General features: G+C 40.9%; 5 protein-coding genes across 5 annotated transcripts in view; 2 read left to right on the top strand and 3 right to left on the bottom strand.

Moving 5' to 3' along the window:
* The window catches only part of rab38b (RAB38b, member of RAS oncogene family), a 5408-nt gene extending 814 nt beyond the window's left edge, over positions 1-4594 (bottom strand). Inside the window, exons 1-3 of the mRNA XM_073478850.1 lie at positions 4363-4594; positions 2616-2893; positions 1-3 (exon numbers count right to left, since the gene is read on the bottom strand). The exon at positions 1-3 is cut by the window's left edge and continues 814 nt beyond it. Coding sequence (XP_073334951.1) covers positions 1-3; positions 2616-2893; positions 4363-4591 — 510 coding nt within the window. The 5' untranslated portion in view covers positions 4592-4594. The remainder of the gene's footprint in view (positions 4-2615; positions 2894-4362) is intronic.
* A 5616-nt stretch (positions 4595-10210) lies between these two features.
* grm5a (glutamate receptor, metabotropic 5a) lies at positions 10211-30749 on the bottom strand. The gene is made up of 18 exons (XM_073479647.1): positions 30722-30749; positions 29916-30193; positions 29688-29821; positions 28063-28324; positions 27605-27719; positions 25252-25501; positions 17633-17868; positions 17407-17528; positions 17187-17311; positions 16924-17092; positions 15981-16107; positions 15307-15424; positions 14072-14258; positions 13059-13217; positions 12846-12971; positions 12570-12752; positions 12282-12451; positions 10211-11096 (listed from the first exon to the last, which is right to left on the bottom strand). The coding sequence occupies exons 1-18, from the start codon at positions 30747-30749 to the stop codon at positions 10211-10213; spliced, it is 3675 nt and encodes a 1224-aa protein (XP_073335748.1).
* A 4121-nt stretch (positions 30750-34870) lies between these two features.
* Positions 34871-39710, top strand: LOC141006622 (tyrosinase-like). The gene is made up of 5 exons (XM_073478845.1): positions 34871-35695; positions 36701-36917; positions 38917-39064; positions 39149-39330; positions 39445-39710. The coding sequence occupies exons 1-5, from the start codon at positions 34871-34873 to the stop codon at positions 39708-39710; spliced, it is 1638 nt and encodes a 545-aa protein (XP_073334946.1).
* A 1186-nt stretch (positions 39711-40896) lies between these two features.
* On the bottom strand, positions 40897-49916 carry chordc1b (cysteine and histidine-rich domain (CHORD) containing 1b). Its single transcript, XM_073478849.1, has 11 exons — positions 49710-49916; positions 45059-45108; positions 44925-44981; positions 44602-44762; positions 43918-44018; positions 43592-43650; positions 42619-42689; positions 42276-42381; positions 42029-42148; positions 41851-41913; positions 40897-41705 (listed from the first exon to the last, which is right to left on the bottom strand). The coding sequence occupies exons 1-11, from the start codon at positions 49771-49773 to the stop codon at positions 41535-41537; spliced, it is 1023 nt and encodes a 340-aa protein (XP_073334950.1). The 5' UTR covers positions 49774-49916; the 3' UTR covers positions 40897-41534.
* Positions 49917-51496: 1580 nt separating this feature from the next.
* On the top strand, positions 51497-133146 carry fat3b (FAT atypical cadherin 3b). The gene is made up of 52 exons (XM_073478836.1): positions 51497-54463; positions 54567-54701; positions 55895-56096; positions 62784-62902; positions 65492-65690; positions 72611-72672; positions 75283-75597; positions 77782-77992; positions 79863-79934; positions 82148-82284; positions 82876-83151; positions 84542-84752; positions 84923-85137; positions 85334-85492; positions 86681-86802; positions 86964-87146; positions 87253-87367; positions 87462-87743; positions 87856-88206; positions 88848-89021; positions 89116-89646; positions 91413-91777; positions 96925-97078; positions 97714-97821; positions 98990-99173; positions 99522-99742; positions 101238-101690; positions 101817-101951; positions 102359-102752; positions 103611-103807; positions 106435-106588; positions 106693-106926; positions 107112-107290; positions 108736-108949; positions 109026-109240; positions 110006-110143; positions 110345-110488; positions 110574-110771; positions 111897-112174; positions 112273-112838; positions 113516-113647; positions 113803-113960; positions 114053-114584; positions 114908-115061; positions 116434-116590; positions 117606-118022; positions 119884-120139; positions 125636-125725; positions 128494-128553; positions 128840-128878; positions 130887-130952; positions 132239-133146. Exons 1-52 carry the CDS (start codon positions 51497-51499, stop codon positions 132994-132996), a joined length of 14388 nt encoding a protein of 4795 aa, XP_073334937.1. The 3' UTR covers positions 132997-133146.
* The last annotated feature ends 11033 nt before the right edge of the window (positions 133147-144179 follow it).

Below are 144179 nucleotides of genomic sequence, written 5' to 3'. Positions count from 1 at the left end.
GTCCTAAAGGAGAGAGGGAAACTGTGGTTAATTATGCCGCTATAATTTGTTTTTACTTAACCTTTTTTTTCAATGTACAGTTTCATTATCTATTTAATTATTATTTTGTGATACATCTTGTCTGACATTTAGATCGTTTACATTATTTTCATCATCATTATTATCATTATTATTATTATTATTGTTATTATCGTAAAAAAATATTTTAATGGATTCTGTTTGGAATAGTTAGCTAAGCTTCCAAAGCACACGATGTTCCAGCTTAATTAACCTTGACATCAGCACACATCCTGTGGTTGACCGCCATCACAGTTTCTCAAAGTGTGGCCCAGTGGTGGCCCCGAGACACATTTTGTGCGACCCTCCAACATCACATGAAATGCACGCATTACATCTTAATCATCCAAGGTCGATTTCAATACTTTCAGTTTCTGCAGTCTACATTTGATACACCTGAAAAGGTTAGGAATGACAAATTATAGAATTCCACTGGTTGCATGGCAACTAGTGGGACCTCATCAGTATCTTGGGACAGATAAAATGATCCACCTTATTTGCAAACTGGTGAATTTGGTGCTCAAGGAATTTAACATTAAAAACATCATTATGAGACGAATCACAAATCCTACAACTTGCTCTTTCCCGTGCAGTCCTCATCATACGCTCCCTCAATTGGCACTCAGTCATCAAACCTCGGAGAATCTCTGACCTACAGCATCTACAAAATGAGGGTAACGAGCATGCTATCACCTTCATGTGAACCACACCATGTGTACACTTTAATGTGTCTGAAACTACTTCATTTGAATGCTGTAAACATTTTTTCTTACTGCTACCACAGCAGGATGTGTATGTCTGTTTGCATAGCCCACCTCAGACACCTCTGGCTGAACCTGCGCCTTCTAACCTTTGACCTTTCAGAATGTTGAGCCTTGATGCCACAAGAGTGGCAGCGCACTTAACGCTGCCGCGACACAGGAGTGTCAACAGAGGATGTGTGAATGAAGACAACTGTTGTAGAATTTATAGCTGTGTATAAGTACTGCGCTTTTAGATTATGTAATTTATTATTATTTGGCAACAAACACAAACAAACACATTCTGTACATCAAAACACATAACTGCCGCAAGAAAAATGGAATCTTGAATGTTAATATTTCGATCTGATTCAATGACATATTATATATGTCAAAATATATATGTGACAAAGTCAGATAGTTTCTATTTAACTCTGAATCTACTCAAGGAAAGAAACTCATTAAAAACTTTTCTCTGATTGGAAGGACTCCCTGAAAGATGGAGCTTTTGAACACCAGTCAAGAAAAAAAGCAGTGAACAACCCTCTAATACTTTTCACTTTTCACTTCAATAACATGTTCTGACCCTGCTTTGTAAATTTAACTCACAGAGCCACTTTCCACGAGGATATGAAATTCCAGTTGGCTCTGTGGGGATGTTTTTCGCTGACTGAACTGACCTGAGTGGGAGATGATCTCCACTAAGCGTGTTAGCCACTCACTGCCAAGGCCCATTCATTCTAATACAGATACTAAAAGCAATATTTCAACATTTTGGGAAATGGGCTTATTCACATTCTTGCAGAGGGTTACAGGAGAAGATGGATATTACTTTCATGTCCGCGTAAAAGAATAAAAACAGGGGGGAACAGCTAGCCTAGCTCTGTCTGAAGGGATACATTTCCAGCTACCAGCCCCTCTAAAGCTCACTGGTTTGGTACAGATTAAACAAACAAGATATAAGTAAGAATTAGAGGTGTTGCTAGACAGAGTTTGTTACCTTTAGACAGAGTGAGCCTAGCTATTTCCCCCTATTTCCAGTCATTATGCTAAGCTAAACTAATAGTTGTCTTTGCTCGAGGTACATATTTATCTGACACACATTTGAGAGTGTGATCGATTGCCAGATTAAATTGTGACAACGTACATTTCTGCAAATCACGGATATGTTAAAAGTTTAAATTTCTTTATGTTGCAACTTTCACTAGGTTCAATTTGATCTTGTGACAATGCTGTGATTAGGTTTAGGCACCAAAACCACTCGGGTGGGATTGGGAAAAGATCATGTTTTGGCCTAAAATACCTGTTTTGGTCGCCACAGACAAGACTGGGGATGCCTCGAGGTCTTGTTAAACAAACAACACAAAATGTCCTGACTTCCCGTCAAAAATACAATTTTTTTGTTTCTTCAAACACAGCTGGAAATTGTCCTGAGATCTCCTTAAAGAAATGTCCTGTGGTTTCACACTAACAAATGCTGAAAAACAATCCTGAAGTTTGATCATTGACTTCTCGCCTGTAACTCCATCACCATCCCCTCCAACTCCCGATATGAAAGTCTACCTACATTATACACAGACATACATAAACATGTGATGTGAACGTGATATGACACATTTTGTGGAAATGTTAATATGTTATGTGGCCTATGACATGTACAAATGTGTACTTATCCATGGTTTGTAGAAACGTTGGAGGAGTATTGCTCAAAATGGCAAACTATCCATTAACTACGCCTGACAGGAAGGGCAAAACTTCCATTTCACAAATTGCAAATGGCTGGCAAACCAGAACACTTTAACCATGATCCGCTCTCACCTTAGCGGAGGTCTCGAACCACCCGACAAAGCCGTGGTCCTTGCAGAACTGGTCCATTTTGATGCCGTTGCTGGTCAGCTCCCTGCCCTGGTCACACTTGTTGGCCAGCAGCACGGTGGCGATGCTCTGTCCGTCAGCCAGCATTAGTTTGGAGTCCAGATCCTCTTTCCACTTGACGACAGCCTCAAAGGTCGTGTGCCGGGTCACATCGAACACTATGAAGGCTCCCATGGCTTCCCGGTAGTACACTCGTGTCATGTTTCCAAAACGTTCCTGACCTGTGATGAACACACACACACACACACACACACACACACACACACACACGGAGCTTCATTCATTAGTTGTTGTTCGCAGCCGCCAGTTTGACGAGAGATTCTCATTGTTTTCCTGCATTTTTGCCGGAAAACAACTAATACAGCTGGCATTAGGATTGCAGTTAGCAGTGCCTGCATTCCTATGAAACAGCACATTCCTGTGGACTTACTGTCACGTTGCACTTAACCAGAAGGTCAATGCGGCTGCTGTTCCCGCTGATAATGGGCCCACTTACACAAATTAAATCTGTATTTTGCCCCGACCTGCAACGAAAATAAACTTTGACCTAGACTGTAACCCTGTTCTTACAATATATCTGTGAGAACATAGCCATGTGAAATGTCTGTGTGCAGGTATGCACGTATGTATTCATCAATACGTGTGTATTGTGCAGGGAATGGACTTGAGGGGCTTGCGGAGCAGATTACTACAGCTGTCAACATGACATCCCCCGGGGGTGTGTGTTCTGCTGTCTAATGTGTGCACTTGCTGGTCCAAGCCCGAGCCTGTAGGCGTGTGCATCCTGCTTGTTTTACATACACTGCCCTCTCAGCAGAAAAGTTTACATGGCTGATAAATATTAATGCCTGGAGATCCACTAGAAATACTCTGGCAAGGACAAAGTGCTGCCACTTGCCTCATGAGTAAGAGGAAATGGAAAAACTGACAGGACAAGGATTGAGAACTTCCTCCTTTTGGGCCAGAGAACGTAGGAATGAATTTCATCACCCTCACCCGCAGAGTTGTGACCGACAGACGCACACATGTCACCTGACACCCTGTCATTCAATAAAATGACGGTGCAATCTTTACAGCATGTTGGGGCAGTGAACCACTCCATTAATCATACTCCTTTCAGGCAGGCAGACAAGACCAAAGCAGACTTATAATCTCATTTGATGGATTCAAATGAACATCTCAAAGCATGTGCCTGCAGCGGTAATGCTGTTTTGTTTTTATTTAGGCGACAAAGACACTCCTGTGACTGGCCTTTAAATCTCCCTCACATGGGCGTACTCACATGATGCAGCACCATACCTTGGAAGAGTGACTGAGTGATGAGTGTGCTGGTCCTCCCTTAGTGTTTGTATGTGTGTGTTTTAGAGAGAATACGGTTCCTGTCAGATACCAGCTCTCCACAGTGACAGTGCATCTTTTAGCTGTGAATGTTTCATCATTTTACAAGAGTCATGCCTGTTGTCAGCGTCAAGATAAGTCTTATCTGCAGAAATCATCAACTTTTCAGGAACTATGACAAACATATGCTGAAGGACATTTGGACTTTTTTTTTTCAATGAAAGGGCTCCTTAAGTCTAAACACACAAATATCCTACATTTAAGCTGCAGATGTGCAGCCATTAATGAGCTGTATGTGACCCTGCAGATGATTTACTTGAGAATAGACATTCAAACTTCTTCTCTGTCCCACCTGCTATGTCCCACAGCTGAAGCCGGACAGTCTCAGAGTCCCAGTTCAGCACCTTCAGGGCGAAGTCCACTCCGATGGTGGCCCGGTAGTTTGTGGAGTAGGTCTGATGCACGTACCGCCTGATGATGGAGGTCTTCCCGACGCCCAGGTCTCCGATCACCAGCACCTTGTACAGGTGCTCCTTCCGGAGGCTCTGCATGCCGTTGGAGTGTGAGGGGTGATTGGTCATTTATTCCACCTGTCGGATCTCAGGCGCAGCAGCAGCAGCAGCAGGAGTAGGGGCAGCAGCAGCAGAGTTTGAAGCTCCTTCGTCCCCAATGTCTCTCTCTCTTCGTGTTGGGTTTAAGAGCACGCCCTCCCTGCGGGGCAGTGCGTGATCTGCTCAGGGGCTGTGCTTGGGAACTTGTGACCTCGCCTCGTCAGAGACGCGCAGCGCAGTGCGCACGGTTTACTGACTGCACAGTAGTTCCTGTTAGAGGACTTGGCGAGTCTTTAGAGTTACACACTGCTGCATAAGTTACTGTTGTTGTGTTTTTAACCCTTTGAGTGTTGCACAAGAGTCGCCTCCTTGCTTCAGTCTTAAAGTAAGTATGCAGTGGCATGCAGGAGAGGCTGGTACTGGCCTTGGATTCCCTTTTAAATGCTAAATTCTCTACACAGGTTGCCTCCAACATCTGGCCAAAGAGAGAATGCTCCTAAAATGTGTGTTTACATGCAGCCTTACAATGCAGTTATTATACAATTATTAGAGCCCAACTCATTTTTTTGGCCACTATGGGCTTATATTAGGGAGAAAAAAGCTGATATCAGTGGCTGATATACACACATTTTTTGCACTGATCCCTCAAATGTGGTTATCAAATACTTGTGACAAGATATGTAATGGAGGAAGTATATTTTACAGTTTAACATGAAACTTTATTGTGTAAAATGACATCAGTGCACTGATAAACCTCACAGGGAATTTAAGAATTATAAATTATAGCATCTGTTTCTACATTTTAATCTCTAAAAAAAAGTTTTCACATCAGCGCATACTGGACAACAACTACACGATCAGGCCCTAACAAAAAAGACCCTGTAATGTCATTCATGTCCAGGTAAGAGAGAGTGCCTCCATTTTAGTCTCATGTTGAAAGACAAGATATTGACACATGTTATACGTTTACACCACTGCTGGACCAGGCATGTCAAAAAGGGCGAACATGCAATTGCTAAGACTGTTCATTAAGTCTTTTCCACTGTCTCATCATTTAAAGTGTCCTATGCAGAGTGGTGTGTCTTTCTCTGAATACAAATGTTTGCACATTTACAGTCCATCAAAAGAATGCATTAAAAACTAGTTTTTTTGTTATGTTATTACAAAGATAAACACAAGCCCTAAGACTAATTACCAGCACAATTTTAACAAAAAAAAGTTGTTTTGACGTTGAATACTGCAGGAAAACAAGATTTGAATGTGTTCAGCTTTAAATCAGATTATGAGCCACAGAATATTAACATAATATAAACAACTCAGAGTGATACCTTTCTCTGCTTTGGGCCATAATTGGATTATTGGATATGCTATCATATTAAATTAAGCCAATTTAACACACAGAGAGAAGACACGTCTGCATGAGTCACGAGGCCTGCTCAATGGAGCATGTTTGCTGGGACATCAGGATGACCTTTCCGAGTTAAATCAGGAGCACAGACTGATGTCAATCAGCAAAGCTCTTGTTTCAGCAGACTCCAGACCTGGTGTTATCTGCCAACTGGTTCACAGAGTACTGAGTATGAGTGCATTCACACAGACAGACGGATGCAACCAGGCTGACAGTCTCTTCACTCAATCTGTAACTTGGTTTACATACTCAGCTGTACTGAACACAAGGGCTATTATGTCATATGAGGCATCGCCCACAGAGCTCTACAGGACATCCCACAGTGACTACACTGACATCCTGCTGCTTCTCGTCTCTTAATAGCTTCATATGTGAATGGGGGTTTTAGTTTTCCCCCTCTTGCCTCTGACAGTGTCCACACACACACCTTGGCAAACAGCAGTAGACGCAATAATGTTGAAATGGTTGGCTTCTGTTGCCTTTAGTTACATACACATCAATGCCAAGTCAGAGGCTGTTCATGTACATATTTTCCTGCAAACTCGACCCCAGTGCACTCAAGCCATATGAGTTTTTAATCGTGTGAATCTGAAGTGGTTCGTGGGAGTGAGAGGAATCATCATACAGTATACCTCCAGTGCCAGGACAGTAACCTCTCCCAGCATACTGTATGTCAGTGTACAGACTATGATCTGTCTATAATGGTTCGTGTTTATCGAAGGTGTTGATTCAGTTTTATGGTCGCTTTAAAGCGGTAGATTGTGGTGCCGTTGAATTATATTGCATTGTACTGAGAGGTACAATCAGTTTTCAAGGATAAACAAAGAGTTGGTCCACTGAGGCCTTGCTTTCTCCCTGGACTCATCAAAGCTATTACGCTCTAACTATGAATAAACTTTGCCCACCATCTAGCGAATATTAATTTCACCGAACAGCGTGGTCTACAATATACGACATAGGAAATTATATCACATGTTATTTAATAAAGAGTGGCCTAGAAACCCTATTTCCCGTTAGGTTTATTAATTATCGCACTGTGATTTGACACAATTATCTTCTTATTTAGAAAAGGTTCCTAGGTAACATCGACTCAGGAAGTGTAAAAATAACGCTTCACTCGGTCGAGTTCTCAGCAACGAAAGGAAACGTGACTCCTTCGAACATGACACGTTTAGTTTAGAAATGCAGATTTTCAAGTGTCCTTTGTAAATGAAAAATAACACCTGTTCTATACTGTGATTATTGTTGTTGCTGGAGGAAAAAGTGAAGATGTAGGTAATGATGTCATTTTCTTCCTGTTATAATTTAGATTTTTCATTTGGGAAGATAAAGTCTTTGTTCACATCTGGCATCAATATGCACCCTGAGTGATCTGATCAGCGGACAGCTACGTCAGCTACTGTTTGAACGCACTGTTTCAACTGATTTCACTGTTTACACTAAATGAATTAAAGAATATAACATAATGACGGTAAGCATGTCAAATTCTACAAATACAATCAACAGTAACGAATACAGGCTACTTCTTTGTCATCTGTGGTGAAAGTCACCAGACTCCCTTCAAAAAACGCTCAATTTTGAGACTTTTACATTAAGAGAAACTGTATACACTTTGTGAAACGCTGTCCACGACAATTCTTAACTATTCGGGCCTACTTGTCAATTCGGCAAACCTTATACATGAAAATATTTCTTTCTTTCTGTAAAAAACATATCAGTTTGTTCCGGTTTGTTAGGTGTTTATTTGTATATAGAGCGGGGGAGTGGGATCTGATCGCAAGAAGTCACAACATTTAATGCCAGGTGTGAATTGACAAGCTTGAAGCTGTCCACTTGTGATCGGATCACTCAGGAGGGATTGTAAAACTAACTGGGAACAGCCTCTTTGTCCTCTAAACAATGAATTACAAACAACTGGGATCACATTTTGGATGGAAACCTTTAATGCAGCACAAGTCTAAATAGTAAATTCTGTCTATCAGAGAGGCAGATGAAGAGATAAGACCAAGACAAATGTCTTCTGCAGAGAACGTCAGTGAATCATTGGCATAAAGAGTAGTATGCACCTGCAAAAATTTCAGTTGGCACAAACCTGCATGCAAATATGGCAACTGTCTATGAAGATTTTTACATTAAAAACCAGTATAAAATACGGCACGTTTCAAAAAACATTAACACATTCCTGCCTGTGTAAACATACAGAAAAACGCAAGCTAGCCCCCACATGGACATCATCAGTTACAGCTGCGAGCTTGTGAGTCCTTTTTTTCGTTAATCTACATCCTTAGAGAAGCCAAAATTCAGATACAAAAGAAAAGAATAAAAAAAAGAATATTCATTGAATATATTCAAGCATAAGAAACAACAAAGTCATCAAATATTATAAAAAATAATATCCTCCTTATAATGCCTGAAAGATTAGAATCTAAATGGGCTCACAGTAGGATTCTCAGTGTGAGCCCATTTATAGAAACAAGACGTCATTAACTGCAGTGAGACATTGGCACATATGTAGGCAAAAAGCCAGGCTGGAAACAAACTGTTTCGCAATACATGTCTGCAAAAATCTGGCACACATTCAGTTTGCTTCCTCCTCCTTAAACTAATGTTAAAAACACACATCAATATCACTAATAGTATCATTACTTTGCTACTGCATCTATTAATCATAATGTACAATATTAAAATGTACTTCCTTACAAATATAACTTAAAGAGTGCAAACAAATCTTGACATCATGCAGATTGGAAACAGGTGACGGCGCTCGTTCGGCAGGTAGGAGTTGACGTCAGAAAGGATTTTGGTTCAGACACATCCTGAGGTGGAGGATCATTTTGGTCCACTTATCCTACATTCAATTAAGTCACATCAAGAGAAAAGATTTAAAGAAGACATCCAAGTAGTCCATAAGCTCTTTGTGGGTTAGACACCTGATGATATTGTGCCCGTTGAGACAATGTCTTACATTCCCTTGAGACATAAAGAGCTCCCTGTCCTCTCAGGATGGTTTCATTCTCAGTAAATGTTCTCTTTCCGAGAAAAGAGAAGGTCATTGAGAACAACCTGCTTCACACAATGCAGCATCTGTACACTTTCTTCTTTTGGATACAGAATGCTATGTTGAGTCACTGACAACAAATCAGAGGGCAGAAAAAATGTGTCAAGTTTCAGGCAGAGCTATTGTCTTCTGCCTTCATGCTCGTACAATCTGCAGCCACCTGGGTCTCCAAATATGAATCATTAGGGCAGTTTGTCAGTAAAAAACAATACTGTACATATACAGAAAGTCAACAGCAATAGTATCAGCAATAAAAAACAATTAACGTTTTTTGTGTTTATGATAATAGATGATGTAGAATAATAATAAAAAAAAAACTTAAAGGGACAGTTCACCCCAAAATCAAATATACATAGTTTCCTCTCACCTGCTTTTTATCCATCTGGATTGTTTTGGCGTGAGTTGCCGAGTTATGGAGATATCAGCCTCCTCTCAAATATAATGGAACTAGATGGCACTCATCATGACCCAGTTACTCAACATAATTCACAGAGTAGGAACTATTTTCTTTTCCAGTATCCAGACTCTACCACTCACACCAAAACTGTCCAGTTGGATAAACTGCACTACAAGAAAAAATATGAATCCTTGATTTTTGGGTGAACTGTCTCTTTAAATGCAACTATCTTCAGTGTTCTAATATCTTACCTAATCAACTACCAATTTGACTTTAAATATATGAGCCATTTTTTTTTTGCAAGATCCAAAGAAAGACTGAACATAAATATTTGGTTAATTTCCCCCACTTATGATTGGTCACCATGTTATAATGAAATAGAAATGGAACTGGCGATTTTACATTTCTTTAAACCCAACGTATCAGTATTTCTTTGGAATTTGAAACGTTTAAAACTGAGTGAGAAACCCGTGTCCATTCCTGTGTCGTTTAAAAGTCTGTAAAATGCCCGTATGTGTGTTTCAGTTTTTCTCAAACTCACTTGCAGACAAAAGATGAAGCAATGATTCTGCAGTCTTGCCACTGGTATTTCTCTCTCAGTCCACTCAATGGAGGCATGCGTGGGTGTATTCAATCCAATGTGAAAATGAAAAAAGTATTTCAAAAACTGCTTAAACATTCAGGATATCCACATGTAGAAAGGCATCAAAGAGTTTGGTCCAGCCTGAAGTCCTTTGTAGTTTAAAATACTCCAAACAGAGGATAAACAAGGTGAAAAGAGCAGGTTTAGAGAGAGGAGGAGCTCTGACTGTAGTGTCTCAGCAGCAGTTGGTCGTACTCAGCCTCGGAGGCCAGGGAGCTGCCATCAGAGCTCAGAGATGAGTCTCTAAACGGGGATGGAGGCGTCAGAGCCACCAGCTCCTCCATATCCTTGGCTCGCCTGCCGCTCACGCAAGTCCCCGCCAGGTGCTCGTAAATCTTACCTGCTGGTCGCTGGTTCTCGCAGAAGTTGGAGACGGCTGCCACCTCCGCGTATGTGGTGACCGTGGAGGGGGCCTGTCTGCTCCTGGGCGGCTGGTACGGTGGCGGGCAGGGGGCGGCTTCTGCGGGCGCAGGGGTGGTGGAGTTGGGGCTGACGGTGACTCCCCCCGGCAGCATCATGGTGTTCAGCTCACTGATGTTGGCGGTGAAACGGTTAACCACGCAGCTGATTTGGTCCATGATGGTGGTGCCCTGAGGTTGGCCAATCATCCCTATGCCGATGTCGCCCACTCCTATGACGCTAATGTCCCCGCCGTCCACCATGTTGTTGTCCCCGCCTTTTCTTCTGACCCCGGCAGAGTGCTCAGGTACGTAGGTGGGTAAAGCTTGTGCTTCCTCTCCGTCCTCTCCTCCCTGGAAGCTCATGGCCTTCGCTGCATGCTGGCTGACTGTGGGCAGGGGCGACTGAGAGGGGGAGCAGGCGAAGGGCTGAGACGCCTGTGGTTCTTCAAACTGCTCTGTGACGCTGGCGTCCGCAGGCGAATCTCCGTCTTTAGAGAAGGGCTTGATGATGGCCGTCTGGTTCACCTCCACTGCTTCCTTTTTCTTGACGTGGAACGACATCCTCTTCCACAGGTTTGGTCTGTAGCTGCGCTCATTCTGAGTCCATGTCACCGATTTCCCATTGGAACTAGAAAACATATAAAAGACAGAGACATCGGTTGAGAACAGATAATCACATCTACTGTGTGATTATTACCATCATTTGAGTAAATCATGAATATTCATGTTCTACGTCTTCTAGTCAGAATTTCTACCATCCCCCATTCTATCTTTTGTGCTCTGTGTAATCTCACATCTCCCCTCCATTTTCTTTTCTCTTCCCTAGAAAGAGAAATCCTTAAAGGCAGAGAGTCTCCTCTGGGAGTATTTAACCCAAATGAGGTTGCCTTTTCGCAGCTCAGGGACCAGTTTTTCCCCCTGGTGTATCCAACCTGTTGTGCTGGATTGAAGCTCTGATTTATTAGAGACAGATTGAGAAGGCATCGTGAAATGTCTCAGCAGAGTCATCATCTCTATACGCTGAATATTAAAACCAAGGGCAAGCCAGACACTCCAAACAAGAAAAAGTATCAAGTTGGCTTTTTTAATGATTGCCCTTTTTATGATTTTTATGATTAGATTTCCTAACAATAAGCCAAGCAGGTTGATTCTTTACTATTAGACCTGGTCATGGCTGCCCTGTCTCTACCTGCCTGCAGCTTTCTTTATCCTAACAGAGTCCTTCCATAAGGTAAAATGTGGAGTGATTGCAATGCAAACCATAATTGTGCTGATTGGTGTTTTTATGACAAAAATCTGCACAAAAGGAGGCCAAATTGTTGTTGGATTGATATGCCAAAGTATAGCATAACCCTAACCCCTCTGACCAAGGCTCACTGGTTTTCCCTCGCACTAAGAACAAAAGGTGATTTCACCATTGAAGTGGCGGCTGTGACACCGTGGAACACTCTCGCTCCAGACTTATGCTCTGCTGTCTCTGTTGACACCTTTAAAAAGCAGCTGAAGACTTCTTTATTTAAAGTGCCTGATTATTCCGCCTGATGCTGTGAAGTGTTTGTAATTTTGTAGGATTTTAAGTTCTGTTGCTGCTGGTTTAATTGTTTTTGCTGTTTTTATCGTCTTCCTTTTTGGCGTTTTTGACTCTTCATGAATCACTTTGTGTCTTTGCTCTGTGAAAGCACCTACTTAATTAGAACCACTTTAATGAAATGTTCTCTTAAGAGGTCCCGTTATTCAACTGGGCACAGGTGTTTTAAATACTGAGGTGTTAATTTATTCATAGTTTAATACCCACTGAATTCGCCTCACATACCTGATGTTGTCCTGCGCTGACCCGCGTCGTCGAAATAAGTTGGCCATGCTGCTGGAGGGTTTTCCAGACTTGGCAGCTTTCTTAGCATCGCCCACGTGCATGCGCACCACCGTAGATGTTGTGAAAGCACTCCGGACATTTTTCTCAGGCTTGGCCAGCATGATGTACACCTTGCCATGGAAATGAACACCAAAAATACTTGTTAGCATAAAAAGATGCAAAAACTGACACCAAAAAAAGAAGTCAGGAAATTCTTTGAATTTGAGAGTATGTGTTTCCATTTCTTACCTTTGGGACAAACATGCAGCAGAGAGCCACTGTGGCACTGAGGCTGACACTAAAGCACATGGTTATGATCTTGTAGTTGGAGCCAAAGTAAATAGGAACAAAGGCCAGCCAGATGATACAGGTGGTGTACATGGTAAAGGCAATATACTTGGCCTCGTTAAAATTAGCTGGAACATTACGAGTCTGTAGGAGAAAAGGAAGAAAGTTGAAGTAGAAAAGTTACAGAAAAAGTCTGAGTGCAGAGAAAGAAAAGTATAAGAACAATGTAAGAAGTACCTTGAAGGCGTAAAAGGTGCAGCTAAGGATAAGAAGGCCATTGTAGCCCAGAGGCGCCACCACCCCCAGAGTGGTCAAGTTGCAGATCAGGTGTACCTCGCGGATACTGGGGTAGTCATAGATCACCTAAGAGGAGATAAAGGTCGCTGTGGCCATATAGATATGTAAATGAACATCCCCCATATTGTAAGACACACATACACGCACACATACCTGTGGTGGCTCTATGATAAGCAACGCCACAATAATCCCCAGCTGCAGCAGTATGAGTAGGAAGGCGATGACCAATTGTGCGCAGGCGGACATAAAGCGCGGTTTCTTGGTGCAGATCTTCTTCTTGCTGCCTGCCAGGATCCGTGCTATACGGTTGGTCTGGATCAAAAATAGATCAAATGGTAATGTTGGCTTCACTTAAATCAGCGGTGCATAATACCGCTCACTTGCACTGATTCATGACAATAATCCGCTTTTCAGTTCCCAGATCTTAAACATCAAACTCACAGCCCACACACAGATCCTCAACTTCTACCAAAACTCCCTTACAATTGGCCATCATCCAGTTTGTGCAGGTAGCTCCTGGCCGGATCCTTGGATGCACTTCTTTCTATGCTAAAAACCTCAAAAACACTGACAGTAGACATGTTTTCTGAGCAAATGTGGTTGAGGATGAGAAATGTACTGTAAAAATTAAGAACACCCTTGTGTCAGTGTTGATGATCCCACACTCTAATAAAACATCTGTTTTAAGTGATCTAATCTCATATGCATCATATCTACCAGGCTGACTCATAATAACAGCTGTATCTATTAGGGTGTCAATATCATCATCAGCCCTCTCCTCTGCCGAAGGCTCCAACACATACAATATACGCCTGCATACTGTGTGTTCCTCCTTACAATGTGCGTGATCTTCAACAGCTTCTTTCAGTCTATATTTGTACATTTGTTTTGTTGACTTCTGAACCTTTTATTCAAAGCATCTTGCTCCGAAACATCCTGTTTCACATGGAAGTGTGTCAAATCAGACCTTTAATCACTGACAGATGACTTTTTGCTTTGTGGAATAGTTATACCTCTGTGGCATTGTACAGTTTAATAGAAAAATCAGATAACAAAATGAGCCATGGGGCTTTGACTCAGTTTCAGAGGAAATGAAACGTAACACTGACTGGAGCTGTGTGTGCTTGTTCCTCTATCTGCTGGAAACAAAACAGAAAAGAGAGTACCTTGGTGACCAGAGCAGAGTAGCTCATGGCAGGGGACAGGCCAATTCCCAGCCGCTGGAGGTAGCAGTAGACTATGTGGGGCTTGGCAATAAGGCTGAAGGTGCACAGGTAGCCCAGACATATCCCGGCCAGGATGATGTAGCAGAGCTCACGGCTGGATGACTTGACCACAGGGGTGTCCCAAAATCTACAGAGAGGTCACATTATGTCAGATGGCTGAAGCAGTAAAGGGCACATTGATATAGAAAACACATAAATCAGAAGCTCACTGATTTCTTTTTGGGTTACTGTATAGTCATGAAATTTTATACTAGCATGATTATACTGTATATATTTTTATATTTAAATATATTTATATTTTGTATCTACCGTAAATTATCTGGGAAAGTAATCCTCTGTAATTTTTATGTATGTCTTTGTTTTTATTGCTTATTGTGTGTGCTTCATGTCATCATTTTTGGTTGCATTTAAATTATGTTAGCTTAGTTTTTATAACTTATTTTTTGTTATAGTCTGGTTTTCTGTATGTAAAAACTGACCACCTGTAGAATTCAAAACAAATCAACTAAATTCTTACATATCGCACCTTTAAGGAAGAGGAGGTACGTTGTGTAAGCCTGTTCTCTACCTCTCCTGACACATCCTTTTTTTTTTTATTAACTGGATTTTATTGTAGTTTAATGTGTGTAAAAAAAATATAAAATCAGACATAGATTTATGCCATTAACAACACGACAAATATTAGTAACTTTCAAGTTTTAAAAAAGCGAGCATGCATTTTAGTTATAAAAGTAAAAACACGGTGGGTCAAAACAAACCCTTGTCTTGGGTGGTCTTTATCCATAGGTACTGGTTAAAGGAGCACTATGTAGTTCTGGAGAAGAAATTCAAACTCAAAATTTTAATATTAACAATATCAATGAGGTAATAATACAAACTCAGAAATATGATTTCTTTCCTCAACTGAATAAACGAGCTGTTCTCAGAGGAAAATAAGGTCCCCAGAACACTGTTTGAGGGTAGAAAGATGGCAGGGTCCGCCACAAGTAAAACAATATGAAATTGTGTTGTCCTTTAAAGTCTTTAAAGAAAATGAAGAAAGCTTGTTTATTTTGTTTGTTTAGGCATAAAAAAAATCAGTCAATGAAGATCTTTCTCTTCTGATTAAAATTGTTTTGACCCACTGATTTTAACCATTTACGTAAACAACTTGTAAAGCTTTATGTAATTATTACTTGATGAAGACAGAGGTAACGAAGAGTGTCGCCATAAGGCCCAGGCAGGCGAAGACCACTGCAGCAATGGGCTCTGGATCCCCCCAACGCACATACTGCACCGGGATCGGCTCACAACCTGAGTGGATACAGAGAGACTGAGGGGATGACTAGACAGAAAAGTCCATGGAAAATTTGGATTTGTCTGCAAGAGTTATAGTGAAAGGATGTGTAATTGTGTGTTTGCATGGAACACTGTCATAACTTGACGTGGATGTGAAACTTCAGAGGGGATCAGAGGCCGATAAAACAGAGTAATAACAGGATAAACACACTAATGCTCTCCTACGGAGGATACAGTCTTTTTTGTTCGACTACAGAGAACAGAAATATTGTACGAGACAATAAGTGTTTACAAAAGGGCCTGAAAATGGTTTCAAGCTGGGGTTTTTTTTACAGACTTTGGAGTACATAAATCTGCCCTCAGCCAAATCCTGTATTCTGGCAACGATCTAAAGTCTCTAGATGTGTGTACAGTACATGAGTATTTGTGTGCAGTAGAGAGTGTGACTGTTTGTGGTGTGTTAGTTACGTGAGATGTAAGGGGATTTGGGGTGCGTGACCCAGATTGAACGCTCCTCTGGCCTGTGTGCAAATCTTGTAAAGTTACAGACACATAAATAAAGTGCGCTTACCAGTGAGGTCATCTGTGGGCCAGGAGCCAAGGACGCAGGCTCGACAAGTGTACTCATCAAACACAAACTCATTCTCCTTGCAGGGAGTGCAGGTCCAACAGCAGCTCACCTCTCCTTTACGGATCACCTTGAGACGCACACAGACACACACGCACACACACACTTGTAGGAATGGGTGGAAAGGTCTCAAAGCTCCAGTGGCACTTTTCTGTAGCTAATCTCACACTCTGACAGCCCTGCAGGGCAGGGAAATGAGAATTTCTTCACCGGGGGATCAAAAGAAGAAAAAAGAGGATGGATTGATAGAATAACTTTGAGAAGGTTCAATAAAGATAATATAAAAAGAGTGGCAGCATCATGGAGGGCAGTGTTCATACTGTCACTTGTAGAAAGTTCTGGGTTGAAATCTAAACTTTTGTCATTTTTTTTGCATGTTCGTATGGGGCTGCCCTGGGTGATTACAGTCTACTCTCACAGTCTGATGACACACAGGTCAGCAGATCTGTAAACTATATGTTGGATGGATGTAACGCAGATCGCCTCAAAGCCTCGTGTGCGAGATCAGGGTTCTGAATTCCCCACAAGCTGCCACATTACAGCGAGTCAGCGCAGAGTGTGTAGGAAGAGTTTAACGTTAGAGACTATTGGGATGATGAAGAGGAGGCAGGCTGCAGTGTTCGCCATGATTTGGATGGGCAGCGGGGAGCTACAAAAGCCCAGATGGGACATGATTAAAACTTGAACAAAGAGCCTCGCTGAGTCCCTGGTTGGGCACTTGACGATCTGATTGGAGCGATTTTTTTAGACTGCAAACCTGAGGCACTGAGTTGAGGCTGGTGTGTGGGTCTTGCTTGACAGTCTAGAGTAAAACTATGACATACTGTATTCTCTGGTCTACAGTGAGGCATGAGTGTATGAAAATGTGTCTTTCTGTGGTGCGTACTTTGATCTGTGCCTTCTGGCAGGGCTCAGAGCAGACGGACTGGATGACCTCACTGTTGTTACTCCAGATTTCCTCATCGTTCATCTTCAGGCCACCCTGGTCCCAGCTCCCCACGTGGATGTAAGCGTACTCATCCTCGCCTATGTGCTTGAAGTTCATGATCTCATACCTGAGGTGAAATAGCATATGCATACATTTAGAAGTTCTTTCCACTTCTCTTCGCTTTCCCTCCTTCTTTCCTTTGTTCCTGCATTATCCATTACCTGCCAGGTGAGTCTCCATTCTGGTCAAAGAGGATGGCCTCCCCAGACACGCCTGTAAAGTTGGTTTTCATCAGGAATTCCAGCAGCTGGCGCCCATCAATGGGTCGCATGGCTTCACACAAACCCTGGCACCAAGGGAAGAAGCAAACACTGTCAATACTGTAATTGTTTATAAAGTTGCTTCTGTTTGATTGTGAAAGCAAACTGTTAAATATTGTACCTTATATCCTGGACACAGAGATTCCTGCATGGCGTGCAGGCCGTAAGCCATGGAGTAGATGGCATTTATGACAAAACCCATCTTAGTGTCTTGGGCATAATGGAGGCGCAGAGATTCTCTCCCTGTGGGGAACAGAGACCTGCTCATAAGGAGAAACCCAATCCGTGTATAACCATGATAAGTGTCTGAGGAGGTGTGTGGAAGAGGGTTTCTGTGTCGTACTAACAGGTGCAGGTGCGGTTGTACGTGCTGCTCTCCTGCGGGTGTCCCCTCAACCTGCACTGGAAGCGATGCTGCCAGAACTCGGGGAACCAGGGGTTCCTCAGGTTGGCGTCAGGCTTCAAGTTCAGGTAATAATCGTCAAACCAGGTCACATATGCCGACTTTAGCTTTATAGTGATCCCACCAGCCGCCTCCCTCTGGTAGCCATCAGTCACATCGTACCTGTCGGCCCAGCCGTCACTGAACAGGAGGAGGAGAAGGGGAGACACAGATAAAGGTATGTCAGGTTGTTAGAGTAAGGATCAGTCCCAATGAGACCCAATGATTTTTTTTATTTTACGTGATTTTTTTCTTTGTTGTTTCATTGCTTTATTCTTCTTTTTTTAAATAGATTTTTTGTTAAGCATCATTGCAACATTACAATAAACAATTGCTTAAAAAATATTTTATAAAGCATTTCATTGTTTGTTTAGAGCTAAATAACTATTAACTAAAGTTTACTCACCTATAGATTTACTATTTAGTAATGATGTTATTATTAAGTGTTTGAGTCTTGATTTTTCTTTATTGATTTATTGTGTCTTTTTTGTATTGATTTTTTTTGTTTTCTTTAAGGCTATTGTTTAAATCAGCACAGCTCTAGCTTTCTAATCCTTACACAGAAACCATGCAGTATATACTGTATATAGTACACTTTTTACAGTTGAAGCATCTGAACTGCTGCTCTATGTTGCAAACCATAACAGGATATTATGGAGTAAAACTGCCAAAATTGGAAATAAATAAATAAATAGCCTAAAAAAAATTAACGAATATGCACTTAAATGCACCAAAAATAATGTTGAAAATAAATGTAGAAGAAATACATTGAATATGACTTAAATGTATATTGTTTTACTTTAATTTGACTCTGTATTTATTTATCTTAGTACTATTTATTTACTTTTTCATTGTATTGATTAATTTATTCATTTTGAAATGTATTAATCCCTAGTCCTCCACAGGATATGACTGTTGCCTAAGCAATACTTGTGGAAAACTCCTTTTGTCTGTTATCTGTAAAGAACAACAGACAGTAGGATTAAAAGGCACAGTTTTTATTGACCTTTACAAGGGAGACATCACTTTAACATTGTTAACACCAGAGAACTTTGAAGCATTCAGAACTCTGTTCAGAACCAGCAGGTGAGCTAATGGGGAACAGCATGCTTTGTAACACATTTGCAGATTTCTTTAACTGTTAACACAGGCTGGAAATCTAGCATGCATGGCAGAGGTGGTGGGTAGAGACATGATTAGGATTATGGTTTGACGGGGAAGAATAGTTAACCAAAACAATGATTGCACACATTCTACATTTAGCCATGGAGCAGGTTCACAATTACAGCCGATGAAACTGGTTTCACCAACAGGAGGATAACAAGGTGGCTGACAACCTCAAATAGTCCAGCTCTGCAGTCCAAGAAGCAAATGTTACCGTAACACCTAATATAAGCTCGGATTAAAAAAACATTTGAGACGAACTATTTCAGAAATCAAGGTTTTAACTACAGGATTGAGGTTAGAACAGATTACTCTGTACAGTTTATAATGGTTATATAAAGTCAAATAAGACCCACCATGATTGCAGTTTTAATAAACTGCTGTAAAAAAAACTGCAGTTGGTTATGACTACATTTCGTACCACCGTTTCACAGATTGAAGGAGACAGGCGGTGCCTCGCAAAATGAACCTAATGACTGCTCTGCAGAGACTTACAGTAAAATAAAATATTTATCATGATGACTCAGATGCACCAACACAAGACTCACGGGGTGATGAAAATAGAAAGTATTTGCTCACAAATCTAAGTTGGAGAATTGTGAAGTGATTTTTTTCAAAATGGCGTTCATGAGCAAAGATAAACCGCCAGGGATCAAAGGTGGACTGTGCTGGGAGGACTTGGCTAGCTGGGATAGAGAGGCTTGTTATCATTGCCTTGTCATTCTGAGTTGTATGCTTTGTTTGTATGTGCTGCTTCCATGGTCACGTAATTTCGTTTATAAAGTTTGAGTCTGTCTGATGATTAATTAGATCTCTGTAGGCTCATTATCTGTGAAGTCCATTGAGACGCGCTGGTAATGAAGAGCGTATTGATTTACTTTAACAACTTTAGGAGCAAATATCTCAGTGCAGATACAAGCCCTGCAGTGTAGAAACATACTGCTGTTATGAACCAATCTGTTATCTTATTACCAATTCTGATTTTCAGAGCATATATCGATTTGTAACTTGGAAATGTAACACAAATTATTAATCATTTGCTCAGTTTTTTTAGTGAACACTCTCTGACTATAAGTACAAAAAGATATGTGATGCTCCATAATCTTTAAACACCAGACAAACACCAGCAGACTGCGGCGTCTGCAGACACATCAGATCTGCCATTTGTTCAGAAACCTTGTGGGCTAAGACTCGATAAACTATTTCATCAGTGAGCTCTTTGAAAAGGTTTTTACTCCGTCTATTATTATCATCTTTCCCTCTGGACACTTGTCTACAAACCACAAAGACAGACAGGGTTGATTACACCTCCACACATGTGCATATATGTAAACAAGTACACCTCACTGACACAAAAAAAGCACTCTTGTCTTTCTAACCGACAAAAAAAGCAAGAGAAGTCATTTTTGAAAACTTCGCTAACCGAGCCGGAGTTACACAACAGTTGTGTGGGTGGATTTTTTTTTATGATGCCTGGTTCTCTGGGTGAGGTAGGAGATCATTTCATAACACATCCTTAGAGAAGCGAGCACAGAAATTGTGCACTGGCATAAAAAAGACAGGAATGGATATGAAAAGCATGCAGGGCTTTGACTCTGGATAGTTTGAATCACTCTTGAACGAGAGCTCTGAAACCCACACAACGACCTGGGAGGGCAATATGCTGCATGGAGCGTGTTGCTGCACCACCTACAAGCCTGAAGAAACACACAAGTGTGCGCTTCACACACACAGACACACAGACACACACACACACATATTTTGCTTTCTTTTTTTCATGAAACACAACACTGCTGAACTTATGGAACCAGGTCTTCTCTGAGTGGACACTTGTGAACTCTAGTGGTATAAACTTGAGGCTGGAAAGGAGTCCATTTCTAAAATTAATTCAAACAAGACGTGGAAAAAAAGTGAAACAGCTGTCAGAACGGACCGGAGGAGAAACACTCCTCCTCCTTTCTACCCAAGCAACCTTGGTTGCTGTGTTTTTTGCCAATGCAGTTCGTCAAATACTGACGTTGTTTTGTCATGCCCGTCGACATCTCTGGTCTATGAGACTGCCAGAAAGCCTTTCTAACGCATGGTTCTGAAATAACCGCAGTTTTGTTACGTTTATGCACCAAAATTACTTGGTTAGGAAAAGATCATGGTTTGAGAAAATTGACGTATGTTAGGTTAGTATAAGTCTCTCTGTAGATCATATCACTCCGGTTCTTCAGCAGCTTCTGTGGTTCTCTGTTAGATATCGTATTGATTATAAAATTCTGCGCCTCACCTTTAAGGCCGTCCATGACCTAGCTCCTCTGTATCTTTCTGAACTCCTACATATATACACACCTTCCTCTCAGATCCTATTCTGCTATTCAACTCACTACACCATCTGCACGCTTGACTAACATGGGTCTCGGGTCTTGTAAGGTGTCCTTGAATGATTTGAAAGGCGCCTCTAAATAAAATGTACTATTATTATTCATAAAGTTAACACCTAATGTTACGTTACGTACGTGACGCAAGTTAAGTATGTATGTAAGTTACCATAAGTCAATGTTTACTTTTGGTATCACATGCAAGGGATGCTAACAGCCATCTCCTGGGTGAAAGTCTTGAAAGTTCATTTGACCCATCCTTCACCCCCGGCCTCCTTTTCCCTTTGCAGACTTTGTTGTTCTTTATACTACATCACCAGCTCCGAGTTGCTCTAGAGGGGCCTATAGTTGAGTTGATAGCATTGCGAGTCTCACACAGGCAGTAATTAGTGCCTTGTGCGTCTGTATGAGACGCAGAGACAAAATGTCAGCATTCGACAACCTGGGAATGTGAACAGTCTGTTCTGGCTTAGTCAGTTGCACCAACAAGCACGAATAGCAGTATTGTGGGTGGGAAGCCAGTGGGGGATCTTCAGAAACTCCAAGTTGTTGGTTGAAGCACCTTGTGTGAAGGGAATGCCATGCCACCCCTAAGGACAACAAGGAGGGGCGGCAGTGACGAGGACTGAGGAGGAGTGGGCCGATGTAATTATGAAGGACAAAGGACTAAAAGTTAGACTAAACTAACCCAATAAAACATCAGTGGAAACTATTTAGAATAAAATCAGCTGATTAATAAATAGGATGAATAAGAGTGAAGTGTAACACAATGCTACTCCACTTCTTCTCTTAACCTTCCCTGCTATGTAGATCTACTGCCTCGAACTGTTAGAAAACCTCCTACAAGTAAGTTTGTAATACTGAAAGCATTGTAGCCAAAGCCCACACCAACATTTAATAAACGGATAAAACCCTAATTAAAATATTTTCTCTGATTAAAATCTTTTCTACTTGGACATGAAAGACTTGATTTATTATGTGTGCAAACAACTTTTAAATTACCCGTGCTCATGTTTATTTCAGTGCGAGAAGACTTTTGTTGCAATAAGCAAGGAATGAGTGGCACCGAGTGATGAAGAGTGACAGGAAGGATTTTGAAGGTTTTAGTTAAGCACAGTGTCGATTAGATCTGCATATTGTTCACCATTAACTGATAACCATAATTTAGTGTGTTAGCATGCTTACATTAGCTTATAAGCACTAAACCGAAAGTACAGCTAAGGGTTGATGGGAATGTCATTAGCGTGGCACATATTTTGACATAAACCAGCAGCAATTGAGTACAGAGGAGATCTAAGCTGTTATCCACAGTATGTTATTTCCTGATTAAAAGCTTAAGTGGAAGCCACAGAAACATCATAATCTGATAAAAAGGTGAAAAAGTGAACAAACTACATGACTGCAAGTCTCTGATGGAAAGTTGAGTGAATGCAAACTTTATTACAATTCATCTTGAATGACTGAGCGAGCCAAATGTAATGCCAATCAGTCTAATAGTTTGGAAAACATTTCACTCAGAACCAGTGAGTACTGGATTAAAAGCGAGGGCTCGCTGATGTTAGTAGGATTCATCCTTTGGGAAATATGAATGTCTCTACATTATTTCAAGGCAATCCACCAAATGTGGAGGCTTATGGAGACGCACCTGTCTTGTGTGAACAGATTGAAAATCTGCATTTGTGAATATCTTCTTAACATGTACAACATTTGAGCAGCATTTGAGAAGCCAGTTTGAAGATGGGATTTGTGGATCTCAGTTCTGTGCTTGAGGATTACACACACAGAGTTTGACAAACTTCTTGCCCGTCTGAACAAAAATCCACTTGTATCACTCAACCTTTTTTCGGAGAGCATGTGATTGCCTGCTGATGATGTCATTTCAGCATTTTTATTTTTTTTGTATTTGTATTCGTGGAAGGTGTTTTATATTTACAGATTACACATTTATACACAGATTGTCCATCTGTTCATACAAACAATATTCAGACAAATCCATCACCATAAAGGCTTATGGTGGCTTGGATACAAACAGTTCAAAATCGGCTTAAGCAGTGCTGGCAACAAAACAAATAAAAGACAACAAAACAAAACAGCTCCTCTCGGCCTCTCTCTTTCTATAAATGGAACCCAGGCACGCGCTGTGCATGTACACAACCCTGGCGATAAATCCTCCAGGCCGACATGAAAAGGATAAGGTCAGGTAAGGTAACTAACGAGAATAACAAGAAAAAAGGTGATGAAGCCAACAAAGTGAGGTCAAAAACATGACGTTGAAGGAGGACGGAATATCTTAACATATTCAATATAATCTTTAAAGGTGAGCATACTACAGCGCACAACTGCCTGGGGGCTCTGTGGTAACATGGATTATAGAGCGTGGTGTTTTGCAATATGTAGTTCAAGGTTATTTTATGTTTCCAGCTGTCAGATTTGAGCGACAGCCTACATATGTGGCTCCTAATGAGGAAAGGCATTTATAGAACACCAGGGACGAGAGCGAGCCAGAGAGCTAAACCTTAAAATAAAACATGTTATTCTTGGAGAGAGTGAAGCCTCCTGCTAAATCAACCCCCTCTTTCCCACTTATTTCTTTAAAAAAAAAAACAATGTATTGTGTACTTTGTCTCTTACACAACATGCCCAATCTCTAGTTAAGTCTAGTTTTTAAAATGTGTGATCTTCCGCAATGTTTTATTTTCAAGGATGGATTCAGATGCTGCATATTTAATCACAATGGAAACCAACATTGCTTTATCTTTTCATTTGTCTGTTAAGTTGGCTACCACCTATACCTCCTTATTTCACAGGCTGTTGTTTACTGTTGCAACAGTGACAATGACAACATTGTACTATTTAATATTGTTTTATGATTAATTTACTGTATTTCTCTATAGGAATCTTCTGAGTGTGGGAGGAGTGTGGCTTGCATTGTGCTGGCATCTGTACACAACATGACATTCATATAAATATTTGTTTTATAGAGAACATAGGCTGTTTTCCAAGTTAAGAGCAAGCAAGCAAGACAGCTGAAAGGGACACGCCTCTAATTACTGATCGTACTGTGCCATAACAGCGCCAAAAGATGCGCTATTCAGCAGAACTGAAAGCAATACAGGTGGGGAAGTAATGATATACAGTAAGAAAAGACAGCGTGTGCAACAGTGGGCAGTGTACACGCCTATGCAGCTGATCTGCTGTTAACAAGGCATATAATTTATGTAGTTAGAGTAGCCCTCATGTCAGTACTGCAACATCAAGACAGACTAAAACAATATATTTTTATACAAAGACAGGACTTTATATTTGCCAAATTTCCGAGAAGGGACAGATAATTAAGTCTGTCATAGACAGCGTTTGACAAAATGTTTATAAAGTCTCCATCAACTCGACGAAACTGTGACTTTTTTAAGAGAATCCAGGGCCGATTTCCCCCCACCTCAAATCACTGAAAGACAGAAATCTGATCTCAATGAGGATGACAAGAATGCATCAAAAATACCAGGTGTAAATGCAAAGGCAGGATTAGTTCACTTTTTTATCCGAATAACATATTCGGATAGAGATCCCATTTAAATACCAGGTATAAAAACATCCTGCTGCTCCAATAAATCATCTGCATGAAGGATCCTTGTTTGGATTAGCAAATAAAAACAGAGCAGAATTCTTAATAATAGCAACAAGTGAATCAGTACAGACCAAATGTACCGAGTACATCCAATTTTAAGAAATCTACACCTTGAGTCATGAATAATATACAAAGAAGTCCATTAGAAATACCTTAGCTTTCCTAGACCACCATGAAGTTGATGGATGCGATGTGGATGACAACAAGGATGATGATGAGAGGACAAACATGGCGCCAGTGACAACAAACACATCGTGTCTGATGATTCCGGACTGCTAAAGAGAGTCTGGATTGGAAATGAATGCACAATACAAGTATATGAGTAAGCAATGCATCATAAATTCGTCACACCGTCAATCCAGCACTCACCTTCCAACTAGCAGAAACTCTCCCACCAGACGTTGCCGCCTCATGGCCATCAGTATGCCTCGGACCGTCATGCCCTCGCAGAAGCAGGCCACCACCCTGGCCTTGGGCAGGTGGCCTCGTAGCTTCTGCAACAGCTTATCAAAGTTATGCTCGCCTGCGTTGCTGTAGATCTTGTCAGAGTGGGCGATGCAGATTCCCTCCTTTGCTGCCATGTCTTTGAATGCCTCCATACCACTCTCGCCATAGTTACCTACGGAGGGGGAAATGGGTTGTTATCTCATTAAAGTTAACAAACCAAACTGATTAGACTTTTCTTCACCTCACAAAGCAGTTTAAATGTGTAGACAATCAAATACACTGCTGTAATGGCAGGTTGTGGGCAATTACATACACTGGTTCAATGCTGGCACAACACTTGAGGATCGGGTGATTTGATCCCCGTTAAGGGAGCTGTCGGGGGGTAGACTTGCCTGTTTTTGCAGGAAATGAGGTCACCTACTTTCTGTACTCTCTCACTCTTGGCATGACACTGTTTGAGGCATCCTTTTCACTACTACGTGAGAGTTTTCCTCCCATATGTGGTATGCCTCCTCGACTGGTAACATAGTATTTCAGTTTTGAAACGCTCTGTTTATGTTTGCATTTTAATTATAGTATTGTTTAATATTTCCGTCCTCTCTCTCTAACCCTCTTTGCCTTTTGTGCAGCCAACATTGTAAAAAAGAATTAGCCTGTTGCCTGCAGGTGTAGGCAAACTGTAATTGAAAGTAGACTGAGCATAACAGTGTTTCATAAGCAAGATCATAACCTCTGGAGCTACTGTTAGTCTTTGAAAGTGTATGTCTTTTACTGGGTCATTCACCTCGTCATTAGATTTATGTAAATGCCATGCAGAGTAACATGCGAGGTGCGCCTGCACCTGACAGATAAGGTGTTATAATTGCGGTGTTGGACTACCAAGGCAATATATTTGTATATATATATTGTATATATTGTATATATTGTGTAAATTCATAGAGATTAGAAACCCCAAAAGGGATCCAGGCAGAGAATCAGAAAAGCATATTAAATGTGGGGCAAATTTGCACAGATTGTTTGCTTTGTTTGGTTGTCTTAGCAAACCTGTACAGGGCTCTCTAGGTAGACTTGAACAGGTTCTGCGCTGACTTAATTATCTAAAAAAATTAATAAATAAGTCAAGTATGTGCATCTTTTAATACATAGAATAACAAATGTGCAGTCATCTTCATCCCACTGCCTGCTGGACTTTAAAAACACTAACGATTCTGCAATAAGAGCTCCCCATGACACGAGGTTTCATCCTGGAAAAGAACATTTAGCGTGCAAATGACATCCTCCTCTGCAACAGTTCGGTATTTTCATGGAAGGAACTGGAACCATCCAGTCAGGATTTAGCACTTATTCTTATCAAGAGGGATTTATTCCATAAACATATGGCCTCGAGCCACAAAGAGGTAAAAAAAAAGCAACAAAATGGATGGAACGGTATTGAATTTTCAGGCCGATGATAAGAATGATGCCAATACCATGTTTTGCTTTTTTTTGAATAAGTGGGATTAGTAATATATAATATGAGTTGGAGATCAGCCTTATCGCTGTTCTAGATTCAGTTGTGGTGACGTATAAAGAAAATTCAAATAAGGCATTTTTGCACAGCATCATGTGTTTCGTTTTGGGAAAAATATGTTCATTGCTTCCTAAAGTTATGGGTGATTTGACATAAGTATCTTAAAACTAAACAAAAAGTAAGTAATAAAATGGAAATCTGATCATGAGCGACTGCTGTAAGAATCTGATCTGGGGATAAACATCACTGAGATCAGTGGACAGAGTGTCCATGACACCCGGAATGTTCAAAGCCCATGACAGATGTTTCCTGGGAAGCTCTGCCAGCTTTGCCACCAGATTACAGAGAATATAATCAGAGCTAATTTCAATTACATTTCATATTTGTGTCATACATTTAATGTAGAGTATAGTTACAACTAAGATCAGAAGTTTGACAGGGAAGTGAATTTATGGCGGTTTTGAACTGCGCAGGTTTTCTTTGGCGTGTTTGCTGCAGCAGGGTGATACAGTACACGATTCAGCAGAGCTTTTTCCATGTCGATGGCAGGTCAGAATGTCAGAAAGTAAAACTCTGAAAGTAAGAACTGAAAGTAAGAACTGAGTCAGGCTCTGCCCACAATAATGCAGATGCAGATGTGTTTCTCATTTTCTGTCAGAAAATAAAGAGACTTTCACAAGCTTCACAGAGATACAATTTACAGTTGCACCAGTGTTTTTACACGACAACAGATGACACAGATGCAGAAGAGAATGACAGACTCACCCTCTGTGTGTATTGCGGACACGTAGCTCCAGCCGTATCTCTTGACAATGTCCACCATGGCTCTGGCCTGTTGCATATCTGATGGCACCACTCTCATGAAATATTTATACAGGCTCTGTGGGAAGAAATTTACATGTTCACATGATTGGCAGTCTACTTTGGATGTCTCTCTGTGACAGACGGTCTACCAGTCACACATGCATCCATAATTACCCCTATTATAAACCCTGTTACATTTAAAATCACTGCACATTGACTTCCAGAGGAATTTCAGAATAAGGGATGCTACAGATGTTTAAGTGTCCATTAGATAGCTAATCCATCAAAGTACACATCTGTTTGTATTGCTGCATAATCATCAGAGGATAATAAAGTTACAAGTTACTTTAAAAAGCCTACACTGCAACTTAAGTAAAAAGCAGTCATGAGCAGTCATTTTGATGTTATTTTTCTCTTACCTTGTCGCTGAGATCCATGCTCGTGGCTGAGTAAGCTATCTGTGGGATGTTGAAGAGCTGGAGGAGGTTTTGCACCTGGATGGCCACCGAGCTGGATCCCGGTCCGATCAGCCCCACGATGGGCTTCTTCCCCTGCATCAGTAAGCTCCCTGCCTCGGCAGTACACCTGCCCTGGCTCTCCTCCTCCTCGTTGGACACCAGTGTGTCCCGAATGAACTCAATACTCTGCTCCAGCGCCACCGCAGAGTGCCAGCATGAGTCCCTGGTGGAGAAAGATTGGTTGGGTTCATATTTGTTCAGGCAGGCAACATGGGAATAAGAGGAGGATAAATTGGAGTGGCCAACTGGATGCTTTTTAAGTACAGAGCCTGCGCCTCGTGCTTTTTAAAGAACCACTTGAGTAACACAATTTTTGGAGCAGCGAGAAGCCTGCAATCCAAAGTTCAGCCAAAGCTAATGTGAGAATTCAGCTGTCTGAGTCAGTCAAAGCAAGCTGGTATCTTTTTAGCACAAATTTGCCTTTCTATGCTCTTCTCGTTTCCTTGCTTAGCTGCAGGGGATAGATTATTACTCACGTTTGTTGCTAAATGGCACAACAGCAGCAACATGCAGCCTCGTCTTAGCTTCAGCTGGAGATTGAAATGACTTCTGTGGAAAACTGAATCTGTGGATTTTGTCCCTCTTTTATTACAGTGTGGGTGCGCTTGGAATAGATCACTTCACAGCCCTTATGGAGAGGAGGAATGATTGCGGCCATCAACTCTTTCAACTCACATATGGCACTCGAATACTGTAGAAGCTTCCGCTTAAAAAAGATCTGAACCTGTCCTTTGATTTTTAGGGTAATGTCGCCAACCATCCTCTGTCAGTAGGTCAGACAGCCCTGTTGTTGTGTCCTGTAGTTCGTAATAGGTTTACTGCAGGTTATTGTACCCAGACGGCTGCCTCTGTCTAGTGTAATTCACTGCATACGCTCTTCCATTTCTTCTCTAATGGCCTAATTCCTCCAGCCTCAGTTCTCCTGTTACCTACAGTCTCTCTACAAGTTTGTTTGCTCCTTCAACAGTTACTCTTTATAATACAGTACATGAGAATACTTGTCCATATAGAATGTTAGAACCAGATTAATAAATAATAAATTATTACTGTTGAATTTGAAAAACAAAATCCAGATGCAATGATGTCTGCATTAACAGCTGTTTTTTCTACTTTTCAACTCGGTCCTCCTTTAATGCTTCCAAATTGAATACAAGTGCATTGTATTATAACAGACCATGCCCCAGTGTATTGTTTTTAACATCACATTGTGTTAAAAACAGAATCCAGGCAAAATTTTCCTACATTTGTGATGATAACTAGGATGATGCCCAACAAATCGGCTAAATTGAGGCAGTTTTTCTGTCTGTTTGTGAGTCTTCTAGCTGGTTGGAGCCCTGCCTGTCTGAAGTCCTTGCATACTGTTTTAAAGGTATTGTCACACCCTGAGTGTTGTCTTTCTAGTCTCGGATGAGCCGCAGTTGGTTCTTTCGCATCAAGACTCTTCATTGTGTCAACAATCGCAAGCCAACAGTAAAGCTCGCTAACAATTTACTGCTGTATAAGAAGTGTTGTGATTGGTTTCTGACCTGATCTCGCAGCCCAGGCTGATATTCGGGAGGATATTGGGGTCTGCGTTGATTCGGTCCAGGGTGTGCATCATGGCCTCCACCCTCTGGATCCCATACTGCTCTCGCACCGCCCCACACTTTCGCTCATGGACCTGAGCAGAGTGTAACACACCTGGATTATTAACATTTACCTCAAATGTAGAAAATGACCACACACACACGCATAAACACACAGCCAGCATGTACCTTGTCTGCAGGTGGTTGATGATGCACAGAGAACAGAGCCCCTATAATGATGTCACCGGGGAGGTGTGCTAAAACCCTCCGCTCATTGTTCTGGGCGTTGACCCCGACCCCTTTCAGGCCCGGCCAGCTCAGATCGGCTCCCAGGAGCACACACACAGCCAGCAGCCTCACATACAATGTGTTCCTCCTCACACCTCCTGCCATCCTCTGTCCTCTCTTAGAGCTGGGGTTCAGATGGATGTGTTGAGTTTGGCATGGTGCTTTTGGGTCCAGGGGTCCTGAAGACAAGGACAGGGACAGGAAGTCAACGAAGGCTTTCCAGCATGAGACAAGTCAACATTTGTTTTTAAGGTGGACTGATGTTAGAAAAGCAACTTTGGTTATTCATTTTAAAAAAAAACACTGCTTATTTAAAACTTCTTCTTTTCACTTGGCTTCCTAAAATATCTAGTTGCTGTCCTTGGTGCTGAAAAGACGTTGGCAGCGTCGTTCAGTTTAGCTCAAACTGACACATTCAGCTTTTTGTTCAGGATGAGACACCAACAACTTCCATAAAACTCAATTATCTCAAGGCTCCGTTCATCCTTGCGCGCACCGCATTCTCAAACAACTTCATCCTACCTCTTCTCCGCCAGCAGCCCTGCAGATGCCATTCCTTCAGAGACCGTCCCCATCACACAGGAGCAACAAGAAGGGGAAAAAGCGCTGCCGGTTTTTCTGCTCAAGCTGGAGTCTGGCGCCTGGCTACAGCACACTGCAAATAGCAGCAGATAATATAGCCCGTTATTGGAACATGTTTGACTTACTGACGCACACGGCGGCCCCCCCCTCCATCCCTCCATCCCTCCTCCTCCTTCTTCTTCACCACCTCCTCCTCCTCCTCCTACTCCAAAAAGCAGTGGAAGGCATGGAGCATCAACAGTGACTAAACTGGTACTGTGGATACTGTGGAAAGCTGCGGGAGGCGAGCCAAGGAAGAAGTAAACAAATGTATAAGGAAAGTAGTAAAGGATACGAACGCGTAAAGTGGTGTTTGGTGTGGAGAGCGATGGCGCCAGTTCCTCTTCTGTGGCAACGATCAGTCAATCAGTCATTAATCAGACATCATTTAATTGGAAAGTTTGAGCTCACGGCACATTTAGTTCCAACTTCAAATGTGATAAAGGTAAAAGTAATGACTGTACAATCTGCTGGGCTCCATGCCTCCTGGCTTTTCATTAGAAGTTATTGCACTCTCTGTATTCAAAGAGACATGGTTATGGTTCTTTCAAGCTGGATGGAAAATGATAGTGCCCAGGACATTAAAGCAAAATGATCCTTTAACTCTTTCCCTCTCTTCGCTGAAGGTCAGAGTGAATCCAAACATTTTTCTCCCCTGCTTTCATGTGTTTCTTTCATGAGAACCATTTTTTAAAAATCAAAGTCATTTAAAGGTGCAATATGTAAGAGCTGGATCAGCTGTCGAATCCACACTCCACACAACCAGGGGGCAGAGTGGCTGCTAGCTCAGTTAGCCGTGCAGCTAGCAGTTCGGAGCACCAGGCGAGGGAGCTTTCGACCAGGACGGGCCGGGGATAGCTGGTTAGCATGCTAACTTCAGTAGATATCGCTGCACAAAGACGTCATGAAGTCAAAACTGTCATTTCATCACATTCTGTTGATTAAATTTTAGTTAATTTTCAAATGCTTTCTACTAAAATTTAAACATATTGCACCTTTAAACGTAAAACAAACAAAACAGAACCTCTGTTCTCAAGTGAAAACATCAATCTGAGGTAAATCATCAGGTTAGACACACATTTTTCACATTTTCACTAGTGTAAATGTAACTATTAGGTCAAACATGATTATGTGATTGGGTTGCTTCATATGCAGGGGTAAACTATAGATGGAATAACTGAATCTGAACATAAGAAAGCACAAAATCATCATCAGTGAGTCAATTAACTAACTATTGAGGTTATTACATTTAAGGGCAACTCCACCAATTTTACACATTAATGTGCGTTTACAGGTGTTTGAGAGTACAACTGCATATGTGAAGAAAGCTTCAGAGGCTCCAGAGGAAGCTGCATGTGATCTCATGAATTGCCTCCAGTGATGTTACTCAGCAACAAAGTTGCATTGTGGGTAATGGGTAAGGTGCCAGATATCTTTGGTTCTTCTGTATTGATTTTGAGCATTTGTTTTTAAACTGTCCTACAGTGTTATAGACGCCTATATTTCCCACAATGCAACTTGCAGCCACTGAGTGACATCACTGGAAGCAGTTTCTTAAATAACATACAGCTTCCTCTGGAGCCACAAAAGGCTTTATACTACGTTTTTCACATATGTGATACATATCTAAGACCTGTAAACACAGTTCGATGTGTACATTTGGTGCAGTGACCCTTTAAGAACAGGTTAGGAAAAGCAATAGGCACATCAGTGATTCAGTTCAGTCTATCAGGTGAAACATCCTGCTTTAACTTACATCATAGCTAAACCATATAGCACAAGAGCAAACATGTCGATCTGTGCTATCACGGTATAGTTAGTTTATCTAAGACAGATCAGGGAACATATGATACTTGGAAGTCACAGTAGTTCAGAAGGTGAATCCAGTGGTATCTGGTGTAAGACGAACAGAAGATCAGGGCTTTTAGCAGGCTCCAAACATCATTCATCAAGTCACAGGTAGCACAGCGAGGATGTTTTATGTGAGTGTTTTGCAGGGTAAGATGTGTGACGCATATCCACTAAACAAAAAAACAAAGATCTTTTCAGAGGTTGTTCAGAAAGTCTCATCCAATGGAGGTCAACCAGAACTGGTCTACGTGGGGTTTCATTACAGGAGCCAAGTGTATTAATTCCAGCCTGCAAAATTGTGGTTAGTTAGTTGCCTGGGGAGACAGAGAGAAGAAGAGAAGGAGGAGGTGAACTGTCATTTATTCAGACAGAATGATGTTGGAAGTAGTTGCATGGCGCCCTCTGGTGGAGACTCATCTGCTGTCATCGACTTAGAGTATTTGACAAATGATAACACACATTTCTCAATAGATTCACTTTTTAAAAACTCTTAACACTAAAAAAAAACCCTCACATTTTCTTGCCCTGTGAATATCACATGCAAACACATTCATAGTCCTCAGAGCCTTTGTCTTTCTGACTAAAGGTCAGGGTGCTCAGAGGTTTGTCTCAGGTGTTGAGAACCATGTGAGCCAGCAGCACTGAGAAAGCACAAAAGACATTTAAGTTTTCTTCTGAGAAAGCTCTGTACAAATGCATATGCACATACTCTTGCCTTGGGGAAATACTGACTTTTATTGTGCTCTGCTCTTCAGTTTGCACTCAGTAAATCCTTTGTTTGAGTTTACACTATAGGTCATGACAGAGACATACTGTGTTGTGTGGTCATATGACCACAAACAGTCATTTGATTAAAGGTATCACTAAAAATCAAAATGTGAGAGTTGAGATAGTTTTGTGAAATGTGCAATTGACATATCCTTTTGCATAAATATATATACTTTATTTAAAGCAATAATACATTTTGACAGGAGCTTATTTTTCCTTAGTTCATACCTGACTACATTATGTGTGAAGGTTAAAGGAAGAAGAATTTTTGTTGAAAACATAAAAAAATTAAGTAAAGTTATCAACAGAATTAGAGGAAATAACAGTTTTGACATTATGATTTCTGTGTATTGTGTTGCAGAGATATCTACTGAAGTTAGCATGCTAACCAGCTAGCCCCGGCCCGTCAACATTAAACACTTCCCAGGTTCTTCCGTGCTCCCAGTCTGGCTGCGTGGCTAATCGAACTTACTAGCTAACAGCAGCTATCGTTAGTTAGCTGTTACGCTTTGGCAGTTTATATTTAGATTAGTAGTGATTTTTCCTCAACATTCACATGCCACAAGATAAGGGGAGGCAGAAACAAATATATAATTATACTGATCATACACATAAACACACCAACATGTGACTTTTTAAATGCACGCCATACATACATACATACATACTCTCTCCATCCTCTTTATTTCTCTCTCTGTCTGTGGTTCTAGTATTTGCATGGTGATTTGCATCCAATAATGCCAAGAATAACAGTTGACTTTATTTGTGGTATCATGTGTGTGTGTGTGTGGTAAAGGATCATGAGTTATGCGCCTGTTCTACGAAAGCACACCACTTTCCCAGCAGAAAATCACTGTGAAATCATTGTAACAACATCATATGGGTTCATGGGGTCCTCAGTTCTCGTCATAGATGCGTGTATATGATTTGAAAGAAGTACTGTGTACTTTTGGAAAAGAAATTCACGGTCAGAAAGTTTGAATTAGTTGAATTAGGTAGTAATACAAAGTTAGAGACAGTTATTTGAGAGCCTATATTTCCATAATGGAATAAACAAGCTGAAAAATAAGAAAAATAAACAAAGTAACTGAAATAAATAAGTAAAAGTAAAGTGAAATTGTTGTCGTTGACAGTTTGTGTATTCAGTTTATTCACTCATTATATTTAACCAGTGAAGATTTTTCCCTTTTCTCTTTCTAATCTCTTAAAATTTCTTCCCATAAACTACATAGCGCACCTGTAAGGGACACTTTCACTCCCCAGTGAGCAGCACAGACACTGGAAATCCCACTGCACCAATGCTTCATAGAATTTTGAGCGTTCATTTTTTTCTAGAAGGAGTTTGGCTGCAATCTTGGGAAGTGTGCATTTGCTCTAAAGGCCCCCCCCCTCATGATGTGACCCTGAGGTTAAGCAGCATGTGACTGGCTCAACAAAGACGAGGAGGAGGAGGGTGAGGAGGAGGAGGAGGAGAAGGAGGGGGTGCCAGCCTAGAGGAAAAACCCCTGAAGAATTTTAGTCTGTGAATGAAAGCATCACATGGGCTTTCCAACTTTGTGGACTCGTCTCATATCTCGGTGCTTGGAGTCTCTGAACTGCAGTAAAACCTTGCTGTAATGTGGCCCCTGATAGTCTTCATTAGTTTCATGTTATGTTTGGATCCCAGCTTTCAACAGTTCCCCCGTCTGTGCGCCACCCGGGAGGCCTTACGCACCAAGGAGTGCTGCCCGCCTTGGGAAGGGGACGGCTCGGCCTGCGGAGCCAGCTCGGGTCGGGGCTTCTGCCAGGATGTGGAGGTGCCGGACCAGCCCGACGGGCCGCAGTACCCCTTCTCCGGCCTGGACGACAGGGAGAAGTGGCCCTTGGTGTTCTACAACCGGACATGCCAGTGCGCAGGGAACTTCATGGGCTTCAACTGCGCGGACTGTAAGTTTGGCTACTTTGGAGTGAACTGTAACGAGAGGAGAGAGTCTCTGAGGAGGAACGTATTCCACCTGTCCAGGGCCGAGAGGATCAGACTCGTGTCCTACCTCAACTTGGCCAAGCAGACAGTCAGCAGGGACTACGTCGTGGCTACAGGCACCTACCAGGAGATGGAGAACGGCTCCAACCCGATGTTCGCCGATGTGTCTACGTACGATGTGTTTGTGTGGATGCATTACTACGTGTCCAGGAACGCGCTGTTAGGCGGCCCCGGGAACGTGTGGACCGATGTGGACTTTGCGCACTGGGCGCCGGCGTTCCTCCCCTGGCACCGCGTCTACCTGCTGCACTGGGAGCACGAGATCAGGAAGCTGACCGGAGACATGAGCTTCACCATCCCATACTGGGACTGGAGGGATGCCCAGGGCTGTGACGTGTGCACGGACGAGCTGATGGGGGACCGGAGCCCCCAGGATCCCAGTCTCCTCAGTCCAGGCTCGGTCTTCTCTTCCTGGAGGGTAAATCCACTCAAGTCCTCCAGATTCTTGCAGAGATGTTGCCAAAAGTGTACTGCTCCTACTCTCCCTTGAACTTTCAAAAGTATTAACGTAGTATTGATTGTTTTCTCCAGTAACTTACTGATTTTTGGTTTTGTCCAAAGTGACGCCTTCACAATGATTGTTTTGTCACATCAGCAGTCCAAATCTCATAATTATTATAAAAAAAAGTGATTAAAGTAGCAAATCCTCATATATGAGAAGCCGGAAGCGTGAAATGTTTTTACATGAACAATGACTTCATCATTGTCAAAATAGCTGCCAGTTAACAAAACCAAAACAAACCAAACATAATATTGTATTAACTTGACATATTTTGTGTGTAATTTGTAAAGTAACTAGTATCTAAAGCTGTCAGATAAATGTACAATACTGAGATGATGTTGCGCAGAAGTAGAAAGTGGCATGAAAAAACATAACTCAAATAAAGTACAAGTACCTCAGATTTGTACCTAATACAGTGCTTGAGTGAAACTCCATTGTCAGGCTCCACCACCACTTGTTGCTTATGATATTTACACATGTATGCATATTTAAGTTCACCCAAAAATGAAAATTCAGTCATCACTCACCCTCATGCTGATGGAAAGACGGAAGCCCCAGAAATGTTTTGCAGACAAGAAAACCCCCCAGGACTTTCTATCAGCATGAGGGTGAGTAGATAATGACAGATTTCTCATTTTTGGTTGGACTTGTCCTTTAAAAGATCATGCAAATGTGTAAAAATATGTTAAATTGATATCACTTGAGTAGAATTATCTGTTGATCAGGATCATAAAAATGCTTACATAGTTCATTTCTTCCCGCTTGGTTGAGATTCACATTGACAGTCATTAACACAGCACAGTAAACCTGACTGTGGTCGTTATCAAACTCGCTGAAGCCGATAAATGTCTGGTTCCTGGATTTATGCCGATGCTTTCATGCGCTGTATTGCAATATGTTCCTGTGTGTCTCCATCAACAGGTGCTGTGCTCCAGAGCAGAGGACTACAGCAGCAGAGGTGTGTTGTGTGATGCCCAGCAAGAAGGCCCACTAACCCGTAACCCTGGAAACCACAATCGTAACGTGGTTGAGCGATTACCAACTTCAGCAGAGGTGGAGTTCACTCTCAGTCTGACAGACTATGACACCGGCGCCATGGACCGCAGTGCCAACATGAGCTTCAGGAACACTCTGGAAGGTCAGATAAGCTTGACCGCAAACACACACACTGGACTGCTCCATCTTAAATTACATACAGCTCTGCACTGCTACTCTTCACTCTCACTGCGTTAAAATGTGTTACTCTGCCCGTATGTCTTGGCTATGTGTGGGCTAACTATGTTGTGAAAGACTTCTCACTTTAGTTTGCGGCCTCAAGCAACGTACATTTAGTTTATTTGCAGTGTGCGGCTATAACAGATAAAGAGATACTCAGCAGATTCAGGAAGACTCATAGTCTGACAACTCAAGTTGGTTTTAATAATGCATCATAAAAGATCCCTATAATGCATTAGTAACACCAACATGGGTATATATGAACCCATATGCTGCCATTGTTTGGTACTATACTTTGTCAGTGTAACTTGTGGACGATTACTGATTCTTGAGTTATTTATTAGTGATCTGCAGATGAGTAACTAGTCATACGTAACAACTTACACATAAAACCTTTTGAATTATGCAGTGAAAATGAAATTCAGTGAAGCTGTGAATCAAAAGAACTATGTTGTGCATCACTGTCTCCTGAGGCTCAGGTGACATCTGCTGAGATCTCAGTATGCGTTAAGATAAGATAAAATAAGATGAGCTTTTATCAATCCCACAGCTGGGAAACTCGCAGCTGCAACACAGCGGCAATATAAAGAAGCATCATTTCAAGGAAAGTAAAAAAAAAAGAGAGCAAAACAAGCAAACAGTGTAGCGTTTACTTTAGGCTTGGTTGGGTTTGGATTACAAATTCTGCACAATTCCAGCTATTGAGGGAAGGCTAGATGACACACTGCCAGACATCTATTTTCTATAAATAGTGGGTTGAATATCAGCACATAACCGTTCAAATAAAGTGCTCCTGCTTACACAGCTTTATAGGCTTGCAGCTTGCGATGGTTTCCTGGGATACATCAGATCTGAACACAGTCATTATCATCATCATCTTGTTGTTTCTGTTTACAATTCCCCTGACGCAGATTCAAAAAAATGCACTCCAGAATTATTTCCTGGGTGTACAAGGATACATACCTACATGTATACCCTCGTACAGGTTCCTTGGATGTATACTGTATGTGTTACAGTGTTGTTTAATGTACCCTGAAGTCATACTTGAGTAAAAGTAAATATATTGTGTTAAAATGGCATTGGTAGAAGTGAAAGTCACACATATGAATACTACTTGAGTAAAAGTTTCTATCTCGAGTATCAAAAGGGGATGTAAAAGTAAAGTATACATACATCTAAATGTATACTATTATAATTTAGTGATGGGCATTTCATTCAAGCAAAAATGCTATTTGATAGTCACGGGGAACGATTCGAGGATTATTCATTTATCTGAAAATCTGCTGTTTGTGTGCACTGTAGCATATAGTGGCACACGCTTATATTGACCTTGCTTGGAAAAGACCATGCTACACAAGTTTTACCGGAGCCTGGTTTTAAGAACGCAATTCTACCAAGGCCTATAATAGTGCGACATCCAGTGGTACCGCGTTATTTCCAGGCGTTGTTAAAAACAATGGGAAATATATTTTTTCAAACTATGAACTACTAGATGAACTATTTTAATTTTAAAATTTAACAAATATTCTAACATCCGGAAATAGCGGCGCATCCCTACTGTGATTAAACACCTGACCGATTATCTGATCCAATATCAGTGGATAGTACTGCGCTTGTACTTTGCACTTTGTACTTGCAATCTGCAAAAAAACTGTGACTAGTAACAACATTCATCATACAAAATCTGGAAATATTGTACTTGAGTAAATGACCTTGTTACTTTGGTATATCTCACGCTTCCTATGAAAGAAAGCTCGTCCGCTGTAGGAGAGCCTCATGGAGACTGCCACTGCCATACATGTCCTTTTTAAAGATACAATGCTTGTCTGTTTGACAGGTTGATTTTGGGTGACAGTATCTCATTTTACAACAAAAAGAATTTGTTTTCCTCACCACTGAATTAAATACTTCTCTTCTTGCAGGATTCGGGGATCCACAGACTGGGTTAGGAAGCAGCTCTCGTATGGGAATGCATGCTGCTCTCCATGTGTACATGAACGGTTCCATGTCCTCTGTGCAGGGCTCAGCAAATGACCCCATATTCCTTCTCCACCACGCGTTTGTTGACAGGTGAAACATTTTCCACTTTTTATCATTTCAGAGCACTCTTGCACTTAACAGCTTTACCTTATTTGTTTTCTTTCTCTATAAAAGCATTTATGAGGAGTGGCTCAGGAGGCATAGACCATCTGCGGCACAGTATCCAGAGACTAATGCTCCTATAGGGCACAACAGTGAATACCACATGGTGCCCTTCCTGCCTCTCATCAGAAATAGAGAATACTTCATCTCCAGCAAGGACCTTGGATATGAATATTCATATCTGCTAGATGCTAGTAAGTTATATTTTGGTGGAGCTTTTATTTTCTGCATTGATTTGCATTTGCAGACATAAATTGCTGCTTTGAATTAAGAGAAAAAAAAAAACAACTTCTTGTATCTTTTTCCAGACCAGAGGCTGGCGGAATCCATACGTCCTTACCTGGAGGAACTACAGGATGTGTGGCCCTGGTTGTTGCTTGCAGGGCTCTGTGGGGGGATTATAGCACTGACCATAGCCGCTGCTGCCGTAACTGCAAAACGGCGATACCGAGGGTCACCTTGGCTGCAGGTGGGGAGGTGGAAAAACTTATTTGCTCTCCCGGAAAGACAGCCACTTATCTGGAGCAGCGATACAGAGGAAACCAAGCACCGTAACTACCAGACAACGATATGAAGACACAGCCAGACTTATGAATTTTAATATCAAAGCACTGTGAATGAGATATTACATTGACTAACTGTAAAGAGCCTATAATCTTTGTTAATGGCGATGTATTTCAGCTGAATTAAAAGAGTAAAAAAAGTGCATGTAGGAAATGGTGAAATTGGTTTCAACTTAGCTTGTCAAATTGTACCCAGACATGGTGTGTGCAACACTTGTGGTTTCTGTCATGGATCTGTTCCACAATGACTTGTCACGTTTATTCTCAGGGGTTCACATGGTGTCAGCTGACTACCTTTAAAAGCTGCTTCTGCCGTGTTGCAGCACGTTGCATCACTCATGTGCCCCGGCTTTTATTATGAACAAATGATACCAAACGTGCATCTAGCTGCCATCCAGAGCAAGAAACACAAAGTCTTCAAATCCACACAAGCCTTGGGGGACCTTTTTTCCCTCAAATTTATGTGGGCGTTGACTGAACCACATTTTGATTAACGTTGATTCATGTTTGTAGTGCGAGACGTGCGTTTGGGAAGGGAAAAAGGTGATAATGTCTGCACAGATGTCAAGGTCTGAGACGTCTCCACAGCGCCAAGACGTAGTTCAATGCTCTTACCTTTCAGTTGTGTAACAGTTTAAAAAAAACTTTGACATTTGTAAAAGTCACTGCAATTCCCTTAAGTTGCATGTGGTTCAAAATCCTCACTTGAAAGGTTACACCTACTTAAATCGTAGAGGAGCTTCATTTCTCCAGGTCTGAACTGTCAGAGAAGTGTGGCGTTGGTATCAGTCTGTCAAACCTTGCTCTGCATAAGAAATATTCAGACACACACACACTCCACTCCAGTCCAACAAAAATGTTTATTTTTGGTAAGATATACTGGTTCCCTAATAATTTCGCCCTCATTCAGCCAAATTGAACTCATACATTCGAAGCCTTGAGACATGCTGTCTAGTATAGCATTTTTATAATACAGTACTTTCTCCATTGGCATTCTCAGATATTACAGTACATTGTCATTATTAAAAACTGCGCATTGTTGTGTTGAGATAAATACAGCATTGAATATTTGGAAGCTTGTACTAAATATACATTAGGTATAATCATGAGGAAAAAAACAAATATGGAGCAAATTTATAATTTTAACAAGGATTTTAAAAAGGTGTGATAAACAAGTTTAAAAGTCCCAAGGAACTATTTTATTTCTTATCACACAGTTTATTCAGAATAAACTCCACAGACACAAGTGCGGACATTTTAGAGATCCAAATTTCCTACTTTAACTACATAGAGCAGCTTCATTACCACAGGCATGGGAATACATCTGTGAAGACAGCATTTTGACTGGTGGACAAAATGCAATCATTTATACAATTCATGAAAAGGATGGAATGAGTCTTTTCCAGAGATGGTCCTAACTGTCCGGTACGACGAGGAGTACACATGAAAGGCTTCATGGGTCTACATCTGACTCGTATCTTATTGTTTGGTTCCATTATCCAGGGGATTTCAGTGCAATTAACAAGTGTGTCATCGTTCGACTTGACTGAAAGTCAACGAAAAGTAAGTGTCCCCCTCCTACTCAGTCTGTATTTGTGTGAAAAATTATTGTAAAAATACTGAGAGATTCTTTAGCATTCCAACCTACATAATGACCAATAAAAATGGAACAAAACTTCAGAAAAACAGGCAAAAATCAAGAACGAAAGGGGAAACCCCTGTAGAGGCCGAAGTCCCACGACAGCAAAAGAGAAGACTCTTAAAAGAGGTAAGGAATGGACCGTGTCGCTTGGATTCAGCTAGAATAAACATAATGTTTTTATTTTAATTCCTCATCATTCGTCATCCTCGCTATCTGATTCCTCTTCTTTTTTCTCGTTCTCCTTGGGTGGGGGGACGGGAGGAGGGAGGTCCAGACGAGCCCATGACATGACCTCAGACTTCTTCATGGCTATCTCGATCTTGGCGGCCATCATGTTTATTATACTTTTACTCACATCTATCACCTAGAAGGAAAAGAAGGACACAGAGAAAGATGGAATTAATAAACAGGTGGTAAAAAAAAGACTGCAAGACTGTTTGCTTTGAAAATAGGGTCTTTTGATAATCATAAAATAAACATATTACGGTTCATGAAGAAGCTGTACTTACTCCCCACAGGCTAATTTTCTGCTCAAATTCCTTCTCTCCCTCAAATATAACATGGATGTTGAGCTGAAGGGGTAAAAATAAATACACATTAGTTTGAGTAGAACACAATGAAAAACTATGCAGTGTAGATATGGACATACAGTAAATAATTTGACAGGCTGCATATAGCCTCCCTCACCGTGGTGCTGTTTGCATCCACGTAGCTTAGCTCTGGGACGGAGTTCTTGGCGTAGATAGAGATGATGACCTGCGTCCCGGTCTGGTGCCAGTCAAACCGACACGGAACCACTTTCTTACCCTGCAAGAGGGATTTCAGATAAACATTTGATACACACATTCAGCTATTGAGTCTCCACTTTGACCACTAGATGGAGTCAAAGCTGAGGACTTGCACACATAAAATGATGACTTGCTGTCACACCTACCGCGTCTTTTTTCCTCCATAGATGTGCTCCCTTGGTGCAGCCCTCTTGAGAGAGGAAGGTGTTAAAGTCGGAGGTTTTCCTCTTACAGCAGCTCCAGTATTTCATCCTGGAGATGCAGGAAAGACATACACCCGCTGGATTTCTAGCAGTCGATAACTTGTCACTCAAGAGGACCAGAAAACAAGACTAACAGGAAGAGTAACAGGAAAGTACTAGTGTTGCTCTTCACGCTTCTTTTACAGTTTCCAGAGAATTTCTACTGTTTCATGTCAATAAAGTGGAATGAAGAGATGGAGAGTAAAGGGTTTTTATGATCAGGTAAATCATTATCAGTTATACTAACCCTTCATGGAAGATAGGAAATCCAGAGTGGTATGAGCACACATCCGAATCGCTTGCAGGTCCGTCAAAACTCTGTCAGTAGCAACAAAAGTGTGGTTCAAAGACTGAAGCAGTTTGTTCTTGTTTGATTAAATTGTACAGTATGACACTCCTCGTTCTTCTTGTTCTCCTAAAATAATGAAACTCTGTTTATAATAATAATAGTCAGGTTATTGAACTGACAAGTCTTAAATGATTTCTCCAGTACTTTCAATTCTTTGCAGATGAATGGAGTCATGTAGAAGGATCTCTTAAAATCTATTTCCTATTATTTTCTAATATTATTGTAATGATAGAGGTGAAATTTTCTGGGGATGAGTAATGACTGAAATGTTCTTTTGAAGTGCCAATTTATACCCTACCAAGACCTCGACTGATTAATCAACTAAAAGCAGGCAGCCCTTGAGAGAATATCTCATGGCTTTCAATCAAATCAGTTAATGTACAATTATGTAAATCATTAAAGCCCCACTTCCAAGCTTCTACAAACCCAAGTCAATACACATGATTCTCACAATTTATTTTCTAATCTTGGGGTTTCTGCTCTGACAGGCCAGATTATCTTGAGCACATTTTTTGTTTTTTTGCTTTGCATTCGTCTCAGAGTGAAAGTTGAGGAGGAGGAGGAAAAGGAGTTGGATCTACTTCCCTTCACCCAGAGCGCTGAGCTCTTTTGGTGCGTTATAATTTCTTTGTCAGGATGAGCTTGGAGGATTTGTTTTTGTTTTCGTTTATTGACATCTGTTCATGGAAATTTTCAAATATGGTAATTGAATTTGGCTTAGAACTTGAGAAAAAGTGGAAACTTATTTGGCAGATTCCAGATGCGTGAATCGAAAAGGGATTCAAGCTGATGTTGCCAAAGCCCTACAGAAGTATAGATAGAGTTGAAAACTTCCATTTCCACAGCATAAGAACATAACATATTCACCTACTTTAGTACAACCTCCATTTTTACAGCATGTTCCAATCTTGATCTCGTCACCGTCTTCCTCTAGAGAGACAGAAAGAGAGACACAAAGAATTGACACCCACACTTTGAAAGGCACCTAAAAAATGCATCCACAGTTATGATGACTTGTCCCATCCCTGTCAGCTTTTACTTAGATGCCACAATGTGATTGATGCAGGTGAGGGCAATTTCCCAACGGCCATCCATTAACTTCCACTGTCAACATGACCTTTCAGTCTACTAGGAGTAGATGGTAGTCGTCTATGATAAAGAGGAGAAGTGTATGTGTAGAAAAAGTTCTGTTCTTACCTTTCTTCTCTGCCCCATTTTCGGAAAGCTTCAGTTTCTCCAGCGCCTGCTTCAGAGAACCGGAGACTTTATGCTGCAATCTCACCATCGGCTCATCAGCGCTGTAAAAAAAAAGAAAAAGAAAATTAGGCATGAAACAATTAGAAAGGGAGGGAGAGAAGGACTCTCTTTTTTAATTAAGCTGTTAATTGAAAACTAATTGGAAGCGTATTGTGGTCTTTATGCAATGACTACATCATCTGCATCTACATCATTTCAAAATTAGGTCTCGGGCCCAAAGCCGGCCTAAGACCGATACTCTACATGAAAGGAGTTCCACTATTCAAACATAATCGCCTCATCAGTCGCCTGTCCACTCTCTTTTGAACACTGCTGGGAAGTATCCAGGGTAAAAGACCGTGGAGCGCCTCCGACTATCCTGTGGATCCTCAGTGCACGATTGATAATTTCAAGCTGATTTAGTACCTTGGATACTGCACCTATCCTTTTATGTGTTTGATACTAAGCCAGAATACCAAACAGTAGAATGTAGCTCATGAAGCTAATAAGGATGTAAAGAAGCCAGCTTAACGTACTGAATGGAAAAAAGGGAGCTCATCTTATTTCCTTTGTTTAAATGTGATTTTAAGATTCTGAATCTTTGTATTTCTAAAAAATGTTTTGCTAAATATAAATATTTCTAACCTTGGTCTTTTTATTGCCTCCTGAGGTTTTGGTGCTGTGATGATGTACTCGTTAAACTTTGGTTTTTGGTCATCCGCGTCTTTCTTTTCTCCCGATGATGTCACATCTGGTTTCACCGGCTCAGGGGGCTTTTCCTTGTTGTGGGGACCTTTTGTGCAGCCCTGCCAGGAGAAAAGTCACCGGGTTGGACTCACAAACAATGAGCAATCAGGCCAGTATGTCCACAGCAAAAATGTGGCAGTCAATGCCTATGAAACAATAGACAATGGAGACTTGACCCTGAAGGATCAAGAGTATGGATTAAAAAGGAAAGAAAAACTTACAGCAATGCTGAGGAAATCTGAGAAGTCGGTAGTTCTTCTCTTGCAGCAGGACCATCCCTGGAGAAAGTCAGAGAGACGTTAACTTTGAGCGGATAACGAGACACAAGCTAACGTTGCATTTTCAGGCATTTTACCTTCAATGCATCATGGAATACTGGGACTCCTGGATGATAGGTGCAGCCATCTGTGAAAATAAAACAGAAATTTAGAGGAAAGATATAGCGAAACAGGTGGACCAGCATCAGATAATACACAAACCTGACTGATTATTGACTTTTGAGTTTTTCTGGCCTAATTCTAGTTTCATAAAAGAAACAAACTTTCAGCTTTCAAAACACACCCCGAGCTGCTCACTGAGGCAAAAAACCTCATTTCTTTTACAGGATGATGGTTTGACTTGTAAAATAATTGTTTCTGAATGTGTTGAGGCAATCTGAGAACCAGCACCTACAAATGATCTATAGAACTTTTCAGCTGTTTGATGGGCATCGACCCTTTGATGGTAAAGCAACAACATCTGTGATGTCTTGTCTGCACTCGCTTGTCCTTTCATATGTGGTACATCTCTCAAAGGACTTTGGTCAGCAGTGTCTGATGCTGCCTTCACAAGGCAGTCAAAAAAATGTGGGTAGAAAAAGCATGTTTTCTTATAGCTGTAGAATAACATTTTTAGACCAGGGCATCTGCAGCACTATACTACTCAATTATAAGGCTGTTTTGTCTCACATTTGACCGTTTTGAAAATATTTCAATTACTTGAGCAGTCCTATTTGTTTATATATGCACTTGGCTGGTCACTAGGTGTTGGCAATCTTTCCAGCAGTATTTGATGGCCATATGGGGTCAAGTCTGTCCAGTATTTATTATAATGTACTCAGGCAAGTGACTTTTATTCTTGACTAAAAATGACCTAATATGCTGAGGTGGATGAACATAAATGGTGTATAGATTGTCACTTATGTTGTGGAGAAAAAGAACCGATCACAGGTCCAAAAGTGACAATGATACAGAATAATACATGGTTAAAACAAACACCAAACTACAGACTTAACAAACTAAAAAAACCCACAACGGATAAATAGAATTGAAGCTTTTGTAGAAAATGATTTTCTGATACTCAGTATTCAACTTTGATTAAAAATGGACCATATTGTTACATAAAACTTGAATCAGATTTGGATATTATGTCCTTGTGAAGTGCAGCACTGACAATAAATAGATAAATTATGAAAGTGGGAATTAGGAAATGAACTGGAAAGATTTATTAAACTATCCTTTTAAAAGGGAACAAATTTCTGTGGAAGACAAGACAAGTTTTTCAAATGGAGGCGAAATTTAAATATAAGCAACATAAAAGCAAAACTAGACAAAAGACAATCTGAAAGTTTTACACACGTACAAGTTTAAACCGACGGCTTTATGATGCACTTGAGATGACATCAGAAAGTTTGACAAATCCTCATTTGCGATTTGCTTAAAGTGGAAAAGACAGCATGATTTTGTGAAATATCCTCTTTTTGGATCTGGCTTACAAGACATGTCACGGTGGGATGAAAGAAAAAAAATGACTGTGTCTGACCATATATCAAGCATTTTCAAGCACTAAAAGTAATGACAATACTCGACTGTTATGAAATGAGGTATCAAATTAAAATGGAAATCAGACTTGACTCTTGCAGTGAGTTACTGGTAATAAAAAATACTATGATTACTTTAAGGCAGGGGAGGCTATTTCTAACATAAATGGAAATAAGGGACTCACTGAGGTTTTGTGTGGGAGTTGAAGACAACAATACCACCTTGAATGTTCAATTATATTTAGATCATATTCATGAGCAATCTTTATCCTACATTTGAAAACTTAAGATTGAGAATTGAATTACTGGGACCATAATCTTGTCCTGACACAGCCAGTATCTTCTTAATGGTGTTGTTGGGGTACTGCACTTCTGGAGGTTTGTCATAAAGAGAGCAACTTAATTTAATTTTGTGTGTCAAATCTGGAAACAAACTCAATTATTGCTTTAAACATGACAAAAGAACTAATTTTCTCATGAGTGGTGTTTCGAATGTATTTGACTCCCTAGGCATCTTGTGTAACATTAAATTAAGGATTTGGCCACTGTTTGGGAAACGATAACGCACTGTAAACATATCACGACTTCATTTGTCAGATGTCCTGATTTCTAAATGAGGCCCTTGGTTATTGGGGAGGCTGCTGGCAGGAGAAAATGTGGGTTCAATAAACATGCTTTGGCTCTCATTGGTATAAGCCCTTCTAGAAGTAAAGAAAAGGATTAGCTCATGAATACATTTTTACTTCTTTCTGTTTCCTATGGGTTTCTGAAGAGCAGATGAGCTATAAATATAGCTATAGCTTATAATTTCAAACCTAAAATAATTACAGAAGGAGGTTCGGATTTCCTTATGTGCATAGTGTATAAGAGGCTGTGGTGATTATGTTAGTATCAAGAAATATACAGTAAATCTAGTTAGGGCTGGGTGATATGGCCTTAAAAAATGATCACAATATTTTTAGACCATATCACAATACACACCACATATTAATATTCTTCATAAACGCTAGGTTTGGGTGACAAAATCAAGTATAGATCTGCACAATATTGTCAATAAACTGACATTGCCATATTTTGGTTTATATATATATATATATATATATATATATATATATATTACGATATGAAAACTACAGGAATTTCCTCCAGACAACTTGAAAAACTCTACTTGGAAAAAGAAATCTTTCTAGAATGATTGAGGTGATTTTGTAGGGTCGTGCATTTGATCAACAGAAGCACACAAGCAAAATACCCTAAAGAACCCTTAAATCAGACTAAATTATGTTATATTTGACAGACTTTTCTTGTAGCTTAGACATCGAAAATGAGAACTGTGCAACTTTTGAATTTGTATAAAGCAGCAAAAAAGGACGTGTGAGTTAATTTACTTTACTTGACATTGCATGACCTGTGATGTGACTATGACTATGCGATGTCAATACTGGAACGATATACTGTTCAGCCCTATATCAATAATACATATATATCGCTTCTGAATATCTGAAACAATTTCTATATATTTATTTTTTGCAGTATTGATACACTGCCGTACTCGTCGTGCCCACAAAGCAGCACCTCCTTGAGAAGTAGATTAACTTAGATGCTGTTGTTCTTGACACACAGTACACAAGAAATGTTATATTTATCTTTAAATAAAAATCTACAATTTTATGCCCTCAAATGTTTTACCAATTTTCCCCTGAAGTTGGAATTAAATATTGACATTTTTGAAAGTATTGCATCAAAGTTAGAAATTCCAGTATCGTGACAATACTTTTATTGATATTGCGACAATAATAGTAGGGATGACAACTGGTACCTTTACAGAATATTCGCACATTAGATTTTTGAGAAGTTATCATCATCATAATGACTAAGTGGGTAAAGGCAAGTAGTAGAACAAGTAGAACAGGCCCTGGCTGATTATCGGGCCGATATTCAGCATTTTACACACATTATCAGTGTTTTATCAGTCAGACTGCCGATAAAATAAACACATTTTAAAATATGCTACTTTAGCTCTAATGCAGCATCCTCTCACACAATGGCCTGCCCACAACACTATCTGATTGGTAACCCGTCACAGTTAATAGCCCATAAACACTGGAATCTGAATCTGCAAAGTAACTAAATTCATCAAATATACCTAGTGGAGTGGAAGTATAAAGTAGCAGAAAATGGAAAGTACTTGAAAATTGTAGTTAAGAACAGTATTTGAGTAAATTGTACTTTGATGGTTTATTCCATTACCGGTTGTTCGAAGTTTTGACACAAAAAGTTTTGTTTTTATAGCAAATGGATATCCACATATTAGTTTTCAGTCTTCTCGATTTCTAATAATCAGTATCGGCCCTGAAAAAGACATCAGTTGTTCCCTATTCTGGTAAATTCAGGAAATCACATCACTTTACTGTAATGCAGCCTTTAAAACCAGGAAAAGACAACACTTTGCCATATAATGATATAACTATATCAAAACACAAGACAATATATAGTCTCATATGTTCTCTTTAATTTAGTTTTACAGTAAACAGCTCCAAAAGCTGTTGTAACAAGCCATCTGATGGATATTTGAACTAGTTAATCAGGCCAGGGGAATAATGTTATAACTTGATGAAATGAATAAAAACAGACATAACGGTATTTCATACATCTAGAGACTATTTCCCCTAAAGAGTTAAACCTCACTGCTGACTGCCTACTCTGTTTGACTGTCTTTGCTGCCATTCGAGTTGTCCGGGAAAAAAAAGTTATTTCCCAGTTTTAGCACTTGTGGTAACACAGTTATTTGTACGGCACAGCACTGAGACATGTGCTGTAGAACAGACTACATGTAACACAAAGGCTGAATGAGGTGTTTCCTCTACTGTAACTTTATACCTCTTTCTGTGTGCCCTGTCCGGGAGAATGCTTCTTCAAAGTCTAACCTCTAACCTGCTAATCACACAGGAGCTTAGCATGCTAACAACACCGTGAGAAGTCAACGAAGGCCCACGTGTTATTAGCTTCCAGAGTTATACGACACTAAAGCAGTGTTAATGAATGAAGCTGTAAGTGTGTTGGGTCCTGTCCGCTTATAAAAGGTTAGCTACATGGGCTCACCAGGCCTGCTCGCTGTAGAAATTTCCAGAATGATCAGAGGTTAGCTTGCTAGCGGAGTGTTACCGGGCACAGCGATAGTTAGCGTGAACTACAAGATACTACTCACCGTCTGGGTTATTTTCTGGATCAAACCGCTGTCCACATCCCTTATTATAACACAAAACAGACATGCTGATGAGTGAAGTGGGCTTAACCGATGGCCAGATTTGTAATTCACCACTAAAAAGCTCGTGTGTGAGAGATACAGAGCCGCAGCAGTTGCCTCACACTGCTGTACATTACACCGCTCTCACTTCCGGATGTTGTCGGCTGCGCTCGGTAAAGATCGGCGCGTGCCCAGCCCGCCTCATCCATCCTGTGAGCGCACCGTGGTCCCACACAAGCGACAACTGATGCTGCCCGCTTCCAAACTTGCGTTAAGCGACATGTTCTCTCTACACCACATTTGTTTCGGATCTTAACCTCCTCGCAAACGAACACCTGGCTGTTTAAGCGTCAGTTTCGTGTTAACTATTGCAGTTAAAGCCGAAATAGCCCACTGCACTCAGGGTTACAGTAGTCAGGTGCATGAAACTGGGGCAATAGCTATTTAGTTTTACGAGGATGGCTGCAGCCCAGTAGACAACAGCCTGTCGGGATTTGTGCACATGAATTTTCCATTTCTCCAATTCGCCATCGACTTGTGCGCGACTGTTTAATGCGTTTTTCTTTTTCTTTTTTTTCTTTCTTTCTTTTTTCTTTTTTTTTTTTGAAACCCTGCCGGAGAGAGGATGGAAAAGGATTTGCTTTCACTGATTACAGCTGTTTCGTCTAAAGGTAGGGCACGCTGTGATGTGTGGATGTCTGTGTGCAATACAAGTCAATTAAGGTGCAGACGACTAGAGCTAAATAAACTAGTGCATTTTGCACGGAGGCGAGCTCCACTGGATCCGCATCAACATGGGAGACGATAATGCACCCCAATATCTCCCGGGACAGTCTACCTCTGGGGAATGTTGATTCGAGTCGTTCAATTCCGACTGCCTATGTAATGCTGAGATGAAGCTTTAATTTAGGTCGTACAATACAAAATAAGTGGGCTCAAATTTGATGTCATCTGTTGTATTATTTATTTCTGTTGTTGTAGTTCCTGTTGAAGTTGTATAATGATCAAGAAAAGACTGCTGTAAGGCGATGCATACATTCAGGAGTAGGCTATATTCTACCTCATCAAATATTTGAAAGATGTTGTAAATAAAATGGTAAAAAAAAAAAGAAAAAAGAAAGAAGATGTTTTAACTAGGCCACCTCATTTATGCCCTCCTTTCCATTTCTGGATGTTATTTAATGGGTTAAAACTTGTGGCTGTGCCTGCCCTGCAATTAACAAGATGATAACTTTTTGTAAGGAGGCTGTTTAAAAAAAACAGTTTTGTGCAACTAATTTCTAAAAGAGTTCACATCTTGTCTGACCATGGTGTCTTTTGTCCGAGTTACGTTTGCTCTTATCACATTCCTGGTGTTCTGGCCAAAGAAGAGTCCCTGTGTCTTTGAGGCACTCTTTATCATATAATAATAATTGTTCCTGATCCCTGTCATTTTCTGATGACATGTGTAAATGCGCTGTGCTTTGATGTGGTTTGTTGAAAGATACATCATTCTTTGCTTGAGAGCCTTTCGAGTGCAATACTCAGTGTTTGAATGCAAACTGTTTGAGCGCATCATTGAATATGCTATCACATCCCTGTAGTGATAAGCTGCACCTCTGAAATGCCTTTGTAACTTTTGTCTCACAGGTCTATATCAAATTTTTAGCATGCAGAGAGCATGTCTCTAACAGCTCACCAACTGAATCCAGATCTGTTTTTCTTTCTTATTCTTTCCAAATATAGGGTGACTGGGTGATGGAATAGTGATGAAGCCTAATCGGTGGGGAAAAATGCTTCCTCTACCCAGCTTTTCTCTTATTTGCCATTTTATTTGCCTCTTCCTCCTCCTCTGTTTCCCTCCAACCTATGCCCAATTCCTGGCAGAACCTAGGGCAGGACAAGGCCTGCTGCTTTTCACCCAGCCTGCCTATAATGCCTCCATCTTTGAGAACTCTGCTGCAAGAACTTATACCAGGAGTGAGGTCAAAATGGGCATCATTCTTGGGCCACCTCGGTCTTTAGACATTAAATATTCCATTCAGTCTGGAGACAGTGAGGGAATTTTCCAGGCTGATGAGTTTGTAATGGGAGATTTTTGTTTTCTACGTATACGCACTAACGGAGGCAGCGGTGCCATATTGAATCGGGAAGTGCAGGACAATTATACACTGACAGTTAAAGCATCTGCACAAGGAGGCCTAGAGGCCTTAGCTACTGTTTATATCAAGGTCTTGGATACCAATGATCTTCGACCTCTCTTCTCCCCAACCTCCTATTCATTCGTTGTCTCTGAGAGTGCCCCTCTGGGTGCCAGCATAGGACGCGTAACAGCCACAGATGCTGACATGGGCTCCAACGGGGAGTTCTATTACTTCTTCAAGACCAGAGTTGAACTATTTGCTGTTCATCCGACGAGCGGGGTCATCACCCTGACCGGTCGGCCCAGGATGGACAAAAAAGATCGATTTGAGCTGGAGGTGCAGGTGGTAGACAGAGGGATGAAACTCTATGGGAACAACGGTATCAGCAGCACTGCAAGATTAGTCCTAACTGTGCAGCGAGTCAATGAATTTGCTCCTGTTCTCACAGCAGTTGCTGTCATTCCATCATGGGTTGACAAAGACCCAGTCTATGCCATAGTGACCGTGGAGGACAAGGACGACGGGATATCTGGGGATATAGAGTGGGTGTCCATCATTGAGGGTGACCCCTTTGAGCAGTTTGTGGTTGATCGATCGCCCGTCGGGAATGAATATAGGGTTAAAACCTCTGAATTGCTCGACTGGGATACATTCCCTTATGGCTGCAACTTAACCTTCCAGGCTAAAGACAGAGGTATTCCTCCTAAGTTTTCTAAACCCCAAGTTGTTCAGTTGTTGGTTACAAAGCCAGACCCAGTGTTGGGGAAATTCGAGAGAGATGTTTATGTATTTAAGTTGAGTGAAATAGCTCCTCCAGGCACTATTGTAGAGGTGGTGAAAATCTCCCCAGCTCCTCTGAGTGTCAATTACAGCTTCAGCGGCTTCTCTGATCCGATGTACTTTGATATAAACCCTTTGACTGGAGTTATTACGACCACAAGGCAGCTGACAAGGATATCACAGGATTTCATGGAGATGGAGGTGGTTGATATTATTAGTCAGCAGCGGGCAAGGATTAAAATCACCATAGAGGATGCTAATGACAACTCTCCAGTGTTCAACAAGCCGTTCTATGATATCGCAATCAACGAGAGCTTACCTGTCGGCACTGTTGTTCTCGTAGCATCTGCTGTAGATGACGATAAAGGAGAGAATGGGTTTGTCACCCACACAATAAGTGGTGAACAGTCTCTTCCATTTACCATAGATCAGTACACGGGGGAGATGAGGATCACACAAGATCTGGACTTTGAGTCATCAGATGATATGTATACTTTCGCGGTGCGGGCCTCTGATTGGGGTTCACCCTACAGAAGGGAGACTGAGGTTAATGTTACCATTCGTCTTGTAAATGTTAATGACAACCAGCCTCTTTTTGAGATGATTTCTTGCAGGGGGATGATAAGTCGTGATTTCCCTGCCAGCCAGACTATTGTCACTATGTCAGCTGTGGACATAGATGAGCTAGGAATGGTGAGCTACAGGATACTGTCAGGTAACGAGTTGGACTATTTCAACTTAAATCCAGACACGGGGGCTTTGTCGTTGAAAAAATCATTAGCAGCGGAAAATTTAAAAAGTGGGGTGTTTAACCTGAGAGTAGTGGCAACAGATGGAGAGTTGTTCTCTGATCCTACATTTGTAAATGTATCTGTGGTGAGGGGCAGGATGGCACCCATGGGGTTCAACTGCAAGGAGACCAGGGTCGCCCAGCTGTTGGCAGAAAAAATGCTCTCAAAAGCATCTGCTATGGCGAGACAAAGACCAGATGAGAGATTTACGGACCTTTTCTCTCTGAACAAACAGGCTCCACAGTTTGAGGCCTTGCCCACAAGTATTCTAGTGAGAGAAGACCTCGCTGCTGGCACCAGTGTATTTCAGGTGAGAGCACGCGATGGTGACCCAGGCTTCAATGGCCGTGTTCTCTTTTCCATATCTGATGGCAACAAAGAAAATTGCTTCAATATCAACATGGACAATGGGTTGATAACTGTACTGCAGCCACTCGACCGCGAGCGATCGGATCGTTACTTCCTTAATATCACCATCTACGATCAGGGTGTTCCTCAGATGTCCAATTGGAGGCTACTGACTGTGATCATCGAGGACGCGAATGACAATGACCCCCAGTTCTATCAGGACAGCTTCTCTGCCCTTGTTGTCGAGAACTCAGCCATTGGTATGGAAGTTATTACCATCACTGCATTTGACAGAGACATGGGTCAAAATGGACAGCTCTCCTACATAATGCTGACCAGTGTGCCTCAGTTTGGTATTGATAGCGAAACAGGAAGTGTGTTTGTTGCCAGCCACTTGGACCGAGAAACCATCCAAATGTTCACTCTGAAGATCGAAGTGAGAGACAAGGCCGAAAGAGGCACTCGAAGGTCGTCAGTTACCACTCTAAGTGTAATAGTGGATGATGTCAATGATTGTGCCCCGGCTTTCATCCCAAGCAGCTACAGTGCTCGAGTTTTGGAGGACCTCCCACCAGGGGCTGTGATTACCTGGGTGCAGGCTCAGGACCCAGACATTGGCCCCGGTGGACAGGTCCGATACTCCTTGATTAATGACTTCAACAGCACTTTTGAGGTAGGTGCTGTCTGTCACTATTTGTTTTGTCTACACAGATGCATATGCTGATCCCCTTTTTATTGGCAGTTTATGATGAATGGGATTGTAATTCTTTGTACAGGTCGATGCTGTGAGCGGAGTGTTGAGGATTAGGAAGGAGCTCGACTTTGAGAAACAACAGTTTTTTAACCTAACATTGATCGCTGAAGACAGAGGAATACCCAGCCTCATCAGTCAGACGTTTGTTGAGGTGGAGGTGTGTAACACACATGCACAGACAAATTTTAATGATCAATTTTGTCGATTAAGCATTAGCACTGATACTTTTGTTGAAGATTTTCAAGCTTCCAATTCTTGATATGATGCTTTATAGTAACTTTAATTAATAAATGGTAAATTTATAGTTAATAACATTTTAGTTCATAGTTATTTAGTTATATTCATATTACATAACAAACAATGACACCCTTTATAAACCATGTATTAAAGGGTAACTCCAATAATTTTACACATTAAAGTGAAATTACAAGTGAAAAGATATGTGATATGTGAAAAAAGTAGTATAAAACCTTTTGTGGCTCCAGAGAACTGCAAGTAAACTGATATATTCCCTTCAATGCTAGACCAGTAGACTGCTTTTCAAAAACTGGAGCCTACATTACCCACAATGCAACTAACCCACTGAGTAACATCACTGGAGGAAATGTATCAGGTTACACGCAGCTTCCTCTGGAGTCACAAAAGGTTTTATACAATTTTTTCACATATGTAGTAGTACTCCCCAAAACCTGTAAACACACTTTAATATGTAAAATTGGTGGAGTTACCCTTTAAGCAATTGTAAAGGTTTATAAACATCAGTTGCTATTTTATAATGGCCACCCAAATAATGTCTTTAGATGAACTACACACTATTTATTAACCATTAACAAAGTGTTATAAACATTCATTGCATCGTCACTATAAACAGTTGCTTAATAATAATACTTTTTGTTTGTTAACAGTGAATTAACTGTTAACTAAAGTTTAATTAGCCATACATTTACCTTTTATTAATGATGGTTATCATAAAGTGTTACCTATGTGCCAATATTTACATGTTTTCATGGATTCTATAGAAATAGAAATATATCAAGGTACATTAAAGTCAACAGTGTAACCCACAACAATGAAACATGAAGACTGTTTAAAGGAGAAGCTGCAGGATGGCCCACATTTCAATTCAATTCACTTCTGCTAAAGGGACCGTGAGGAAAGTACATCATTTATTTACCAAAATGATTTCTTCTCAGGAAACAATATTGTCCGTGAACATAAATAGCTGCAAGTTATAATATAATCAAAGGTAATATTTCTATATTGGTCCAATGATTTTCTGTGTTCAAAATCACACTGTTTGATATCTTCACCCAGAGTTCAAAATTAAAATGAACCATTACATGTCCTCAGGTGGTGGATGTCAATGAGAATTTGTATGCACCCTACTTCCCTGACTTTGCTGTGAGAGGCTCAGTGAAGGAGAACTCTCGTGCCGGCACGAGTGTCCTGACAGTCAACGCTAAGGACGACGACAAGGGGCGAGATGGCGTGGTGAGGTACTCTGTCAGAGGAGGCAGCGGACTGGGCACTTTCACCATTGATGAAGACACAGGTGTGACACAAGATCAATTTTGAAGCCTATTTATGTAAAGTGGAAATCCAATAACTTACAGTGCCATGCGTGGAATATCAACACCCAAATGCCTGATGATTGCATATTATTGGCAATCTTTCTAGCTCTGTGCCACTGCTGGTGACTTTCACATGTGTGGAGTTGTTGCTCCGCTCTCACTTCTTGTGCCTCTGTCACCTTGTGGTTTTGCATTGCAAGTGAAAGCATCAGCGTCCAAATTTTTTTTTTCTTTTTGAGTGAATGTCCATGTGTGTATTAGAGGGAGAGAGGTGGAGAGACTGTGAGGTACAGTCAGAGCCAGTGAGCTGATGGGGCCTCACATGGGAGCTGTTTCTGTGTGAGCTGGGCAGAGATCATTACTGTAATGAGGGCAGCATGGCAGCTACACTGGCTGGGCCTCGGGCCGCTCTGTCCAGCTGATCCAGTGCTATGTGGATAACATTGATCAAGGCTCTCCTGCTCAGCACCACCATCTTTTTCAGGAGTAGTGAAATCACTGTAACTTATTTAAGGAGGCATGCCCCTCCCCCACGGGGAGTAGTTGTCTCCAACTGTCCTGCAGTGTCAGACCACAGCTGAAAACATGTTGATGCAAACAAGAAGCCGTGACTCACTCGCCCAGGAATGAAATGAATCAAATACCCAGTATAAAAATAGGACAGTTCGTATTAGCTCATATTGGCTCCTGTAGAGAATGAATATATATTTATATATATGTAGGACAGCCTCTCTGCCGTCCATATATCCAGTTTATTTCTAGTTTATATTCAGCTTGAAAAGATCTTGGCATAAGCTACATCTTCCATCAGAGAAATAGGACTTGCGGCCACTGTGGGCACAAAGATATTAGCTTGAATCCAAAGTCTGCATATTTGAAATTTGACATGGGAGCCAAAAAAGGTGTGCGTGAGAAATCTTACTTTCCCATCAAGGCTGGTTGCAAGTCTCTGTCTCTCTCTGTGGTGCTGAAGCTTTCAAACTTAATCGCTCCCTGTGCTTCTCTCCATGGTGCTGAAACATTCGAACTTCAAGCTCCAAAATCAGTCCCTCGATCACTCATTCTCTCTTCTCTGCATGATACTGTAGAGTAGCTACTCCACAGTGAGTAGTATTTCATAATCACCACTTGGTGCTAAGCGTTACCACTGACAGGCCAGAAGTGTGGAGATTTTGAAGGTGGAAGTCTCTGATTCACTTTTTCGATGACACTGCTCTGACTGCTAATAGTCTCTATTGAAATTCAGATAGATACTCTCACTAGATAAAGTCCTTTACAGCTTTTTATGTTAATCAGTGCTGGTCATAACGTTAAGTGTTATATTTATATCCCCCCCCCACTGCTCACTGATTTAATAACCCCATATTTAACAAATATCACTTATTTTATTAATTAGTCCACTGTATGACAACCTTTATTGTCACTGGTTGCTTTTCCATTAATTACTGTTTTTTAAATTGCATTTTGTACCATCCACAGTTTTACTTTGTAAAACCCAGTTTCCTACAGTCAACATTGCTACTCATTATATTTGACTGAATCCATTTTGTTGCATGACTCAAATCTGAAAAACTTAAATTCTTCTAGTCAGTGCCTAATTAAGTAACAGCGTGAGAATACCATAGCAACAGGTGATGAATACATTTTTGTAATTCAAGTTCAAGTCCTTAATGCACAACAGTCACACTGAAGCAGTCATTGGTAATGAAATTCTTGTTCTTGCCCACTCTAACAATGCTCATAAAATATGTATTAAAAAAATCCCACAAGCGAATGAGAACAGAGAAACAGAGAATGGAAGTCAAAGACATAAATAGTGCAAAAGTTAAGACATAGGAATACAATACAATATATATCAATAGAATATCAAATAGAATAAAATAAATACATATATAAAATGAAATACTATACTGTGATAGACAGTCGTGATATAAGAAATAAACTATAATGTCGACAGTTTGTGCAGGAGTGTAGTAAATAATGTATAAGAGTAATAAGAATAGGTAAATCACATAAATATATATACTGTGATGATTTAACAGTTTGTAAAAAGTGGTACAGCAAATATGGTATATGAATAATACACACACAGAGATGTAAACAGCTAGTGACATTAAATATAAAAGAAGTGTACAGGTAGAGTGTACCTGTAACCAATGCATTACAACTCATAGAATAGAATAGAATACCAGTTGAGGCTGTTGAGTGAGATCGATGTGCAGCCACGCAGAATTCAGTGAAAAAAACTTTATATATATGTTATATTTATATAAATATATTATTATTTTTTAAACTATAATGTGGTAAAGAGAAAAAAAAAATCTAGATAGACTTATGCAGAGTAGTGGTTAATTTTAGCTGGTAGAGTTTGTTTCGCCACTTAGTTTTAAGGGCCACATGTGAGCGTTCCTCTTCTGGCCTTTCCTCACCTCTTGTCACACTGGTGCTTACTGTACATGACTCGCACTGGAGGCCTGTATTGACCTTTATCTAGGCTAATTAGTATTGACCACAGCTGAGAGAGAAACAGATGGACAAAATGGAGAGAGAGCATATCTGTCGCCCTCACTCTCTCTGCGTCACTCTCTCCTCATATGCCGTACGGCATGTGCACACAATTACATATGCATGATGTAGACATTGTACTCATAGACAAAGCAGTGTTACAGCACATAGACAGATCCCCACAGTCTTCTGTATTCAAACCTCAATAAGGAGCATCGCAGCGAGCGAGAAAGTTTATTGAGTGCAGATTTTCCAGGGGAAATCAGAGTGCTTGTTAGAGCAGAAAGCGAAGGGAGAGGGGAGTGGAAGTGATGCGAAGAGAGGAAGGAAGAGGATGCAGGGGATTCTAGAGTACATAAAATGTGTCAGAAGAAAATACTGCTTTCTTTCTTCCTCCCAGGCCTTTATATATATATATATATATTTCTTTCTTTGGGAAGTTTGTTTTTAAGCTGTGACTTCTGTTACCCTCCCCTCCAATATCACGAGCATGTGAATGGTATCAGATAAAGAGCCACAGCATGCACATGCCAAGTTTCTCCTTCATCAAGTGCTTCATTTTATCTTGTAGTGTAGAAGTCAGTGTTGTCAGGCGTGGACAGAGTAGCGGCGCTCTGTCCTCCCACCATGCATTTAGCTGCCATGTTGAGTTGCTTTGGTCTGACTGCTTGTCAATCTGTGGCTCTTAGTGCCAACACTAAGTATGTGAAGAAAGAGTGTGATAGACAGTGAGAGAGAGTAAAAGGGACAGAAAGAACGAGAGAGGTGTGAGGAATAAATACTTTTTAGCTTTTTCTTAACTTGTGTACCTCGCTGTAGTTCGTAAACCGGCTCTAGGATGCATCTTATGTAGTCGTACCTGCTGTGTGTGAATGCAGACTTCACTCCCATTTGATATTTAGATGTTGAAGATGACTCACTCTGGTGTATGGTGGAAAGCGCAAGGGGTATCTATCATAAAAAGAAGTAGGATCTTCTCTGGCTTAAACCCTTAGCACTGCTGTACTTTGAACAAAAATTGGTATTCTTGTCGTTGGTTAGGGGGAAAGCAAGCCCTGCAATTTCTCATTGGGCAGCTGTCAGAAGCCACTGCTCCTCTATTATTGGGTTTGCAAGCACAAGGATTTATCACAGTCGGGATAAAGCACTCTTTAAGTTACAGGCAAACGCACGTTTAAATAGTAATCCATTCTGCATTTGTTGGAAATTAACGGGCTGTAATTTTTTTATGTTCTTTTCTGCCACACACAGAGCTATTCAGTCGTGTCTCAAGATGCAGAGAAGTATGCGTGGTACTTTACCATCAATCTTGGGATTGATTATTGGAAAAATGGTGGCATTAATTAGATAGTGGGATCCCCGAAACTTCTTTCTCAAGAATGGATAAAACTGAAAAGACATGACAGATGGATGTAAACCCACACGTACTGTGAACTTCCAGATTAGAAAGTATGCCGTGACCCTTCAATTTTTGTGTCCACTCTTTGAAGTCTGTTATTTATGGTGAGAATGGATGCTGTCAAGTCAGATTTATATTGAATCCACTGAATAGTGCCTGTCGGTCTTAAAGTTCAAAGAGCTTTTGAAACAGCCAGCTCTGTTTTCCACGTCTCCCTCTGTCGAGCTATCTGACAGAGATGAGATGTGTTTTGAAAAGGACGTGGTCAAGGACGTCAGAGCAAGGATGTGTTTCAGCAAACACTTTTACTATGCATTGTGCATGCCCTGGGCAGCTGCTTAGGCATAATCTGACATACACACACACTCTCCGGTGATAAGGTAACACCTTCGCCATTCGGCCGAGGAGACTGCAACAAGACTGACTCAAGCACTCAAAAAAAGGCCTCAAGTCACTGATTTGTATGCTTCTATTACTCTAACCTGGGCTCATGGGGTTTGTGGCTGAGTGGAAGGCCAAGTTAGGGAGCAGCAGACGTGTACTGCGTGACAGCAAATCAAGCTGAAATCTCCTCAGTCCACACAAAAGATTAATATATGTATGAAAGGATCTGTCTTTTTCTTTTTATAGGAAGAATACTAATGTTCTAATTTAATAATCCATTCAGTAAGGATCCCTGACTTGGTACTTGTGCTCAAGTTCTCTGGTTAGAGGATTCTCACTGAACAGCAACATATTTTTGTGATTGTTGAGATGATATCCTGCAATAATGTTTTTAATAGGGTGGCCGAGGTTAGACACAGAATCGAGCAGAAGTGGAAGTGAGTGTGTTTACCCCAGGGGCCTGTAGTGTGGGCTGAACCGTCTTAGCTCTCTGTCTCCCTGGAGTCATAAAACATAGGACCTCATTTATTTTTGGTCAAATTAAAGGAATACCCGATTTGGTTTCCTTTTGTGCTACATGGCTCAGGAAACACAGTTTTTGATAAAGATGTGTTGAGAGTAAAAATGAAGCAACAGACAAAAATACCCTGACAGAGTTAAACCTCTGCTTTTATAGATACAGAGCACTAGATGTGACATGTAAGCAAGACTTGCCATTCCAGGATGGAGCCATATGGCAGCCATCTTACCTGTGTCCAATTTTAAAGGTGCAATATGTAAGAACTGTCCACCTGTCAAATTCAAACTCCAAACGAACAGGGGGCAGGATATCATCAGTCGCCGCTAACTGCTGCCAGCTGTAGCTGCAGTTAGCTAGTAAGCTCAGTTAACCATGCAGCTAGCGGATGTGTTAGCTGACTCTGCCTGGACTGGGAGCTCGGAGCACCGAGGGATAGTTGATGAAAAAAAAACTGTCTTTAGTAATCTAAATGGCTATTATACTACATCAAGCAAAATCCTTTGTGTAAAAATACAAACTGTATCTCTATCTATGACCACTTTGCCAACAACAGATATAATGCCATGCTTGGCAACAAAGTGGCTCCATTGGAAATTAAGGCACATATAAAGTTTATCTTTATTGATCTGAAACAGGTTAGTCTCCAACGACCAACACCAAATGCTGCTCCTAGTACTACTACTGTACCACACCTTCCAATACTAATTCTGACAGAACCACATTATAAGTCTTTGCACATTTTTTAATCATATAAAGTATAACAGCAGTGTTGAGGTTTAGGTAAGCATAAAATAGTCAAAGTAAATACACCTGCTCACACATCCAGTCTCAGCTCTGTCTGACGTCTTCCTGGGGTTAATTGCTTGTGTACTCAAGCACAGGTGCATACACAGACTCCTCATGCACTGGCCAACACACACTGCACGTCTCAGCTCTGACTGAGTTCCTTTAAGTTAGTTGAAGTAACAGATTCATGCTGGCTTTTTTGAAAGTGTCGTCTGTTGCTTTGAGCAGAAATGCATCACCTGCTCAGTTTGCGCTTATAATGAGCTCAATCTGTTTATTGTGTCTGACTTGTGTTTTTTCTGTTGATAGATTGGATATATGTTTGTGACCCTGACGTGAGAGTTTCTTGTTTAAACAAACTCCTTGTGCCGCTCGTGACCTTGCAGGACTGTGCTTCAGTGCTCTCGGCGATGTTTGGAAATGACATGAATGAACTCTTAAAACCTAGAGTGTGAAATCACCAATGTGTGTCAGCGTTCGAGTGTTTTCTGAGAAAGTCCTGCATGACTGATTTAAAAAAAAAACAAAAAAAACAGAGGCACGCATGTGTCATCCGTTGTGAGCGTACGCTTTGTCCCTCGAGAGGTCACCAAAGCTGTCAGCTACTCATCTTCCTTAAGGCCACTAAACACACGCCAGTCAACGTGTGTGAGTGTGCGTGTGTGTGTGTGTCTTTATCAGCGGAGGGCAGTTCAGGGTACGTTTAGCACTAAGCGAATTGCAGTGGGAGCAGTTTGGTCAGCTGTGATTAGCAGGAGAGAAGCTGAAACATTGAAGGTGACTACAGCGGCGCCACTAATGCCTGTGAATGTCACTGAAGCCAGGACACGAAGTTTACTCTAAATTTGTGTCTTTGCTTCTGCAAACTTAGTATTCAAAGTCTTTCCCTATGAGAGCTTTTAGGGATGTATTATGCTGATGACACCTAAACTGCCCCTTCACACACACACACACACACACACACACACACACACACACACACACACACACACACACACACACACACACACCTGATAGATATGCATTCTCAAGCCTAAGTATCAACTGCATTAATCGTTCTCTTTGCCTCAACAGGGGTGATTTACACTGCTGGTATCCTGGACTGTGAGGCCAAGGACTCCTATTGGCTAACAGTGTATGCCACAGACAGAGGGGTTACACCGCTGTCAGCTTCTATTGAAGTCTTCATTCAGGTACCCGCTTTCACACATTAACCATACACAAGAGGCCTTTACCAGAGGAAATGAACATGAAGTGGCCAAACTAGTACTTCACGTTTGTAATAATAACTCATCACTGTAACCTCAATTGGTCACAAAAATACAACAGCATCCAGCTTTAGAGATGCGCAGTAATATCCACACCTACAAACACTTTAAAATTAAATATCGGAAATTAACATTTCGGCGGATGTGATCAGTTGATAAAATCATGCTTCAATTATGCGCATGTGACGCAAACTGTCTTATTTTGTCAACCATATGCAGTGTTATTGACTTTGAATCTTGCTAGCATAAAGTTAGCTTTCTGACTAATAGCTGAGCCAAAAGCTTCTATGAGCTGAGCAGACTAGACATATCCTGTTGTTGTATCTAAGGTTCATCCTATTTACTGAAGTAGTGAATGTCTCCATTGCATAAGAACATTATGAAATGACTGTCTGGAATGATTGTTCCAGCTATAGACCGAGTCGATGTGGCGTCACGCTAACAACAACAGTCACCTCCAAGTGGAAAACTGTCATTTGATTTGCATTGTGGAGACCTGAGAAGGTGGCAAACTTGTTTATGTCTGCCGTCATTTCAAGAATGAATTGTAACATGTAAAGCTTTATAGTTAAACATGTTGGTTCATTATGTTTCTGCTGTGATTATTTCATGTGCTATATTGCTTTGCTAGCATCTTTGATAACTACGCAACAGCGACATCTCATGCTTACTTCTAGTTTTGGTTAAACTCACGCTGTCATTTTCTTAAAAAAGTAAATTAGATCTCCAAACATTTTAATTCGGTCTATTTGTCAAAGAGGTGTTGCCAGGGAAACGGAGGTATTGCCTGTGAAAAACATATGAAAATATAAATTTATGGTTTTTTTGGTCTTTTTTCTTCTTTGACCATGGTATCATCAATTTCCCCTCAAGCTGTCTACAATCAGGAATGAATGGAGTCCACGATGGCAACCTGGCCTCCACGTCGTCCATTAATCCCTGATAGCGGACACCTTGTCGGGCATAACCCCTTGATTAATCCCTCTACGGGAGAGACTTGATGTTCTGTGCAATTAGGTGGAAAAAATTATCGGCATTGGCAACTGGCCAAAATGAGTTGGAAAATATTGGCATATCAAATATTGCCAAAAAACAATATTGTGCACCTCTGTCATGCTGAATTTATTTAGATAGAATTTTTTTTTTAGCGTCTCTTAATTACAAGCAGGGACATTTTTCTTATATTAGTCAAAATGTAGCCTAGCAGTAGTAGCTAGATAGAAAACAGCTTAACTATGTTGTGCCTTTGCACACCAAAGGATTTATACAGCAGCTTCTAAGACATCACATAAAGGAGCATAATTTGTCAAAGACTTCTTTCAAGTCCACCGGTGGGACATAGTTTGATATTTGAAAAGATTTGGGTGGAGTATTCCTCGCTTAATGTCACATTAATTTCCGCCACATTAAACATAATTTTCAACACAGTTTATTTAATTTTATACTTTTCTTAGCTTTGATTTCACCCAGTGTGTATTATACATTTCATGTTTGTTGTACACCAACATCTCCTTTATGTTTAATGCAATTTCCAGACACATAACTTCTCACATCTTTCTACTGCAAAAATGATGACATTGTATGGAAGCTTGTTTGTCTTCTGTATTGTGCACTTGATAAATATTTGCAGCCTGCAAACATGTAATCCCAGGCTAGGTTAGACTATTTAGTATTACATCCACAGACACACTATGAGGCCAAACGCTCAGTTTGTTACTCTCTAAAACGCTGACAGTGTTCAGTACAGAGGATAACTTTAGCAATGCTCAGTCTGTAAGCAAGAGATACACACTGGAGGGAATTCTCTGCTTCAGTCTCTATTATATTTGGCACTAAGTAATCCACTGTCTAAACACTCGAATACAAACATTACAGCTCCAACACTGCTCACCCTTTGGGGAGGAATTCAGCAGTGTGTAAAAAAAAAAAAAAAAAAAAAAAAAAAAACAGTAACAGGCTTTTCTGGCTTCAGGATATTCAGGTGTGAGCGGGCGCTTTATCCCAGCCTCTTCATCACAGACAAAAATAGGGAGATTAATCAGGCACAGGTGCTCCTCATTCAGCGGCTGAACCATCTTGGCTCTCGATGCCTCGCAGCAAACACTCAATCAACGCTGTGTTTGCCATAAATATTCCAGATCTATGCTGTAAGAAGGGGAAATTAATTTGCAGTGCATTTAAAGTGTGACATCTCTGACATTTTCTGGTGAATAAATTTCCATTTTGTGATTGATAACGGATCAGTCCGGGCTCGGTCCACGCTGCAGTTCATGAGCCGTTGATTAACAAAGATACTGAAATCTGCAGACAGATTTTCCTCACAGTGTAATATTACCATATATGCTGATTTAAATGGTTTTATCAGCTCATCTGTTGGCCAATTTAGATCCAACGTAGATAAAATGTTAATATTGATATAACACTGCTTGTTCCTAACCCCTTGCCTTCTCTCCCTCTCTCCCTTTTATCTCTCCCTCTTCCTCTTCCTTGCCTTCTCCCTTATTTCTCTCTCAGGTAGAAGATGTCAATGATAATGCTCCCCTCACCTCGGATCCTATCTACCACCCAGCCGTCATGGAGAACTCCCCGAAGGATGTGTCAGTCATCCGCATCCAGGCACAGGACCCTGACCTCACCGCCACGCCCAGTCGTCTGAGTTATCGCATCACTGCTGGCAACCCGCAGAATTTCTTCTCTATCAACCCCAAAACAGGTGACACTCGGGAACAGCGACACAATTCTTAATAATTAAACTGCCTTGGTAACATAATTGGCAGTATTATGTTGCAGACTAATAGCATAATTAGTTCAATCTTTTTGTGTTGATATGTTTACATGCCTCCGAAATGACTGAGATTTTCTTTCATCATGCACCTCCTACTCCGCGTTCTTTCAATAAAAGCCTTTGGTTCCCACACAACAAATTAAAAAGACTTTTGTGCCCACACAATCAAACATCTAGGACACGGATGAGCCGCCCCGACAATCTTCAGCGCTCGCTTAACTGAATTTTGCTTCCAGTCTTCTTCAGGGGCGAAAGCTCTTTGCAGTGTACTTGAGGATATTAGTGTAGTTAGTTTTTTATTAAGCCAGTGTGTGGGTGAATATCTTCTAATCATGAAGGAATTTACAGTCAGAGCAATTTTCTTTCCCATTACTTTTGTTCCCTGAAGGAGGGTCAAATGGTTTATTTCTGCGCATTCTGTAAATATATGGTGACACAAATAAAAACATGCTTTTCTCAGTCGGTTTTAAAAAGTGAAAAAGGGAAAATGGAAGCGGAAGTTGGCTAAAGGTTTCAGGAGTATTTGCTTGGATTTGGAACTACTTTGGGATCAAGACAGGGTCTTAAAGTGTCTGAGCTTGTGAATTGATGCTCAGACAGCCTGCGGTTGTATATTACCTCTCTTGAGCCTGTGGGAAAGTACTGCATGAGAAATTAAAGCCTGCGAATGTGTAAAAAAAAAAAAGGTGACTGAGAGTGAAACATTTGCACTCTGTTCCTGTCGTGTCTCTATCCTTGTAATTTAACAAGTACCAGTGGTGTATCCAGGGGTTGAAATCTGCTTGGCCACCCCAAGTGCCACCTCATTCCCCCAAATCATGATTAGCTATCTGCCTGATGATAGGCGGACCTCAGTTCAAACCAAATTTGCCAGTATTTTTGTATGTAGCCTCCTTTTGGTGGTACGATTTGTTTTTGAGGACTTAAAGGGTAACTCCACCAATTTTCCATATTGAGGTGTGTTTACAGGCCTTGGGAAATAGTACTACATATGCCAAAAAAGTAGTAGTAGCCTTTTGTGGCTCTAGAGGAAGCTGCATGCAATCTTTGTATGTAATACATTGCCTCCAGTGATCAGTATTGTGGGTAATGGAGACACTAGGTTTTAAAAAGGAAGAAGAATGTGTGTACTCCTGCACTTCTACAGTGTAGCATCGTTGGATTTATGATTGGCCAGTTGAAGAAATTAGCATAATCGAGGCAGCAGAACCAGAGTTAATGTTGTTTTTATTTCACACATTTCTCAAAACCAGGCGCCTACAACATCCACAATGCAACTTGACCACTGACAGCTTAAATTTGGGGGATTTGGCTTCAACCACTATGCAGTCTTACTGTAAACAGACTTTGCGCTTTAATTTTACACAGTTTTTCTTGCTTTTCAGCACTGCCAAGATATTCACTTAAGTCTCTTATTCATTTTTTTTAGACTGTCTGTGTGACTTCACAGTTGAGAGCATGTGTTTTGTTCTCAGAATGTTTCTAGAGGCACAAATCTTTTCTACACATCTGTGAATTTTATGTGCTTGTAAAATCTTTTTTTTTTTTAGACAGTCACACACTTGAATTCCTCATACACTTTTTAACAGGCTCACAAAAATGATTTACAGCGGCAACGTGTGAGCTGAATATCATCTCACAACAAACTCTGGTCTTTAAGACCCTGTGTAAGAGGCAGGATCCCCGTCAGAGCCTGTTTTGATCCCATGCTTTTCACAGTCTTGATCTTCTACTAAATAATTTCAAGATCTTCTTGTATTTATCAAGTATTTATTATTTTTGACACAATGTCCACATTGGAAAATTAGTAGAATTATCATTATATCCGTGCATGAATACCAGCATCACTAAAGCAAATCAATTCGGATGATTTTTCAGTTTGGGCTGTCAGGTTTGAAGTCTAGGGAGGCCCTGTGCATTCTCAGAACAAGCTTTGCTTGAAGCTTCCATTAAAGAATTATTGAAGAGGTGAAATGTTTTATTCAAATCCTGAAGAAACAGAAAATTCTGAAGTCTATTCTGTCTCTGGCCTAGATTAAATGATGAGTGTTTCGGTAAACAACAAAAGGCAAATTTCCACTGTTACAGGGACCGGTATCCGGATTCAAAGAAATGTCAATGTAATGATCAAAAACTGACCTATATTTAGCATGCAGCCCGTCAGTTATCAAGCTTATAGTAGAAGGAATTCCCTAACAGTGTGCTGTCACATGTTTAGTCTGTTTGTGGTGGGTATTTCCATTTCTTTTCCTCTGTTCCTGTATGGCAGGTGTGACGAAAATATTTCTCTCATAGGGCCAAAGCTGAAATGTAATGGTGGGTCACGTGCCAAAAGCAAACACCTGTTGTATTGTATTGTTGACATGCAAAATGGTGCTTGCATCCCGAGTTCCCTGAATCGCACAGTATTGCTGCTAGGGGTCTCTCAATCAAAACAATTAAAACAAAAGACGTAGTTTGATGAATTTAGGGATCATGGGAGTTGATTGTTGAACAACCACCATTACCGGTATTGAAAATCGTAACTCAGGCAGAAATGTTAACGGATGAGGTGATGTATTTAAGTCTTATTCGTGTTACATTTAGAGGTGTTTTTGCCGCCTTCTCTGCTCACTCTCTCATTTGATGTTTCCCAGGCAGGTATAGAAACAGGCGACCAAATGAAGTTCACCATTACCTTGAAAAAAAATGTGTATTTTTCTGAGTTGAAACATTGTTTGAAACATTTAGGAATTGTGGGTACACAACTCAGTAATGGGGTCATTACATGACAATGGTTTTTGCATGAAACAGTAAACTTTTGCTGCGTTTTGGTGGTTGGTTCACACGACAACAGCATTTTCGGGGGGTCTGAAAACACCACCCTTCCTGTCATCGTGTAAACTGGCAAAACGCAATTCCTGTGAAAACTGTGATGACACAACGTTGCTTCATGCACGTGTATTACATTTTTTAGCCTCTTAGCTATAGTAGGAGGAGGACAACAAGAACAATGGCGTACTATCGAGCTTTCTTCGTGCTGCTGACTCCACTGAGTTTATCAATGTTCCTCCAGCAAAGTGTAGAATTGCTGCACCATTTCTTTGATGTGATGGTTCACCAGACTGCTGAAGAAATCATTCCTGCGCAGGTGCATGGTGTTATTCAGTGGTGTTTAATTGAGAAGTCCCGCCGGCACCTACTGGCCTGGCATGCATACTACGGCGTTTTCGATCATTTTTGCAGATCCATATGTGCACGAGGATTGTTTTCACAACATTGTTGTATGAATGCAGGTCTAGTTATTTTTTTTTTATGTTTTAAATGCGGAAATATTACAGATTATATATCTTTAATTGATTGACTTCCTGTGCGAAGGGTCACTCTGCCTGCTATGCTCAGGTTATTAAAGGTCATTAATAATTAGGATTGACAATTATTTTAGTGGTATTCATATTTTTAGCTAAAAAGAATTACATTTAAATGTTTTAATTAATTGTTTTCCCTCTAGAAATGTGCCAAATCCAACTGGTGGGCACCCCCACTTTGGGCAACCCTGGTGTGTACCATGAATATGCCTGTTGCATTACAGAATCATACGGAAATATTGACATTATGGAAGTGGACTGGACTGAAGCAGAGTGACAAGGCTTATATTGATCCCAGTAGAGACTCATTGGTCCTCACTAACTCATTAAAGTGTAAACTTGCTCTGAACTCTCTGAAAGTAAAATATGATTCGGGTCATATATCTCTTAGCTGTAGCAATCATTACTGTGTCTGTGTTGATGCATCTGTGTCATTCATACAGTTGCAAGAGTTCATTACAAATACTGTTCACACATCCAACTGTCCTACGTATGATTCATGTGTGAAAGAGAGAGAGGGAATCTAATCTATTTTAATCTATTAGTTGGTTACAGCAGTGTGTTAGAGAGAGCAGCTCTGGGTCGATGAAGAGGATGACGCTCTGTGGAGTGTGTACCCGCATGTGTTCATGTCTCTGTGTGAACCACGACACACAGCTGTATAAAAATAATTTGCCTTTGTGTGTGTGTGAGAGAGCGCACTTTTGTATGTGTCTGCACGTACAGTATGTGTGTGTCACAGGGGAGAGTTTTCGGCCATCTGAGCCCTGCTGTCTGTCTCTGTCAAAGACCCACATTATTTTCTTATCTGTTCCTCATTAATCCTGTACAAGGGAACTCATATTGATGACTATCTTGTTCACGCTGTGATGAATGAACTTTCTGAGCAATTGGTTTTTTAATGTTTCTTGCAGTCTTTTCTCTCAGAGGTCACACTCCAGGGTCGCTTCCACCAGCTTATTGAATCCCAATAAATAACATGAAAATTGTGGACTTTTCAGTGGATGTACTCTATTCTACTGTTTTAGAAAAAGTGTGAATTTGAATGCATCTTTACCTTAAGTTTCACAGCAATGTGACTGACATTGTCAGTCTGTGATTTTGATAATGAGAAATGCATTCAATATGAATCACACCTAGCTGTTTACCCAAAACTTTCCATGCACCGCCGTGATTTTATTGGGTAGATGAATAAACAAAAGCCAGCTGATTGATTTGCTTTCATGAAGCAGCTGTCAGCCACACTGTGACCTGAACTGCCGGCAAAAACCCTTCAAGTTTCAAATTGTTTTTCAAAACTCGGTTCGGGGTGGTTCAAAGTAATGCATTTTTCAAGTTCACTCTGGATGTGTCAGTTTGATGGGTTTGAGGTACTGCATCAATTCCCACAATGAATCAAAGCAAAACTTTGAATGAGTGCAAAGTGTGTAAATGTGCTGTGACAGCTTACAGTGCTGTCTGTTTGTCTCTGGGTGTGTGAGTGAAGCCTACCTCCTTTGGGGGATGAAAACAGAGCAGATAAGTGTTGACACAGGGTGTTAGATGAAGTGCTTCTTATAAAAGCATGTATGTTTGCTGAGTGCCATCATGGAGTCATGGTGACCTTTTTCACAATCCACTGTTGGATTGTATTGGTTTTGTCGCACCACCAGAATATTAACAAATCAATTGTACGTGTTTGAGTCAATACTCATGATCAACACTGAACAAAAAGGAGGAATTTTGAAATCTCAGGGTTGTAGTTTTATTCATGCCCCAGTTAGAAAGCATATCAGAGATATTCCCCTGACATAGCAAAGAAGCAGACTATAAATTGACAGTATTTTATTGGAAAAAGGAGAAGTCTAAAGTTTTGAAACAGGCCACTGGACCATGACATACATTTTCTGTGAAGGTGTGGGTGGGGATTTTTAATTTATTCATCCTCACGTCCAATTAAAACTCTAGATTGTCCAACTGCAGATGTGCTTCGAGCTGTAGATCATTGATTTTTATCAGAGTTGTTAGTGGTGCCGTGTTCTGCTGAACAAGCCCCACCTCCCCCCCTACAGCCTCCCTCTTGCAGCTTGTGACCGCTGCTCTAGATTTACTCCTAATTTGCTTAATTGAAGTTAGCCTGCGTAGCAAGCTCAAGGTGACTCTGTGGTATGCGCAGGCACGAGAGTGTGTGAGTGTGAGTGTGCGTGCACACCGTTAGTCCGCCCATTGAGTGTTGACTTTCCAACCATCCAAAATAATCCCACTTCAATGCAACGCTTCATTACACCGAAAACAAAACGCATTATCACCATTCTAGCACATTCAGTGTACACAGTCCTCAGAAATCCACAGGAATAAATTAAGGATATACAAGTATGCTTGTTTTTATCTCTGCATGTACCCATGTGTGTATGGATGTATTAATATTATCATTATTACTATTCCCTTTTAACAATAATAATGTTTATCTGGTTCATTTTTATTGTGTTACCTTCGCATCTTATATGACTGGAATTGGGATGAGAGAAAGGGGGATGACACGCAGCAAAGGGCCGCAGGTCGGACTCAAACCCTGGGCTGCTGCAGTGAGGACAGGGCCTCTGCACATGGGATAAGCATTCTACCAGCTGAGCTCCCGGGGCACCCCAAGTGGGCACTTTTGCTGCGTTTTTATCAGGGCATTTTGCTGTGCATTTGTATTCGTGTGTAAAAAAAGATCACCAGGCCGTAACAAATGTGCCCATTTTACTGGGTTTTAAGGCTCTCATGAGATGCTTAATAGTGTTCAGGGAATATGATCAACAACAACTATTTCAGCTGGAAAATGAAAGCCTGCTTACATTATTGTAAAACTGTCATATAATGGGTTGAATCTGCTTATGGATTTCCCCCTGCCTTCCCTTTTAGCCAGAATCATTTCTGGCGAACTTTTGATCTGTTTAGCTCACAAAGTTTATACAGACTAAATCCAGCTATTACAGATTGATTGACACAAACTGTGTCTGTGTGTGGGGGGTAATTTCTGCAGTTGTACAATGACAAGTGAGATCCAAGCAAATGACAATAGAAGAAAACACTGAAATTAAAAGAGAGAACATGAATCATCAGGGGGAAAATGGAGCTGTGTTTGTCTGTGATCTCCAGCGCACCCTGCTAGAGTTTCCGTCTATCATCTGAATAATCTGGTTCGATCAAAGCTATTATCAATAGCCTCACTCCCTTCCCACTGGCCTGGTGGCATGCTGGCCAACTGAATGACCCTCAGCTATACGGTGCCATATGAACACGTGCCAAATGCCATCGTCGCTGCCAAGGCTGCAGGCTATATTTTCTCAGCTGTATGGCAGTGGGTGTTCACATGCACTCAGCTTTTTAATGTGGAAGAACTTCTCATAGGAAATTATTTTGGCTTTGTTATTTGTAAACTTTGTAAACTGCAAACTATTTGTCAAAACTGTATCAGATCTTTACCAGCAATTTTCTGTGTTTGTTTAATCTAAAGCTGCTCTTTTGTGATTTTAGGGCTAATCACCACAACGGCGAGGAAGCTGGACCGAGAACAACAGGCGGAACACTTCTTAGAGGTATAGAAAACGCTGAGCATTGTTCATGGCTTTATAGTATTATTATTTATCTGGCCCTGCCACCTGCCACAGCCCACTATTAACAGAGACAGGGTAGAGGACAACGCTGGCAGGTCCTCAAGGCGCCATAAACTGTGATGAATGGTTGTAGTTTTGGGCCCCAGGTTTAGGATTTTCTAAATGTAATCATTCATCATTGGTTATCTACTCCACTCAGGATGGGAACAGGGAGGAGAGGAGTTGGTCTGCTCAGCATTTGATAAGCACAGACACTAGGCATACAGATAGCTCTGTGATTACCATTTCTGTTGCTCCTGCTGCTCTGCATGCAGATGAACCTGATAATCAGAGATTCTTGACTTTTGAGACATGAGCAAACTTCTACTTCCCTGCACCTTTCTTACAACTTATTAAATGCTGCTGAATCTAACAAGCACTTTGCCCTCCTATAAAATGGAATGAAATAACCCACGGTTGACCCCCAGTATTGCATCTTGGTGTTTTGTCTCTGTATTGCCAATTGACTTGTCTAGACTCAATAGCTCTTTGGACTACTTTGTTCAGCTCTAGTACTTAATAAGACCCCAGCGTATGACAACACACTGCGAAATAAAAGCAGCAAAACTTGTAAGAAGAAGCCTGCATCTGACAGCATCATACACTTAATCATTCACACCTATAAGGAGCTTAAAATTGGGGTCAGAGAAGTCTTTGTTGGTGCATCGTCCTGTTCTGTCCTGAGATTTCAATAGAAATGCCAGTCCATGCATGCCACCCACTGCTCCGCCTGCCAGTCTCTGCTCTCTGTTTGTAATTAATAGTCTAGTGGGCAGTCAGGCTGGCAACGATGGTGTTCACCCTGATCTGAGTCAATTGATCAGTGATCAGACCTCTGCCTCCAGGGAATCGATAATAGAAAGAGATTTCCCGTGAGCCCCACGTGGTCCTGCGCCAGGTGACACAGTGGGAGCCAAGATTTAAAGAGTCAACATTCAAATTATGGCCACTTTTTTATTTTAAAACGTTCAAGAACTGATCTAACATTATCAACAGAATGTGAAGATGTTGTGACTAAGAGGTCTATTTATTATGTCGAAGAGAAATCTACTCAAGCTGGCATGCTAACGTCTCGTAATCCCATTTTGTACCTCAAAAGTATCGTACCCCGATAGTATAGCGCCCCATAGTTTCAGCTGGGAGATGTATGAGGAACAAGTTCTCTCCAGTTCACAAGCTTAATTAGCTTTTACAGTCATAAAAGACAAAAATGAAATTTTCTCCCACCTATTTTCCTTATTAAACAGATAATACAACTGTACACCTTCTGAATCCAAGTTTCCAAATTATCTTGTGAACTCATTATAAAACCCAATTGTTTCAAATTTGACAAAAACTTTTGAATAAAACCTTTTTCCTGCTTTTTAAACAATCACCAGCACTTCACTCTATCCTGTCCCCTCCTGCTGTGTCTTCTGATCCCTGGAGTTAGAGGCCTGTATTTCCTTTCGTCAAACTAGCATCTGATAGTCTCACAGACTGTGTTTGGTCCTGATCTGATCTTTCCTCTGATATCGCGCTTAGGGTGGGAAGCTCAAATATTGTATCACTGTGTTTCAGATTGAAAATCCTTTAACGTCAGGAATCTGACAAAATGTCATAATTTCACTGCTTTTTACGTGATCAGCAACTGAAAAAACAATGGATAATGAAAATGGGGTGAGACATCGGGTAATATATCAAGGTAAAACAACATTTTTGGTATCCCAACATTCATTAGCATGCAACCAGCTCCTAGCAAACATTACTGTTTGATAGCATAATATGATACGATAGGAAAGGTGTAAATTAATTCTAAAATATCAACAAACCTCTTGGACTCTATTACTCTATCTCTACTCTACTACTATTTAAGCCTGGATGTGAAACGCACTCGATGTAATCAAACGGTAATGTTAGCAAGGAAGTGGTTGAATTGTAACGTTAGGTTATCAAATATGTTGTTCTACATTAAAACATGGCCCGATATCCTTCCAGATTTTCGCTATCCATCATCCTTTCAGTTGCTGATCGATCAGGGAGTGGTGAAATGATAACTATTTGTCAGATAGCTAATGTTTATATGACCTGCAACCTGGAACACAGCAGCATGACATGTTCCCAGCAGTCTGAGTGTGACGCCAGAGGAAAATGGCCACCATGTGAATATGGTCTATTGCCTACAGTGTGAACACCAGCAATCGATGGGCCGAGGGCCACTGGCTGCACGGCTAACTGAGCTAACTAGCTAACAGCAGCTAGTAGCTGCAGCCAAAAATAGCAACAGCAAAGTGTATAGTGAGCAGTTGTTGGCGGTTACCATTGTGGTATGCTGCCCCATATTTGTTTGGAGTGATGTTCGACACGTGGTCAATCTTTGCATCTTTAAGATGTTAATAAATGTAAGAACAAATTCATTTGTAACATTTCTGTAGTCTAGTATTGGAGGTATTTTAGTAAGTTGCAATAAAATATATGATCAAAACAGGTTCAAGACACAATGATGCATCCCCATGACTAATATATATGTGTTTTATTGTATGTGTGCTCACACACTGTGTGTGTTTTCCTCAGGTAACAGTTATAGATGGCCCAGTGACCACCCGCCAGTCTACCGTGTGGGTCATAGTTCACATCGAGGACGAGAACGACAACCCGCCCACTTTCCCAGAGGTCACCTACCGCATCAGCTTGACTGAGCGAGACCGCAACAAACGCGGTGAACCGGTCTACCGTGTCTTTGCTTATGACCGGGACCTTGGAGCAAATGGCAACATCACGTACAGCATCGTTGATGGTAATGAAGATGAGAAGTTCAGTATTGACCCAAGGACTGCGATGGTGTCGTCAAAGAAGATGGTGACAGCAGGAAGCTATGATATCCTCACTGTGAGTTTCATATACAAGGTTTTTATACAGGGTCAAGATATTTTTTTATTTCAGTGCTGTTGTGTGAGTGAGTGAGTGTTTTCAGCTAAAATACAGCACTCTTTAGCAACATGGCAAACATGACAACAAATCTATAGTCTCAATCACAGATGGTCTCACGAGGGATAATACTGTGACCTCTTTCAGGCACAGTGCTTCTCTCTTTCCTGCGCTGCCTTTACACGTCCTGTTTCCTGTTACAACTAATTTCATAGCCAGCTGGGCCTCCATTGGTTCATCGGGCTCTGCTTTCATGCACTTGAACATTTGACAGCAGCAAATGGAGCCACATTGTGAATTTTTCATCAGATACAAGCCCAATTTAGCTTGTACGCTTTTGTATTTCCAAAGCCAATGAAGGCAAAAGTGCCAAGGTGGGTTGAGTGGCACAACTGAAGTTGTGTTTATGGGCATCAAAAATGCATATTATTTTTCAAAAATGCATATTATTTTTCAAAAATGCATATTATTTTTGATGAGATGGCACTTGCCCCAAACACAAGCACAAATTGCAGTTTTTGTGAATCAAATTCTAACAATGTATTCAGCCTGCTCCAGCCCCTTTTTACATATGCACCGCACGGATTGATAAGTGATTTGCACTGATTGGGACTGATTTCTCTCATGCATCTTATTCACTGATTAATTTGTCTGCCCATGTGCCCCTGGAGTTTCAGTGGACAAGAGCTGGTAGTTGAATTGTGGAAGCAGCTTTTTCCTGTGACAACATACTCACCAATCCTCTCACCTTAAACCATGTGTCTATTTTCAGGGGTAATATTATTCTCTAAGTAAATAGCGGATCAAATAATGTATTTGGCTCACAGGCCCTGGTGTTCAGTGAGCAACCACTGCCAAGTCAAGGTCAAGGTCAAGGAAGAATCCAAATTTGGAGTGGATCCAAATCACAGCGCAGATACACAAAACATTTTTGTGATGAATTTTTGTGCAAATTTTTTTACTAGTTAAATAGTGTAAAAACAGCCAGTTATGGAAATACAATGACTCCATTTTGCAATCCACATTTATGGGTACCGATAATCCTCTGGGGGAACACAGTTAGTTCTTTAAACTTCATACAGAGAGCAGTCACCATGGAGCACCAGTTGTAACACCGGCACAATTGTAACAATGCAGTTCTTTCTCAAACTAAGGTGTGGCTATGAAAACGTTAATGCACACATATCATTATAATTATAAATAGTGATTATAAGGTTTGTTTCTATATGCAAATTGAAAGGCTCAATATGTAAGAACTTTAGTTGAAAACACTCAAAAAAGAACACAAATTATTAATAGACTTTGAAGAAATAGGCCTAACAGTTTTGAAGATTTGATGTCTATGTATTGTGTTGTAGGATATCTACTGAAATAGCATGCTAACTGTTAGCCCCAGCCTATCCCGGTCCAAAGCTCCTGTGCTCCCCTGGTAGCCGAGCTCCCATTTTGGACCATTAGATGAATGGCTAATATAATAAATGCACTGCTGAGACAGCACAAATATGCTTTGACGTAATACATTTTGCAAATATATCTTCATATATTCAGTGTTTTTCCTTGCAGGCTTTGGCCTTGGTGGAGGTCTGAGCTCTCAAGAGTGCCCTTCTAGTTTCACACAAGTTCCTCCAAAGATTTTGTTGATTTATTTTAGTCAATACTTTTCCTATTTGATGTGTGAAAAGCAGAGCGAGTTAATTGAAGTCAGGCAGGGACAGACATGCCATTAAAGTTTATTAGCTGAAATCAGTTTTGAGGTTAGTAAAAGTATTATTTATGCATGAGATGTTGTCACTGAGTGTTGGTGTAAGTAAATGCAGGTGACATGTCAGTGCAGGGAAGATGAGTAAAGATCTTTTCTGTATAGATTTTTAAAAAATCTGTGCAAAGTAGAGAGGCTAGAGTTCTAATGTGTTCTTGATGTTGACTTCCCCTAAACATACTAACATTTACATCCTAACAACAGATCCATGTAAAGGTAAATCCAACTTACAGTAGATTTTGTCCTTTTTATCTGTGAAATGTTCTGTTTTCCACTCCTGTCTATCACTGTTTCAGCGTTTTGCTTAAATTCCCAAATGATTGATGCATGGGCTCCTGGATCTGTTAGCTGAATGTGAGGTTTCTCAACATTGCTCCCTCTCCTAGATAAAGGCGGAGGATGGTGGTGATCCCCCATTATGGTCTACTGTCAAGCTCCATGTAGAGTGGATTCGCAAACCTGTCCCCTCTCCTCTGCCCCTGCTATTCACCCAGAGGGCCTATAATTTCTCTGTTTCGGAGACAGCTGCTGTAGCTCAGCCGGTGGGAGTAGTTGCTGTCAGCCAGTCGACAACACCTGTCTGGTTCAATATAATCGGTAGGAAAATTTACATATTCATATTCAGAGTTTTCTTGTGCTGTGAAGTTCATTCAAGTGCATGTATCCAGGACTTTTGCTTTTTGCTAGTATTAAAAAAGCCAGGCCGCAAAAATTAGCTACAATATTCTTGTCATTTCTTATATATTTATATTGCATTTAAAGGATAAGTTCACACCAAAAGAAAATGTTGTCATTATCTACTCACTCTCTTGCCAGTTGTAAGTTGGGTGAGGTTTCGTAGTCCATAAAACATTTCTGGAGCTTCACAGCAAAACAGCTTGGCAGCATTGTCCTAAATAACTGAAGTAGATGGGGACATGAAATGGGTCCATACAACTCATCCAGCATAATCCATGTATGTTATTTACACCCTCAGCATGAGGTCCAGCTTGTGCACCCGCTTCAGACGGGATGCATGCTAAAGCTTTTAGCTTAGCAGCTATAGTGAAGATTTCGGCTTTAAGAAGGGTGTAAAAAAATGTCTTTTCAAATCAATCTGTATACTTGGATTACACCCGACGAGCTGTATGGAGCCATTTTATGTTGGGTTTTTTTGTTCGCTGCAACACTATTTTGATGTGAAGCTCAAAAGTTTTTTGGACCACACAGCTTCCCTCGACATCTACTTGGCATTGTGAGTAGATAATGACTACATTTTCATTGTTAGGTGAATTTATCTTTTAAAGCTGCTATCCAAATGATTTAATTGATGTATTTAAAAAGACAATTTGGTTTTATTCAGAAAGCCATCAGATTTATGAACAATTGTGAGGACAAGAGATTGAATTGCTCCTTGAGGGATGAAGTAGTTTGAATTTTAATTGAACTGATAAATCCTTCTGCTTGCTGGACAATGGTGAAAATGCGTTTGAGAGATGTTATTTGTCTTTGTGGGTCAGACCTGTCCTGGATGATCCAGGAGCAAAACATGGAAGTGATATACTTCACACCCTGCAGTATAAACTTGATTCAAAGTGCAGGCTTCCTCACGGACCTGCACAACAATATTTCAGTCTTTGTTACTTCTCAGTGCTGGAGAGTTTTATAAGGATAACTGTTGTGGATATTTGTCATAATCCAAATTAGCTTGTTAAAATCTAAAGGCCACTGACACCTTCTGTCATTGAGATTAATTGTGGACAGGCAAAAGTGCATTGTCTATATAAAACATTTCACTTCTGTGTGGTTTATTTTGCTAAAAGCAAGCTGGCAAACAAAGGACAATAAAAATTGTCTTCGGCTGCTGCTCGGGCTCCGGTGGAAACAATGAATCTTCTGAGGAGCAGTGTGGTTCTATACATGTCTGCCCCTTTACAACTGGCTCCGGCTTGCCCCTTGATTCAAGTCTCTGAAAGGATAATCAGTGAATCGCTCATTATTGATTGCTACTCAGCTGTTCTGATTACAGCTCCCTTACTCAGATATTAATGTGAAAAAGAGTTGATTATTAGTTGACTATTCTTTTTCAGAGACGCATATCAAAGATACAGAAAATGCAAATGCGCCACGTTTTGCCTGTTCCTCTCGTACTGTTGATATCAGAGGAGTAATTGTGCAAGAAAAGCTCATTAATATTTTACATATTTTTTTCCCCAAAAAGTGAAAGCCTGGTGATTATCTTTTCAAACTTTAAGAACTCGACTCCAGTGTCAGCCACGAATGAATCACATTTCCCACACTCTGCTAAAGTATTCAGATGAGAAGTCCACTCACATTATTTCTTAATTCACATAATGGTGGGAGACGTCAAGAGGTCGACTGTGCAGAGTGCTGCAGATGATGCAGACCTTTCATCAAAGGAAGATCCTTTACTCCCTAAATATTAATATTATCTCTTTCTCTTTCTTTTTTTTCTCTCACCGTTCAGGCGGACGCCTGGCCAGAGAAATGTTCTACATTCCTCAGAATGCGTGTGGAAGAAACTGCTCCCTTGACACAGGTCTGGTCAAAAACCCAATTTGCCACACCTCTTAAATGCCCCAGGTCAGAAGGAATTCAGAAAAACGCGGTTTAGAGTATCAGCACCTTGTTTAGCCAAAGGCAGTGTTGATTGATCTGAGCCTGAAAAGGGATTCTCGTCAGACAGCAGTAGTTTTTTATCTCTGCCCCGGCAGGACAGGTTCCTAGCTTTAGTTCAGCCACTTTGCTGCTATCACCCCAATTCCCCCCAAAATTGTAACGTAAAAAAACCCAGAATGCAATCGTGTATAAACAAACTGTGTTTACAGACAGGTTCTCTCGAGCCCATGTAGTAGTGTAATTTGTACAATCACTTGTTTCACAAAGTTGGTGATTTCAAGGTAGTGATGCTACTTAAGTTTTTAAATTATTCTGCCTGATGATCTTTCTGCAGTTTCTGATTATTACCTCCACCAAGGAGGTTATGTTTTCACCTGTGTCCATTTGTTGGTTTGTTGGATTGTCAGCAGGATTACACAAAACCTACTGAACAGATTTCCACAAAACTTGGATGGATGGTGGGTCTAGCCTAGAACAGACCCCATTATTATTGAATAAAAGAATGGGTCCAGGAACTTTTACTCTCTTTCTGTAACATTGGGAGATTGGGCATTTGTGTTAACTTCTCAGGTAATATTTCATGGATCTTAATGAAAGAAAATCTGGCATATTCAGGTGGCTGGTTTCCATGAGCGGGTACAAAAGGGGACTGCTGGGCCTTGGCAGAGGTTTGCAGTCTGCTGAGTGCCATTCTAGTGTTCATTATTGATTAATCTGACACTAATTTTTACAATAAATTAATGAATTGTCCAGTCTTCTTCTTCTTTTCTGTGTTTATTGACGGATTGCAAACTAACTTTACTGGAGCGTGCTGCCACCTACTGTATCAGTGTTTGTAAATGTTGTGTTTGTTAAATCAAGGATGAAAAGCTTATATTATGGGCTCATATTATCACCTATAATTTCGCCGATGCCGATGTATAATCGATAATCTAAATGACCCAATATCAGGCTGAGAATTCATCGGCTCGATATATATCGTGCATCACTACTTGCAATTGGGGAAAAGAAAAGTCTGGTACTGTGTTACTAATGTTAACGCAATAGTTGATTTCTTCAAGAGATATACAGTATTACTTTATCTCTGTATCTTTTGGGTTGGAGTCAATGTGGGACCCACTCAAAAGAATTGGTCTAAAGCACCGGTAATGATCCAAAACTCCACAGGGTGCCTTTAGCTCATTAGTTAAACCTGCCATTTATGTGCTGACAGCTGTTAGGGCTGTTATCTCGAAATGAGACAAAAACTAGGTGAGTAATTAAAAACAATGTGTAAAATGGAGCATAAATGATTGGCTTTTTAACAGAACATTAATTAAAACATTTCTGCCCATACATTTCTCAAAACTAACGTACTGTATAACTTAGCTGTTTACTTTCAGCTGTTAGCTGTTTTCTTTTGTAGCGCTATATGTGTGCAAAATATGACTGCTACCAAAAATACTGAAACTAACTGCTGATCAGACCCCCTCGAGGCGCCTCTAACAGACAGGAAACAAATGGTACCTCTTTCAATTTGAGACTACAGGCTGTGATTTCTGTTTTTTCTTGAAGCTGTGAGATTGCAGTGTAATATTGACCAACCTCTCCTCTAGAAAAAAAACAGCGAGGAAAAAAAAGAGAAAACGAATCCCCGTGGTTTGCTCTGACTCAACACGCATCAGTGGGCCCGTGAAAAATGCCCAATCAGTATTCATATGCTGAGGAGAGCTCAGGCTCCCAGATATCTCGAGAGAGAAACTGGAATGAGACGAAGGATGGCACTGAATACCTAACACGTATCAATCCTCTCCCCCGCTCTAATCAAACATTAAGCCTCTAAACTGTACACTCACCGCCCGTGGAAAAGACCCGGCTGTACGTTTTTTTGATCTCCGAGATGGGTTGTGTTTTGGAGTGATAAGACAGATGTTTGTGTGGCTGTTAACAGCTCTCAGGCTGCCAAGTGGGTTCGGTGCTACATTGCATTGCATTTCAGTTCATTTTATTTCACAGACCCTCCAGCTCCAGACGTAGGCACATGGCCAAAACAATTACACAGTAATAACTTAGAGCACCTGAGTTTAGCACGCAAAATGAATACGAAATGACTGAAACTCTGTGTGAACTACGTGTGTGTGTGTGTGATTGCAGGGAGCTTTGACATGCAGTTTGACCTTCAGGTGGGGGTGGGGACTCTAGTCGTGGCCAAGCCCCTGGATGCTGAGGTGCAGTCGGTGTACAACATGACTGTGCAGGTGACAGATGGGACCAACTTTGCCACAGCGCAGGTACACACACACTTTTGATTTGTTATGCACTGGCGCTGCTTCTTGCACACTTCAGACCCACATCAAATTAAATTATTGTTACCTCTTCCTGGGGGAGCTGTTTACTCACAGCTTTCCTCCTTCCTACGCTCGCACTTCCTTTTTCTGAAATTATCTCTTGCTGACTATGAAATCTGCTTTTTGTTGCTCCGTCTTTGACATTTCCTGTGCTCCTGCTGTCTTGGCTGGCCTACTAGGTCTGCCTTGTAAGGGAAATCCTTGATATCCGTAGATTAATGGGATTAGCTAGGGGAAATAAAGGTCAAGTGTTCCTATAGATGGAAGAAATTGTCCACATCCCTCTTGGAAAACACCCTGTCCTGCTTGAAAAAATACTACAATCATTCTATAGAGAGCTAGTGTAAATACTGTTCTATCTCCACCTTTCAGGTGAAAAATTCAAGGGGTATACCACCAGCCTTATATATTATCAGTCACCAAAGCTAGCTCTCCACCACAGCTTTTATCTTAAGGGATAATATACTGAGCACACTTCTACTCCGTGCCTACCTTTGACTTTTCAAACTCCAATCCTGTCTCTTTGTCACTCAGGTGTTCATCCGCATACAAGACAGCAACGACAACCCCCCAGTCTTCTCACAGCCGGCTTATGATGTCAGCGTCTCAGAGGACGTGCCGGTCGACATGGAGCTGCTGCGGGTTAGAGCCTCAGACATGGACGAGCGTGCCCGTCTGAGCTTCTCCATCTACGGCAGCGTAGACCCGGCCAGTATGAGACTGTTCCGGGTGAATCCAGGCACGGGGGTCGTCTACACTGCAGACAGGCTGGACTACGAGGCCAGGACACAGCACATCCTCACTATCATGGTAATAAGGGAGACAAGGACGAAATATGTTTCTGTGTGTGCTGCGTTTGATGTTATACTCTATATATATTCTCTGCAGCTGTGCATGCCTCGCTTGATTTTAGCCAATTTCTTTCATTTATCTCATTTATATTATTGTTAAAATTAATTTAGTGAGGACCATGCACAAAAAAAAGTACATTAAAGGGACAGTTCACCGCAAAAGAGTTTTGGAGATATTGGCTGAAGAGGTGTCTGCCTTCTCTCGAATATAATGGAACTAGATGGCAATCAGCTTGTGGTGCTTTAAGCACACAAAACATACATTTGGAAATCATGACCTTGTTACTGTTACTCGACCCACAGATGAGGAATTCATAGGAATTATTTTCTTTCAACCACCAACCAAATCACCACGCAGAAGGAAGCGTGCATCTGAAACATTAGCTAAGCTTAGTTAGCATGGTTAACTAGCCTCTCGTCAATGAGTAGAAGTATTTTCTTTCTACTAACTTCACCCAGCAACCGTATCACCGTGCAGAAAGTGTGCATCTACTCATTGACAAGAGGCTAGCTAACTAAGCTAACTAAGCTTAGCTAACGTTACATCTCAGCCGAGGAGGACACCATTAATGTTTACGATGCTCGCCTCTCGTCCATGAGTTAATGCACGCTTCCTTCTGCGTGGTGATGCGGTTGCTTGGTGTAAATAGCAGAAAGAAAATAGTTCCAACATGGAATAAGGTCTATGGATTGTCTCGCGTAACCGGGTCATGATTTCTGTTTTTGCTGTTGCATTTTTCAGATGTATTTTTTTGTCACTTTGAGCACCACAAGCTGAGTGGCATCTAGTTCCATTATATTCAAGGGAAGACAGATGTCCCTGTTCTCCAAAATTTGGCAACTCACACCAAAATAATCTAGAAGGATAAATAGCACTACAGGTAAAAGCACAAAATATGCATTTTTGATTTTCAGAGTGAACTGTCCCTTTAATCTCAAAATGAGAACAGATTATTATGCCAGATGTAGCTAGGAGCTAATTTCCATCTACAGTCCTGGGGGAGTTACACAGAAAAATCGCCAGACCCTAAAACCATTTACATGCGACACAATTACAAAGTCTGCATCACGCTGACAATTATACAGACAAGATCTACGAGCACACATCAACAAATGCTGTGAACACCCGCACATTCTTCCAGTACAGCTATAAAATTACAGCTCATTATGTCTAAAAGTCTGAGTCAAATTAATGTCACCATGACTGGTCGCTCAAAATTTAGCATCACGGGAAAAAGAATTAAAGTCTTTGCCGAAGTTTTAAACTCACCTGGAAGCATATTCCAAAATTAATACTCATCGCTCTAATATTCTATCTCATCGCATATTCATCTCTTATCTCGCCCCAGGTCAAGGATCAGGAGTTCCCATTTAACCGTGACCTGGCTCGTATCCTGGTGGCGGTGGAGGACTCCAATGATAACATCCCCTACTTCACCAGCACAGTTTATGATGCTGTGGCCTATGAGTCTTCTCCCAGAGGCACTTCTGTACTGCAAGTGACAGCCTTAGACAAAGACAATGGGATTAATGGGCAACTCACCTATACTATGGAAGCAGGTGTGATGTTATCTGAAAATAAAGACATTTATTAGTTTAATGACTCTATTATCTTGTGTTTTAAATGGAGGTTTGAGATGTGACTGGCTTTTAAATGCTTTGTCAGAGGAAAACAAATTGGGATTCGCATTTTCCAGTAATGATGTCTGTAACCTTTCTGCTACTTTCAGGTAACACTGCTGGTGTGTTTGGCATTGATAATGCCACCGGCCTTATCTTCATTGCCAGGGACCTGGACCTCACCTCTGTGGGCTTTTACACCCTCACTGTGCGTGTCACAGACAGTGGATTTCCTCCGTTAATGGCCACAGCTTCTGTCCGCATCTCTTTGATACTCTCCGACTTCTCCAAGCCAAAATTCTCTCAGAATGAGTACCAGGCTGAGGTAAAGAGAGAGGTGCATGTGGGAGAGGTGCGGGAAGGAAGAAATAGCTGTAATAAAAAAAGGCAGGGAGATGGGAGGGAGGGATGGATGGTAAATCTCTTGACAGATATACAGTAGGTGAATATCATGAATTTAATCGTGCACATAACTCAACAAAGAGGCTAAAATTTCAACACCACTGTCTTTGTATTTACAGATAATGGAGAACAGCACTATTGGAACACACGTGACCACCGTTAGTGCCCTCAGCCGCTCAGCACTCATTTATGATATCACCCGGGGCAACGAGGAGCACTGCTTCTTCATCAACCACCACACCGGTGTGATCAGCACGCGCAAACTACTTGACTTTGAGGTTCGTTAATCCTTACCTTTTGAAGTAGTGGGCATGAAAATTTATACAATCTGCCAAATCTGCCTCATTGTTGAGTTGAATGCCTCCACTCGTATACATTTATTCAAATAGCATAATTACATTCAAAGTTGAGGTGCTTGTACTTCACTTGAGTATCTCAATTTTATGCAACCTTATATGTAAATGTACACAACATCTTATATGCAAATATTGTACTTCAATACTCCACTATATTTGTCCGTCGGCTCAATTTTTTATATCCGTCCTATCCAGTTAAAACCATGTTTCTCCAAATGTGTTGATTTTTTTAATGTTAATGATAAACTGGAGGATGAAGTGTTCCTTTATGGGTTTAGTAAATTCTCTATTAAGTATTAAAAACCCTCTTGGATGAGCAGGAAAGTGCATTATCATAAAGCTGAAAACAGGCTTGAGTTTTGCAGTTTTGAAAGTTAGAGATCTGTGGTTCTCACAGTACAGCGACACTACAAACTTATGATGCTCTTATAGAATGCAATGCATTGTTGTAGATTAAACTACCAACAGTATATAGACTAGTTAAAATGAGCTCAACCTTAAACATCTACAGCAGAAAAATGCAACATACGCACCAATGCAGCAGCAATATTCATCCAAATATTCATCCATTTTTTAGTATTTTTTTCTGATAATCCTTTTAATTGAGTGAACAATTGAACTCAGGACATTTATTTGTTTTATTTGTATTACTTAATTTATATAGCAGCGTTAAAAGCAAAAAGGTATTCCTCCAATGTGCAGACATATGCATTAAAGACACATGTGCATAGTAAGGCAGGATTGAAATAAAAGCAGGTTTAACCAGGCAAGCATAAGAACACACATAAGGTGCATAACAAATGTAAAAGAATTGATGAAAAAAAAAACCCCATCTGATAATGAGTCCATCAGTGTTATTGGAGTGTAATGCTCGACTTGTGGACTGCTTTTCAAAACCTGGCACCTACATTGCCCACAATGCAACTTACCCACTGGAGGCAATTTATCAGATTACATGCACAACAGTCTTATATCACCCCCCAAGAACTGTAAAACACACTTTAATGTGTAAAATGAGTGGAATTACCCTTTAAATAACTAATCTGAATATTTAGAACACAATATGTATGCACACTGAATTTTTTGTTTTGCATTTCTTTGCTTTGGCAGCAAAAAACATCCTATTTCCTGGTGGTGCATGCCCTGAGCATGGCTGGAGTGGAGTCTAGCACCACTGTCATCGTCCAGGTGGGGGATGTCAATGATAGCCCACCTGTCTTCCAACAAATCAGGTATCAGCTCTGGTCATAAGAGAGGAGCTTTGGCCCTGACATGCTCCTGTGCTGTTCACTGAGCCGTGTCGAGTGCTGAGGACGTGTAATTTTCTGGAGTGATTCAAGTGTAGCTCTCCTCTTTTACAGCAGTGTCCTTTTATTTTTTTTTACCTCAACAGGTATGTGGGAGCAATCAGTGAGGCTGCTCCTGTCAACAGTGTGGTCCTGGGAGAGGATGGAAACCCTCTGGTCATCAGGGCGACCGACAGGGACCGCAATCACAACTCCCTGTTAGTGTTCCAGATCCTAGACGAGACCGCCCGTATGTTTTTCAGCGTGGACTCCGGGACTGGATCGATTCGGTAGAACCCACACCAACTACATCACTATTGATGATGTCTGATTTATGTCATTATTTCTTGATAAAAAAATATGTTTCTTCTTAACGCAATGGCTCTTAAATTTTAGAACAATTGCCAGTCTGGACTATGAGACCTTCACCGAGTTCTTCTTCCGGGTTCATGTTCGAGACAGTGGACAGCCTTCTCGAAGTGCTGAGAGCCCAGCAGAGGTGCTTATAAAGGCAAGTAAATAACAGATGAATCAGCTTCCACTGCCTCACAAATCATTCTTGACTCACTTTGATTCATTTGTGGGCATTATTTTTACTGTCTTAGGTGATCAACATCAACGACTCGCCTCCGAAGTTATCACAGGACATTTACGAGACAGTGCTCCTCCTGCCGACCTACGTGGGAGTGGAGGTCCTCAGGGTTGAGGCTTTAGACCCCGATATGACCTCCGACCTCGCCCTGAACCCTGACAAGTCCATCACCCCCCAGCTACTTTACTCCCTGGTGGACAGCAATGTGGAGAACTTCTCTGTGGGTCGCTACACTGGAGTTGTGACTGTTGTTAATCAGAACCTCAATAAAGACCGTTACCGCTTTAATGTAAAGGTAAGAAATTGGGCATGACACATGTTTTCTCTAAAGCCAGAATCGCATCCAATGCATCAGCCTTTCCCTCTCTGCTCTGCCCAGAAAGATTTCTGTTTTTGTTTTTCTTAAGGTATGGGATGGACGTTTCTCCAGCATGGCGTCAGTCACAGTGCTCGTCAGAGAAGCTATAGACAGCGGCCTGCTCTTCACCTTCCCGGTCTATTCCGCCTCCATCCCAGAGAACGTGCCCAATGTCACTTTAGTGACTGTGGTCAACACCATCGGCCACCGCCTCAATGAGCCGCTTAAATACACTCTGCTGAACCCTGGCGGGCGCTTCACGATTAGACCCACCTGTGGAGTCGTTCTCACCACCGGTGTAGCTTTTGACCGGGAGGAGAAAAGTAGTTACGAGCTGGTGGTGGAGGTCAGCAGAGAGGATGAGATACTGAGGGTTGCCAGGGTGACTGTGCAAGTTCAGGTGGGTGTGTAAAAGTGTGTTTGCACAGTGTTTTGTTTGTTTTTTTTAAACTTATTTTCCACTTACACTTAAAATATAACTTAGACTCATGTTTTCTTGTTAGTTACTGTGCATGTCTCCTCATTTTAGTCTGTTAAGTTACAAAATAATGTTTGTTTATTTTGTTTCGTGAAGCAGCTAATTCACTCATTCATACCCGTTTATATTCTTGTGCGTCTCATTTTTGCAAATTGCAAAAGCCGGATAAAGATGTGAAGTTTTCCAGATCCCATTCAAAAGTTTTTGTTAGATTTACTTTACTTTAGAAAGGGTCCAGCATTAATAAACATGATGTTTTGAATATTTCAGTGTGTATGATGCAAAGTGGCTTCAATAGAAGTTTGGAGCAAGCAGAGGGAGAATATTATGCTATATAGTAAGCTACACAAGGAGACATTTTCCAGGAAAATTGAACTTCAGATTCAGATTCAGTGATGTGTGGGACAGTTAATCTCCATTTGTTGTTTACACTATAACTGTGTAGTCTGATGTGATGAGCACCTACACTTCTGTCAGCCTTCAGGTCCCACTGAAGTCTCATTTTTTTACAACTTTACAATGAGCCCAGTGGAGTTTGTTAACATAACCGTTCTTTTTTTCAGATCGAGGATGTAAACGACAACGCTCCAGAGTTTGTGAACCTCCCCTACTACGCTGCAGTGCAGGTGGAAGCAGATCCAGGATCACCTATATTTCGGGTCTCAGCCATTGACCAAGACTTCGGTCTGAATGGAGAAGTGACTTACAGCCTTAAGGTGCCGCACAGAAACTTTCAGGTAAGCTCATAATATTCTGCTCTTAAATGTTCTCAATGTTCATACACTCGTCACAGCTTTGTACATTCTTATGTTATTTACATATTCCGTGCAGGTGAACCCTGTGACAGGAGAGCTGACCTTAAAGAGAGCCTTTGAGGTTGACCTATCTAATGCAGAGTACAAGCTGGTCCTTGTGGCCTCAGACAGTGGCTTCCCCTCTCTGTCCAGTATAGTGGAGCTGCCTGTCACGGTAGTAAATAAAGCCATGCCGGTGTTTGACAAGCCCTTCTATGGAGTTACCGTCAGAGAAGACGCGCCCATCTCCACCTCTGTCCTATGCATCAACGCCACCAGTCCTGAAGGCCAGAGCGTCATCTTCACCATCACTGACGGAGACCCTACCTTCCAGTTTGACATTGGCTTCGACACAGGAATCATCAGTGTGATTTACCCGTTAGACTACGAGACCACGCAGTACTACCGGCTAACAGTGAAGGCTACAGACACGCTGACTGGAGCGAAGTCGGAGGTCGATGTAGACATTGTGGTGCTGGATGTGAATGATAACCCGCCGCTGTTCCAGAACACTTCTTATTCATCTGTGCTAGCTGAGAACTCCATGATTGGAACGACCGTGTTACAGGTGTGTGTTTGTTTATCGACTCAGTCCAGTGTGTACTTTAACCAAAGCATTGTTTGCACCCATGACTCACTTCAGCAGTGTTGTGTGTGAATTGTAGATGCCAAATAATTTATTCATGAGAAGACAGTGCAATATTACCCTAGAAATTTCCCAGTGGAAGCTCTTGACCTTTAGCAAATAATAGACCAGTACTGTTGTTCCAGTGAGAAACATGTTCGCACAAGACAATTCTTAGACTCCAAGGTACTGGATACATTGATTTCTATAACCATCAAGACAGGTCAATGGCCTTGTTTGACTACAGTATTGAAGAAAGAGGAGGGAAATGTAAAATTATTGGATCAAATGAATGTTCATCATGCCCAAAAATACACTTGGGCTTGTTCAGTGTTGGGCCTCACCATATATCACCATATAATAGCGCGAATTATGTCTTTGCCTTAAAACACTGATACAATGTGAACTTAACCAGAGTTGGGTCAGATTACTTTGAAATGTTTCAGTTTCTGAATACAAATTGCATAATTAAATTCCACAATTAGTATTGTAATTAATTGGACTACAAAAAAAGGATCTTATCTGAATACTTTTGGATTACTTTAAAACATCGAACACTGAAAATATTGCACTTCATACTATAAAAAATGGTTGCAGACAGAAAAAATTGAGTTCCACAAATGTTTTTTGTTCTTTTTAAAAATCTCAAAATGTTTCCAATACAAATTAAATGCATTTTGCATATTTGGTCAGTCAAATCAAATTACTCTTACAGAAACATAAACATGATTTTCATGAGTTAATAGAGTGTTGGTTATGATGGAAAAAAGTTTAATAATTAAAAATGCCATCAAAAATGTTATCAAGTGATCCTCGACAATGTAAATGGATTCTAATTACATGTTTTTTTTAAATGTAAACTCAGTTAACGCTTATACAATATATACAAACACAATATATACACTATAACCATCATTCATAAATGGTAAATTTATAGTTAATTAAACTTGAGTTAATCGTTATTTCACTGTTAACAAACAATGATAAAAAGTATTATAAAAATCAGCTGCAACTTTACAATTAATAAATAGTTTATAAAGCATTTCCTTATTTGTTAACAGTGAAAGAAGTATAAACTAAAATGTAATTAACCATAAATGTATTACACAATGACAACCATGAAATTAACATTAAGAATATAAAGTTTTCGTCACCTACATGAGACAGAAGCTGTATGTTTGTGTTAAAATGAAGAAAACAATTTGATTTTGTTTCCTTGTTATTTTTGGGTTTTGCAGTTTAATAGGCTCCCCATTAGCTATCACTCTGTCACACTTCCCATCGCAATTCAAACCAACAGTAAAATAGTTCTGCATCCTTCACCTCCTCATGATTATCTACTAAAATTCTTTTCACTCAATTATGATTTTGTATTTATAACCTGGAGGTCAGTATTTTCTGCTCTATACACTTCAGACCACTTTTAAACATACTTGCGCCATAGAGCTGTGTTTGCTTTTAATTGAGCTGCAATCCTGATAACCTGACATACACACTATGGTTTGCTTTTGTTTGCAAAGTATTGCACTTCAACAAGATACAATAGATACCATTGTGCCCTGACAGCATCTCAGTGGAACCCACAACTGTATTTCCTTTTTCATTTGGACTCACTGTGGGTACTGTAGCTACGGCCAGAGCAAACAATTCAGACCTTATGTTGAATAATGCATGAAGAAGTACATAGCTTAATGTTACTCTCCTTGTAGCTGTTTGCCCAGGACCAAGACTCAGAGAAGAATGCCATTGTGAGTTACCAGATCCTCCCTGACGTCTACAACAGCACAGACTACTTTCTCATCGACATTAACAGCGGACTGATATTCACGGCTCGCCTGCTCGACTATGAGCTCATCCAGCGCTACAACTTCATTGTCAGAGCAACAGACAGCGGAGACCCTGCCCTCAGCAGTGATGTTAGTGTCACCGTGATTGTTACTGACACAAACGACAACCCACCCAATTTCAGCCAAGCGCTGTACGAGGCCTTTGTCAGCGAGCTGGCTCCCCGAGGACACTTTGTGACTTGTGTTCAGGCGTCGGATGCTGACATCTGTGACGCACAAAGGCTGAGGTGAGAAAAAAGGCGTTTCAGAAAGTTGTGGATGTTTTCTTTGTAATGTTTTGTACAAGTGATAATTAGTTTGTACATTAGTTTGCCCACTGAACCTCAGTTGAATTTGTCTGAACTTTTCAGTTAACATCATTAACCTCATTGCATACCAGTCCAGTTTTTGTGGAAGCCAATTTCCACCAGTGTGATTAAAAAAAGGTCTTGTAAGTCATTATGAAGAGAACCTTTCTCTAAATATAACTGAGTATCTGAAAATAATGAGAGGCTTTCTCAAAATAATGACATAGTATCAAAATAATAAGAGGCTTTCACAAAATAATGACAGTATCAAAATAATAAGAGGCTTTCACAAAATAATGACTTAGTATAAAAAATTATGACATTATCAAAATAATAAGAGGCTTTCACAAAATAATGACTTAGTATAAAAAATTATGACATTATCAAAATAATAAGGCTTTCACAAAATAATGACTTAGTATAAAAAATTATGACAGTGTATCAAAATAATGACATAGTATCTTAATATGATGACATACTATCTTAATATGATGACATAGTATCTCAAAATACTGACTCAGTATCTGAAAATACTGACAGTATCTCAAAATAATGACACAGTATCTCAAATAATGATACAGTATCTTAAAATAATGACTCAGTATCTCAAAATAATGACTCAGTATCTGAAAATACTGACAGTATCTCAAAATAATGACTCAGTATCTCAAAATAATGACTCAGTATCTGAAAATACTGACAGTATCTCAAAATAATGACTGAGTATTTGAAAATACTGACCTAGTATCTCAAAATAATGACATAGTATCTTAATATGATGACATAGTATCTCAAAATAATGACTCAGTATCTGAAAATACTGACAGTATCTCAAAATAATGACATAGTATCTTAATATGATGACATAGTATCTCAAAATAATGACATAGTATCTTAATATGATGACATAGTATCTCAAAATACTGACATAGTATCTCAAAATACTGACATAGTATCTCAAAATAATGACATAGTATCTTAATATGATGACATACTATCTTAACATGATGACATAGTATCTCAAAATACTGACATAGTATCTCAAAATACTGACATAGTATCTCAAAATAATGACATAGTATCTTAATATGATGACATACTATCTTAACATGATGACATAGTATCTCAAAATACTGACACAGTATCGCAAAATACTGACACAGTATCTCGAAGTAATGATACAGTATCTCAAAATACTGACATAGTATCTCAAAAATACTGACAGTATCTCGAAATAATGACATAGTATCTCAAAATAATGACACAGTATCTCAAAATACTGACATAGTATCTCAAAATAATGACTTAGTATTTGAAAATAATGACCTAGTATCTCAAAATAATGACTGAGTATCTCAAAATAATGACACAGTATCTCAAAATAATGACTCAGTATCTGAAAATACTGACAGTATCTCAAAATAATGACTCAGTATCTGAAAATACTGACATACTATCTTAATATGATGACATAGTATCTCAAAATACTGACATAGTATCTCAAAATACTGACATAGTATCTCAAAATAATGACTCAGTATCTGAAAATACTGACATAGTATCTCAAAATAATGACTCAGTATCTGAAAATACTGACAGTATCTCAAAATAATGACTCAGTATCTCAAAATAATGACTCAGTATCTGAAAATACTGACAGTATCTCAAAATAATGACTCAGTATCTGAAAATACTGACATACTATCTTAATATGATGACATAGTATCTCAAAATAATGACACAGTATCTCAAAATACTGACATAGTATCTCAAAATAATGACTTAGTATTTGAAAATAATGACCTAGTATCTCAAAATAATGACTGAGTATCTCAAAATAATGACACAGTATCTCAAAATACTGACTCAGTATCTCAAAATAATGACTCAGTATCTGAAAATACTGACAGTATCTCAAAATAATGACTCAGTATCTCAAAATAATGACTCAGTATCTGAAAATACTGACAGTATCTCAAAATAATGACTCAGTATCTGAAAATACTGACATACTATCTTAATATGATGACATAGTATCTCAAAATACTGACATAGTATCTCAAAATACTGACATAGTATCTCAAAATAATGACTCAGTATCTGAAAATACTGACATAGTATCTCAAAATAATGACTCAGTATCTGAAAATACTGACAGTATCTCAAAATAATGACACAGTATCTCGAAATAATGATACAGTATCTCAAAATACTGACATAGTATCTCAAAAATACTGACAGTATCTCAAAATAATGACTGAGTATCTCAAAATAATGACACAGTATCTCAAAATACTGACATAGTATCTCAAAATAATGACTGAGTATTTGAAAATACTGACCTAGTATCTCAAAATAATGACATAGTATCTTAATATGATGACATAGTATCTCAAAATAATGACTCAGTATCTGAAAATACTGACAGTATCTCAAAATAATGACATAGTATCTTAATATGATGACATAGTATCTCAAAATAATGACATAGTATCTTAATATGATGACATAGTATCTCAAAATACTGACATAGTATCTCAAAATACTGACATAGTATCTCAAAATAATGACATAGTATCTTAATATGATGACATACTATCTTAACATGATGACATAGTATCTCAAAATACTGACATAGTATCTCAAAATACTGACATAGTATCTCAAAATAATGACATAGTATCTTAATATGATGACATACTATCTTAACATGATGACATAGTATCTCAAAATACTGACATAGTATCTCAAAATACTGACATAGTATCTCAAAATAATGACTCAGTATCTGAAAATACTGACATAGTATCTCAAAATAATGACTCAGTATCTGAAAATACTGACAGTATCTCAAAATAATGACACAGTATCTCGAAATAATGATACAGTATCTCAAAATACTGACATAGTATCTCAAAAATACTGACAGTATCTCAAAATAATGACTGAGTATCTCAAAATAATGACACAGTATCTCAAAATACTGACATAGTATCTCAAAATAATGACTGAGTATTTGAAAATACTGACCTAGTATCTCAAAATAATGACATAGTATCTTAATATGATGACATAGTATCTCAAAATAATGACTCAGTATCTGAAAATACTGACAGTATCTCAAAATAATGACATAGTATCTTAATATGATGACATAGTATCTCAAAATAATGACATAGTATCTTAATATGATGACATAGTATCTCAAAATACTGACATAGTATCTCAAAATACTGACATAGTATCTCAAAATAATGACATAGTATCTTAATATGATGACATACTATCTTAACATGATGACATAGTATCTCAAAATACTGACATAGTATCTCGAAATACTGACATAGTATCTCAAAATAATGACATAGTATCTTAATATGATGACATACTATCTTAACATGATGACATAGTATCTCAAAATACTGACACAGTATCGCAAAATACTGACACAGTATCTCGAAGTAATGATACAGTATCTCAAAATACTGACATAGTATCTCAAAAATACTGACACAGTATCTCGAAGTAATGATACAGTATCTCAAAATACTGACATAGTATCTCAAAAATACTGACAGTATCTCGAAATAATGACATAGTATCTCAAAATAATGACACAGTATCTCAAAATACTGACATAGTATCTCAAAATAATGACTTAGTATTTGAAAATAATGACCTAGTATCTCAAAATAATGACTGAGTATCTCAAAATAATGACACGGTATCTCAAAATACTGACATAGTATCTCAAAATAATGACTTAGTATTTGAAAATAATGACCTAGTATCTCAAAATAATGACTGAGTATCTCAAAATAATGACACGGTATCTCAAAATACTGACATAGTATCTCAAAATAATGACTTAGTATTTGAAAAAAATGACCTAGTATCTCAAAATAATGACACAGTATCTCAAAATAATGACTTAGTATCTCAAAATAATGACTGAGTATCTCAAAATAATGACACAGTATCTCAAAATACTGACATAGTATCTCAAAATAATGACTTAGTATTTGAAAATAATGACCTAGTATTTGAAAATAATGACCTAGTATCTCAAAATAATGACTGAGTATCTCAAAATAATGACTTAGTATCTCAAAATAATGACTGAGTATCTCAAAATAATGACACAGTATCTCAAAATACTGACATAGTATCTCAAAATAATGACTTAGTATTTGAAAATAATGACCTAGTATTTGAAAATAATGACCTAGTATCTCAAAATAATGACTTAGTATCTCAAAATAATGACTCAGTATCTCAAAATAATGACACAATATCTCAAAATACTGACATAGTATCTCAAAATAATGACTTAGTATTTGAAAATAATGACCTAGTATCTCAAAATAATGACACAGTATCTCAAAATAATGACTTAGTATCTCAAAATAATGACTGAGTATCTCAAAATAATGATGCGGCTGTAGCTCAGGAGGTAGAGTGGGTCATCTAGTAATCTGAGGGTCGCTGGTTCCAATCCCCGGATCCCCCAGCTGCATGTCAGGTGTCCTTGAGCAAGATACTGAACCCCAAATTGCTCCTGATGAGCAGTTGGCACCTTGTATGGCAGCCTCTGCCATCAGTGTATGAGTGTGTGTGTGAATGGGTGAATGTGACAAGTGTTTTCAAAGCGCTGTGAGCAGTCAGTAGACTGGCAAAGTGCTGTAGAAATTCCATTTACCATAGAATTTCTCAAAATGCTGAGAGACTTTGTCAAAACATTGAAAAAGCTAGCTAGTATACGTGACTTATTGACAGTAGCCTTCAATCAAAATATTTGGAAAGGCCGGAGTCATTATGTTGAAAAAGTTTGTCAATATAATAACTCAGGATTTCTTCCAAGCACACTGGCGTAAATGGACTCCCATATGTTTTTGTGTTTCGGTTGTGAAAATTGTAGCTATTGACACTCTTAATTTTTGTGTAATTTATGTGTCCTTCTCTGAAGTGGTCAAGTGGTTTTGTCTCAAGACATCTCAAGAAAAGCACATACTTGTGTTTCCAGCACTTTCTGAGCAAAAAAACGTTCTACAACATAATCAACACTAAACTCTTATTTTTTCCCTCAGGTACAGTATTCTCTCTGGGAATGAGAGAATGACTTTTATGATGGAGCCAGATACAGGGGTGCTCAGTCTGTCTAACAAGAGGCGACAGGGCATGAAACTCTCGTATCAACTCAATGTGTCGGTGTCGGATGGAGTCTTCACCAACACTGCTCAGGTGAGACAACTTCTCGCCAGTTACGATTTAGTTCTGTCAACTGATTTGCTCTTTTATAACCCTTGTAGTGTTTATATACAGCAAGCCGCGTGACCTTCTTTGGCAACCACTCGCTTCAAATTTGTTCCACACATTCGCAGCTGTCCAACACGACTGCTGTTTTCTACCACTGGCTGCTCTGCAGAGCAGCTCTGCAGTTGGAGGTTAATGTGCATTCGTGTCATATCGGATTTAGTGTGAGAATGAGCTGCCAGCTGGAAAGAAATGTTCACATCTGTCTTTTAGCGGTAATTACAAGTGGGACTCTGATATCCCACATCTCTGATTGTTCACATTATATGTCGTAGCAATAACATGTCACGCAATTCTCATGTTCCCCTCTCTCCTCCTGACATGATAAGAACACCACGTACCTCCACAGCAGTTTGTCAGAGACTAATACATGTTTGCAGGCGCATCAATCACCACTTTGTCACAAGGCGGATGCTCTTACTGCTCGTCCATATGACATGTTGATGTTATCATGTTTGACAAATCTGCCACTGTTAATTATTGTGATGTCATTAACGAAATGTCAGCAGACATGAGAATGATGATGGTGGGATGACGATTATAACGATGATGGTGATCCCCAGGTGATTGTGCGTGTGCTGGGAGCGAACCTGTACAGCCCAGTGTTCAGCCAGAGATTCTACCTGGCTGAAGTCCAAGAAAATGCCCCTTCAGGGTCAAAGGTCATTCAGGTTAGTTTGCCTTTTCACTACTCACTTTTAGAGACCCCTGAGGTAAACTTTTTTGTCAGATCTCACTTGCTTTATTTTATCATTGCAGTTCATCATGACTTTGTCAATAAATTTGTATCTGTTGTAATTAATGCTTTTTAAAAATACCATTTGCGTCCTGGGGGAACTCCTAATTCCGCCTATGCAGTTTTAATAGATGGAGCTTTTTATTGAGGTCATGTTTGCCATGGTTCCTAATTTAAATATCGCACACTATCGGGGGGGGTAGGGGCAATCTGTCAGACACAGATGCAGCCGACACAGATTAAAAAATGTTGAATGACTGTGGGTTATTTCAATTAATTTATATTCAGGTCAACATGACCCTGGTTGGTGACACGTATAAATATAACACAAATAATGTGAACTTGAAATTATTTAAAACTAAATTATACCAGATTTAAAGGATGGTAAATGAATAAGCTTTGACATTAAATGACATTAAATACATAACCAACTAGAAAGGGGACTCAGTAGAGCACATACCACCACCAAGGCCCCACAGTCCACTTTTACTCAATCAAGCCTTATCTGATATCAAATAAAACATATTTCAATCTGCTAGATCCAGATTTTTATTAGGATCTGCATTAAATGTTTTCACTCATAGATACCAGGCATCTTATTAAGGCGGAATTCTTCATTAGGATCCATCCTCCATCCAAGTTTGGACAAAATCCTTTCAGTAGTTTTTGTGTCATCCTGCTGACAAACCAACCAAACAGCCAATAAACAGGCACAGGTAAAAACATAACCTCCTTGGCAGGGGTAAAATTATGAGAAGAAATATGTTAACACTTTGCTATAACAGCTGTTTCATGCAGTGGTTTATTATTGGGGTCCCCAGGGAGCCCAGGCAGTAGTCCTTGTATGTTAAAGATGATGTAGACAATTCTAGAGAACGGTAGTTGGTTGTTGAGGCTTATTCTCAGGTCGTCAAATTTTGATGCATTGGGTTGGCCACCATCCCTAAAGGGTCAGTATTTGATGCCTTGAGAAATCTCAAGAATTGTCTACTTCAGCCTTAAATATGTTGGCAGGATAAGGTAAATAGGAAACTTCATACACATGAATGGTGCTGAAGGACCTCATAATGACCAATTTCCTGAATATCTGTATGGACTTCCAGGTTCGGGCAACAGATGAGGACTCTGGGCTGTTTGGTCAGATCACCTACTCCTTCATCAATGACCTAGGAAAAACTCAGTTCGCCATTGATGCAGATGGAGTCATTACCACGCTTCAGAAATTAGACCGAGAAAATCCTCTTAACAAGGACATGGTGCTGACCGTTATGGCCCTGGATGGAGGAGGTAATGTTTCTGACCCTGACCAGACTGACTGTAAACTGATTACCTGACGAAAAACATCTTTAAATCAGCCAATATAAGACTTCCTGTACCCCTAAGTGAAACATTTAGCTAACATTAATGCATGAGTGGGCACTGTTTTTGGTAAATGTACTGTAGGTGTCAGATGGTAGCTTAGGTATAATAAGATCCCACTCTCCTGAATATCTATGAATATTAAAGCATATTCATTTTAGAGATGCATTACATCTTGTCATCTAGAATGAGAGATGAATAAAGCCGTTTTTGTTTTTGAACTACATACATTCGATGAATCCATATATGTATGTTTATTTTCTGTCATTCTTCCAGGCCGTGCGTCGTTTTGCACGGTGCGAGTGGTTCTTGCTGATGAGAATGACAATGCCCCTCGCTTCAGAGCTGTGGAGTACCGTATGAGCATTAAAGCAAATGTTGCCAAAGGTTCTCTGGTCACACAGATCCAAGCCACTGATCCTGATGCTGGGTCTAACGGGAGGATCTCCTACTCTCTTTACAGCGAGGCACGTCTGTCACTGGTAGATGTGCTGGAGGTCAGTACGTTCCGCTCTTTAACTTTATACATTAGTCGACTGCAAAACATATTTGCACCACTGAGCTGTGTGTTTAGTTTTAATCGACTTGCCAACACCTTCTCTGTTCTCAGAAGCAAAAGTTTAACCAGATTAAATCCTCCATACATTCATTTAATCAGAGTAAACCAAATTAAGCCTTGTAATTTACACTATAGCCCTGAATTTCAATTAAGACATATTCTCCAATGAGACGCCCACCGCATTTCAGGGATTAACAGCCATCTGTTAACAATAACGATTTTATCCATCAAATCAAAATGCTCTTCAAAAGGGAAACACAATTAAATAACAAACAGATAAACAACTAGAATGACACTCAGAAGTCTCCTTTTGTATTCATTCATAGATACCAGCTACTTAAAACTACATAATTCCCTTAGAAATTAACGAAAATATTGAAAAATGCTTAATGTTAAAGAAAGTGAGAAAAAATTTATGAATCTGTCCCTTTATCCAGATCTGCACCAAGTTAATGGGGTCTATTCTGGGCAGAGAAAAAAAATACATGCTGCATTTAAAATGTTACTTATGTAAAATAATGTAAGTTTAACCTGGAAAATGTACATATGTAGGTTTTCAAACTAAAAGTAACCATTATGAGGAGTGTCCCATTACATTACTATTATCATTACTTCTGCATTAATGTAAAAGCAGGATTTTACTGTGGTAGTTGGTTGAGTTGCAGCTATTTTTTCTCAACTTTACAACTGCAACTAATGATTATGTTCATTATTAATTAAAATATTCCTTGTTTTCTCAACTTATCTATCGATTTTTTTGTGAAACTTTAGAAAAAAGTCATCACAATAACCCAGAGCCCAAAACTAAACTTAACAATGCTTTTTTTGTCCCAACGATGGTCCAAACCTCAGAATTATTTAAAATAAATTGAAATTATTCAATAGTTGAAAGAAAAAGCTCCAAATCTTCACATTTAGGAAGCTTGAACCAAGGATTGCCAAATTGTTTGATCGTCGAATTGTGCTTGTATATACTGTTGGGCAATTTAATTTATAGCAAGTTCTTCATTATGTTTTGCATGCTAAAATGTTCATTTGTAAAGTAACAAAAGGTGTCAACAAAATAATTGTAGCAGAGGAAAAATGACAATATTTCCCTCTGAATAGTGTATAAGTAAAGTACAAATAGCTAAAATTTGGACTTAAGTAAAGTAATTGAGTAAATGTACTCAGTCAACGATTAAAGGCTAATATAAGATGAATGAATATTAAAAAAGTAACATATACATATAAATAGATAATAGGCTAATATAACATGTTGTCCATGCTCTTATTGTGGAAAAAAAGGACAAATCCTGTCCAGTTCAAGCCAGAGGCCGAAACATAAGAACTCAAACACAATCGAATTCAGGCTGAGAGTCAAAGATGTAAGCTCTATAAGTGGTAGATTTGTCACTTAAGTTAAATGGCATTTACTTTTTTGTTTTTTGCAGGTGGAGCCAGACAGCGGCTGGATGATGACCAAAAGCACTGTGGACCACCTCCAGGGGACTGTGCTGTCCTTCTTTGTCAAAGCCACAGATTGCGGTTCTCCAGCCAAACACTCTCTAGTGTCAGCCTTCATCCATGTCGTCCCACCGGACGCATTTGTTCCTTCCTTCAGCCAGCCTCAGTACTCCTTCACCATTCCCGAGGACACACCGGTCGGAACAGCCTTGGGCTCTGTGTACATGGGCCCTGGACAGACCGCCTTCTTTAGCGTAGTCGGAGGGGAGACCTTCGACAGCAACCAGGGAGGGACGTTCCTGGTTGAGAGGGAATCAGGTCTGATCCGTCTGGTAAAGCCTCTGGACTATGAAGAGGTCAGCATCTTCCGCTTTAAGATCGCAGCAACAACAAGAAGAGACCTGATCGAGTCTGTCTCCACTGTTGACCTGGAGGTTAAGGTCGGTGATACAGATAAACATAGAGCCTACTAGCCTGCAATTTCACCTAAAAATTAATTCCTGGTTGCATTTCATTAGAATTATGACTTTGTTGGGTGGACTCAGTGAAGATTTGTCATTTTACAGATCCTAGATGTGAATGACAACAAGCCAGTGTTTGAGACAAACACCTATGTAGCCACAGTGATGGAGGGGATGCCAGCTGGGACAAGAGTGGTCCAAGTGCGGGCACTCGATCCAGACTGGGGCTCTAATGGACAGGTGTGTGACAGCTTAAGTACTTTGTTCTTTTTGCCTTCTCCTACAAATGAATCTGCTTGGCGTTTGTGCAGTTTTTCAGTTCGGAGTGCTGCAGATATAAAACTACTGCTTCATGTACCTTTTTGGAGAGGGCTGAAACTCAAAGGCAGTTTTTTCTCGCCCCTGCCGCCAAGTGCTTGCTTGTGGGGGAATGTTGGGTTGAGTAAAGTCTAGACCTGTTCTAACTGAAAAGTGTCATCAGATCATTTTTGTTTGAATTGGCGCTATATAAATACAATTAACTTGATTAAACATGAAAGTAATGGTTGTTTTCATTATCAATTTTTCAGCTGATTTTTTTCATGATTAATCGTTTTTAATTATCTTTGATCAATAAATCAGTTTTACTTCTATTTTTCAAACTGCAGGTGACCTACAGCCTCGGACCTCTGCTCACCTACAACTTGGACTTGACAAAAGACCCTCGCTCCTTCGGCGGCCCCATCACTACGGGTTCCGTCTTTGCCATTGACAGTAAAACAGGCTGGATCACCACAGTGAGCCAGTTGGACCACGAGACCTGCTCCAGCTACAGCTTCGAAGTGGTGGCCTCCGATCTGGGGGAGTTACAATCCCTCTCCTCCACCACGGTGGTAACCATCACCGTGTCGGACATTAACGACAACCCACCGCGGTTCGAGAGGGAGCTGTACCGGGGCGCGGTGAAGGAGAGCGATCCCCTCGGTGAGGTGGTGGCTGTCCTAAAAACCAGAGATCAAGACGGCACGGATCAGAACCGCCTCGTCAGCTTTTACATTACAGGTGAGAAGAAGAAGAAAGCACCAACATAATGTTGCTCAACACATTCTGTGCTGCAGCAATTGTCTCGATGAGGTTTTGTTGCATACAAATTATTCATTGGTGTAATGGGGCTGCTATTATTAAAGGTCAAACTTCAAATTAGTTTGAACTCAAATGTCGAACAAGACTAATCTTTTATTTTTTTTTACATCTCCTTTTTATTTTTAATATTACACGGCATGCATTTTACAACAAAACATTTCAAGCGAGGCAGAGAAACCCTTGTATTCACATTTTAATTTCTCAAATAAGAAGAAAGAATGGGAACAAACTAAAGTTTAAATTAGTTTTCAGTGGGTCTAACTCACCTGGGAGTGTCTGCTTTAAATGAATCTTGCGAAACTATGTGAAATTATTACAGTAGTTTGAATTTTACAGACTTCACTCCTTTTTTATGCGAGTGATAAAAAAACACTGCGAGGCCTCTCCACCAGAACTCTCACCTTGGTGTCTCCCATTCATAGAACACTGTCTGATAACCACAAAGGATGATGTATTTTGGCCTCGTGTCCTGGCATTTAAAAGTACTGATTGGCCTAATGGAAGCATTGTAATAAAAGGTCAAATTTTAAACTTTTAAAGGCCAATTCTGCTACACCACCAGCCTGCTTTACTATGATGATAGATGTTTATTGATTGTGCCGAAAGGTTCATGCATCATTTGTGTTTGCGTGTGTGGAGGGGTGGGCAGCTGATGCTTATTCATTCTGTGAATGAATAAGACTTCCAGTTTGTTCACAAGTCTGTTACAATGAGTCTTCACCTCCGTCTTTGCTGTGTAGTGTCAGCGTTCATAGTCTGCTCATGTGTTATCTTCAGGAGGAAACCCGCGGGGCGTGTTCGGCCTGGCCCAGGTGCAGGGAGAGTGGAAGGTTTATGTGAGCGGTCTGCTGGATCGTGAGCAGCAGGACTGGTATCTGCTCAATATCACAGCCAGCGATGGCCTGTATGTTGCCCGTACTGCTGTGGAGGTCACCATCATGGATGCCAATGACAACAGCCCCATCTGCAACCAGGTCAGGGATATGATGGAATTGGGTGAAAGAAAAACATGCAAAGCAAACAAACATAGAGCAGAGTGCGGGAGATTATTGTTCATTGTTTGTCCCCAAGCTGACTATTTTCCTATTAGTGTTTTGTCTAAAAATAGACAGCTGACGTGCATCAATACATCACGACTCTAGACTTTTCTGTTAAAAGTTGTTGAAGGGTAAATGATTTATTTGGGTTTGGTCACAAATATGTTTAAAGGAGACCTATTATACTTTTTCCTTTTTTCCTTTCCTTCAGTGTGTTATATAGTTTCTTGTGCATGTAAAAGATTTTGAAATGTAAAAAAGGTTCTTTCTGACCACACACTATGTCACTATGACACATATTTGCTACTCTGTTGTTGTTAGTGGGTGCTGGGTCAGGCGTGTGTAAGCTGACCAATCAGAGCAGACTGGTATTTGGGTTTCAGTGTTTCAGACAGAGGGGGAATACAGTGCTGCAGCACTGGACATTATGAGAAAACTGATGTGTTTATTGAGCATTAAAGTAATCCTATTCAAGTAGTAACCTGAAATGAAACTATGAACCTGAAAATGAGCATAATATGTCTCTTTTAAAATAAGTGAAATTATTTTTGTCATGCAAGAGCTGAGTGCAACATACAGCAACATCACTCATGACTGCATGAGTTTTTAATTGATGATGAGTTATTTAATATCACATTTACATTATACCAATACCTGATGACACTACCTGATCACACTGTACCGCTGTGATTAATTAGTTAAGGCCCCAGTGCCCAGAATGATGAACTTCCTCCTGGGTAATTTTAAGGGTGGCTTAGCTCAGAAAATTATTCTGGTGAATAATGTTAAAATTTGCATACTGTATGTATGACTTGAGCCAGCATCTGGGGATGTAGTATAACAGGATTTGTTCAGTTATATTGATTCTCTGTTCTACAATGTACCAGAGTACAAACCCAATGTCACTCCATTCAAACAAAATGTACTATATTTCAGGGAATGTGCTATAACTTGCATATAAACTGGCTACAAAAGTCAAAAGCTGATAAACTGTGCTCTTTAAATGACAGAACTGACACAAACACATCACATGAATCAGTGACCTTGGCTCAGACTCATCCTACTATTGGCATCAATAATCTGTCAGAATCTGATCTATGAGCGGCAAATCAATGTGAAAATGGAAGATAATTGGGCTGTCCACGCTTCTAGGGATTTTCCTTTTCATTGAGTCGTATTCTAAAATTCTTCACTTTTTTACATAATTAGTTGAGAAAGGTTCCCTCTCCCGCTAAACTCTGACTAATTCTCTTTGAAATCAATCCTCCCTGTCTCCCTGTCCTCCTCTTATATTCTTTCTGTTCTCCGACATGTCAGACCTGTGTAACTACAAAGTGATTACTCTGACGTTAAGACATTAAGATGGTCAGACAGCTGACTGTAACTATGTTTTTTGCCCATTTTCCTAATATTTTTTACATTATGAAGTGGATGTAGTATCATTAATAGTAGTAGTAGTACCTGTTATAGTAGTAACAAGAGAAGCAATAGGATGGTTATTCTGAGGGAATTGGTTTCCTGACTTTTTAAAGTAAAGTCAGCTTTTAAAATTGACAGTGTTCTGCTACAAGCCATGGTATTAGCTATGATAGAAGCAGTATAGGAAATATTAGTGTACACTGTAAAATCTGACAGTGATCAAAAAAAATCAAGGAAACCAATTACCTCAAATGTTGACCCCTTAAAAATGCTTGTTTTGTCTGACGAGGAGTCAAAAACATAAAGATATTCAGTTTGATATAATGATAGAAAAGTAGCAAATCCTCACATTTGCGCTGGGAGCAAATAATGTTTTGCATTTTTGCTTGTAAAATGACTCAAAGCTACAGTAAGTATTCTCATCGTTTGAGCTAACTTCCTGTTTGTTCTTTCAGTTAGCATTCCCCTCCCTCCTCTCTACGTCACCACATGAATGCACAGCCGTAATCATTAGACATAGCAGCAAACAGGAGGATCCTGCTCTCTGCGAGTTCACGAGCAAACAGGACCTCCTCTTTATGGAGTTTTCTGTCCTGAATGGATAAAGCTGGCAGTCATACCAGAAAATATATTTTCCGTTTTACTGCATAAGCAGGGGGAGGAGAGACATGGCTTACTGACCAAACACAATGTAGAGCTCTTTAAAACTCATTTTCAAAATCACTTATAGCAGCTTTAAACCATTAATTATCATAATAGTTGCAGATTCCTTTACTGTCGATCAGTTAATCGGTTAAGTGACTTGTTTCAGCTCTAAATATGATTAAATCATTCACATAACTCTGAAGGACAGAGCAGTTGCAGCAGGGTCAGATATGCTGCATGGTACTTGGACATACTACAGTGGTTTTCCCATTGCGCTGGTCTGTATTCGATGAAAGAGTGAGGTCACAAAGTTCATTTCCAGAGGCGGTCACTGGCAGGAGTGCAGGCAGGGTCAGCAAAGGGCACTTAACTCTGTTGTGCTCATTCTTTCAGCTAGGATAATGGATGCAGCACCCAACAGTTTAATGTGCTTTTTGATATGTTGGACAGATATGTGGTCTCACTTTGTGGTCATATGTCTGTGTGTGTGTATGGTGCAGGCCGTGTATAGCGCCTCTTTTCCTGAGGACATTCCCGCTAACAAGGGCATTCTGACAGTGGGAGCAACAGATGCAGACTCAGGCTCCAGCGCTGAGATCCAATATTCCCTGTTTGGCATCGGGGTCGAAGATTTCTACATGGATGCAAACACTGGTACATTCAATGAATATTTTTCTTCTGGATTTTGCCTGATCAAAACAGCATATCCACCTCAGAATCGACATCTTTTTCACAGCCTCTCTGTTTTTTGTCTTTAGGTGAGCTGCGTACAGCCACTGTCATGGACCGAGAAATGACGCCCACCTATAAACTCATTGCCCAGGCAACTGATGGAGGCGGGCTGTTCTGCCGCTCTGACATTTCTCTCAAAGTACTGGACGTGAATGACAATGCCCCCTCTTTCTCCTCTAATCATTACCTGGCTAGTGTGTATGAAAATGCCGCCCCCAAGGCGTTGCTTACCCGACTGCAGGCCAGCGACCCTGATGAAGGTACGCTGTTATGTGTTGGATAGGTAACAAATCAAGCAAGGATAATGATGAGCACAGAAAGCATTCAAACTGCTGACTTGGCCATGAAAAGCATACTTTCCTGCAGCTGATTGAGACACATTACCACACATAATTGGTTCATGTAGTCTGTGGGCGTACATGATTTTTCATCCTGCTCTCTCCAGGTCTTAACCGTACGGTGGTCTATTCTCTGGTGGATTCAGTCAGCGGGTTCTTCTCCATCGACCCCATATCTGGGATGGTGATTCTGGAGAAATCTCTGGACAGAGAGAGCCGAGATTCCTATCGTGTCCGTGTCCGGGCCACTGACCAGGCAGGGAAACAGGGGGCGCTGTCCTCACAGGTTGGTGGTCCTAGTGGCACGCATTCAATCTCAAAAAGATGACACTTCTTGAGCTGGAAATAAATTAAATATTAAAATGCACAATATTGAAATTCACAGTCTTCACAACATTTATATTTTAGATGATATAATTATGGTTTTCTAAGTAATTAAATCAGATGCAGTATAATTACCTCAGCCTTTTAGTAATTAACATCAATTATTTCTCAAAACAAAAATAGACACGATTATGTAATTAAACAATTTACCACAATAATGTAATTAAAATGCATACACTCATATATTGCACGCATAAATTGCTGATTAGTCGGCCGCGGATTCATCCATCTGGTGATCTGTATTTCTGTCCTCACACATGGATAAGAGAGGCCAATGAATAAAAACATGCTGTTTACTGAAGAGATCAGATAGAGAACTGAGTAGATTTAATCAAGATAAGTCTTCATCAAATTGTGCAGTGGGTGGGAAAGATGGGGGAGGTGACAGACCACAGAGAGAATGCATGTCAATGCCAGGTGTAAACAGAGCCAGAGGCAGTGAAGAGAAGAGGAGGAAAATACCCATAAGACAAGCTGAAACAGTGTTTGCTCTCTCATGCCCTCTGGGTGCCTCTTTTTTAGGTGTTTTTGTGGCTTGCAGAACAAGCAGCAAACTCAAAAGTCACACTCAGGCAAAAGTGAGGTCAGGGGTAGGTGATTTAAGTCTGTACTAAGAGGTCCAGTGTCCATGGTGCTCAAACTGAATATGACTATTTGAAGCAATGGGTGTCATTACCACTGCAAAAGTAGCAGTAGTTGTAGCCGTAATAGCACCAATAGCAGTGTTATTAACAAAAATGAGTACTTCGCCCCTGGAAAGATTGCCCTTGCGTAAAATGGGCTGACTATGAAGTAGAAAGATGTAAGCATTTTTTGAATTTGGTGCTACGTGACCACAGCTGTGGTGTTCCCCGTTGCTCAAAAGGTAGAAAACTGAATACAGAATACACTGCAGCACACCGGACTAAAAAGCACTCTTGCTGATGGGTGACATACTGCAAGGGACAGGAGCTTTTAAAATAAACCTTTTGCCCTATCAAAATAACAAGGTTCACGCTTTGAGTTTATAGCATCATAGCTTTATTTTGAAGCATATGATCTAAAGCTGCCTCCAACAAGGCAGAAACAATGTGACAACTCTTGACTCAGATACCATCGAGCAAAAACAGCCTTTATCGTCTCAGTAAAGCCACAATTCTCTAACATTTATCTAGCCGCCAAGACATTCCCTCTCAGGCTTTGGTGGATACAGTCTTTAAGTGTTTTTTGCCTCAGGCCACTGTCTTGTTAGTAAAACCTTCTTCTTTTGCTCCCATTAACATACACTGTCCTCAGCGCTGAAACTGAACTCTCAGGGCCTGGAGCAGAGCAGACAAATTAAGTGCTGGGGCCTCTTGTCTCCCTCAGGTTGATTTAACCATTCTGGTGCTGGATGTGAACGACAATGCTCCAGTCTTCCAGAGGAGGGACTACGCTGTAACTGTCCCTGAGGACGTTGCTGTGGGAACCGAGGTGCTGCGAGTGCTGGCGACAAGCGTCGACATCGGACCGAATGCTGAGATCACCTACCGCATCCAGTCAGGGAACGAGTTGAGAAAGTTCTCCATAGACAGAAACCTGGGTAAGCACAGGTCCTTGTACTGTATGGTGTTGTATCATATTAATTCTTATTTATACTTATATTATGTTTGTTTTAGGCTCTATTTCTGTGGCTGATGATTTGGACTTTGAGGTGTGTAAGGACTACTACCTCACTGTCGAGGCCTGGGACAGCGGGAACCCTCCTCTCAGCACTGCTACAATGGTAACCATTGAACTCATGGATGTCAACGACAACGCTCCAGCCTTCAGTCAGGACATTTACAATGTTCTGGTCAGCGAGGACGCGTCTATTGGGCAGTCAATTACAAGGGTAACATTTGCTCTGAATTTGTTCTCCACTTTATATTCTATCTGTACTTCTCTTTCTTTTTCGTCTACTTTGGTTTCCTATAGTTTCCATTTTTATTACCTCCGCCAAGGAGGTTATGTTGTCACCCATGCCTGTGTTTTTTTTTTGATTTATTTGTTTGTTTGTTGGTTGGTCGGCTGTCAGCAGGATTAGACAATAACTACAGACCCCATAAACTTTGAGTGTGGATCCGCATAAAGGAACAGATTCAGAAATTTTTCTCAGTCTTTTTAACATTGCCAGATAGGATGTTTTTTGACATTTTTGTTAAGGGAATAGTGCATGGATTATAATGAAAAAATAGGTGTATTTAGGTTTCAGTGAATTTCCAGAATGGGGTTTGCTTGTTTCAGTTTAGTTTTATTGTTTAAAATTGTTTAGTTTATGCAGTTTTTATTAGTTTCAGTAGTAGTTTTAAAGGCACAGACTCACAGTCATGTGGACATCCCAATCAGCAGGTGAACCAATAGCTCCTCACTGTGTTCACAAATTTGACTGAATAGTAATCAAAGACTTAATCTAAAGTAATTTCTGTATATTTTTTATTTATTTTACTTAATTTTGTAAGTACTTAAAATTGTTTCTGTTAGTTTTTGTTTTCTCTGAAGTCTAGTTATTATATTTATTTCAGTTAGCTAACATACCTTTTCTCTCTTTGTTTTGTTTTTTTGTTTAGTTTTACTTTTTTTAACTATAATAACCTTGCTTAATCTGTATGCTATCTAGGTCTCGGCAGAAGACTTGGACAGCCAGGTGAACGGGCGAATCACCTACTCTATCCTGAAAGGTGACCGCAGCAACCACTTCTGGATTGACCCTGTAACAGGACTGCTCAAAGTCAATAAGCGGCTCGACAGAGAACTAGTAAGGATGCATCTTTAAGTACAATATCTCATAAACAATCAATAGTAATTTTCTGGTTCATGAGCACAGCCAAGAAAGAAAATACCAAGTCCGCTCAAGGTCAGCACACAATGAAGTGTCATATTATGCAGGCATAACAGTGCTCACCGTATTGCCTAATACATACAGATGCTAATGCAGTCTCATCCCCTCTCTCTTCAGGTATCCAGGTACTCTTTGTCGGTGCAGGCGTTCGACAGTGGCTCTCCTGCCATGTCCTCCACTGTCATCCTGAACATTGACGTGTCTGACGTTAACGACAACCCACCTGTCTTCACTCCTCCCAACTCCACAGCCGTCATACAGGTAACAGTCTGTGCGTGTTTCTTGTCAGTTTGTGTGCTTTTGTGATCGGCTGCACATCTCAACCTTTCTCTCTCCACACTTTCAGCTAAACCAAGCCGGCGGCACCACCCTAGTGCAGCTGTCAGTCAGCGATAAAGACTCCCCTAGAAACGGCCCTCCCTTTGAGTTTCGCATGGTGTCTGGAAATGAGGGGAAATTCTTCACCCTGGACCAGACTGGAACTCTGAGGTCCAACCGTGTGTTTGACCCTAAAGCCCCCAGAGAGTTCACTCTTGAAATCCAGGTTAGGGTTTTTTTTTACATTTATTCAGGAAAAGTTGACCGGCAGTTGTTTTGCATGGCTACACACAGTCAGCTTTAGAAGCTGCCCATCCGCTAAATCCAGCTATTAGAGCTTTTAAAAGTAGTCTTATATAAACACATTTCTGCAACGGAGAAGCTATTAACTCCAGTAATATGGTGGCATAGAAGGAAGGTGTGGTAATATTAACTGCTTCTCTGTGGGGGACTCTGAGTCTGAGGAGCAGAGGTAAAAAAGATGAAAAGGGCACCAGATGCATGTGATAAGTTTTTTCCATGGAAAGGGCACCCTAGAGAGCACTGCATTATGTTTTCTTGCACTTTGGGCAACCATAGACGCACTTAAATATGTATTTCAATTACTTTTGAGTATTTTGTCATTGGTGTGATGTAATTTTAGATTTTCATTTCAGGTATTCAGCCGACCCCTGATGTAACTCTTGGTAATTTATTTCGTGAGCAAGTGTCTATATACTGTAAAAGAAGCCCTATTTTACAGGGTTGTTTGTTGTTCTGCTAGATCAGGGGGGCCCAAACTTTTTCCCTTTGAGGTCTAAAACCAAAATGGTGGGACAGGGGCCAAAAGCAAACTGCTATTGTATTGTTGTTATGATACAAAAAAAGTATGAGGATTAACGGATAGACTTCCTACCCAAACTGTTACTCTGCCCTCTCTATTTTTTATACTCTATTTTATTTATTAAAAAGGTATTTTACATTTTGTAACATGATACATTTTGATGTGTCTTTGCCCATCTCTGGACATGAGACCTTTGCTCAGGACCAGGATATAGCAGTATGTTGCTGTTGAATTTCTATATTGAACTTGATCTTATTTTCTCCCCATGAGTCCAGCAGTGCTGCTTTATATCAGTACAATTCTTTTTCAGCTCCAGCTACATCACTATCCATATTCTTTGTTTGCTTATACAGATGCCAGGAAAGTCAGCGTCTGACTGTGAACACAGTGTCATCATATGACCTTACGACCATCTTTACATAATCATAAATTGTACCCAAAATGGCAAATTAATTGTTACTTAAATAGCTCTGTTTCTTTGATCTGAGTTGTTGAATATCTTACCATCTCTTTGTTTTGGTCTCTTAGGCCAGTGACTCTGGTAAGCCAAGTCTTTCCACCTCCTCCTGGATCTTTCTGAGGGTCATCGGGAACAGTCAGTACAAACCGTCTGTCTCCCCCTTGGAAATCTTCATCGTCATGGTAACAGATACCTTTGAGGGTGGCCCAATTGGTCGAATCTATGCGACCGACCGCGACCCCAATGACATGCTGTCATTTACTCAGAAGCTTCAGGCCAAGAGTATGTTCAAGATAAACAGACAGGACGGCAGCATAGTGGCTCTGCCGGGCCTGGAACCTGGCAGGTATACACTGACTACACCACACAAACACACTCTCACACAAACACAGGATAAAAACTGGTTGATATGGATAAAACTTTCATTTCCTTGTCCTCTCTCAGATACCAGATGAATGCCACAGTGAGTGACGGACGTTTTGCTGTGATAGCTGACGTGTCAGTCCAGGTCGAGCAGGTGACGGATGTACTGCTGCGTAGCGCCCTGACCTTACGCTTCAGCTCCCTGTCTCCGGAGGACCTGCTCGGTCGCTACCTCAGTCAAATCAAACTAATGTTACGGGGACTAGCTGGCTGGAAATGGTCACCAGGACAACAGGATCCCCTCCACATACTCGGTGTACAGCCAGTGATAGGGACATCTGGCGTGGACATGCTCCTGGTCATGGAGAGGCCAGAGACATTGGGCAGAGGACGGATGGGCGGCGGGTTCTACCCTAAGCAAGAGTTGTCTGCAAAACTGGAGGAAGCGGCAGAGAGGGGTCTGATTCGAGGTGTCCTAGCTGGAGCGGTGGTGGTAAACAGTGCTTGTTCTGGGGAGCTGGAGTGTGGGGACAGGGTGTGTGAACAGACGCTGGTGATGGAGGGAAGCTCGCCTGTCACCTACAGCACCGAGAGGGTCAGTTTGGTGTCACCGAGGTTCAGCTCTACAGAGATCTGCACCTGCCCCGGTGAGCACACTGCATATATGCTTACACAAGCCCAGCCCACATTGTGTTTGCCCCTGATATTTGTCTTTTTACCAGTATTGATCATTTGTTTAAGTTTATCCTTTATTGGAGCTTTCACACCGTGGTTGCTAGTCTTCCTGGGGTCCATATCAACGTAACAAGCAAAAATAAATAAATAAAAATAAATGCAGTGTAATCCATGCATAAAGATGAGAAAACAAATTAAAAAACTCAGAAGAAACAACAGTAACCCATAAAAGAAACAGGAACAAAAATTGACAAAAACAATATCATCTATGATAGATTGCTCAATTTGATTTTTTAGTGGCGTCTTGATAGTAAATCTATTTTTAATCTGTTTGATGTAGTTGGGCAGCATGTTGCCAAATTTGTAAGCTCCTGTCGAGTCTGAATTTATGGGTATTTTTTCCTTTGGATTTTTTGTGATTGTTTTTTTTTTTCTGACTAAAATATTGTATTTTCTTGTGTTTTAATAAATCTCATAAAGATCAGTGTAATATTGGCTGTGTGAAAGAACAACAGACAACAGAAAAATGTACTGTGAAAAAGGTGTATACATTCATTAAAGAATAAAATATATACAATTCTTTTGGATTGATAGGATGATGAATGTTTTATTTTCAAATTTTTTTTTGTATTTGTCCCTTTCCAAACAGGAGGGACATGCCCCACTCCAGTGGAGCTTTGTGAGGGTCAGTCCTGTCCAGCAGACATGCAGTGTGTCCGTTCTGGTCCTACAGCGCCATCTGTCTGCCAGTGTCAGCCTGAGAGACTCGACGAGTGTGCAGGTATGATTTAATCCTTCTTTATGTTTGAAGTTTTGAGCGTATCTGATCAGGGTAGACAAATAGATCCCAATAGATTACGTGTCCTTTTGGCCATAAATTAAAGCCTTTCCTCTCTCATTTTACTCGTGTATCTCATATTTTTTGTGACTGTGTAGGTCAAACCTCTCTGAGCTTCTCTGGAAACAGTTACATCAAGTACAGAGTGACAGAGAGCGGCCAGAGTGGGGAGATGAGGCTCGGCCTGAGGATCAGAACACTTCAGAGAAGAGGAGTCATTATGTTCACACGTGTGAACCCTTGTACCATGCTCAAGGTTAACACACTCACATCCTAATTCCAAATATGCTCTGCAAAAGGAGTTCTGTATTTTAGTGGTTGAATTATGTTTTCCCTTTCCTCCCTTAGATCGAAGGGGGTCGACTCTGGTTCCAATTGGACTGCGACAACACCCTCGGCATTATGGGTATCTCTGGCAGGCCCATAAACGATGGACTCTGGCATGCTGTTGCCTTGGAGCTGACTAGGAACTACACCCTCCTGTCACTGGATGACAGCTATGTGGAGCGCCGCCGAGCAGCCCGAGCGCCTGTTCGCCTCTGGCCTCTGGCCCCAGATTCGTCTTTTTTCTTCGGGGCCCAAGTGAGGCTGCCAAGCGGGCAAGGCGAGAGGCCAAGCCCAGGGCCAGGGAGAAGCCAGGGGGGTCCCGGACTCGGGGACCGTGGAGGTAGGGCCCCGCCGAGAGCCCAGGATGGCTTCCAGGGCTGCCTGGGCTCACTGATGCTGAACGGCAACGAGCTGCCACTCCAGAATAAGAGAAGCCGCTACGCTGAGATAGCCGGGCTGAGCGAGGTCAAGTTGGGCTGCGTTCTTTATCCGGATCCATGTGTCAGTCAGCCCTGCCTCAACGGAGCCATGTGCAGCAGCCTGCCCTCTGGAGGTCTGTCTGTTTAGATGCCAGTGTGGATGTATGTGGGAGTTAGTCATCGTGTTATATAAATATATGACATCAATAAATTATGTCATATGAAACAAAAACTCTTGACTGTCAATTTCAGCATTTTTGCTGATTTGCTTGTTTGTGCAGCAGTGACCACATATTGTATCTATTGTATATATTGTATATATTTAGCCTTTAGCTTACTCCAATATTAAGTCAAAAATCACGTGAAATTCACAAGATTTGATATTGATGTTATGTACTAATATTTATGTTACATTTACACATTATTATTTGATGCATTTTGGCTCTCTCTCCAACAGGCTTTGTGTGCAGTTGCAGCGCTGGCTTCACTGGGGGGCGCTGTGAAATTGAACTGACATCCTGCATGCCCAATCCATGCCAGAACGGTGGGGAGTGTAAGCCTTTAGGCAGTGCATTCTTCTGTGGCTGTCCTAGAGGACTCGGGGGACCTACGTAAGATAAAATAGCCTGCAATCACACTCACACTTTTAAACCTTAATTACTGATTGTCAAACAGCATGGTGAATAGTATGCCCTGTGTACACAGCTTGTACACAATGTTAGGTTATTGATGATTTAGACACATTAACATCTGCAGCTCCCCTCTCATACACATTCAAACACAAAGAGCATGAATTCTGGAGGCAAGACCACAAACGCACTCATTCATTAGCCCACATTAGCATCACAGCACCCACTGTGTTGTTTTAGTTGTTATTGTGCGAGATAAATTAGTGTTTCTAATTTAATTCAGTATAATTTTGGCTGAAAAGCCTATAATCATTCTCCAGCTTCCTTCTTAATTACAGCTCAGTAATTGCCTTTGAAATAACCTCCCTGCTTATGCGGCTGTTCAGCTGAGCCGCCACTAGAGAGCAGTTTCTCCTCAAAGTACAACATGGCTCTGCTTTGTTATGTTTTTGACGAAGATATAAAATGCTTTTGATGAAGTTGGATTGATTTAACTTTGGCTTAGCAGTTTAGAGTTTGTTCAAATCATTATCAGTTTATAATGAACACACAGACTGAAAAATACTGTTTTCTGCCACAAGTGAACTGCAGTTGATCATAACTGGCTATGAGATTGTTCTTTCTGCAGATCGATAGAAAGTAATATCACACTGAATTGAAATAATGTAAAGCATATTTAATTAGAAAATGTCTTTAAAATGAAAGACATAATCACAGACATGAAAATTTGACACAACTTACTGAATTTATGAAGTTTGTTAAGGAACGTATACAGTATTCATGTTCTTAAGTATTCATGAGTGAATATCACGATTAATTATACATGCTTAACGACGCCATTATCATTTCAAAACATTGAATACTTATGCAAGGAAGCTTCCTGCAATACTGCTTTTTCACCTTACATCAGACCTCTTGTACAGTGTTTTGAAAATCCCATCAAGAGAAAATAATTGAAAAGAGAAATACAAGCATTTTCTATCTCCCTCACAGCAGGGCGCCATGTTTGAAATGACAAGCCACGATGAGCACACGTATGTGTGTGGAGTAAAACTACGTTTGTGATGTTCTGCCGTAATTTGCGTCTTTATTGAAGAGTTTTTGTGTGTGTGTGTGTGTGTGTGTGTGTGCAATCAGGCAAATTTAGGATAACAGGGGGATCCGTGAAGATAATCCGTCGAATTTGGATAGAAAAGAAAGGCCCTCTGAAAAGATGATCGCCAAAGTGTTTATTTTCTTTCTGTCTTTTAAACTCACTGTCACGCTTTCATCTCTCATTCTTCTCTTTCGCTTTGATACAAATCAACTCCACCACTCCCATGCATAGCAATGTATTTCGTCTGTGCCTTTGCAGATGTGACGAGGATGTAAATGAGTGTGACCAGAGCGAGTGTGGAAACGGAGGAGAGTGTGTCAACACGTTTGGGTCCTTCTACTGTAACTGCTCAGACGGGTACGAGGGTCAGTACTGCGATGATCTCACACCTGATGATCCGGGGGACGACACACAGGTACAGTATGAATAACACTTGAAACTGTTTTATTTTACAGAATTACACTCACGTATAATCCAAACAGGTACCAGCCTCTGGTCTTAGGTTTTGCACAGTCAGCTTGCTCCTAATGGGACTTGGCATGCTCAGTGAGGCTATTGAGAATTTGAGTGCGCAGTGGCCTCCTGGAAAGCTGTATTCACCAGCTTGGTATGTTTGTCTCTGCAGCAGATGAATGAAAGTGTGGTAATGGGTAAATCACAGTTTCCATTTGAAGTTGTCACGCTCTTGACTTTCATCGTGTGCTTCTATACCTTATATTGAGACTGCAAGCCCAATTAATGCTGCACATTGTGAGCAAGAACGTGCCTCCATTATTCCCTAGAAGACTGTAACCATAGTCGACAAAACCTTTTAGGCCGCCTTCACAGCCAATAGATATGTTAGCGTTGTTTGTTTGTTTTAAGGACATTTGAGGGCGTCTATTGCTGGAAATAAAGCTGAATACATGATTTTTTTTTCACGGAACCTAACAGCTCTATTAAAACGAGAATCCGTGAAATTGATCATCGGTTCAATACCACAAGCCTAGAAATCTGGTTGTTGTCATCTCTGCAGTCATGCGTAGAAGCTTAAAATGGAAATATATCCAACATCACATGAGATGAAATGTCAGTAAGTTCATTAATCAAAAGCTGCTAATAAAACATATGTAACACTGGTGGTCTCTTCAACGTGCGAGTTCGTCATTTACATTTATCTTCCTTTATTAGTACTTGGGGTCGGATGGTCAACTGTACTTCAAAAACATGCATATTAACTATAGTCGTCATACGGCAGCCTGGATGGTTTTAAAGGAATCTGTACTAACGTCAGCCTGAAGGGAAAAAGTCCAATTTGTAGCTTGACTCCTTGTTATCCGACATTTTTAGGAAACGTTCCATCATGCCAACATATGCAGAGTCCTTTCAGCAAGTTGGAAATATGTGAGTCCCTTTCAGGTTTTTATGATTCTTCTCTTCCTGTTGCCCAGGCGGAGCCCCTGTCTTACGTTGGACCCGGAGAGATAATTGGCATCGGGGTCCTTGCCTTTGTCATCATTCTCCTCCTCATACTCTTCATCGCCTTCAGGAAGAAAATCAAATTCAGGAAAGACTCAGATCCGGGCCCCGGGACTCAGAGTGTGATGGGCGTGTCAGCGATTTCCACAGAAACAAGCTACATGCTGCACAAGACCGGCATGGGGGCAGAAGGGATTGAGTTTAAAGCCGTGCGTGTGTCAGGTTCACCGGGCAACACGAGCACGTATGGTGAGGTGGGAATTAGCACCGGAGGACCTCCTCAGGTCATGGTGCGACCGACTGCCCACTCACCTCTACCAGGAGGACTCATTAACCCGGCCATGAGGGGTGGGGATGGTGACAAGACCACTTCCAGTGAGGGCAGTCAGGTATGCAAATGATTCTAACTTATTTCCTTGTCTCATGTTTCATAACATGACCATAAACGTACAAAACTGGGAGACTTTGTAATGGCAGTTTATTAGTAATACCAGGAAAATGATTAGAGAACTGGGCAGTATTATAAAAAAACTGAATTTGTATTTAAGTTGTATACTTCATGAAATGAAATAAAAAATATCAGGTCTTGTAATGAGTTTATATACCAATATCACTGTTAACATCAGCATACCTCCAGCTCCTCATTTTATTTGATGATGCTGTTGCTGATGATGCTTCTGTAACTCTATTTATATTGCTTGAAAGAGATCCAAGATGTTAGTATCTTATTGCCCCTATAACTTAACAGCCATCTCTTGTTTAAGGGGGAGTTTACTGTCCTCTGGGTACAATTACAAAAAAAGTGCTTCTATGGCTGGAAGTTAGACTGATAAAATTTTTATATGATGGAAAATACGGGTTGGTGAAACTTTAGTAATATTCCCATTATTACTTTTAAAAAGTGGAAGTTACTGTCTGATAATAAACTTAAAAGTCTGGAAAAAGTTTGTTTAAAGCCACCATGTGAATAATTTGAATATTCATGATTTTAAAAGATGAGTTCACCCCAAAAAGTTTAATTCAGCCATTATCTCATGCAGATGGAAAGTCGTAGTCCACAAAACATTTCTGGAGCTTCACAGCAAAAGAGAGTTGCAGCATTCTCCTAAACAAGTGAAGGAGATGGGGACTTGAATCAAAACATAACAAAAACAACTGAAAAATAACATACAATGGCTCCATACAATAAATAAATATTGTCTTTTTAAATCAGTTTGGGATCTCGGGGCTTCCGAAAACTTGGATTACAGCGGGCAATCTGTATTTCATTTTTGGGTGAACTTACCCTTTAACACCCTCCATAGTAGCATTAAAAGAGCCTATGTTAACTCAATCCCAACTTGGGGATGCTGAGACGTGTGGATTTAAAGTAGTACATATACTCCATCAGTTTTCATTAGTTCAGTCCAGTAGTAGAGTAATTTGAAAGATGCATAAAATGCATGTTGAGATTTAAGGTGCAATATGTAAGAATTATAGTTTAAGACATTCAAAATTTAACTAAAATCGTCAGCAGAATGTGAAGAAATAACAGAGCCGCTCCCCGTCAGCATTACCCACTGGGACCTCACCGCCCCAAGCCTGAAAACCTCCTTCCAGTCGTCCAAAGCGCCTGTGGTAGTGGTGTAAACACCAGCGCCCTGGTGCTCCGAGCTCCCAGTCCAGTCCAGGTAGAGTCAGCCAAGGACTGCTAGCTGGACAGCTAACTGAGCTAACTAGCTATTGGCAGCTACACTTAGAAGCCCCCCTTGCTGCCCCTGATTTTGTTTGCGGTTTGAATTCAACAGGTGGCAAATTTTTACATATTGCACCTTTAAGATACTTTTCAAATTAAAAAGTAAGGTTGTAAAAGGTTAGTGTGGCTATACTCTATCCTTTTGTTACTGTCAACAAATCCCATGAAAAGACCAAAAGTCACATACATTATTTGGTCTCCCTCTCAAATATATATTTTCATTTTTAAAATGGGCTAAACAGTTTCCTGAAGCAGCTGAGCACTTTAGTTTTCAGCAAACGTTCCTGAAGAGGAATAAATATTGCATTTGTTGGGGAATACTTTGAGCCACATATTTGGTAAGTTAGTGAGAATTTATGGAGCAGAATAATGGATTTGGGATTGACTCAAAATGTGTTCAATATAATAAAAGAGCATGTTACACAGCGCAGTGGTGCTTCTCATCGATGTGTTTAAACAGTTGGTAGTCTGGGATATTTATTGGAAGATTTTTTTTTTGTCTTCCTCCTCTACAGTTCAGCAGCTTCCTCTCAGACATGTCTAACGTCCGAGGTGTGGCCAACAGGAGGGGAATCGCAGTGTGCAGCGTGGCACCCAATCTCCCTTCAGCATCGGCCTGCCGCTCAGAGCACAGTCCGGCCCACAAAGTGTCCTGGGAGGGCGAGGAAGCCAGGGAGGAAGGGCTGGAGCGTGTGAGGGATGAGAGAGAGGAGGAATGGGGGCAGAGAGCTTTTGAGTTGGAGAGAACACAGAGAGATAACAGTCCACAGGGTAAGACTGCAAGCAGGCGCGCGCACGTACACACACACACACACACACACACACACACACACACACACACACACACACACACACAGAGGCATGCATGCACAGTTTCTTACCTCTGATCAAAAAGGCACAGAGCACACAGGCCGTGAACTCATTGTGCTGCAGCCACACCATCATCTCCAGTGAGAGAGCTTATTTCACAGTGATCTCTGCCTTTTGATCACACACATCAAAGAAAATGGCCCAGAGTAAGCAAGAGTGGTTAAGAAGTCATATTTTTATTTTGCTTATCATTTCAGTTAAGTTTAACTATTTACTGATAGCATGACTTACTGTTCTGTTACGCACTGCCGAAATTGGCAATCATGTCCACTTGTATCAGGATAAGACTCTTACATCTCCTGTGCACTTCTGTTTGAGTGGTCAGGGTAATCAGCCAGAACTGATGTCCTATGTTCTTGTCCTACTTTTGCTCAAAAAAGTCCAAATCAAAGTGGCTGGAACACAAAGAAAGTTTTTTTCCTGCAAAGTTTTTTTTCTTCTTTTTTTTCATCCAAGTTTGCCTCGTCAGTACCTTTGTCAACAGAGAGGACAGCAAACCAAGCGAGAGCGTGGAGAAATCGTTGTCAGATAATTCAGCTTCGGCCTGATATTTAGCTGTCAGCAGCGAGAGCACAGTTCACACAGTTTGTTCTCTGTCAATGAAATAACCATGTTGCATCTCAGTGCTGAAGTAGACGTCACATATTTCGATTCTCTGTCCAACCTGTTGTTTTGAATAATACAGCCTGCAGTGGGAACTTCCTGCCTGTTAATTATTGATTTCTTCCTGTAGGAATGGGAAAGAGGTTGTTTTATTTTTTTAGCTCCCCTGTTGTGCGTATGCACAAAAAAAGAGAAAAAAAGCAAAACAAATTCCCCCCTCAGGGGTCAAAGTTAGTTCGCAAGTCTATTGATTAATATGTAATTATAGCAAAAACCTATTCTCTTTAGTGCGTTAATGATTCCAGTGTTAAGTGCCAGTTTAATTAATCAATTAATCAATTGGAAACAGTTTAGTTATTTATTCACACCATGGCACCACAAACAGGTAGAATAATGAATACTGCAATAGATGGGCACAGGTCAATACACAAGGAAACATATTGGTCGTTTTTCTGTCACTACCTGCGGCTCATGAATAAATAAGATGCAATGAATAATGAAAAACTTGGAAAATACATTAAAAAAATCAAGTCTCATATTGCTCAGTTTTTCGGAATAGTGCTGTCAGATATACGTCTCACAGTAAGTATTGTATATTGATCTTTTGCAAAGAAATGAAGATTTAATTAAAGGTTCATCATTGAAAGAACGATAACTAAAGCCTCAAAGAAGCAGTCTAATAATGCAGCAAGACAGGTTACAGAAGGCATTATGTGAAGCTGCTAAAAACATTTAGAGGTAAGGATCAATGCAACATTCGGTTAGGTGCTAAGTATGTGCAAAGTGTGAAGAAACAAAAGTGTTGACGTAATGTAATGTAAAGACGTAAAGATGTTATGAAAGACATACGTACTGTGTTGCTACTGAAGTTAGCATGCTAACCAGCTAGCCCTGACCCATCCTGTCTCCTAATACCACTTTGTACCTGCAAGAGGTGATAGTCTGATAGCCCCTGTAGTTTCAGCTTGGAGATATAAAAGCAGCAACTTCGCTACTTAGTCTGATAAGTAAATAAAATAAACTCACAAAATGTCAAGAAATAGAGAGAACATTTTTCATACCTGTTTTCCACACTGTACAGAAAAAATACAACCGCACACCATTCATGTTCCTCTCTTTGACAGAACCAAGATGAGCTTAACTGCCTCATTAACTCACACTCCATCAAACCCAACATAAAGGAAATAAAACTCATCAAAACAATCTCTGTTTGTCTTTTCACAATCACCTCCTTTGGTCGAAATAAATCCTCAATTTACAGAGTAAGATGTGAAAATACTCCAGCTCTACATGGCATTTTATGCCCTTCATGCCTCTCTTGTAGCCGCCTGCTGTTGTCTTCTTGTTCCCGGAGTCATAGTCTGGTCAAAACCACTGTAAATCACCTCCATACTGTGTCCCCTGTCTTTAAACTGGCATCTTACGGACACAGAGGCTGTGCTCTGTCCCAGTCTGGTTTCTAGCCGTGTTCACTAGGAGGCCGGTTGACTGAGCCTTGTTGCCCTTGGTGACTTCCCCCCATCATTTGAGGTTGCAGTGTGGATAGACCCTGTCATCTAATAGCGCTCAGCTAACTGAGATACTTGCTAACGGCAGATAATCGCTACAGCTAGAGACAGCCACAGCAAAGAGTAGCAAGTCCAGTGTAGTGACCAGCAGGAAGCGGTAAAGCTGCCCCCTATAGTTTTGTAGCATTAGCATCTCTTACAAATTACACCTTTAACTGAAGGTTAATGTGGCCTTTTGACCTCAATGTGACCTTTATCATAATTACTGTTTAATTGCCAGATAATGACTCCTGAAGATTTATGTAATAGCTCTTGCAATAGGAAAAGTATAAGGGGTTTAAAAAGCTTCAGGCCAGGATGATTACATGGTTTGGCTGAGCGTCAGTGGTAGGATTAGAGCATGCAGGGTCGAGTCCATAACCTCAGGCATGGCTGCCAATATTGGCACATGGCAGAATGGTCACTGGCACAATAACGAAGGCGCATGTGTGAGGAAAGAAAATAAACGGAACAGACATAAAGAATAAAAAAATGGTTTACTTATTTTTTTGTATATTGAGAATTGTCCCCTCACCTGCATGCTGAATCAGACCAGTGGCTGCTGTGCTGCCTGTCTTATTTAGTTTGATTGATGGTGCTGCCTTACTGCTCACATTCCCACAGGAGCATTTCACTTGTTCCAGACGCATTGGACCACGACCACCTAGCTCGAGCTCAGAAAGCTAAAGTTGATGTCCAGACATCCTGGCCCTCATGGGCAGCGTATGGTTTTGGTTACAAGATGGGCCAAGCCCCGACTGCTTGCTTGCAGAATATTCAGTGTAAAGCACTATTTTGAAACAGACAAGAGAATGCTCGAAGATGTGCCAGACAAGGGCGACAGAGACATGCTGTGCCCAGTGAGGAGCAAGCCTCCAATCATAAAACCTCTTATAACAATCCATGCTGCCAGGTACACTGACAAATTGTTTATTGCTTTCTTAAACAGAGAAAGCTGTTTGCCAGTCATACTGTTTATATAAAGCAACAGGTGGAAACCACAACAAATCAAGATTATGCATTTTTACTTATGACATATCTGCACAGGATTTATGAAAACAGAAGAACAGCTCTGGGTGTGTTCCAGATGTCACGCCCATGTGATAACTGTTAATGCAGTACCCTAGATAAAAGTACAGAAACATGTTTTTCTACAGGACTATTTTATTTTCCACGTAACAAATTATGTCTAAATGCATCAGTACTCACTTTGCCTAAAGGTCCCATATTGTAGAAAGTGAAATTTCCATGCCTGTTTTGATTACCTTACATAATTCTTTTAACAACCCGTCAGGACTTCCAGACAATTGAGCTTGTTTTACTGTCTTGGCTGATGTTATCTTAGCATTTTTAGGATGGTTATCCAAAATTCAGTAGCTGATTGTGATAATACCTTACCAGTGTGCTCTTTAGTACGCTATATGAAGTTTTTTAAATATGTATGAAACCAATAACAGGTGAATTGCATCCTACCTACAGGGACTATTTTATATTTTGACTTATTTACAACTAAAATGATATTTTTGATGTTACCGTACAGAGAAAAGGTACCATTGGGTATCGGTACCGACTGGTATCTGTGTCAATTTTCTGGTCGACAGCCAAAATAAAAGTATGAATCTGAAAATGAGCATAAAATGGGACATTTAACATAAGCAGCTGCACATGTACTTATAGTCTTTAATTACCAAGTTTATGACATACGTAAGAAAATACTTTATCAAGACTAAGAATCCTGATTATTCAATCAAGAATACTCAGTTTCACACATTAAGGTCAGTAAAGTACTTGTGTGTGATAAGAGTCAGCAGAAGAGGCAGTGAAACAGAGACTGTTTTCACTTTCCGCTCTTTCCTATTTGTTCCACCTTCCAACATAAAGCCTCTTTAGTTTTGACAAAAGTTACTTTTAATGACATCAGCAGAGCTGCCAGCTCTTATTTCTGAGCAGCTTTGTATTCCAAATAGAATTGTTGCTCTAGACCATAGAAATGATTTCCACTCTGTTGGTCCTCTGTATCTCTTCCCAAATTTGACCACTAAAGTGAAACTAGGTATTTCATTGCTGCTCGACTGGAGCACCCGGTAGAGCAGCGAACCTGTCTCTGGTCTCATCAGACAGTCTTACAGATAGTTTTCAAAGCAACTTCCAACTATCTGAAGTCATTGGGACACATGAATGGCCTGCTCCGCCTCTCTGACAACAGTTACTTAGAGGCAATTCTGACCCCCACCCCAACACAAAATAACTGCTCAGCAAAGTAAAACAGTGTCAGGAATCACACTGCCTTGTAAACATCTATTTATTTGAAATATTGCTTCTAAAGACATGCAGGTTAAGGCTAAGTAGAGACCCTGCGGCTGGCAACTTTCACCAAATGAAATTTCATCTGACTTATTCGCACAGACGAAATGTCAAGTCTGTGACTGGAAATAAGAGCTTTGATTACTGCAGTGGAAGCAGTTCAGACTCTATTTTTCCCATGTACCTGCTGTTTTGAGGAGTTCATGTTTCACGTCTGCTACACTTCACTGTACAAGGACAAGTAACTCTGTGGTCTCACCCGCCATGATTCCTTCAGCTGGTGCAGACGGCATTAAATCAGCAGACCTGGAGTCTCAAGTGGGTGTTCTGGGATTTGGTGAAAATGCTTTACTCAAAAACTGTTTGGCCGCCTTTGGGAGCAGACCAAAATGTATTTGGAGCAACTCAAATTGTCTTGTGAATAGGTTGTTTTTTTTGTGTGTGTGTCTACATTCAAGTCTATATTAAAACAGTTCTCAAATGGACACATTGACAGAGGTTTTGGTTGCTGTAATCATTTCTCCTGTTGATCCCTTCTCAGTGTAAGAGATGGGAAAATCCCCAGACCTTGTTTCATGTAAAAATGCATTCAAGTGCCAAATCCAGCGCTGACCCACTTGATTTGGCTAACTCAAACAGCATAAGCCCCATATTACCTGGGAGTCGTGCCAGGAGGGACCTCTTCACATCTAGGACGGACAGAAGGAATGATTACAGCATTCAATGAGTCTTTAAATGTACATAGAGGTATGTGAGTAATACTGCATTTAGATTGGCTTGAAAATATCTCAACCTGTCCTGTAAAAAATTTAATTAACAATGTAATTTGCCTTTAACTCTGAGTGAAACATGTTGACATGGCTCGTTGGTTATTAAAAATACTTCCAAAAAATGTTGAAAAAATAAAATGTATCTCCGTGTGTCTGTACATTAGATATGCCAGAGCTGGTGGATGAGGGGGCATGTCTCTCAGACTCCACCTCTGAAGATCACTCCCTCAGTTCCTACACTTCTGAGTCCTTCGATGACAACGGTAAGACTCAAATACCATTTACACCTATTACTGCGTGTATTGACTCCTTTCCTATTGTCAGTGGACAAGTTTGCCTTTCTGTTGTGGTGTGTTATGTTCAATGTCTCAAAGTACTAGAAAACAGGAAGTGACAATGTTGTGGCGGTTACTATTTTATCTTTATCTTTTACTTTAGTCTCGCTTTCAAACTCAACACCAACCGAACAATGTTCGAGACAGATATAGCATTGAAGCACCAACGTCATTTACTTCAACGTGCTTCATAGCATTGTGCAGGAAAAGGGGCGAAAATTAGCATGTCCACCCAGGGGTCATGTTTCCATCACTGTCAACTGAAGCCTACACACCTGTGACTTCTGAGGCCCTGTTCACATTTGGTATCAACATCCTGGTATCCTGAGTGATCCGATCACAAGTAGACAGCTCTAAGTATAGGCGTGAACACCCCCAAGACGCATTTGAGATCCAATCACTCAGACCGTATTCGGGGGAGGTCTGCGCAGCATGTGAGCACATGCAATTTCGCAAGATTCCCTTACAGAGGTCCTGTATCAAGAGATCCCATTATGCTTAGTTTCAGGTACATACTTTTATCTGGGGGTCCTAGTATAATAGGTTCACATACTTTAATTTTCAAAAAGCACATAATATTATGATGCATTGCTGCAGCAGCCCTTTTCACTTTGTGTCTTGAACGCTCCATTTTAGCTACAGAGTGAGACATCTCGCCTCTGTCCGATCTTTGATGAGATTTGCACATGCGCATCACTCAAAGGGCAGGATGTAGCCAATCAGAGGCAGAGTAGTGGGGTCATGCCGAGCAAAGTATTGTGATGTAAAATAACGCCGCTACAGTAGCAGCAACTGTATGTCTGCTGACTGACTAGAATGTATATATTTTATAATAAATATATAAAAATATATATTTATATAAAGCCTGTTACATAGTGACGCACATAAGTTATTGAAGTAAAGGCTCGACTCCAAACCAGGCGTTTCAGGCAGTGCAGGAGCAGTGTTTTCTGTGGGCGAGAGTAACTCCCTTTGGCGTGAACTTTAAGCTTTTTCACTTTGCAGACCTTTCACCTGCACAAAAATGCTCCATAACACAATAAAGGAAAGGCAAAAAAGCAGAATATGACCTCTTTAAGAGCTGTTGAGTGAGGAGAAACTTAACACACTTTGCGAAAGGTTTAGGGCATATTGCAAATCATTGGTGCCTTCTTGTAAATTCGACATTAAACGCAACACTTTAAGTTGTTTCTTTCTGTGTAAAAAATGTCACTTTGTCATGGCACCGCTGTACCAGCCTGTTTCTTTTCAAGTGCGTCTTACCTGATTTCACCATTTACACCAAATGCATTAAAGAAATGCAAAAAAATGCAAAGATGGTACACATATTGATAGTAAACATGACTTCTTCTTTGTCATCCATGGAGAAAGTCCCCCCCAAAAAACTCAGGCGGGCACTAAAAAAAATGCTCAATTCTGAGGCTTTAGGTTCGGAGAAACTGTATGAACTTTGTGAAATTCTGTCAACAACACATTCTCAACTATTCGGGCCTACATGTTAATTCAGCAAACGTTGTACACGACCACTGGATTTCTTTCTTTGTGTTAAAAAATGTGTCCATTTGTTCCAGTAATGTAGATGTATATTTGCATATAGAGCTGGGAGGTGAGAGCCGATCACAATAGGTGTTGAGACACATATAATGCCAGGTGTGAATTGTCAGGCTTATAGCTGTCCACTTGTGATCAAATCACTCAGGACGGATGGTAATACCAAATGTGAACAGCCTCTGAGTCATTTGACCATGGAATGAATGCCGATTGTGTGCTTTCCATTGCCGACAAAAGCCAGATATTAGTGGGATTTATTTGTCTATTGTAACAGGGATATAACGCTCAAACGACCCAGCACATCTGCACTTCTTCTTTTGCATTTCTGTACAATATTTGTTTTACAAATGTACCACAGAAGGCCTTTAAGAGTTCTTCAAAAAAAGGTAAAATTCAAGTAGACGCTGCTCGTCTTTAGTAATCACGAGCAAAACAGCCTGAGAGCCACCGCTGCTGATCAAATTCCCTGAATGTAGCAACAGTCCACTTTGCACTTTTACAAAGTGCATTAACTGTATTAACATACTGAAAAGCAGGCAGACAATAGACTAGTAGAAATGTGTCATGAGAGGTACCTTAATGCTGCTAAATCCATACATTAAAATGCAAGGTTTTAATGCACCAGTCTTAAGTGATAGAAAAAAAAGAAACTTGTTATGCTCTTTTCTTCTTATTCCATAGAGTTTCTCTTCCCAGATAACTCAATACCATTAACCCTTTCCTTGAATCCTGCAGCGTGTCTTTTTCCCAGATAACTCGATACCATTGATCTTTTGTTAGCTAAGTATGAGAGGTTGAAAGCCATACACTCTAATGATCATGTCTGTGTGTGGGTGTGTGTTTCTCAAATAAGGAACCCATGCAGATGCTTTGTTCCCCGTGTAATTATTGTAGCTGCAAAGAAAGGAGTCCTCACATCTCTCCCACCCCCTTGTAGGACACACACACACACACACACACACTCACACACCACAAGCATACAGACGTGTTGGCAGGACTAACATGTCTCCACTCTCCTCAACACGTGTGCACACACATGCTCACACACATTTCCCATCTCATCACACCCAGCTCATGAAATCTTACCCTATTCATAACTGCACTGACATTGTTACTGTTCTTCTCTCCCTCTGTATTCTGCCCAGCCTCCATAGTGACAGTCATACGTCTCGTCAATGATGCTGTTGATAATATTGAGAGTGAAGGTATGAAAGAATATCCTCTGCTAACTCCACTGTCTCTTTTGTGTCTGTCTTCTGACGCCAGAGTGTTTGTTCAGTGGTGTAACACTACGATACAATGTTCTGAATGCAGCCGAGACGCTGCTGTTCAATCCCCTTTCTATTCAGAATAAAACTTCCCGCTTAGATTTCCAATATTTTTGTCAGTTTCCAACACTGGATCTCTCTGTATTTAAATTTCCCCCCCTTTGGTTTCTGTGTTGTTTGTCTCAGTCTTTCTCTGACTGTCTCTTTCTCTCTCCCTTTGTAGTGTCGAACATGGACAAAGAGCAGCGGCGGAACAGCCCTGGTGAGTGAGTTGCAAAACAACTGAAAAACATCTTATTAACTTGCCATCCCTTTGGCTTTATTTCTCAAGCTGTGATCCCAAAACCCAACCTTTTGGATTCTTTACATTATTTTCTCCGAACACTTTCATCACACCCCCGTTGCCGTGAATGTATTCTCCCAGTTCCTTGTTACAGTATGTGTCCTGACTTCCAGCAAGGGTGGTTGTTTCCATTTTGAAACTCGGGATTATCATCGCTTTCGCTTTCTGTCTTTTAAAATAGCAGTTTATATCATCTGTTGCTAATTAACATTAATCCTAGAGCATGACCGATAAATTGGGTGAGCTAGTATCGATATAAACCAATCAGATCCAATCAGGAAAAATCCTCCCCAGCATCACCCTCTCGTCCAAATGTAGTAACTACTGGCTCCAAAAAACCAAGATGTCGATGGCCGTTATGCCAAAGTCGAGGCTTGGAAACGGAAATCCACAAACCAATGGGGGATGTCACAGTGGGTTTACACTCGGTCTCGACTCAGCTTTGTTTTTAAAAAAAATTGTATCCACAAACTCCTTCAGTAAAACATCAGAAGCTCTAATATAAGTTTCATAAATATCAAGTCAAACATATTGTGACCTTCGAATCCAGACCTCCACTATTTGGCAGAAGAAGCTTGAAAACATTATGCTAATGTGTCAGATTTACAGATTCAACATTACATCTTAAGCTGCTCATTCCAGCTCCAGATTGTAGCGGCAGGTTGCGATTGATTGTCAATACTGTTAATTACTAATTAGGCATCCTCTCAAGAACTGTAGTGTCTCTGCCTTCGTTGCCAACGAAAGCAGAGAAAGATCTCAACTGAATCATTTTGAATTTATGTCCTTAATTACATCCATCTGTCGAACGCTAAGCCAGCATTAGAAGTCTCCAAGTAGGATCTGGATCGGATAAGTGGATCTGATGCTGGTTTCAGATATTATAAAATGCTATCAAACTTGAACCTGCAATAAATTTAATATAAAAAATGGTGATCAAATAAAGACATTGGGTTTGCTATAAGGTAATATAATAGTTGATTAAGATAATTTGAATCATGCTGGCATTTAATAGCTGGGTCAAGTTGGCATATGCCTCCTCACACCAACTAAAGCAGATCTTTCGCCCCGACCTTGTAGAGGATCTCAGTGGATTTCCGGGGCACTTTGAGCCAAAGCCTCACATCCGCACAGAAAGGCAGAGGAGAAGGCAACTTCAAACACTTTCTCTCTTTTTCACACTAAATGAGGCATCATCTACAGGCTGAACACTGACTTTACTCTTACCGGATGACTAGTTTTGCTCAAACAAAGATCAGAGCGTTCACAATCCGGTTGTACCTATCCTGCACGATCACTATGTTCTCGTCACTTGCTTGTGGTAAACCAACGTTAATTGGCTCATAGTTACCGAGTCTGTTTGTTCTCGGGCGCATGTAATTTTCTTGGTCCACAAAGCATTTCAGTACTTACCCAGAGCAAGGCTGCATTCACGCCTCTGTCTCTGCCAGCCGAGTGAAGCATAAGAAGCTTTATTTCAGACGGAGAGAATTAAATGATGAATTAAATTGTTGTTGTAGTAAATTGTTCCAAATTACCTGTTGGATTCAGTACATTTGTGCAAACATATATTTAGTTCTTTGTCTGTAATGAGTATATTGTATTATGCTGGAGCATGGGGTAATACAGAAACATAAAAAAGACAAAAATACCATCTAATTTTTACGTTTTTTTCTCCATTCGACATGAAATAACGTGTTCGTACATCACGTGTGTACGCGTGTGAGCATATTTGTCTGTTTACATGTCATCACCGCTAAATGGCTCTCTGCCAGCCCCCCCTCTCCCGTTATCGAGTGTGTTCTCTCTCCAATGTCATAATTCACCGTGTCGCCCTGCATTCAGTTGTTTCTATGAGAGGAGCATTTCATCATCAAAGGCTTCCTGTCCCACGAGATATTTGTTTTGTTTTCCACTTCACTAGCAGCGAGTCGCCACCTGCAGAGCAAAGATGAGATTTGTGTAGAGTTCATCAAAGAGTACAATGTGGACTGTAAGAAGAATTGTTTTATTATTTCCTCACTCCTTACACCTTTTATTTGAAAGTATTCCAGCCAGGAGTAGAGATATTTCAGCAGCATGGCATGCAGTAAGAGCTCCCACACTCTTTTTTTGTGGTGCGTTGGCACAGCAGTCTATTAGATATCTCTGTCCACATGTGTCATGCATTATATACCAGGAGTATTGCTAATGAAGGGTACTCTCCATCCCACACAGAGGATGACCCCTCTGGGTTCTCTCACTTCATCAATATGATATTTTTTTCACTCACAGCTCATTAACCCAACAATGAATTATGCAACCTGCATACAGTAGTTTGTAGGAAGTCGTAGGATTAGCGGGGAGTTATGCGTCAGTCCATTTAACAGCATGAAGTCGGAGGTGGTACATTTTTGTCGACTGGATTTTTTATTTGCACGTCAATAAATCCTGAATGAGAAATCGGAGCAATTACACAACGCAAACACGCAGAACACATAGGGAACCCCGAGCTGAGGCGGTGAGAGGAAGTCGTTTCCGAGCCTCCCGCTGCATCCCAGACACAAAGATGCAGCACAGACACGTTCTCACGCACGCGACTAACAAGCCAGACATTTCTATGAAAATAAGAAGAGATCAAGGGAGGAGATAATAAGCAGAATAAACTAAAGAGGAGAAAATAGAAACAAACACAACAAGCCAGAGTATATACACAGGCTGCTCATTAATCTAACAAAAATTTAGACATTTTTTCTTTTAGGTAAAAGGAGTTTGTTTATTAGGAGGCAGTAAAGCTCAGCCTCAACCTATAGAGTGAGCTGCTGTGGCTTCAGGAGGCCAGAGATGGGATCTGCAGTGATTTGAGTAATTGTGGACATCTTCAGACTAACTGACTCTCAGAGACACATTCGCTGGTGTCACCTCACTTACCTACTGCAGATAAGATTGCGATGATACTGTTGTTTCAGGAGGGAGGTGATTTATTGATGTGGCACCTTTCACAGGCTGATCCTATTAGATAGATAATCTCATTCCTAGCTCGGAGTGCGCATTGCAGACTGGCTGTTTGTAAAGTAACTCACAAGTGCGGACTACATACTGCCAGTGATTTGGCAGCACTAGTTTGTCCAGGGAATAAAGCCTCAGGCTCCCAACACAGTATGTCAACTCAAATCCCTCTCTTAACTCTCTTAAGTAGGCCATCTCTCTACTTGTTGTTGAATTAAAAGATGCAATTGGTCACTCAATGAAGTCCAAACTGTTAAAAAAGATTTATTCTTTCTGTGCTTTTCTTGTCAGCCTACCGCTGGGAGTCTTCCAGTCAGACTACGAGCTGGCTGTCACCGTCACGTCTGCGCCCACCAGAGGTGGGATCCCATTACGACCTCAGCGACACCCAGCAGAACATCAGACGAGGAGGCAGCACGCGCTCTCTCCAGCTGGACTACAGAGTGATGGGCCATGGTGGTGACAAGGGCCAAGAGCGGGGACGGGAGACCGAGAAGAGGGCCTTCCAGTGGGAGAGGAATCAGTCGGGAGAGTGGGAAAGGAAACGCATCCTGGAAAGAGAAGAAAAGAGGCGTCACGACGGGGAAGGAAAGAACACAGGCAACAGGAGCAGAGACATGGGGGCGTGCCAGGACCACAGAGACCGTCAGCAGTTGCACGGCCATGACAGCTGCGAAGACAGCTCCTCACCTGTTTACGAGGAATACCGAGAGTCCGGCCAGGACCTGGAGCAAAACGAAGACACCGAGAGCCTTTATGACACTCTACCCCCAACCCGACCAGCCTATGAAGGATACCCGTCAAGTCCCCCGGGCATCAACCTGCATCCAGCTCAACTCCTGCCCCCCCTCAGGGCGTGGGATTTACAGACAGGGGAGTGGAGGGAGTCGCAGGAGGATCGCGGAGGGCTCGGCTCCAGCGGTCTGGCAGGTTCTGGGGACGAGCTAGAGAGACTACTGAACTTGGTGTCGCTCCGAGCCAGGAGAGCCACGCGAATAAACAGAGCCTCGACCAAATCTGAACCCACAGACTGGGATGGATTTAAATGAGCACACAAGACTGTTTCAAATGAATAGATTTAATAATCCTTTATACATGAAAAGAGAGGGAGGGAAGCTCTCTGATTATACTTGACATTTATGTATACTACTACACCGTTGGTCCACCACTTCAAATAATTAAAGGAGAATATTACCATATATACTTGTATTATCCGGCATTATTATCCTGCTGTAAGCAAACACTAATCCACCACCAATCCCCTGGCTCATTTCTCAGCTGGAGGAATAAGAGGAAGTATATGTGTTATGTGGACGCCTTCACCTGTGCTGCAAGTTAGCCGAGATTGGCTGCGAATCAATGCTATTACATTTATTATTTATGGAATTGCTGGAGCGCAGCATTTATTAACATCAAAATATGAAAGGAGCCAGGCTGCCTCTTTCGTTTTAGACGGTGCCAATGTATGTACATATGTTATCACCTATTTCATACATCGTTCTGTCGAGTCACACAAGTACAGGCGCACGCACGCACACAATCATTTTGTCAGCTCAACCATGTAATGCATTTCTTATTTTTTATTGACACACACTCGGGGTTGTTTTGGAAGAAACACACATCCAGACGTCGCCTCGGAGATGCTATTAAGATTACCATTAGTTGATGCCAGGAGATCGTTATTTAATCCCCAAAAAAATTTAATTATTCGATGATTATTTATTTAATAATTACACTATTAATTTGTTTGGTTGCTTGCGAGCTTCCCGCTTATGAACACAAGCATCATCAGGGGTATCTGGCTCACGTAACTATGATTAACAGCACTTCAGGTAATGCAACTGTGACATATTTTTTTATTTCACCCATGCAAATCAGCAAACGGTTTTGACCTCTCGTTTTAACCCGTGCAGATTCCCTCATGAGCGCAGATCCTTATGTACATTTACCTTGTATATAATACCAACGCTGAGCTTTTAGCAGTGCTCCAGATGGAATTTAGCCCACTTCACACCTGGTGTTAACATGCCATATGAATTTTCAGACTTTATGTGCTGAAAGGCTTTCGAGAATTATGTGGAAACGCAGCCGTGAAGTACATAATCACTCACCCAAGACATGTACACATGGTTGACTCATTGATAACACAGTGTAAATGCTGCTGTGTTTCCAGTTCACACAACACAGTCGTAACAAAAGAAGGCGTAGGTGACTACTTTAGGAGTATTTAAGGACTAAATGTCTGCTGTCATTTTTTTTTACAGTTTGCTGCAATGACCTGCCTCCATCTCACACTTACCATGTATCCTCTGGTAAACATGACTAATTGTGTTTAATTTGAAATGGAAATAAATACCTTGTGGTGTAGAAACAAACATGCACATGTTACTCAGCCAAAAATATTCATACTAAGTTTTGGGCTCCTCAAAGATGGAGTACCATCCACGTCAGACAGTAAGTACTGTACATTTATCTTAATGAAGATGTATCCGTCCATTCATCCTCTTTACTCATTCTTATTCAGGTCTTCTCTCTAAGTGGGCTGCTGAAGCGTGACCCAGCTCGCATCGTGCTACAGGCAGAGAAACATCCCAGACAGGTCAGACTAACACATGGAGGGAAGAAGAAAAAAAAAACATTCACACCTGTGGGCACTTTACACTTTCCAGTTCACCTGGCCTGCATGACTGTGGAAGGAAACCCTGCAGGAATACTGTGAGAACATGCGAACAGAGCAGCAGCTCCCTAAGGCTGAAATTTAAACCTCAATTCTGTGAATCAACACTGCTAACACGTGAGACACCTTTGCTGTGTTGTTGTACTACTTCATTGCCAAAGTGCCTTTCAAGTTTTGCAGATTTTAGGTTATTTCAGGTCACTGACGGTTATGTACAGTACAGGTGTGGATGTTTCAGTGACTGCACATTACAAGGACCTGAAGAATACGCTCCAATCAAGCAGATTCATACCTGATTATAAGGAGCATCTGTCTTAAAGTGTGGGTTGGTAAGTTAATCTTGAAGCATTTTTTGTTATGTCTGTTGAAATATTCTTAACATCCCGACTGCAAGGGCAGTGTGCGTTCATGCGTTTTGGAGGAGGTGGTATTTCTTTGGTCGGATACTTACAGAATATTTAAAGGTACAGTGTGCAGGGTTAAGTGGCATCTAGCAGTGGTGCTGAATAAATGTTAGACAAGCATGTTTCTGCAAAACCACCGTTTAAAAGTTAAAATTGGATTTTTATTTCTGTTGCAACTTTCTGTTTCTTTAGGTTGAATTTTCTGTTTCTCTTTTGTCACAAAGCTGTGCTTATGCTCGGTTTAGTTTTAGGTAGAAAAACCACCTGGTTAGGAAAGCATCATGGTTTGGCTCGTCACCACGCTCACGGACGGACATGGTCTGACTTCCTGTAAAAAATGGTCAGTTTTGACGCCGCAAAAATGGATGGAAATGTCTCCAGGGCGCCTTAAAAAAAAAGCCGGTTTTGTCGCCACAAACACAGCTGGAAATATACGCAGATTCCCTTAGAAAATATCTGACTTTGATGCCACAAAAATGGATGCCAAATGGCTAGAAATGTCTCCAGGTGTGACAAGCCTTCCCTAGCCTTCCCACTCCAAGCTCCTGTAAAAACATGACAGAATCTATGGAAGAAGACCCGAATCCCTCTGTAGATGTAAAAGGCTCATTCTCACCTCCTTAAGGTGATGAAATCACAACAATTCTTAATTTCAGATGATTATAGACTCATGAAAACATATTTAGATTAGATAGAGCCCCCTAAATCCTGGACTTTTAAGAATATGCGAATATGCATTGGTGTGCCGTCACAGGTGAGCTATGTCTCTACGCAGGCTGCACAAGATAAATAATACCCATAAAACATTTAATTCTATTAAGGCAGTCTCGTCACACCTCTTATATGTTTTTCTCTCCTTCCCGGCTGGAATCTGGCAGATTCAATGAGAAGAGCTTAAAGTCATCGATATCCTGGGGGAGACATGACACCGCGTGAATGTCTTGTGTAATGAGAAGCGCATAAACTGCACAATCAGTCGGACAATAAATTTTATTTTGAGATCATTTGAAAAGGCTCTTATGATCACGACTATGATTGCTTTTGTTGTATTAAACTGTCAACAGTTGAGAAGATTTCCACGTAATCTTCTCAAAATGCCTTTTTGTTTACCTGGGGAACAGATTTCTTTGCTGACTTGAATAGATGTATCCGGCTTATTGTGTGGCTCTTTGTTCCTGTGAGTTTTTCCACACTGGCCCAGCGATATGATCAAATTATGCAGGCTGTGCATCTCTAAAAGCAGCATATCCCTGATCTATGCAGAAAATTTGTTCTGAGCCTTGTACAACAGTCATCAGACACGCTTGAAAAATGAAAACCACAATCCGCAGCCTTGGTATGTTAATTAATAGAGCATGCACCTCTGCACATATTCCAAATTAAGGCAGCTTTAATTACTGAATGCTACAAGGTCTGCTACCAAGACTAGAGTAAGGTGGCATTTCTGAAATCGCTGTATCTGCATCCTCACAAGGTGACCAGGCATTAATGCCTTATTGGTGACAAAAGGTTGATGGCAGGCGATGGTCAGTGTGCTCCATATCGACGCTTCCCACTCACTCTTTCAGGAACTAACAAGGAGACGCTTTTTGATTATTTCCTCTTCTCCCCCCCGCCCCTCCTGTGGAGTTGACACACAAACTTTGTCCTTGTTATCATCCAACCCTCTTCGTAGAAACACCAGCGGGCTGACTGTCTGCTAGAAAACATTCCCTTGGCAACCAGACATTCCCCTGATCATGTTTGTGTCTCATTTTCCCCGTCACATACGACACGTTTTGGCCAATTTAGGGGCGAGGAGGTCCATGTGAAGCCTAATGTCTGTCTCACATGAACATGCCTGCTCCCAAAATACTGTATCTTTCTCTGATGCAGTGCTACGAAGAGCAGAGTTATTTGACACAAGAAAAAGCTCTCGCCCACTCCTAAACATATAAGATGTAGGTATGCATGCGCCGAGATCAGTCAGGGTTCAGAGGCAGCATGGGTGTCTGAGTATCTCAGGTTTGGGAGAGAGAGAAAGGTACCTTCAGATTATTTATAAACATTACATCCTTTAAAATCACTATTTTGCAAAGTGTTCAAGATGTTTAAGATAGCAGCTGCAGCAGTAGCTTTATTTTTATGACAGCAATCATTTTGTCAGAGTAAGTGTTACATTTTTTTGAACAGTGGATATCACTTTTGATGGAAACACTTCATATATCTTTTAGTGCATGCCAGTTTGTGTCAGTGCAATAGATGGAAATAGCTCATAGTCAAATGTTGGCTGGGTTGTTCCAGTTCTATTCTCTCTCCCTGCAGGAACCATGAACCACAGAAGACACAAACAGGTACAAGGCAGAACTCGAGGGAGATGATTTTTTATTCTCTCCAGCCCAGGAAAAAAAATTCATGCATTACTGCGTAGAATGCACACGGAACTTGATGAAACTTGTCACGGCGGGGAGACAGTCTAAAACTCCCATTACTGACTTTGCAGCCTCGAAAATAATCAGCCTGCTTCGCTCCCCAATGTGATCACAACACCTGAATTTGTGTTTCCTCCATTACCCCTGCCTGTCACGACAAGGCAACACAGAAAATGAGATTTTATCAATTAGCATAAAATGCTAAACATGTCTCCAGTGAAAGGTCTCTAACAGGTGCAGGTGGCGTGTCAGCTCTCTCTGAATCCACCCTGTTCATTTGTGGCTTTTTTTGTGGGGATCCTTGGAGGGAGAAAAAAGAAGGATCATTACCCACAGGACATGCATGCTCACAGGCGAAACCTTACATAACATTACCTCTGCCTCCAGCCGTACACACCGAACCAACAACGGATATGTAAACAACACACCACAGGTAGAAACAGTCCTGCTGTCGGGTCAGAAGGGGGGGGTGAGGGGTTCAGAGCCTATTAAATTATTCTGACAAGGATTATGCAACATGTCCCAATAACTTACTCTCTCTGGCACACTCTTTTGACGACCATCCCGCTTGTTTAAAGTATTCCTGGCATGCTGGCTGTCCTAGTGACAGACACAGGGTCAAACCAAAGGCAAACACGAGGGCGTGCGAGGGAAGAGAGACAGAGACAGAGAGGGAGAGGGAGAGCAATAAACAAAGTGACTGCCGTGTTTATTCATCATGCATCAGAGGAACCCGACGAGGACCTGCCAGGCCCTTTAGCTCTGCTGGCTTTTCATTGGACCATCTGGCATTTACACCATAGAGTCAGCTAAGCCACTTAAAACCTCTTCCTACCCCCACAAACCCCATTTTTTCCCCCTCCTCCTTCTTATTCTCTGCTTTTTTCTTTTTTTCTTTTTAACAATGACATTCCTCCAGATCTGGCTGGACGCAGCAGGGAAGTGAAGGGATGGACGGAGGGATGAAAGGATGTTACATAAAGGAGGAGGGGGAATGAAGGAGAGATCACGTAAGAAAGGCGAGAGATGAGTAGAGAAGTGGGAAAAGTAAGCGAGAGATTACCATTCCCCAGTTTGTGCTTATTGAGGGGTAGCTGTGTGGGTGATTATAAATCCATGCTGTTCTCAGTAACACCAGGATTACACACCCAGCCAGACCTAATCTATGTGCCTAACATCTGCCTCTGATGACACGAGCAAGCAGGCACACATGCACGTACAACGCTCGCATGACCATTACAAATGCAGCCAGTGTCTCGAGCAATTTCACCGCATGTATTATTCACGGATACTTTAATCTTATGAGTGCGATCAGACACAATATGCCCACACTGCTAAAACAAGACAACTGGGGGGGGGGTTGGGGAAATCGAATGGGAAGGGGTCACGTCCATGTATGACAATATGAATTCAAATCAGAGAGCAGCCCTCAGCTGTGTGTGACTGAGCAGGGGAGGCTGTACATGACCAGCCATATCCCATCAGCCACCCTCTCCCCCGCTGTTTTAACAGATTATTATTATGGCAATCCTCTGGCATATGCCTGCAAAACTGCTACGTGCGAGACGGGGAAGTGAACTGCTCTGCTGCATACTTCATGTCCTTTATTGGATTTTCTTGTGTGATGAAAGAGCTTAAATGTCATGGGATTATGCCACATGAACATTATAACAAGAGATTAAAAGACTCAAACTTGGATGGAAAATGGCCACTTTCTGCAAAGTACACAAAAAGCACAGAAAAAGCTGAATCCCATTATCCGGGATATGTTTGTTTTACCCTCTCTGGGTCTGGGCCTGAGCTCTGATATGCTGATTTGACAGGCGCCCTCAGTGAAACCATGTTGGACTTCATCACAACACTCGCCAGCTTGTTCTGATCTCGTAAAAGAAACACAGCCTTAAACGGAGGTGAGACAGAATGATGGATCAGAATGCTGTGGAGAAAATTTGGCTGCATCACGGGGCCTCAGAGCTCAGCTTGTTATCTGCTTTAGCTCTGAGGAATTGGTACGCTGTCACCCGCGAGATTGCTGAGATCTGATTTCGGTAAAAAGGAGGTCTGCTCTATATTGTGCTTTGATCATCAGGGGGGTTTTATGCTCGCCAGCAGAATAAGCATCTCGATTTGCTGAAGTTGCTACAACTGTAAGATTTTTATAAGGTCCTCGTTGAACTGTGCAAGCGTGAACTGCCTGTGATAGTAACCTTTATAGTCCATCTGATGACTCGAGTGTAAGAACAGTCGTAACGCACAAGATTGTGAGACTAACAGCTACAAGGCAACTGAGGAGCCTCCGCCAAAACAAACTCTCGCTGTCACACCTGAAGACACTACTCCGAACATTCCTGACATTTCAAATTAAAATCCTTCCTCGACACTGCTCCCAGACTACTGGAAGAGCTTCTACCTCTGTCCCGTGAGTCTCTGTCTATGTCAGCTTCCTTGTCATCATATAGCAAATCCAGATTATACCAAAATCTTTCTGAGACTTCCTTGATTTACGGATCAAAGTATTTTGGAGCTTTTGCAGCTACATTTATAAGCTGATAGACAAACCAATGGATGTGATTCCCATGCAACACAACAAAACCAACTAGCTATGTCCCAAATAATATAATTTTCCAATCACAGATCACTCATAAAGGGTTGATACATATTCTAATAAAACATCTTTTGTTCAGTTACAAATGTTGACTGATTATCACTGATTAAGGGCCACAGGTTTCTTATTTTCAAGTAAACCTGATGCCAGAGCCTGTGAGTCATGTGCAAATATAAATGTTATTTAAAATGGAATATCACTCCAATTAATAGATTTTAAATAGATTTTGGTTCAGATAGTTTGCAGCACTTTTTCAAAAGTGGTCTAATACTCCATTTGCATTAGTCGTCCTTGTACATAGAGCTAGCTACAAAGAAAAAGCACAACACTGGCCAACCTGAAAGTTGTTCTCATAAGTGTCTTAAAGCTGAGTGCTGGTAACAGGTCGATTACATATAACATTCATAAGATACTATTTATAGCTTATAAGTGTTTAGAGAGATAATCAGAAGGTGGTATTAAAACTACTTTTATCTCATTCTCATTTTCATTCCTTTGTGCACAGCAGTTAGCTGCTAAAAGCTCACGTCAGTCATAAGGATTCATCCTCAGAGGACCATGAATATCTGTACAAAATCAACCCTTTAATTTTCAGGCCATTCATCAGATATAGTAATGTGAAGGAATTGCAAAGAAATATCTAAAGTAAAATCTATTAAATCAATATAATGACCAGTTGTTGTAGTATAAGGAATTACTGTAAAGTATTGGGCAATTAGAGTAATATCATATATTGGTCAGCAATTATATGGGACTCCAACTAACATAATACTTAGCAGCCACTGAGTATTTAGTGTTTGTATGCTGTTAGCAGGTAGTACCAAGTTGTAAGGTCTCATGGTTATATCATAACAAATGTATATTCACAAACAGGTGAAACTAAACGAGTTAACTCTGGTGACATCTCCAGCAGTTGCCACATCATTTGCTCTTGGGCCACCACTAGCTGTGGCTACCACTCTTTTTGGCTTTTTGGAAGGTAAGACTGAAAATTATAAATACAATAGGTTGACAATACTGGAAGTACTTCACTAAGTCATAAAACTGGCTGCTTAATTGCCTGCTAACAGCCTTTATGCATGAAGCGAATAAGCAGTAACAACCAAAGCATTTTGTTAGCTTAATTCCCATATCATTTCCACCACACCTTTTTATTCTGTATTAATTTTACTCTGTAATTACACAGTACTTTACTTTAATTCTACTACTACAACTTTCCATTATATTAAATTGATTTAACTGATTTTACTTTTGTTTCTCAGCATTTTCTTCACATTGCCACGTAATTAACAGCCTGTTTTTTACGGTCAAGCCATCCAATAGTTGTGGAGATATTTCAGTCTGACTCTGGACCAAAGAATTGGACCAACAGACCAACAGATTGACTGTACCACCCATACAGCCATGCCACCAGCATGACTAAATGTTGTTCACACCCTAAGTACAACATTTGCAAATATAGCACAGCAAATATTGACCTATATGGTAATCAGACTCTCAAACGCCCACAAACCTTTAATGAACATATCTGATTAATCACTGTTTCAGTTTTATTCTAACGACTGCAGTGCCCGTTCTAAACCTGCCTGTCATCACAGATTATCGGGTAATGTGAGGAGTGTACAGATGCAGTCTTTAACCTCCTGAACTGCTCACAGACTCATCGGGGCTGCCACGATAATATCAAACATGAACGACTTCTTCGAGCCAGATCACAACAAACCATGTGTGAGGCATCCCGGAGCAGCTGGCGGTGCTGCCGGGCAACGATAAACATTGTAGCCCTTGAGGCTAATGTTAGCTAGCATACCACTGTGGACAGAAACGTAAAAATCTCCCCTGGCCACTCATCTTGCTCGTTAAACCTTCTGCTTTTGTTTTTTACTCACTGCAATGCACCACGCTAATCTTCATTTTGTTTATGTCTGCTTCCCCATGAGATCAGGCGAGGTTGTTTCCCCAATTCGCTTCCCAAGTTTGCACCAAATTCAACTCTGCACTCAGCACACCTGCCAAGTGTGAAGTAGATCAGATGAACGGTTCTTGACATATGCAAAGGACAAACACACAGACAACACAGAGTCGTTGTTTTTTAGTAAGACAGCTGCAGTATTTTCCATCCTGAATGCTTGTCTGCAATTTCCTTCTCCTCCAAACCTGTTTGTCATCTCAATAAGTGCTGCAAAAGGATACCTTTGTTTGTATCCATGACTGCAATACAAATATGGTTCCTCTTGTTACATTATTAAAGACACTCGCGACAAGGAAACGGATACACTGGTATTAGTATGTATTGCCAGGCTGGGTCCTCTTGTTTCTTCACACCCAAGTCTCCAGACATTTGTTTTGGTGGCTCCATCTGGTGATTCCAACAAAACTCTCTGCGGAACAATGACTCCGAGAGAGGAAGCCGACAAAGATTCATCAATATTAATAAAACCGTGTTGTCCTGCTGACAGAACACAGCCATATGGAGTTGCTGGTTCTTGAAGAGGATGGTGTTGATGCCCAGTTTTTGTGGCCGGTTTCTTTTAGGGCGTCATCCATCCAATTCCCCTATTCCTTCTTTTATTCCCACTGCACAATAGACTTCACTGCCATAAGTGAGTGCTTAGGGAAACTGAAGGATCCTTGAGAGCGGGCAAACACGGTAATCACATTGGCTATAGATTCAGAAGTCTGTCAAGCGTGTCCTCCGTAGTCAGCAGAGCTTTATCAGGGCTGTGCAGTTTTCAATTAGTCGATTCATGTTTTGCAGCGTCTTGATGTGTGATAATGTTATGCATTCATTCAGTCCCACCCTTGCTATTGTTTCCACATTCAATGTGTGTGTGTGTGCGTGCCTGTGTCTTTCTGGCTGACCTCACAGCCCGAGCTGTCTGTCTCCTGGTCATCACATCATGCCTGTGGAACACATCAGCCTGCTTTGAGGCTGACACTGGGCTGCTCTAATCTGTTCCTGCTGCTGTGCTTGAGGGCATCCGCTGCAGCCACATACGGCCAGCCGGCGGTGGAGAGAGTTAAACAAGTGAATGGCGCTGGCCTCAATGTGTCACCGCTGGCACTGACACTATCGACGACATATAAATCCAGTGGATCTGATGGAGAGTTTGACTGCATTGTTGGCACCAGTCACCCACGTTAAAGGGATGAATGGGATTAGACTGCCACCTCCACTCTCTGTGGCTGGACTGTGCACCAAAGTGAATCACAGTCCAGAGTCCATAAACGGCACCCCGGTGGAGACATGCACACACTGCTAAAGGATATGGTTCAAATCAATAGTGTATTGTATTTGCAATTGACAGACTCCCATCTGTTGTTTTATTTATGATTATTTCACCTTAAGTTTTGTTGAAAAGGCGCTGAACACTGAACCCAATGCAGCAGACATTTCAGACACAGCCCTCAGGTGCATTTTCACTACTTTTAAAAAAAGACAAATCTGTCACAAACACTCCACACAAACAGTCACGGTGCGCTCAGTGGACTTCCCGCGCGGACCCCCCGCTGTGTGCTGTGTGCGTACGGTGGCGGAGCCGACTCGGAGCATTGTGTGGAGATCAAAGACAGATTCTGGGGAAGTCACGCTGGGAACGGCCACGGGAACATGAGGGAAATCTTTGTTTGCACGCACACCTCGGCGTGAGAGCGGGAGAGAGGAACTCGGGAGGCAGCGAGGGGTGGGGGAGAGACAGGGAGAGACACATAAAGCCGAGGAGTCGGGAAGGTAACGAATGTTTGTTGGCGGAGCCGTGTCTCTCTCTCTCTCCCTCCCCGACATCCTGCTGTGTGCCTGACTGAGGGCTCCTCTGACATATTCACCACACTGCCGCCTCGCAACGCAGCGCGCCGGTTGCGTCGTAGTTCGGCGCATGGCAAGGGCATCGCAAACGGTGAGGCAAGGCGATTTGTCCCCCCGTTTGCACAGAGAATAGCAAATTAATTCAGAAGGACTCCCGAGGCGGTGCGACGCTTTGACATTTTAGAGAGGAGTAGCCTCCTCCCTCCCTCCCTCCTATCCCCCACACCACCCCCCAAACGTGGCCGCATTCAGACGGATGGGAGTTCGAGATGCCAGCCAGCAAGCCAGGGACACCGGAGGAGGATGGAGACTTCAAAATATGAGCGGTCC

This window comes from Pagrus major, chromosome 13, assembly GCF_040436345.1.
Source record: "Pagrus major chromosome 13, Pma_NU_1.0".
Taxonomy (NCBI): Eukaryota; Metazoa; Chordata; class Actinopteri; order Spariformes; family Sparidae; genus Pagrus; species Pagrus major.
This window is presented reverse-complemented; position numbering and strand designations above follow the sequence as displayed.

What these genes read in the sequence shown, in the direction of transcription:
- grm5a (XM_073479647.1), bottom strand. Translation starts at nt 30,749, where the DNA reads ATGGAGGGGGGGGCCGCCGTGTGCGTCA. An exon ending in GTTACCTCTGTCTTCATCAA is followed by an intron (nt 14,259 to 15,306) that starts GTAATAATTACA and finishes ACCTCTCTGTAG; the next exon opens with ATTTTGGGACACCCCTGTGG. An exon ending in GCACCTTTTACGCCTTCAAG is followed by an intron (nt 12,753 to 12,845) that starts GTACTTCTTACA and finishes TTTCTCCTACAG; the next exon opens with ACTCGTAATGTTCCAGCTAA.
- LOC141006622 (XM_073478845.1), top strand. Translation starts at nt 34,871, where the DNA reads ATGTGGCCCCTGATAGTCTTCATTAGTTTCATGTTATGTTTGGATCCC. An exon ending in CGGTCTTCTCTTCCTGGAGG is followed by an intron (nt 35,696 to 36,700) that starts GTAAATCCACTC and finishes CTCCATCAACAG; the next exon opens with GTGCTGTGCTCCAGAGCAGA. An exon ending in CACCACGCGTTTGTTGACAG is followed by an intron (nt 39,065 to 39,148) that starts GTGAAACATTTT and finishes TCTCTATAAAAG; the next exon opens with CATTTATGAGGAGTGGCTCA.
- chordc1b (XM_073478849.1), bottom strand. Translation starts at nt 49,773, where the DNA reads ATGTCTGTTTTGTGTTATAATAAGGGATGTGGACAGCGGTTTGATCCA. An exon ending in CAGATTTCCTCAGCATTGCT is followed by an intron (nt 44,763 to 44,924) that starts GTAAGTTTTTCT and finishes TTCTCCTGGCAG; the next exon opens with GGCTGCACAAAAGGTCCCCA. An exon ending in AAATGGGGCAGAGAAGAAAG is followed by an intron (nt 43,651 to 43,917) that starts GTAAGAACAGAA and finishes CTGTCTCTCTAG; the next exon opens with AGGAAGACGGTGACGAGATC.
- fat3b (XM_073478836.1), top strand. Translation starts at nt 51,497, where the DNA reads ATGAAGCCTAATCGGTGGGGAAAAATGCTTCCTCTACCCAGCTTTTCT. An exon ending in AGAGATCTGCACCTGCCCCG is followed by an intron (nt 112,839 to 113,515) that starts GTGAGCACACTG and finishes CTTTCCAAACAG; the next exon opens with GAGGGACATGCCCCACTCCA. An exon ending in CAAAGAGTACAATGTGGACT is followed by an intron (nt 130,953 to 132,238) that starts GTAAGAAGAATT and finishes TTTTCTTGTCAG; the next exon opens with CCTACCGCTGGGAGTCTTCC.